Consider the following 121,896-nt stretch of genomic DNA (forward strand, 5'->3'; position numbering starts at 1 on the left):
TAAGATCAATTGTGCATGTCTAAAGTATTTAGCTGTGAAATTTAAGGGCGATCAATGGTGAGAATTTTCCTGTTGAACTTATTCCTTGTTCAATGTGCTATTTTTATGGAGGGTGAGTCTTTTATGAAGTTATCTCTAACTCTTTGCAAGTCAAAATGCCAGAATTTTCTGCTTTAGATCATTTAGCATCAAATTTTGCTGTTGCATTTCTATTTTATTTTTTTTTAAGGATGTTGACCGAATTTAGAATCGTGGAATGCATGAGCTACAGTTCTTCTGTGTGTTGAGGATTTTATCTGTGACTAAAAATTTGTTGGGAAGCTACAAGAAATGGACGTTTGGTTGTCCACAGAATTTATTCCAATTGACTCAAGAAGCAAAAATTTTCTGACAGAAGTTCTTTACTAGTATCATGCTGACACTTGGAAGTATTTTTCCAGTTGTTTGTCACTGCCAATTGTGCTGTATGATATGTTGGTTTTGATTGCTTTGACTTATCAAACTTGATTGCAAGGATATATTCATTGCAACCTGATACACACACAACTGTCAGCCTGTAATAGTTATGCTATGTATGTCTTCGTATGGATCACCACTAGAATTGTTAGATGCAAGTGTTTTATTAGTTCTTCAGTAGCATTTGTTCTTTTGCCAAGTTAATGCATTAACTAATTCAGTCAATCATCCCTGTAATCTGGTCTGGGTCTTCCAAGCCAAATGCAGAAATTGTGTGTTTGCGAAGGTCCATTCCTTCACAACTTCTTAACATTTCTCTCTTAGTATGATAAAGTACTTATTATTTTTTTTGTTTGATTATTTTTTGCATTAGATGCTATGCTCGTTTGCATCCTCGTGCTGTTAACTGCCGGAAGAAGAAATGCGGGCACAGCAATCAGGTATATTACCATGATTTTTCTTCTCTATGATAAAGAATCTGTAATCTGGTTTGTGCTTTTCTGTAACTAATTATATTTATTCATTATGCAGTTGAGACCAAAGAAGAAGATCAAGTAGACATGCTGCAGAGTTCTGAGCCAACGAGTTATATTTGTCTGGTGTTACATCTTTTAGTGCTTGTTTGGATTTACAAAAAATTTTGCGGACAGAGCCAGATATGGACCATTTTGTTTGCTTAACCGTAATCTTGAGGATTTGAATATTCAAGATATCTCTCCGTCACTCCAACACCACCACCCCTCCCCCCCCCCTCTCCCCCTCTTTCCTTCTCTCTTTCGTGTGCTTGTTCTGTGATTCTGCTTGCTGCATGTCAATAATGTGACCCGCTGTGAGATTTCTGCTGCGTTAGAAGGATATCTGGGATAAAAAGCCATCCTTTTTCGCTCTCTGATGTGTGCTTGTTCTATGATAATTGCATCACAATATATTGTTCTAGCCAAGCTGTGCGGAAAGGAATGGTTATGCTGCCTGAGGAACCAGCTATTTGCCCCAACTGGTTAATCACTTTCAAGTTTACTGCTACACGCGAACAAGGTTTGTCACTTGTCAGTCACCAACTCTGAAGCTTTTGAGAGTTGATAATACTTTGACACCGAATGCTGCTGTTTGATTGCTTGTGCTCCTTAGAATCAAGCTGCTTATCACCTTGCTTTATTTTGTCGGAGAAAAGGATGATTTCATGTCTAATTAAATAAATGACTGATGAGATCATGAGAGAGAGGAAACGTCTAGCTTTCTATACAAGGTCCCTTGGTTTGGTTGGTGGAAAAATTATACAGATTTGAAATATAAGATTCAAATTGCACCATGTCTAATTAATACAAAACTATAGGCTCACGCAAACCGTTATTAAATATCAGTGGTGATAAATATGGACCTGTTTAAAAAGTTAAACACTGTTCCGGTGCACTATCAACTCCTCCTGCCCCTCTCCTGATTCCTGCTGTACCAAACATATAAAGGTCAGATGTCAAATCCAGCCTCCCAGGCCGCTGAAAAATGAAAAACCAGAGATTAAAGAGAGAAAAAAGAGTGTAGAAACACTGCGTCAGAATGCAATCCGCTGCTCTTTAATCCTAATCAGAAGGTTGCGACGCATTTCAGTGAGAAGCTGGATCTGCCATATTGGGTGGCCCGAATATCAGTCCATCAACATCCACAGGGAGCAACAACTTCCGCCACAGACATCCTGTAGAAAGAGTCTCCTGCGGTTGGACAATCATCATAGTATCATTCTGTCTTTGACACATTCCTATCACACTCACAGAGCTGCCTTCTTTTATGTATCTGCCATAATTAGGTACATGGCACTTGAAAAATATGTCTAAGTACCAGAATATCAACAGTGGTAAAACAACATGTCGCGTGAGGAGTGTGTTACCCTTCTTCCAAACGTAACAGACGAGCTTCAGCAGAAAGGTTTCTTTCTATAAGCCATTTCCCCAAGGTAGAAGACAGAACCTTGCATTTCCTGGTTGTTTTTACTAGTCTACTCTCGATGATCAAGGGAATGACTTTACAGCCAGTACCAGCCTTCACCAGAGCTCTGATGCCAGACCTTCTGTCGGTTATGTAGAAGTCAGTTGAATATCTCTGCCAAAAGAAATCCTGAACATATCACTTCACACTTATTCGCTTTAGATAAGTTTATGTATCTGTACGAGCAAGGAGAACAGTAAAGGACAAAGAGGAGTACTGGAAGCTGCTTGTGGCGACAGCAGCTAGAGAAAAAGCAATACTTGCATATACCCAGTTGCTCACTCTGGGTATATCATTGGCAGCAAAAGCCAAATGGAAAGGCAAATTTAATGGATATAACGCAAACTTTCTGATCTGAGATTTAACATTGTTAGACTGAGCCAAAAGTCCACTCTGGACGCCCACATAAATAATTGACTTGAAATTACACCTACTAGCCAAAGATGGGCTGCAGTTTGTTGAAATTCGGGTTTACCCAGTAGGCTGTAAAATATTTCTATCCTCTTAGTCAACTAATTCGTGGAAGAAAGTAGGGATGAAGACTAACGAAACTCATCCCAATTAAGCAAACAAAAAGTACAGTGGAAACTAAAATACAAATTACTGATAGGCTGCTATACAGGCTTACTTTTTGGTGATGCAGCGGAGAATGCATACTGAAAGATGAAGAACAAGAAATTGTAGCTAGACGGTGTGGAAATGCCTGGGGAGCAGTGTCTTGCACAATGTGATTTTTTCTTAGCCAGACGAATTTTGAGACATAACTTCAGACCAAAAGGTTAAAACACAGAAATTTGTCTGATTTTGTAAGTTCGAAACAGCTTTCTTTCTGAGAATGCTGCCTTTTTCTTTTAAATTACGAATAGGGGCATGCTTGTGGTTATGCAATAATTAAACTAACACTCACCTCATGGTGTAAGCTGGAATACTAAGCTCACGTTTGAAGTCATTTGAAGTTACTAGAATCTATGTGGCACTTACGAGAGATCCTACAGAACAATAATAGCTTTTGCAGAATTGGGGCTAATAAAGTTGGAACTAAGCCGATGGTAGGGATAAGATGCCAGCATAATCTTCTCAAGCAAGCCAGTTATATAGTAACCAACCAGGAGAGACCAAGAAGTTTCATTGACCAACATCTATGTAATCTTCAGCCTACTGCTACATACATACTGTAGCAGATAGTGTACACGTGTTATAGAATTCAAATTTCACAATTTGGTTCGTTGCTGCAGGAACTTAGTTTAATTCAAATTTCACAATTTGGTTCGTTGCTGCAGGAACTTAGTTTAAAGACCAAACAAAATAAATGAAGTGAAACTAATCTATAGGTTCTCAACTCCAAGAATAGATCAACATGATCTATGGTCTCAATTTCAAGGTCAGAGGTCTGAGCAAAATTGCAAATATACGAAATAGCACAGTCAACAGGTAGAGAGAATCAGCCATACCTCAGAATATGCCAGTCTCCACTGGAAGCATGATTTCATATCATCAATGGGTTTCAAACCTGGTTCTTCAAACTCATACAACAAAGTGGATGTGTAGATACATCGATTGACTTTCTCGTATGAAGACTCCAAAGAAACACTTCCGCAGGAGGAAACCTATAATTGTTGAACGAAAAAGTTTGGGACTGGTCAGATAATGCAGCAAAAGGCTGCAATGATGTAGAATGAATTGCTAAGGAGATCAGGCTATGAGTTTAAGTTGATTTGATGCAGCAAGACAAGTTGCCTATGTTAACATGGTATGGACTGTGTAGATGCCAGTAATGCAATTTTGTGAATAGAGCGTTGATGACTCAATGTGCTTAACTTGTGTTCCTCTCGTCGCCATTTAAGCAATTTAAGCAAACAAATGCACTAGACGTCAGAGGAAACTGCATATACCAAAAAGTCATGATCATCAAAAATATGTCTCTTTCTTTGTGCCATGTCTCTGGACAGTTGAGAAATGGAAACCAAAACGGTTCATTTATCTTAAAAAGACATAAATACATAGACGCATAACTTTGAACCAATATAGGCTGGCCTACAACAGAGTTGGACCGAGAATATCCATTTATTAGTTTGGTATAACTAGAACAGGAAGCCTTTGAACGAAGAACCACTCAACCACACATTTATGATTGAGGCACAAAGTATAGGTACGACTTCTGAATGTACTTCGTTAGTGTGTCAAGGAATGTTCTTAGAGCAACTACAAGCGCCATCATCTGTTAGCAAGTTAAAGTTAAGCAAGTAATCTATCTATATGCACCTCGCCAGCCAAATTGAACACAAAATTTCGGGTAATAAGAATAACTTGAACAGCGACACGAAAAACCACCTTTACTACAAACAGGAGAAGACCGAACGAACATATGCTAGAAGTAAGTAATGGTTTCCATCTTTACCTAGTGAAATTTGACAAAATGAGGTGGGATTTAGCAAATTTGAAGGGGTAGGTGTGGAAGCGAAGAAAAAAGAACATCTTTTATGCTCTCGTATGTATCCTTGGTCATTTTTCTGTCTATCTTTTGCTTATCGCGAAAATTATGTGAAGGGAAACGAAAACAGAACGCTTGATAATCGGGGTAATGGAGGTTGTCCCGTTTGTGAAGTGAATCAATGCCATGGATGATGCACCCACCTTTTACAATAGTTACTGAAAGATGAAAACTTTTGCGAGGCTGGATCGAAATAAGCTTTTTTTTTTTTTTTTTAAAAAAAAAAAGGTCGGGAAATAATTGTGGGATACTAAAAGATCAACTTAGTAGTAAGGTAGAAGTAGGAAATAGAATAGCAAGAATTACGCCAGTGAGTTTGACGAGCTGGCCTGGTGCTGCGAGACTGAGGTCAGAATCGGGGAAGAAATGGAGGTAAGAGAGAAGGGCCCCATTTCTCCTGCTGCTGCAGCTGCCGCCGGAATTATTGAGAGAGTTCCAAAGGAGAAATGCAGCGAGTAGAGCGGAGAAGCAGAGGAGCACAAGGAAGAAGAGGGCGTTGTGGACCACAACCAGGATGAAAATTGAGAACCCCAGTCCCAGTGTGAACAGTAAGAGCAGCAGGTAGATTGCTGGTGTTGGGATGATGGGATTGCAGCTACCAAAGCAGCCTTGCTCTTCTCCTTCTCCTTGTTGTTCTTCTTCTACAACCCTCGACCCGGCGTTTTTGAAGGGCAAGTCGTTCATTTTTTCATCGGAGATGACAAAATTGGGAGGATTCGGGCCGCGACCACCGCCCCCAATTGCTGGGAAAAAGGTTGGAAGGCAAGATAGACGTTTTTACCAATGGTTGTACTACTACTGGTAGTGGTAACTGTGGTTTTCTTGGAAGCAGAGAAAGTAGAGTAGTATTACTAGTGCTGGTGGTGGTAGTAAAAATCTAGTTGGAGGCATGGAGGACTAAACGGACGTTACCAATAATGCGTTTTGAACTAATAAAAAAGGGTTTTTATATTTTTTACAAATATATTTTTCAATCTTCCTCTTATTTCATATTACTATTAAATCGCTATAATATATTTTTTTATAAAAATTTTAAAAAATAATAATCCAAATGGATTATTAAGGTAAATGGCATACTGTCTCTGCTAAATTTGGTTCAACCATACGCTACTAAAAAGTCCATTAAACCTTCAAAGTCTCTTGGAGAGGCATCCATATACAAGCTATTCTTTTGTGTTTGAGGTTTTTCAAGTCCTTCCATGTTACTACTACGCATTTCGGATTAAAGCCAAAGTATAGAATAGTGCTTAAAAACCAGACCAGATGCATGCAATCCATTGTCCTTGTTGACTACCCAGTATTTAGAGACTTTTTTTTTTTTTTTGGTGTTGGTTTTGGAAGATTGACTGAGGAGGTCTTACAAGAAAGAGGATTGTTGCGAAGAATGCAGATGGCTATACATCATGATCAGATGATCTTTCAGCTCCCTAAGAGGCTGGCTGCCCTCTTCTTCTTCTTCTTGTTCTTCTTCTCGTCCTCCAATTTTTATAGTAAAATTTTCATTTTCAATACCAGAAATCCCACCATCTGTAGCTGCTGCTTGGCTGGTTATCCAATAGACCATTAGATTCCAAGCTGTCCCATTCTTGAGGGGATGTCAAAGAACTGTCTGCCGGCTCCACAACATTCAAAAACTCAAGTGCTCGTCTCCAATTCAAGGTAATCCGGACTAGTTCTGCTGCTTTTATAGCCGTCATCATCTGAATGCACTTGATCACCAGCAGCTCCATATTTTAATGCATCCAGACACATGCTTGGCTGAGTATCGAATAACCGCTAAAGGTTTAATTTCCACATCTGGTTGTTACAACGAAGAAATTAATTTCCACAATGGGAAGTGAAGAGAGTGATGGTGGTTGCTTTTGTTTTCAGTTTTACACTTTTTATTACCAACTTTTGAATGAAATTATATGTTTTGTAGAGATTATAATGGTCATTCCATATATATCACCCCCAAAGGATGTATCTGTACTTTTGCAAACCCGAAGGAAAGTGACTATAATTGTCATGAACCTAAAGGGAGATATGTGCAATTACCCATCTCAATATCTAACAAATTATGACAATAATAGTATGGGATAATTTCATGAATCTCTCTTAAGGTTCCTAACAGTTTCAATTAGTACCCATTAACTTCAAAAATTATCTCTTGCTTTTCCTAATGTTAACTTTATGTAATATTGCCAATATATTTCAAAATATAATGTTAAAAACTTATTTTTGGATTTTTTTTTTAGTGTTTTAGGGAGGGTTACTATATATACATACATACATACATACATTTGCAATTGAATAACCATCATACTAAATGAAACCTTGAAACCTTCATCTGCACAAAATGCAAATTATTATAATAGAACTAGGCAGTATAATTATACAAAATTAGTCACTAATTGTTGCAATTGAATTAATTTTATTTTTTTAATATTCTAAACTTTATGTTTTGGGTTTGACTAAAATATCTTTTACCAATTATTAATATATAGGTCTAGGATCGCTTTTGTATATATTTTTTATGGATTGAATTATTTTATACATAATATTAATAGGTATTGACATATACCAGATAAATAAAATTTGACTTGAAATTACCCATTTAAGTAAACCTACAAAAAATTTTCTTATGATCCCATGCTACCCTTTTTATTTTGTGGGATCGGAACATGCAACCTATAGTTAAAATGAATCCGATGTTAGAAAATAATTAACACATTCCACTAAACCATTTTTTATACCTTTTTTTGGAATATAATTCATTTTCATAAATTTGGACATAAAGAATGCTTCTTAAAAGCTTTTTAGATTTTAATTTCATCTAATAAAAATAATTTATTACTATTATTATACTTTAAAATGTAAATCCGCATATAGCACGGATCACAATACTAGTTATATACCATGGCAGCATCATACTTTGTAGAAGATTATAGCCGTGGAATTATATGCAATCTAGCAGTAGTAATAGGGGTGGAGGGTTTGGCGCGGCACAGCCTTTGAGTCTTTGACTCCTTGAAGATACATGGACATGTGGAAGTTATGTGGGATGGATGGATCCCACAAATTGGTCGGTCTTTTTGGTCTCGAAGTTCTCGCAATGTAAGGGATCACCTAAATAGTTAAGGAAATGGGGACGCGGCAGACCGGGGGTCCACTTCTCTTTAATGAGAAAACTATTTGAAAAATGGGTTCGGGTAGGAGATTATTTAGAATTTTTAAAAAATATTATTACTATAGCATTCTTTTTGGTGTGATGCGTATGAGATACAAAAATAATTAAAAGGATAAAAAAAAAGCTGTTTAAAAATGCGTTTGTAATGTAATCAAAAAAATTTTAACAAATAAACCACTATCCAAACACACTTATGTTAACATTTTCTTTTATTTATTTTTCTACAATTAATATTTGGATTGATCTTGAGTCTTGTGTATGTTGAAATTGTATCCACTAGCAACTATAGATGCATGATATATGTCACTTAGTTTGAATTTGAATTTAAATTTAAAATTTTACAGAAAAGGGCGTGCACATATATATAACATGAATCAATGTTCTATATTATACATCATGTCAATATATATATATATAATTTTTAATATTTATTATTACTTAATAGTAATGCATTGTTTAAAATTTCAAAAAAGAAGAAGGTAGAACTAGCATATTATATGGGGATAATTTCAGAAACCTCTCCAGAGGTTCCTAACTATTTCACTGATTTCTTTTGAAGTTTACATAATTACATTAACTTTCCCTGACAAAAATCTAGGCCCAGTTACTTATATCACATAGTGTGAAATTACTATTATACCTAAAGACATTATGCATTAAAACATCTTACAAAGGAGTAATTAAGGCTCAAGTTAATTGATTCCAATTGATTACTGAACATAATTACGGTGAAGTCCTTAATAAGAAACTGTAACTGCAATTACAAATATGGCGCCAATTGATACATTAATATGACGCCAGTTTTTGGCTGACATCAATGACAAGGACAACAAATCGGTTTTGTATGATATGAGAAAAAGGCATCTCATAGAAGAAAGAAAACTAAGAAGAAAGATGGAGAAAATGAAGTCTGAACGTAAGAAAAATTCTATTAAAACTCGTGAGATTGTAATAGTAGCAAAGTGATTTCATAGTTTTAAAGGAGAAAAGAGAGAATATAGAGGCAAATTTTGAGATTTTTCGACTATAAATTGCAAATATCACAATAATATATATAGGTAATCAATCTCTTGTTATTTTAGTCTAATATCATAAAGATGACATGTTTGTTGGCTGATAAATTGCAAAGTATGACAAAAGTTATCGTTTGTTGTATATTGATAATAATGGTTTCTAACTTTTATTAGTTTCTATTATTTTCCTAATACAACATGTACAATTACAGAAGGGATATTTATGGGAACAATTTTTCATCTCCCCCCTCAAAATACATTTTTAAGTGTACTTTTTTTGACTTAGACTAATTTTGTTACCAAAACATATAATCTCAAGGGAGGTTTGCGTAGTTTTGTAAACTTCAAAGGATGACAGTTAAATAGTCAAAAATATCAGGGACGGTTTATGAAATTATCCCTTTAATACATATATATGGGATAATTTTAGAAACCTCCCTGAGGTTTCTGACAATTTCATTAACCTTTTCAAAGATTTGAAAAATTACACATACCTCCCTTGTCATTTAAAATGACAATACTACCCTTAAATTTTTTAATGAAATCCCCTTGTTTGGTATGCTTATATTTAGAATGACTTTAAAATTATTTTTTCATTCTTTTTCCTTCTTTCTTCTTATTCATTTTTGTTTTAATTTTTTGCCAATAAAATTTTAAAATTACCACTATTATCTCTAGTTTCTATTATAACCAAATTTGAACTAATGATTTTTTTGATGAGTTAATTTTATATGTAATCCGATGTTTTTTGCTAATCTCTGTTTTCTATTTTTTGGCATTAAAATTAACAATAAACCAAAAAGAAATTGTCCAAAATCACTACTAAATTACGATAATTCCACTACTCAAAAAAATTCATAAACTCTGAATCAATTATTTCAACATTTTATTTTCTATCTTCTAAATCTAAATCCATAATAAAATACCATCAAAAGTATCCGATCATAGTGATAAAATTATTATTATACTCCATCCGTCCCACTTTGATATTCCTGTTTTCCTATTTCGTCTTTCCCAAATTGTAGTCCACTTTCCAATTGAAGAGTTTTGTTGTCTTTTAATTTCTCTAAAATACCCTTATTCAATGTAAATTGTTATTACTATAAACTGCCTTATTTAATATAGATTGTTAGTATTGAATATAATCTACCCCATTTAATGCATTTAGATTTTTCAAAATATATTGATATATAAAAAGCCAACTTCATTTAATGAAGGGTATTTTAGGAAAATAGCAATCTAAATTTGTTTTTCCAACAAAGTTAATTACTTTTTCTTAAACTGTATGAAAAAAAAACTAAAACTATCAAAATGGGACAGAGGGAGTAGTTGTTTATCAAATTGTAAGTATGAATATGAAAAATTTGGCGCCTTTTTCCTTATAATTACATTAAATAATCTTATAATTTTATAGGAAAGTAAATTAATACTCATTACACAAGGGCATTTTTGGGTATTTATTTAAAATTTTGATCAAGTCAGTTGTCACTAAAACTATCAAATTAAGGGAGGTATGTGTAATTTTTTAAATTTTATGAGAGCTCAGTGAAATTGTTAGAAACCTCAAGGGAGGTTACTGAAATTATCCCCTTATTTATTAAAGGGAAAATTGCAGAAACCTCCCCTGAGATTTCTTACACTTGGACTGACCTCCCCTATCAATTTTGAAATAGCATTAACCTCCCCTAGAAAAAGTTGGAGCCAATTTAAAAAGTAAAAGTGTGTGAATTTACTAGAGTACCCCCAATTGTATTTGACTTTACCAGATGAAAGGTTTAACTACTTTCATCAAAACCAACGTTTAATTTGTTAAACAAATTAAACTAATCAAACTATTTCTGCATAGTTAAATTAATTAACTAATTAACTAATTAACTAATTTCTATTTATCTAATTAACTAATTAACTAATTAACTAATCAAACTATTTCTGCATAGTTAAACTAATTAACTAATTAACTATTAACTAATTATCTAATTAACTATTAGCTAATTAACTAATTAACTAATTATCTAATTAATTAATTAACTAATTAACTAATTTATGTTTATCTAATTAACTAATTAACTAATTATCTAATTAACTAAATCTGTTGTCTGTCCGAAACTAACAAACTATTTGAATGTTAAACTAATAAACTAATTAACTGCTTAACTAATTAACTAGCTAATTATCTAATTAACTAATTAACTAATTTCTATTTATGTAATTATCTAATTAACTAATTAACTAATCAAACTATTTCTGCATAGTTAAACTAATTAACTATTAACTAATTATTTAATTAACTATTAACTAATTATCAAATTAATTAATTAATTAACTAATTAACTAATTTCTGTTTATCTAATTAACTAATTAACTAAAACTGTTGTCTGTCCGAAACTAACAAACTATTTGCATGTTAAACTAATTAACTAATTAACTGCTTAACTAATTAACTAACTAATTATCTAATTAATTTAACTAATTAACTAATTAACTAATTAACTAATTTCTGTTTATCTAATTAACTAATTAACTAATTAGTTAATGCCCTAATTGGTTAATTAGCTCCACAGGCCAACGAAATTGGTTAAATAGCGCATTAAATAGAAAACCTGCCAGTTTCCCATAAAGAGCTGGTATGTTATGGGCAATTTTTTTTTTTAAACTTTCACATATTTAATTTATGTTAAATACAAAACATACTAGTTTTTCTTTGGGCACTATTTAACCAATTTTTCCCATAAAGAGCTAGTATGTTTTCCATAAAGAGCTGGTATAAAACATACTACAAAACCTGCTAGTTTCCCATAAAGAGCTGGTATGTTATGCGTTATTTAACTAGTTTTTCATATTTAAACAAATTTATGAAAATTAAAATAACGTATTTGAAAGTTGCATTTTTATTTGAAAGAACGCATTCCTTCGATGCGTTTTTCACCCTTTGGGAAGAGACTCAAAAATCGCTACCCTTTAAAAAGTTAGTTTAAAAACTCTCTCTTTTTGGGAATTTACTCCTTATTAATACAGCCACTATATTTATTTTCTAGTATTAATTTTTGTTATAGTTTATGATTTTCTTATATTTTATCAAAAAAGTTAATAACTATTGTAGTTACAATTATGGAGATGTTAATTTGTCGTATGTGTAATTCTTTTGTTTTATAAGAATTGTTATATCAGGGGTAATTTTGAAATTTAATTGCATTTAATTCCGAAACACTCATCAAACCAAGCTAGATATTGGAATGAAAAATATATTGCATTTATACCCCCTAAACTTGCTTGATCCTTAATGCCTATGCTCCTCCCTTGTTAATACTAATTGTCAAGCAAGATCAGGGCAAAATTGGAAGAAATTTCTTATCTCACTTTTACAAATAATTTTTTAATGGGACATCAAGCCTCAGGGGAGGTTTCTGCAACGAATTGTTCCTGTTCAGGGGTGCTGAATGCCATTTCTAAACCTAGAGGGGAGGTCAGTGCAAGTGTCAGAAACCTCAGGGGAGGTTTCTGCAATTATCCCTTTATTAAATGGAGGGTGCCTAATATCATATCAGGTAGCTCGAAAACTCAACCACTCCTCTGACTCACTTTGTCTGGCCTCATTCAATACAAGTTGTATTATGGGAGTGGGACCCCCTTTCTCATGCGTAGGTAATTAGACACTTATCATTACTCACTCATCCTCTATTGCTTACGTACCGGGTACGGGGTTATCGTCCATCTAACGTAGCGCTCCTTTCCGTCCTGCCAAATTGCTATTTTTCACTGACCCCTACCCCACCCCACCCCACCCGGCCCCACTGCCCCTGTTCTCTCTCTCTGGTTTTTGGTTTTGCTGCTACTAATAGTGTGGAATAGCTGCAGCTGCTTATCATGACACAATCATTTCATACAGTAATATTTTCTCTCTATAGCGAAGACCAAAAGAGTGTGGTTAATGGTATTGGCGGCTTCTAATTGAGTAGTCGTTAACAAGAGTAGTGCGGGTTAATATGGTTGCTCTAGATGTGGTTTGAGCGAAGAATTAGTGGTTCTTGAGGTACGAGGTAGTTAGGGGAAAACGTAAGAGAACAATTAATATGCGGTGCTTTTAGGTTTTCCTAACTTGTTAGAAGTGTTGTTGAATTATGCGATGAAATGGTTGATAAATGTGTTTGTTAAGGCAAGTGGTATGTGTACGGAATAAAGTTGCAAACGAATCAAGTCGCTCGCAAGTCGGTTCAATCAAAACTCGATTCGAATTCAATCAAATATCAAATTCGAATTGATTTCGAGTTGATCAAGTCAAGTTATCAGATTCGAAGCGGGTATAGAGAAATTCAACAACTTCAGCTCGTAAAATTTTTTCTACATTGACAGTGTATATACTATCAGTTTTGAATGAATGACAACTATATAAAACTTGAATTTGAACTTTTGCACATGTATTATGGATTCAATGTGATAATATATATACTGTTAGTGAATATGAGTTTTATTTATTTTAATAGTAAAATTACATATACATTCCTAATATTTTTATTACTTATAAAGAAAAATGACTATTTTATTCAAATTTTAAAAATAAGGTAATTATTTTTTATTTTTTAAAGCTCAAACAACTTCGAATTCGATCATGACTAGACTCAAATTTGAAGTCATGTTCAAATTCGAGTTTTATATTAAAAGTTCATTGAACTCGATTTTGAATTCAAACTTAATAAAATTAAATCAAAATTCAACTCAATTGAATCAAAATTTGAATTGCCCCGACTCATTTACAACCCGAGAAAAAGATGTGTGTATTGTCATAGGAAGTACGTACTGCTAAAATCATGTACTGTGGTACTATGTATCATACTTCCCATCATGAATTCATCATTCACACTTGTGATACTATTGGGGAGAGAGAGAATGCGTGGGTATGCGCGCGCGCGACGATGAAAAAACAAGACCCAGAAAAAAGAGAGAAACAAAAATGGAGGAAGGTGGGGGCAGGGGAATACCACCGTAGCCGAGGTGGTCGTGGTCATTTCCCAGGAAGTCCAGCAGCAGGGTGGTAGGGTCAGAGTCTGCCCATAACTTTCTTGTCGTGTTATTTTATCATATGTTTAGAGGGAGGGTTTCCTTTCCAAAACCTTGAACGCTTCTTTAATTTCGTTCTTTCTTTCCTCTCGTAAGTCGTAAGTGGAGCAGTAATAAGGGGCCTTGATTGTTTATTAATAACCTCCCCACGGACCACAAAGGCCGCAACCCCTCCTCAAAACCCAAACATACAAACAAACAAATCATCATTCATTCATTCATTCCGTTCATTCATGCACCATCAGTCTCTCTCTCTCTCTCCCTCCCTCCCTCCCTCCCTCCCTCCCTCTGTTCCCCCCCCCCCCCCCCATCTCTGCTGGTTTCTATCCCCCTTGAACATAGGCGAGAGTTTTGGGGGATGCAAACAAATCATCTGGCCACGCCAGGCCACCACCAACACAACCTACCTGGATTCATATGATCATTAGTGCAGCAATAATAAATAGATAGAAAAACGCTCTTTCTATTGGGCGCACAATATAAGTAACTGAATTTATCCAAGCAAGAAAGAAACATATTGGGAGATTTGCGTTTTGAGGGGAATGTTGTCTGGCTCGAGGACTCTTTTTGCTTTGATCAAACAAATTTTTGGTTCAGATCTGTTATGCCAATACCAGATCTCTGATCTACTCATCATTTTCTTGTTGATTTGCTAGAGTCGTCGGACCAGGCTTCATTCCCCCCAAAAGTTTTGGTTCTTCCCAATATTCCTTGCATAAAGATGATCACTTTTCCCTTGTGGATCCAGAGGTAAAAGGCCTTTTTCTCCTTCCTTGGCATACTTTTGAGTTTTCCTGTCTGCAGTTTTAGCTTATGAGTAACTACTAATTAGCTGCGCTTTGGAGTTGCTTCTTTCTTTCTCATGTATGTATGTATGTCCTGTTGGAAGTCATGCTAACTTTCCTTTCCCCCCTTTTTATTGCTACTATAGTTAGTTAGTTAAGGGCGCGCAGATTGGTGTAATGATAAGGATCTTTGACTCCGGGGAGTACGTATGTATCTATCTGTATGTGAGAGTAGTCGCAAGTGTCCGTCTCTCAAAAAGTTCCTTTCCTCATAATTACCATCTTTTTTCCTTCTCTGTTTTCTACCAGGTTATGATGGTGTTTTTTCATTTGTGTCAGAGATGTATGTAACGGAAGAAGGAACTACAAGTGCCTTTTTCCAGTGGATTTTATGATCCGGATGCTTTTCCCCATTAGATCATCCAGATCCGGCTTCCAAATTTTTAGATACTCTGATTAAAACCCTTCTCTTTGCTCCTCCAACATGCTAGCCTTCTCCGTCTTACTAGGGTTTCTTGGAACTTTTATATTAACCAAAAACACAAAAAGACAAAAAAAAAAAAAAAAAAAAAGGTTTCTTGGAACATTTTGGAGCAATATCTCCTCTCGAGTGTCCTTTGTGCACTCACTGCCTGTAGATAATCTCTTGCTGCTGCATCAACTTGGTAGATTTAAACCGTGGGCTGGATTTCTTCTACTAGCGTTTCATAATTCATACAAATGATTAACGATGATGTTTCAATGTGACATGACGTGTCTAAGTAATTTATCAAGTAGGAGTAGGATGCTGTTAATATAAATAGATATAGCACCACTGGTTAGATCTTGTCTGAGGATTCAATGCCACGATCTGTTTGTGTCTGGTTTAACCATTATTTCATTCAAAAGTCTGACAATTTGATCATCTATACTGACTGTAGTTCTCATCCAAGACACCCTCCGTAACATTTCACACCCTCTCTTCTGCATTTTTTTTTGTCCTTTACTTATTAAACATGGCTATAGAATCAATAGTCAATACCAATCTATCGTCTCTTGTATTTCAGGTTGGTGTCAAACATATTTACTACTACCGTTTTTCCATAGTATGTGAACTCTTGTCCAGTGTTCGAAGACCACTGGTTGCTTATTAGCCATTTATGTAGCTTGGTTTTTTGGGAATTCTGAATAAGGTACACTACATTGCGCACAGAAACATGCAATAAGCAGTAGCTACAGAAATTCTCGACTTTCAAGTTTCAAATTTTGACTGCTTAATATACTACTATGTGTATATAATACGTATGTATGTTCCCCCTCCTGTTCCTACATGATAGGAGTAATATAATAATTACGATAAGATGGCTCGTCCTTGGCCAGTTAATCATGCATTGCACCAACAGTTTATAAGCTGTTTAGTTTAGACTTTAGAGGAGGAGTGGGTGCAATTGGGCTACTCATTTATTTAATACTACTAGAGTTGGGATGAAGGAAATGACAAAAGCTATACTGCTGCTAGTCTGCTATGGTTACAGCTAGTACTACTTTACGACCCCCTGGATCTTAGGTCTAAACATCACGTCTTAATTCACCTTTCTGAATGTCCCTCTTTCTTGTGAGTTCTGAAACTTTTCCGCCTTCACCGCCCCCACCCACCCCCAAGGGGGGGGGGCTGTGTTGCGGGGTCAAAACATTTTTCTACTACTACGTCCTTCTTGTGCTGCTGTGCAAGTCTGCATCAATATGTCAATCTTCTTTAATCGAGGTACCGCCCTTTATCACCTATTTCCTCTCTTTCTTTCTCTCACACAAATATAGACAGGTCTATTTCTGCAGAGTTGACAAATATCTCCAAAAACGAAAAAACAAAAAAATTGGCAATCCAAATTGCTGTTAAATGAACAAGTCTGAGCTGCTGAACTGAAAAGCTGAGACTTTTGAAAGAAGAGGTCCTGTATGGTATGGTATGGTATGGTATAGAGACTCTACAGACTCAATAATCAATATGATGGTTTGATTTATACATACATAGAGACGTTATATGTACGAGTATTGCGGTCACAAACTATGGTTTTTTTTAGGTATAACTCACAGGTGTTCGAATCCGTTTTACAGTCCGCAACTAATCCTATTCGAGCCGGGTCTGGCTCCTTGCAGCGGGAAACTCTTCCAATGTTGTTTTTTCTATTCCCATGGATTCCAAACTTGAAATCTCATCGTTAAGGGATGCAAACCCCTTCCACTTGCACCAACATCCCTTAGTTGTCACAAACTATGGTTGATAAACCATCCGAGGCATCAACCAAGGTTGGATCGTGTACCTCCACAGATTGCTAGCCATAGGCAGTGGAGTATATTTTTACCAACAAATTTTACCAGCTTTGCCTATAGGAAGGATTGTGATGATCTCTTGTTAATTCACTACTACTTCCGTTTTAGTCGGGATGCCTCTCATGCTAACTAATTATACTTTTGTTTCATTACGAATACTCACAATACCGTTTTAATGGCACTTCCTCCTCCTCTTTTTTTTTAAATTACACTCCCCTTAGATTTATTATTATTATTATTATTATTTGTTGGTGTGAAAAGATAAAACTGCCCTACTTTAACTTGGATTTACAATTTCGTAAAAAAGAGGTAGTTGTATATTGAAATAAAAATTGAGGTATTCTTGTCCAATTCACCTGATCAACAAGTCAAAGGTAATTTTTGACACAAAAAAAAAAAGGAAGAAGTCAAAGGTAATGCCTCTTTTTGGAAATCCATTTAACATTTCCCGGTTCCCTGTACAAATACGATCAGTGAACACTGAACAGAAGATGCTTGACTAATAGTAACGTTCTTGGAGTCAACTTGCCACTGCAGCGATTAAGTCATTATTATTAACGTCATAAAGCGGAAAGCTGATACGACAACCAAAAAGGTAACGTCAGTAGTGTAATGGGAGAAGAAGAGAAGAGAAGAGAAAAAAAACAAGGAGAGATGCGACAATGAAAAGGATTGTGGCTTGAGATTCGTGAGTGTGAGACTTCATCTAATCAACTATTTCTTCGAGAAGACAAATCTAGGTAAGGAAAAACATGATTAGGTTTCAACTTCTGTGTGATTGGATAGAATAATATGTTATTTTGAAATAGTTATCGTAATTTTTTTTTATATAATGTATGTGAGATAAAAAAAATATAAAAAAAGTGAATTGAAAAATATGTTTATGAAACAAACGAAATATTATTTAAAATAATTTAGCAATCCAAACACACTCATGCATTTTCTTCTATTCTTTTTCCTGGCCAAAAAAAAAATTTTAAGAATAAATTGGTTGGAACAGTCTTTTTCTTTTCTTGCTTGAAAAAGGGCAAAAAAAACCCATAGAGTTGGCACGAGGTGGAAAGCCATGACTCAGTAGTACTATTCGACTTGAGAGAAAATTCCTGTGACGCGAACTGTTCAGTTTTTGAAACTCGTTATTTTTCCAATATTTATGAGTTACTCCCTCCATCCCAAATTATTTGTACTTCTTTTTGGGACATTTCAAAATTGAAAGCATGACCCTTTCATTGACATGGAGGAGGGAGTATGATGGAAGAAGAGGTGGATGGGATGGTTCACAAAATAGAAATCAGGCATAACAAAGAAATGGAAAAACAGTCAACTTCGTCCATAAACTTTTTTTGTGTCTAACTTTTATTCTTGTTCAATTTGATACGTGAACTTACTTTGCTGTTCCAATTAAGAACCTCCATTGCTGTTACCACCTAGAATCAATCTAACTCCTAATTAACAAATTAAAAAAAGATATTTTAAAAATGTCATTCAAAGGGTTATCATAAATCGTATAAAAGATCACCAGATAAATCTTTTAAATTGTATAAAAACTCACTAGATAAAACTTTAAAGTTTAATATTGTGATTGTGATTTTTTTACATAATTTATTTGATTTATTATAATCACGTAAGTGACGTTTCCAAAATACCCACGCTTAATTAATCAATTAGAAGTCATATCACTTTTAAGTGATGCCACCACCACAAAAGTACTTAATTGAAACTGCAAAATAAAAGTGATTAGAAATAAAAGTTAGAAACTCAATTCACACTAGTTAAAAAAAAAAATTTAGGAAGGAAATTGGTGTGCTCGTCCAATGAAATACTAGTAAAGCATAAGAACGTGTATATAAGTAACATGATTGAGCTGAAGAGCAATAATTGGATTCCGCTGTTCAATAAGGTTAGCTGACGTGTTATGTGGAGCTAAGGTCAAAGGCTTGTCTCAATCTTATCTGACTTTATGATCCGACAAAAATTGATAAGCAGAAAGGCAAAGTGCCAACATCAACAACATGGATTCCTGTCCTTGTGTGTCTGTGGTGGCTGCTTCCATAGCTCAATTAAGGAATAATTTCAGAAACCTCCCCTGAGGTTTTTAACGGTTTCACTCAATGCCTCTAAAGTTTCAATACTTACATAGACCTCTCTTGGTCCAACCGAATGATTAAAATATCTTTCACTTAATAGTTAATTCATAAAGGGACATTCAAAGTCAAAAAAGAAAAGAAAAAACCTTACTTTTTATTATTCTACATGGCATTTCTTAATCTCATAGAACAATTCCCATTCATTTTCTAATATTCATTTCTTTTTTTCTCCCTCCCTCCTCCTTTCACACTCTTTGCTCTTTCCTTCGATAACCACTCCTCCCTCTTATCAAATATCGCGCTCCTTTATTGCCAACCACACCACTATCAATTTTTTACTATTTTCAAAATTTATCTATATTTTTTGTCTTCTTGTCTCTTCTTGCCGTGAATTTGCAGCGTTGGATAATGTACACCATTTCTAATCTGAATCATTGGATGGGCAAATTAAAAGGGGAAAAACTGAGAAAATTTTCCAAGTGTATTGCCTCGATCTGATATTAACTTGACCTAATGATTAGTCAGTCATTGGCGACTTACAACAACCAAAATGGTGCCCTTATTTAAAAGCTTTTAGGAAGAGTGGATTTGGTAATTGGCCTCATAGTAATTCATTAGCACGTACGGATTTACCACATCTCTGCCTCAAAGGTTGTGGTTGGAATGTTTTATGGTATGGGGTGGTCCAGTTAGATGTTGTGTTGCTTGGGGTGATAATAAACTGATAATTGAGCGAGACAACTACTGTGGTCTTTAAAAAAATAAATTCAAATACAATGAATTTTTGAAATTTTTTTGGTTTTGAAATTCATCTAGGCCTTTTGGCTGTTTTGGGGGGGGGGGGGGGGGGTTTGTTTGTTAGCAAAGCATATCTACTACATTCTATACGTACAATACAGAAAGCGTTTTTGTTTTTGGTGTAAGAATTTTCCTCTATCAATTCTTGTAATCCTCCTCGTAGCTAATTTTACCACTCTCACCCGACACCTGCATTGATGAACTCAATTTTACCACTGTCGATACAATCCCCATAAAGACATTATTACTACTTCATTGCTGCCTTTGATAAATGTCCTCCTTTGACTACAAACAAAACATATACACACACACACATATATATATATATATATAGGCAACCTATATACTTGTACTAATATATATATATATACATATATTTGGTGATTCAATTCAGCTGGTAGGTTTTGATGTGCATCCGAAAGGGCACGTCCAATTCAAGGCATGAATGATTGGAAAGGAACAACAACATACACCGCCATCACAATCATGTTGGATGCTTCAGGATTCAAAGCCATCATTTCATGCCCTCTCTCACACAAAAAGTCTTAAAAAAGTGCTCCCTCTACCTCTTAATCTATGGCTGTAAATTTTTTCTTCTCTCTCTCTCTCTATCTTTCTTTCTTCCTTTTTTTTTTTTTTTTAAAGAAAAAAGTCTTTCCCTTAGTCAAACGGTGGTGAGTGTTTGAAATAAATAAGAGGTACATGGCTTTTCTTTTTTTCCTGGTCTTCTTCCCAATTGTATTATTGACGAGAAATCGTTTTGTTATAGTGGTAGTAAAATAGACGGTCATAGTACGACTGACTGTACAAGGATGGATATCACACTGCGCAACGGCATGAGCCAGGAGTTATGGGATGAAATTTTCAATTAATAATAATAATAATAAAACAATTAATACTGCTATAGGGATTTTGTGGTGCGGGAGGAATGGCGTATGAGCAGGATGGATGATGCTTTGAGGAATCCCAAGGCAGGGAAGGAAAACTCAAAAACACACGCAGCAGCCCGACTACACAACATCTACCAATTCCTCTTCGACAATACTAGTAGTAGTGTCGTTCATCGACTCTGCAAGAAACTAATTACATAGTAGCTCAAAACAGTACTCATTCCTTTCGGACCTGCACACAAAGCAGGTATTGGATATCAATAGCAAGAAAATTTTAACTGGGAATTGCCTTCACAAAGCTTCCCAATTGACAGATCCATCTACTACTGTCTATATTCATTTGTACAGCAATTTGTTCCCCTCCACCTCAAGGAGAGAGAATATCCTTTAGAATACTAACAACTCCACCAAATCTTGACTCCTATGATTTCTCAAACACTAATGAAGGTCAAGGGGGAAAAAAAAATCTACAAAAAGAATGCGCTAATGATGTCTCGTATTTGAACTACGGAGCGTCACCCCATGCAAAAATTTGGTATATCCAAGCAAACTGAGTTTTCCATCATTTCTTATCCAGTCTTTGAGAATTGAATAAGCTGTAGGGCCAAGATTCAACTCCTGCATCAGAGTGCCACAGGTTGAGAATTTTTTAACTACTCCCAAGCAGAAATACACACAACAAACAGAGAGATTCTGAGGCGCCAAGAAATAAGGAAAAACAGATAATACCCGAGCCAGCTCTTCCACTGATATTACTCGGTTGCCCTCTTGTTCGAAATGCTCAAATGCAGTTGAAGCAATTTGCTCCCAGCCGTCGAGAGCCTCCAGTTGGTATGTGCTGATTGCAGCTGCACAAAACTCCTCGAACTCCATCTTTCGATAAGAGAGCGGGGCCATCTGAAAGGCATGAGAGCAAACCCTTTTGAGGAAACTATAAAATGAAACTAAAGGGAAAACAAGAGCTCAAACAGCCAGTATGCAGTTAAAACATGTCAAACCCGCCCCCACCATGGGAGGCACACCACATAAATAATGGGCTACAGAAAAAGATATCGACACTCACTGCATTTAAAATATCAGGAACCCTCGACTCCTTCAGGGCATCGGTTGCATTCCGAAGAAGAGCCTGCAGTTTTACACATTCTCTTTTAGTTATTTGATTAATCTAGACCAAATAAGATGGGGACGAACAAAAAAAAAATTTTTTTTTTGTGGGCTGTGGCACAAACTAACAACTGGAAAGCATGCCTCCCAATTAAATTTACCATTTTAAAGTTTTCGAGAGAAACACGTCCATCCTTATTTGGTTCCAAAAGCATAAACTGAGCTCTAAGATAAACCAATTCATCCTCAGTTAAAGCTTTTGATAGAGCCTGAAATTAAACAGAATAGAACGAAAATTGCTAAGAATCATAGGGCCTGAAATTACACAAAATAGAACGAAAATTGCTAAGAATCAAATTTCGACCCAAAATCAATACAGTTTAAAACATCATAGAAGAAGGCTTTTTTTTTTGGGTCACAATTCTGTAGGCAAAATAAATATACAAGCATCAGGCTCGATGCGATCATGTTGAACCCACAAAGACCAGTCAACAGACTGAAAGCAAGCAAAAAGTCAACCATTGGGAACACCCATTATTCTGACAAGGAAATCCAGAATTTAATAGCTGCAAGTAGTTTTGATAATTTCCTGTATTGTCCGCATTTAATGTCAGCACTACAAGTTAGTTAAAATAAAGAAGGAGTTTTCATCCAGAAAACTCGTGACATTCAGCCAATGAAACAATATAATTTTAATTTCTGTCACAGTAAAAACCACGGCTCATAGTGATATAATCAACAAAGATAATGGGCAGAGTGATTTCTAACCTCCAAACTCCCTCCTGTGCCTGCTCCCCAACCCAACAAGAAAAGGGGATTAAAAAAAAGCCACAAGAAGAAAAAATATGAAAAGGAAAAGAAAAACCTATCTGCCTTTTTGCACAAGCTGAACCAATTCAAATATAGGAATGCCAACAGGGCAGGGTGGGGCGAAGGAACCTTCCCCCACCCTTGCCCCGCCCTGCTTCTCCTACGGGTGCCCATTGGGGAAAAAAGTTCATAATTAATAAAAAATACATCATTAGTAAAAAGTGTAATTAGTAATTTAGGATAAATGTATTAGTATAACTAATCAATAATTTGTATTAGTATAAAAATATAATTATTAGTATAACTAAAAATATTAAATATGTTATATATATATATACATATATATATATATTTTTTTTTTTTGGGGCGGGTGACAGTGCGGGGGTATATTCCCTCATCCTCTGCCCCACTTCTTAACGGAGGGGAGAAAATTAACCCCCCCCTCCCCAAATGGGCACTGGCCCCAATTGCCATCTCTATTCAAACATGATACACTATATAACAATTGAATGGAGAAACAACATATTGCGTTATTGAATATAGGTGTCACTCTATATACTTTGGTGGATCAAGGCATTGGCCAAAAAGATGAAAAACCATTATTTAATGGAAAAAAGTTAGCAAGAACCCTAAGTATGATAATAGCCATGTGGAATGAAGAGAGTACCATCTCTAAGAAGCATGAAATAACAGGTGATATCGGGCAGCATTTCTCGAGATATAGGATCAGATAGGGTGCTGCCACTTCATTTAAACATGATCAAATGTATGGACAAGGTAATTAAACCAGAAGCACAGCAGGAGAATTTGTTAATTCCTCAGCAATGTTAATAAACAGTTAACAATGATCACGAAGGACATAAAGTATATGATGATTGCAAAATACAAATATCTCTTAAGCTTTGATGGACAACCTGAGAAATTTTAAGTAGCTGCCACTACAGAAACACAATCATCCAGAGAGATAACATGGAGAGTTTCGAAAAAGAGAACCTATATAGAAGGATTGCATCCAACACAGCAAGCATCTCAACAGAAATTAGTCAAGTAGCAATTTGGGTACCAAAATTTTTCCCTAAAGAGCCAACTCACCAAAATGAAAAACAAGTTCAAATTAACAAGGGGACAAAGAGTATACCCTCAGTGCTGCATGTTTGAAAGGAGTTGCATGTAAATATGACTTGACCAACTTGTAAATCAAGATATCAAGAGGAATAGGATGGTTTTCACTCCGCAGCCATGGGTGCGCTGTTACCAAACAGTGTAAGTTTGTGCATATTACATAAAGAACAGATTAAGTCAGCATAGAAAGCAATGTCTTAACCAAATTGTTAACATATATTTGTAATAAGACGAACAAGTAGATAACCATATTAAAACATATTACTGGGTACTTGGAAAATTAAAGCTCTAGCATAACTCTTGTGGAAAGTAAAACTTACTCAAAGCTTGTGCAGCAGTCATTCTCTTCCTGTAGTCCTTGTTTAGAAGCCTTTTGACAAAGTCCTTGGCTTCTTTTGAGACAGAAGGCCAAGGTATATCTTCAAAGTTGGGATCAGCTCTGAGAACTGCCCGGAAGATTCCAGATTCTGTCCTTGCCCAAAATGGTCTACTCCCACATAACAAAATATAGGTTATAACACCAATACTCCAAATGTCTGCCTCCAAGCTATAAGATCTATGGAGAACTTCAGGTGCCACATAGTATGCACTCCCAACAATATCATTAAGTCTTTCATCTGCACAAATCCAGGTTGAAGCACAAAAAAGTAAATAAATAAATAAAAGAAAACATATATAAAAATAAAATCAATTTATCATAACTTACAGAATTTTGGTGTAAAACCTATAACTAGTCCCAAAACATAACTAATGACACGTAAACAGAAACAGAACTAAGCTTCATCCACTCGATAATATTAGCAAAGCCCTAACAGAAAATTTGCTGCTCATTCTAACAATGGTAAATATCAACAACTATTGTCATTCTAAAACATTGACGTCATGTGAAGCACAACTAATACGCAACGCTTTTGAATCCCATTGTAACAAACTGATGTCATATGAAGCCCAACCAATGACTCGCTCCTTTTTAACGAGTCAAACATTAAACTTTTCCTCGTACCACAGAAGATGTAATGAACTAGCTAAGAACTTTCGATTGGATCAGGTTTGAATTTCATTATCCATATTGAGTTTGCTACAATGAGCAAAGAAACTAGCAGTTGAACAGAAAGTTCTAGCAAACCACTTAAGCATTTATGACCTAGCTAAAAACCTATGGGCTTATCAACAGGAAAATATACTAGCACATGTATCGGACATTACATTGAAAACTTTTCTGAAGCAACAAATCATATGTTACTTTAATCAATTGTCCACTTGTTCAAGCATGCACACAAGCTCAAGCAAAAACCTTAATGGGCCTTTAAGAAATATACAAGCTACAGAAGCATGAGGATCATACAATGGACGAACCAGCATTAATCTCAACATAAAAGATACAGTAGGCGTTCCTTCAGTGTATCACCAGGATATTAAACCAACAATGTAAAAGAAAAATCAAGGTAATGAGGTCATATGAAGAGGTTTTAAGGGTGATACCTGGTCTAATGAAGTCAGAAAGACCAAAATCAATAAGTTTCATATCAGCTTCTTCACTTCTAGAGGTAAAGAGGAAATTCTACACCACAAAGAGCAAATAGAAACAGCATAAATAGTAGAAAGAGACAAGTACATAGATCAACAACAAAGCATTTGACTTATGTCAGAACAAAATTATACTGAACACAAAAAAATAGTAAAAAAAGTTGCACAACCTCAGGCTTCAAGTCCCGGTGGACAACACCTTGGAGATGACAAAATGCAACAACACTCAATATTTGAGCAACAATGATCTTAGCATCCTCTTCTGTGTATCTACCACCTCTACATTGAAGCAGCAGCAGCATATATACATAATCTCACAGCTTAACGGGCAAAAGAATTTTCAAAATCAAAGATTTCCTTTACCTAGATAATATTCTGTCAAGTAGTTCTCCACCTTCACACAACCTGTACAAGAAAATATAACAGCTCATGTCACATCCAAGAGAAAATGAAGATTCAGTGAAGTAAAGGTCATCTAATATTGAAGTAGAAATATCCATCATGCTTATGAAAAGTGGCTGAACAGTAATTAAGTCCAATAGAAACCGAGGAAGAACGGAGTAGCACATAAATTATTAGCAAGTCCCCAAATAAGCAAAATACTTGTATGCATATATGTTAATATATGAATTTTTTAGCAAAGACCTTTATGGTAAGGAAAAGATGGGATTAATTATAATAAACGCGTCGATTTATTAACTAGTACACAGGACATTTCCTTCTATGAAAAGAATTTTTCTTGTCAATTGATTCTATCCATCCTCCCAAGATAGAAAATAGTGTCAGACCATAAGCCTTTCATAAGCAATCCCTCAATTCAATTTAGATGCAAGCAGAAGTTACTTATCAGAAGATTTTTCTGATAAAAGAATTTCAATGTAAGAGAACTTTTTCCTTAAGGTAAGGCTGTCCATAACCAGAGGAGAAATAAAATCTCATAATTACAGGAGAAAAGAACATACTCCATTACTATGTACACATTATTGGCATCTTCACAGGCATCATAAAATTTCACCAGATGTCTATGGCCAGATAGCGCTTTCAAAATTTTCACTTCTCTCCGGACATCTTCAATAGATATTGCTGTCGTCATCTGAAAATGAAGCTTGTTAAGTTAAATATCTATTTTGCTTGCAGAGATTATGGTGAATCAAGACTGTGCATGAGAATGTAACAAATAAAGTAGAAAAAATGACACTAAAATCAGATCTCTGTTGATTGGACTATATCTGAGCCAAGGAAGTTAAAAACATAGGACAGGTGAAGAGTAAAATATACAATGAATCATCAATAGTACAACAAAGAGTTAATTTCATTTAGGGGGCAAAATCTAAAACAGAATGGGCCGAATAAAAGGGGGGAAGGTGAAGTAAATATCTATCTTCCAGAATTTTGTCCCCACAGATGTGAGTGAATGAGTAAACTTAATATTCCAATTTAAGGTTTCTTTCCCAGGGCCAAATTGTTGAGCAATGCAACGTATATCTCCCCATACAAGTGACTACTTGTCTGTCTGATTGCGTGAGTTGCACAGTTACATATACATCATGCATCTTAAGATCAAACCTATCATATAGCACAAATGACAGTTAACATGCTTTGTTCCCTCACCACCTTTTAACATCCCCACTCCCCTCTTTACCAAAAAAAAAAAAAAAGATAAAAAAAAAAGAAAACAAAAAACATCATTTAACAAAAGCAACTTACTAAACCTTTCTAATACGTGCAAATGGACTGTTGCAGCTAGGAACGGTAGTTTCATGCATAGTATTGGTAAATGCAGTAAATCCTGGTAAGGAAACACACATTTTCAACTTACAATATTAAGTAAATTGTGATGATACTAGTCAAAAGAATTTGATCCTGGCTACAAATTTAATCACATGCTTAAAACATGCAAGTCTTACCCCTACAGAAAAGATGCTGCCTGTGCATTTTAAGATGAAATTTGCTTATAGGTGTTCTCAATTGCTTTTGAATTCTAATTTATTGGTCTAAGAAGTAGCCCTTAAGGTGCTATTGAGGACAACTTTTGTCTTTTGAAGGCTTTTAAAACAAAAATATGCTTCTAAATTGAAGTACTCCTTATAGGAATTTTTCCACAGTAGCTTTAAAAAGCTAAAGCATAACGAGATTCAATGCCTAAAGGATTTAATTATGTTTGATTTTCTTTTTCCTCATTAGATATGCAGTCGCTTTAAACAAACCAGCCTATTATAATATTTTAGAATTAGAAATAGAACACTTACTATTGCGAAATGGAAGGGGCTTGTCTTCCACGAAGGACGACAGTCTTGAGTTTATATCAAATGAAAATTCAAGTTGTGACTTGCTTTCTACTTACATAGATCGTAGATGAAGTCATTGGTTTAGTAGCTTTACTAAGAAACTTTGATACAAGGATAATCACAACATTTTTGAAATAATAATTCCAACGCATCCTCAGATTTTCGTACTTGTCGCAAATGTCCTAGCTAACCCATTTACTATAAGGAAAGAAAACACAAATGAGCAACTAAAGGCCACCTCATTTTTTTAAATCATAATGATGGACATCTTATTCCCCAACCCCCTTTCGCCAAATAATAATAATATGGAAACTTTCAAGAATCCTGGAAAGCGAGTACTTTCCAGAAATTGTTACAAATTCTGACCCTCTATATTAAGATCACTAACTTGATATAACAATGGAAGAAAATCCGGTAGATGCTTTGCAACCACATGCTAGAAGAGATTCACTAAAATATGGCAATGAACTACTTAGGGTGCAAAAGCTGTAAGTTTTCACTTTCAAGATGAAAACTAAAAACCTAAATCCTCTTGGCTTCCTGCACCTCACAAGTCCGAGGAAGAAGAGCAACTTTAGTTGATGCCTCAAGCAGAAAGAAACAGGAGCTGCTAAATTTTTATACCAGCAAAAAAAAAAAAAAGAAAGTCTCTGATGATTATTCAAGATATTTAAAGATTCTCGTAGAGCGTAACACCTTTAAGATACAGTTAGAAGATCTTAAAATAGCAGCTAGAAATTTCAACTTTAAAGCTAGATAAGGCACCTGGCTGGATATAGTTTGTATTTGTCAGCTAACATCCACAATATTTTCCTAATTAGCAACGAATGAATGTATGGATAAGATTTAGCACTATCTTCTCATTTCCTAATCTCGCTTCCAATGGGCATAATATATCTTCTCATTTTCTATTCTCACTTCCAATGGGCTTAATATATCTTCCAAAAAGTCCTACAAATTTTTTTTTCTCACATTAAAGAGCATCTTCAGTATTATTATAAGAAGTCTTTTTGGTACGCTAGAGGAGGAGCTTTAGTGGGTATCCAAACATTGGACTGGCGAGACTTTCGTGCAGCAGTTCAAAAAGCTTGTTTTTTCTGTGGTGATTTATCATATTTGGAGGGCACGTAATGCTGCTATATTCAGGTCTGCTTCAGTTTTGGCAGATAGCATCATGGAAGCTATAGTACAGGAGATTAGGCATGTGGCTCTTGCATGGGGAAAGATCCCAAAGTCTCGTGAAAGCTGGAAATTGGATTTGGAATGGAATATCCCATTAACAGTGTTTAGTTAGTGTAATGGTCCGATATAGATTCTTGTGGTAGTTAGTTTAACGTGTAAAATGAGATATTCTATCTTGTGTACAAATTTACCTGTCCCATATCAATAAAAGCTACAATTTTGCCTAAAAAATTATAAGAGGTCTCTTATTCAGGGCCAGATGGTATGTTAAAACATTTACATAAGGTGAAAGAAAACAAGAAGTCTGATACCACTCGATGTGAAAGCACTGAATACTTGCTAGTATACACTTGCATGAGAACTTGTGAGACAAAGATCAAAGTCACACATGAAGATTTTATTGGATATTGAAAAGCAACAGTCGAAGTGTATCAAATAAATATTCACACTCATTAAGTATGGACCCTATAGGCTTTGTCAAAGAGAAGTAGAATGAAAAAGGAATAAACAAACAGTGTCATACTAAGTACCAACAGCTTGATGGGCTATTCCACTATTTTGATACCTTCCACAAAAATCCTGCATTGTATTCCACATCCAATCTTGTTTCAGGCTAGAATAACAAGTGCTCAAATCTTTGAGATTTCACATAATATTTTAATCCTTAGACAGTGCGGTGAACATTGTGGATGTTTTCAACTAATCATTACTAAAGTATATCATACCTCAATAAAACTCCAGCAACTAAAAGAGCAACTCAAAACTCTTAGATTCTAGGTATCTAGCATTGACTTCCCAACAAACCAAACAAAACAGAAGCTTGCCAGCATGTGGATGTTATAAATTTCAGATTCCAAAAAGGTTTGAGAATTACTTTTTTACATTACAAAGGTCTTCAAAATTCTTTCACCCTAATGTTGGTTACACATATATAGAATAGGGCAGCAAACGAGCCAAGTCGAGTCGAGGTTTGGCCTAATTGAGCTGAACCTCGACTTAATTTTACCAAACTTGAAGTCGAGCTCGAGCTCAATGAGCTCTCAATGCCAAGTTCGAGCACAAGCACTATCTCAAATATGAGCCGAGTCGAGCTTGAGCTCGAGCTTAAAAAAATAAAAATAATTATTTTATTTTTAAAAAAATGAATAAAATAGTAATTTTTCTTAACAAATAATAAAATATTAGGAATATGCATGTGATTTCACTATTCAAATAAAAAATAATATATATATATATATAAAAAATCGAGCTGGCTTGCGAGCTAACAAGCTGAGTTATCTTTGAGCTCGAGCTCCACTTGGTCAGCTCAAGTTCAACTCAAGCTCAATGTTGACTGAGCACGAGTCAAGCTTTGATCTGAACTGCTCGCGATCAGATCAATTCGTATGCAATCCTAATACAGAAGTCTGCCTTGGATCAAGTTAAAACCGCAACACATTCAACTCATGGCCTCGAGGACATAATTCATTCCAAAGAAGTGTTTTGAGAATCCTTAGGAGATCCAAAGCATTGTTGTTAGGAAAAGCCCTCAAATTTATCTATAAACCATTTGACCCTACCAAGAAAATCAAGACAAGGCATGATAACAAAAGTCCGGAGTTAAGAATGCAACGAAATCAAAAGCTAATATGTATTGTTAACATGTTGGCTAATTAAAACAAACAGAACGAGCATGTACGACTTTCAACTGTGTCAAAGTCTGGAAAACTATGTGTTAGATTTTCAATAAAGATACAGCATAAGAATCTAAGCAGGCTTTGCATTAGGATTTGAAAAAGTTTTACATGCTGTCCTACCAGACAAAGCCTGAATAATTACGTAGAACCATTTAATCATTTCTACCAGGTTAAGGCAAGTTCAACAAATACAGAAGATCATTTAACTCTCAACCTTAACTCAGTTACACCTACAAGAACAAGCTGAAAACATAACAATAACTGTCTTGCAATCATTCATGTATTCCCCAACAACTCAGAAGCTTATACACTGCTGCCGAATATATGTTAGCATTTAATCACCGGATTTGCTGCTGAGACGTATGCTAAGTTATTGAGCTTTCATGTCTCCGCTTTTGTAGCCCTGAGCCTTCTATAAGTTTCCGTTTGGATCAAAAGGGTCGGATGCTTATGAAAAAAAAAAACTTTCTATAACAAAAACCAGGCAAGGCAATTTAAAGACTGGCAATTGAAAGAAAAGAAAATTAAAGTTGATGACTAATCATTAAGACCTTCTGAAATTGAAATGTTAACCAAGCCCATCAGCCGAATCCTCCAACAAGGAATTTAATTCAATTATCTAACTAGAACATTGCAACTACAACTACAAAATCCACAACCAGTAGGGCAGAATATTGATTGAATTCTGTTGCCAAAAAAATGCAACTACAATGAAGAAAAATGGAATCTTTATCCAATGCCACTTCAGCTGTAAATGGCGATGTTGTGATACAAGCAAAGCTCGACTTAACTCAAAAGTTCAAACCTTTGAGGAATCAATCAATCAATCAATCAATCCGCGGAAAAAGGAAAATGAACTTAGTTTACATATCAAAGCAACTAAAACTGAAAAAACATGCAATCTGTTGAGATTTGGAAAGAAGAGATGGAGAGAAATTAGGCATTTAAAAAAAAAAAAAAAAGGAACCTTTGCTTTAGAGATGATTTTAACAGCAACAGGAACGTCTTTGAGCTCGCTCTTCTTGCCCTTAGCAAAGCACGTATGACCAAAATGGCCCCTGCCCACCTCTTTCCCCAACTCATACTTGGCTCCGAAGTTCTTATTATAACCAAAGTTCTTATCCAGGGAGTGCTGATGATGATCACTTTCGGTGGCGACGGCGGTAGTGGTAGAGTCCTCGGGGATCGGGCCCTCACGCGGGGTCTTGGGATATCCGAAGCGCCTGGCGAGGGAGGCCTTGATGTGCTTGGCCGGAGAGGGGGGCGGGAAGGGGCGCTTAAAGAATCTCCGGCCAGGAGTGGACCTGGCCGGAGAGGGGGAGACGCCAGCTGGAAGAGGACTGGTCCCACCTGGTCCTCCTCCGTGAGGATAAGGACTGGGCCAGGGGTTGGGACTGGGTAGGGCGGAGGATCGGCCGGGAGTATTTTTCACAGAGGGGATGTTAACCCCGCCGTTATTGGTGGGGGAGGAAGAGGGGCGATCATCGGGGAGGGAGGTGGTGGGCCTACCGCTGTCCCCAGTGGGGATCGTCTTGCCATAACACTGCCCCATCGAAGAAAGCAGTAGTAACAGGAGGAGCTCAAATGTGCAAATGCTGATAAATTTTTCTCTGTTTTTTTTTTTTGGGTTGGTTTGTGGTGGGGGTGGGAGGACGGGGAGGAGAAGTGGGGTTTGGGGGTAATAGTAGCAATAAACCTCCCTCCGTCGGTCCGGTGGATCGGAGGTGGGGAATCAAGTCAAAGTGTAAAAGGGTCTAAGCAGTAAGGAAAATGGATCGGGATAAGCAGCAGCATCTTCCCGACCGGGATCTGAATAGCCGGTGAAGATGAAAATCAGGAAATGGGGGTGGTGGGGGTATGAGAAAGCCCCCGCAACAGAAGAAGAGAGGACAAAGTTGGTGGCAGGAGTAGGAGAAGTAGGATGGGATTTTGGGAGTTATGGAAAAAGACAAAGTTAGTCGGGTAAAGAGAGAGCAGAAGAGAAGCAGAAGCAGAAGCAGTGCTGTTGCAGAGAGAGAGAGAGAGAGAGAGAGAGAGAGAGATCTACCAGTACAACAAACGGCGGCGAGAAAACGTTAAAATTACCGGATGAAGGAAAAGGCGGATCCGCCCCTCCCTCCCCAAATCCACTCCTCTCTCTCTCGCCCACCTTCCCGGTCAAGAGTCAGAGACTCGTACTCAGATTTTACTACACAAATTCACTCAACCCCCACCAAAAACCCAACAAAAACCCCCGTTCAGTGCAAGCAGCGAAAATCATTAATTTATTCACAAATAAAGGAGGACCAAAAACAAAATCATAATAATAATAAGTTTATAGCAACCCACCCCTACCTGCATGGAGGTGAGGCGTCGCTAAAATGTCTTTTATTTATTACACCCAAAAAAAAAAAAAAAAGAGTAAAATGTTGCCAAGAATCTTTTGTGTTTTTGTCAATTTTTTTCCCTCCCTTTTCTTGCTTGAAGGGTAGTAAAGGGAAAAATGGCTGTCGTTTACTTGTTAGTTATTAGTTGTAGACAAGAGGGGACCGGCCCCCAAATTGGATAATAGAACAATAGTAGAGACTATTTCATTTCCGAAAGGCCGCATGGCTGGTTCGGAACTCACCACCGTTTCTCATACACATCATCATGCCCTTATTAGAGAGTCACTCTGAGCTTTAATTTTGACAATAATAATATTCTTTGAAAAAACATACTCCGTACATAGCTGGTACGCACCGTACAACAATCACCACAACAGCATAAGACCGAGTAGGCAACAGCCGGATCTAGTTTGCGACGAAATCCACTTAGGGGTAATGGCGGCGCCGGAGGCGGAATTTAGACCCTGCATCCATCCGCTTCCGTTTTTGACACAGCATTTTGTATTAGGACTGGGGCGATCACGCGGTGGATGTTGCTATGGGTCACCGAGTATTGATGAATAGAAAGATTTTAATCAATTCGTGATATTTCTTGTCAAAAGAAAAATTAGATAATCAATTCGTGCCATTTTAAATACTTCAATTGTAAATATTATGACCATTTATTCTTTACTTTATAAATAGTTTTTTTTTAAAAAAAAAAAAAAAGAGAGAGAGAGAGATGGAGAGAAAGTCAGAGATATCATTATGCTGTTTTCGGGGACGGGGTGGCCAACCATTGTGGGGGTTGTCGAAGGAAGCACCGGAAAATAGAGGTTTAGAAATGTGTCAATAGAGGCGTGCCATTCATTAGGACGTGAATAACTACCACTATAACTTCCATGCCATACTAGTACTAACTATCAAGCGGAATATAGTACCAGTGCCATATTTTGGATTGGACACTGGAGATGCCACATGTAGCCGTGACCGGTGGTGGATGCATAGGACATCAACATGAATATATACATGTGAGTCGGGTGTACAGCATTATTATTAGGGAAATTTTCAAAAACCTCCCTTGAGGAGAAGGAGGTTTTTTACAATTTCATTTAGCTTCCTCACGATTTTAAAAATTACACATACCTCCTTTGTTATTTAAAATGTCAATACTACTCTTAAATATTTTAATGAAATTTCCTTATTTAGTATGCTTATATACTTAGAATGACTTTTAAAATTATTTTTCATTATTTTTCCTTCTTTTTCCTTTTTTTTTTCAATTTTTTACCAATAAAACTATAGAATTAGTACTATTAGTTTCTATTGTAATCAAATGCCGAATTAGTGATTTTTTTATGAGCTAACTTATATGTAATCCAATATTTTTACTGATCTTTGTTTCTATTTTTTGGTATTAAAATTAAAAATTAAAAAAGACCCAAATTCACTACTAAATTATGATAATCCCACTACTCGAAAATTTCATAAATTTTAAATGAAATATTTCAACATTTTCTTTTCTATCTTATAAATCTAAATCCATAGTAAAATACCAGCAAAATTATCCAATCATAGTGATAAAATTATTATTATAGTTGTTTATCAAATAGTAGGTATGGACGAGAGTATTTTTGGATATTCATTTAAAAATTTGATCAAATCAATATTATTTTTAAAGTTTTGTTATTAAAACTATCAAATCAATGGCGGCAGATACAATTTTCCAAACTAGAAGAGAGCTTGGTGAAATTGTAAGAAACCTCAAGGGAGGTTTCTGAAATTATCCCTTATTATTATGGTTACTGAGATTAAGACTCGCATCCATGTGGGGCATGGGTAAAGAGTAGACGTGACAATTCACGTTAGCTATCAGGCTTGATGGGCAGTTGTCCTTTGGAGCATTTAAAGCTTTTTAGTGAATGACTTTTTTCTACTTAATCATTAATGAAATTAAAATATGAGTTTTACCAATTAGTACTTCAGAACAAGAGGATTACCTATGATTAATTCTTGCCAAAAAAGATTCAATTGTAATGCCTCCCTCCCATACATTTTCAAGCAAGGGTCTAGACAGCATATATATATATATATATATATACACATACATACATATTGAGCTTGTTAAAGCCTCTATAGGGAATTACAACCATTTTACTACATGTTAGATTAATTGTCTGAGATGCAGTTTCTATTTGTTTTGTAAAGAATGATTAAGTCAGTCGTTTAAATTGTTTTGAATCTTTAAAATACCACTTTCATTGATATTAAGGGACTAATTCCTAATTGTTTGCATCATTCAAGTGTGCATACATATCACAACCTACTGCAATGAACTTGTTTTTGGTGTGAAAAAAATTGAAATGAGGGCCGCTATAATGTACTACCTGATAATTATCGGAATTCTTTCATAACGATTTATTATAAGTGAATGGAGAAACCTCCCCCATTATTCCAAAATTATAAACTTCTAAGATATTATAAACTTTTTTATTAGAATTCTCGCATGTGATTTCAAAACTATCGTCAAAGTAACAACCCTTTCCAATGCCGAATGGATAAGGAATGGTTACATCACCACATTTTGGGTCGCAACCTTTTTCTACAATGGATTCTAATTTTGATCATTGTGCTTGCGAAGCCAACAAGATTACTGCCAAAAAGAGAACTGTCATTATTCATACTCTTTAACAAGTTTTTGATGGTTTGCGTATGTTGTTTCTTAAGCACATGTATATAACCGGATTGAATGCTTTGTACAGAGATCTGTATTGGGATAATATAGAATTAACCCAACTGGCTTAAAGTTTCTTTACTTTTTTGTAAGCACTAATTACTATAATATATAGGTGTGTAGTGCTATACTTATTACTTCCCATCTAGAAATAATAAATTTGGATAAAATGTTTCTTTATATTAGTAGGGGTCAAGGGGTAAAAATTTGATCTTTGGCAAAGTATATTACTAGCAATTTATGAAGGTTTGTTCTTCATTGCTATCACCAAATGAGTTCTTGAAGAAATAGCAGCAACCACCTCTTTGACTGCACAAACATCAAGTTCAGCAAGTACTGTGAAAAGAAACTTGCCCTTCAATGATCAAATCACAGAAAAGGATTTCGATGGAACCCAGATTACTTCTGCAGCAGAGGTGCAAGACTCCATTGAAAAAACATCTGAGGCTAAAACTCCAGCAAAAGAAAAATTAAATGCCAGCCCTGCAAAGAAATGCAAGACTGCCTTGCATGCACATTAGCTAGCATTGCTAAATTGTCAACCTTTTTTGTTCCAGACTTTTCTTTTGTTATCAATCACTTCAAATTTTCTTTTGGCATAATACTATGATTTATTACCTTATCACTTTAATTGACTAAGGTTTTGTTAACTGTGTCTGGATATATATGGATTGATTTGAGTTTGCTTTTCTAAATATATGCTCCACTAAAAGTTTAGCTACAAATGCATCATCGTTCAGTGACTACGCACAGCCAGTCCATGCTAGCACTAGTACTAAACTTGCCCTATGTTTAAAATAATTTATATCCTCAACAAGCGTATTTAGGTCTTGTTGAAATGCACATAACGGTTCACGAAGTGTAATTGCAAGCTCCAGGTGAAAAGACGGAGATCGTTGCGGGCGGTGGATATCATGTCGGGGCTTGTGTTCAACTTTTCATTCTCCATCAGTGCATGGTCCAGGAGCCTTAGATGCCGATGGGTTCCCGCGCTAAATAAACAGTGGTAATGGATGAATGAACGAGTGAATGCTTCTTCACCTTGTAATCCTCACCGGAAACTGGGTTGGGCTCGTGGATTTCTAATGACTTCTACAGCGGACCCCCTTTTCTTATTTAAACTGCTTTTTCATTTGGGCCAGTTTAGGACAGGTCCAATGCCCAGAAAGCCCAAGTTCGATCAGTTCAATTTTGTTTTGCAAGTACAGTAGTATCTCTCCATAGATGAGATGAGGCGAACGATGGGCGCAGGCCGTAGTTTGGGCAGCATGCCGCCATTGATGCACACACAAATTACACGGGACAACATATTGTGGTAAATTAAATACACTACTGTTAGTACTAAATTAAATGAATTAAGGCCTTGTTTGGATTGCCGGTTTCCGTCGAAAAATTACGTTGTTTTCCGTGATCACATTTCCCTATTACCTTTTTTCCTCACATACATCAAATCACTACAGTAATTTTTCCATGAAAAATCACGGAAAATGCAATCCAAACACAACCGGCAATGACAGCGAGACAAGCAAAGGTGCGGCCTATGGACATAAAGTTCATAGAGGTTTAAGTAACTGTTGTGACTGACTGCAGACCCATTGACAAAAGCGGCCAACAACCAACCGGCGCAGATATGTTTGCTTCTGGTTCTTTTTGGATGTCAGTTAGCTTAGGTTTTTTGTTTGTGAACAATCATCGGCTCCATTTGTCGTCATGATTGTGTTACCATCCTTTATCTTGCCTGCTTTTTTTTTTTTCAGCAACGGTATAACCTACTCTATCCTAATCTCTGTGGGGAGGGGAAGACTAAGGAGGTTGTGGTAAGGGACTAGTGGGTATACAGATTCAACTAGACAAAAAGAATGTTATGACACAATCCTTAGATTTTTTTCGTTGCATGTGAGGGTTGAACTCTCACTGAGCCGCCATTGGCCCAGTGGTTCTTGCCTGCCTATTAAACCCAATTCCCAAGTTCCCTTACAACAACACGCTAGACTGCCACTTTTTTTTTGAATTGGCTGCCCCAGAACAACGTGTAGCTTAATTAATTACCCCCTATTACAACAGAATCCTAGCTAGTGCATGAATTTGGTGATTTAGTTGAGACGTGACATCCCCTGGTTTTACCTAATTTCCTTCCCCCCGCGATTAACCAACGAACTTACGTCTCCTTTTTTATTATAGCAGTACTCTTCTTACCAGTTTCCTTTGTGTGGCTTCCAGGTTACTCGTCACGCGGACCTGTTTGACATGTGTAGTGTTTGTTTTGACCTCATCAATTGCGTGATTATTAAGAATCCACTTTCTTTACTTTTACGTTTTCCTTTTCATTTTTCATTGCGCATTTTGTTGTTTTCTTTTTCTAGACAACCATATCAGAAATTAATAATTGTTCTTTTTCTTTCTTCCTTGTTCTTATATACATGTATATATATATATATATATATATATATATATATATATATATATATATATATATATATATTTTGTAGTTGACAACATACAAGAAAATTGTTGAATGAGAGCGGAGAATTGGCAAGCAGGATGTTGAAATTTGCAATCGATAAAATAATAGCTGTGAGATACCTTAAGGATTAATCTTTTCTACACTGACAATATATATACTATCAGCGTCGAATGAATAACAATTATGTAAATTTTGAATTTGTAATTCAACTTTTGCACACATGTCATTAATTTAATGATGATAGTGTATACACTGTCAGTGTACATAAAATTTACTCATATCTTAATTGCATCGTAGGAGGACATTGATTTTAATTAATAATACGACTACTAGTAATTTCTTTTTATTTTTATTTTTTTTGTAAGTGCGAGGTTTTCAATTTAGAATCTTTTACTTACAATTTCTTCCATATTATCATTCAACCCAATCCCTACCCAATTAATACAACTACTAGAAACGACACCACGCTCGAGTTTTAAGACATAATTTAGGGTTTGTATAAATTAGATATTTTTTGAAGTATTTTTAAAAAATTATACTATGACATATTGTGTTTCAAAGACTTTCACTGTAGATGGTTTGTATGAATTAAGTGTTTTTTGAAATGTATTTTGAGATATTTAGGGGAGTAGGTGGGGAAGCATCAACTAGCACGTACGTACAAGGACATGTAGAAAAAATAAGGCCTTGCTTGGATTGCTGTTTTCCGTAGAAAAATTTCGTCATTTTCCGTGAACACATTTCCCTATTACCTTTTTTCCTCACATACATCAAATCGCTACAGTAATTTTTTTATGAAAAATGATGGAAAATGCAATCCAAACAGGACCTAATTTTTCTGGTTATGGTTCCTTAGCACGTAGTCAGCATATCATAGTTAAGGGGTTCGCTTAAGGATGCACGTCCCATCACATGCTGTAAACTCTCTCCATTCCATAAAATAGGTTCACTTTCACTTTCACAAAAATAAAGACGGATAATACTTTCATTATATGCCTTTCCATTCATATTTGTATCAGTGTTGTATCTATTACTTCTAATAGAATGGTTGACTGATAGAATAGCATATTTATTAATTAAGATGCATATTAATTAACTACGGGTATAATAATAAATTTATACACAAACTATCCTTCTAAAATGGAAATAGGTTAGGGTTATCAATAGGATTGTGCTGGCCCAAACTCGGCCTGAAAGAAATGTAATTCTAGGCCGGCAAAGTTTAGGCCTACATTTGAGGTCTAATTAAAATGTGAGTCGACCGAGTTTAAGCCTCTATAGGCTCAACTTGATTAAAACTCGACCAGTTATATATATATACACATATACACACCCTGACGCATATAACTATAAATGTATTATTTTTAAATATGTAATGTATAGTTAGATTATTAGTAATTAGTATTGGTTTTGAAGAGACTTAGATTCATTAAATAAATATATATAAACAGAAAATCCTAATTAGGAGTCTATTTACTAATGACTGTTACTGTTAGTCCATTACATGATTTGAAACTAGAAGCCCTAATCCCTATTCTATCATCAGAAAACTTTTGGTTTATGTACTTTTAAAAGAATTAGACACAATTGTTGTCTGAGAACTTTTGGCTTATGTAGTTTTAATGAACATTTCAGTGATTTATGTGTAGTTTTAATATTGTAGAGTGCAAAATAACTTTACTATTTAATGGTTATAATGCACCATTTGGTACCGCTCACCCACCTATGATTTGATTTACTACTGGCATGGTAATAGACAGAGTTGGGGGCAGCAGGAGGAGGGAGATGGCGGTACCAGTCAACCTCAACACACCCTCCCTCGGACTTTGCGTGGTTGCGAAGTGGAGGCAGAGCACACATGCACTAACGCCTTAATTATGTATGCCAAAAGCATAGCCAAGCCTACCAGCACATTTGATAACATTCAATAATATTAACCCGGAAAGGGGCGTTGAATTAAGTACGATGAATCATGTCCGTGCACAACTACAGTTTGAAGCTACCGATTCGAGTAAATTTAAGCGTAAACACGATCAATCGCCAGTCAAATGCTGAAATATGCATATGCATGAATGAATGTATGGGTTTCTTTACTTAGTACTCAGACACCCCAAAGGGCAACAATAAGGGAAGGAAGGACAGTTCTCATTTTTAGCACGGGCAAGGAGATGAAGAAAAGTGTATGTAGCTTGAGACAGAACAATGGCATGTGACCGCTCCTGAGACCACATAACGTGGGGTGGGGATGGGACGGCCAAGATTGAAGATGCCTGTCAGTCTCTCTGTGTTATGAATCCCGTTAACCAATTCAAGATAAGCCAGAAGTTCTTTTCATCCCCAAACCCTGTCCCATCTGTGTAAATCCAACATCATTTTACGACCTGCAACTCAGGTTAAGCATGTTCTATTGAGATTCACACACCACCCTTCAAAAGATATACTGTGAAACCAGCAGCTTAATATCATTGTATAAAAAAAAAAAAAAGAAAGAAAGGAAAAAGGAGCGAAATATTACTAGTAATTAGCAACACATAACACGCCGCAGTTGGCTTTATTTATTTGTTTTTGTAAATTCCCTTGTACGTTACTGGTAAAATGCAAATCCATATATAGATTCATATAGATTTATGAAAAAACTAGGCTAAACCCTAAACCCTAAAATTAAGAAATCTTGTGAAGTTGAGATCGAGGGGGCAATTTTGAGAAATCTTGTAAAGTTGTTGGGGGGAGGGGGGGGCAATTAGTTGCTCATCCTCTAGACAATAACAATTAATGTTAGTGGGGCGTTATGCATATTTGTAACGTAACTCAAACTTCTTTGGTTATTAAAAGTTTGCTTCCGATTTCCTCAACCAAAAGAAAAAAGAAAGTTTGCTTCCGATCGAGCCAACAAAGAGATGATGACGGAGTTAATCCGGGTTGCAGTCGTCTACCACTAATACAGCAGAATTTTCCATTTAATCTGCTCTGTTTCAGTATCAAGTAGAGGACTGTAGGAGTAGCACGTACGTAGTTGAACAAGAAGATTGAGTAGCATTCATGCAGGGAAAAAAGCAAAAAGTCGATTGTGGCTCAGATTACGTGTGGAGTGGAGCCAGGTTCCAGCTTGGTTTGGGATAAAGGTACGTAGCAGCAGTACCATTATTGCTAATTTGAGTAATTGACAATTCCCAGATCCCATATTCAGTCACTTTGGGGGGGTTTCATTCTGCACTCCTATATCATCCCCTTTCTGTCATCTTTTAAATTCCAGTCCCCACCGACCGACCTGCTGCTCTCGCCTTCTACGACACCTCCTCCCCCTTCCCCCACCCAAAAAAAAGAAAAGGAAAAAGAAAAAAAAAAGAGAGTTGTGAATACTAGTAATTAATTTCAGTCCCTCCTTACCAGTTACCACCGGCCAAATTAAAGAGAAGAGCAATTGTTTACTAGCTGTACTCTACAATGACTTGCAATCTCCATATCCATCTTCAATTTAAGGTTGTCCACCGCTGAAGTATTATAGTAATAAATTTCTGAGAGTTTTGTAAGGATACTGGCATTGCAAAAGCGTCGGAGGTCCAGGACAGCGAGCATAATAATAATGTACGATGTAGGGGGCCTCCAGTCTCCAGGGAAAATATTGCTAGTAGTAGCTTATGGGTTCTGTTTTGCGTAAATTAGATCAAGACTTCCTCCAGTCCAGGTACATCTGAATCCTGAATGTGAGAAGTTGTAGAGCAGAAGGAGTTACTGTGGGGATTAGGTTTATTTACGTAAGTTCTTACTTCAGTAAGAAAATGTCAGAAAAAAGGAATCATCAGTCGTCAAAAAACTGGTAGGGCGGAATATTCAATTGATCGCCTCATTGGTTACCTTTGATTGAGAGAAAGGATGCAGGCATGCGACTAAGTATTTGTGAGTTGTGTGGGGTTGAGGGGGGGGCTGTGTCTGTCTGTCTCGGCCATATTCCATATTTCCGTTCTCTTCATCTCACAAAAAATCACAGCTCGCAATGCAAAATGCAGCAGCAGCAGTAGTACGTAGAGTCTGAGAGCCAGTCCACCCACTCCCTCTCTGTGTTGGGTTGCCATCTAATCCGTTTGTCTGTCTGTCCATTTGTGTGTCGATACAGTAAAAGACAACCAACCTTATGTTATGAACTTATGATATGCCAAAACGAAAACAAATTGAATACCAAAATCAGAACCCCAACTCTTCTTTTTAATCTTTTCGTCTTCTAATGAAAAAGGAAAAAAGTTATTTGATCCGACTGACTAGGTGGTTCCATCCATCCCTCTCGAAAAAACATCCCCCAAATTACTTTTGTGTAAATGTGCTCTTCTTCTTCTTCTTCTTCTTGTAAACTGGAGTGGTAGTAACAACATTGAAATTCTACTAGCAGTATATACTCAATTAGATAGATGCTAGCATATACTAACTCCGCACCATCCACCCAAATTGCTTACTAATCGATCACATTTCCAGTTCCTCCCCCCCAAAAAAAAAACGCCCCTAGGGAGTAATTAATTTAGCAGCAAAAAAAAAAAAAAAAAAAAGAGTAGTGAGGGGACTGCTATGGTAGCAGCATCGATAGCACCGCACATGAGAATGAGTGGGCTTTTCCGATCCAAGTCTTGCACCCTCCCTCCCTTCATCCCCACCCCCACCGCTCCTCCTCCTTCCCATGATGACTCTTTAGGCATCCTCAGACCAACATCCCCTCCTACCCGTTCTCGCTACCCCCACCACCACGAGGACGAAGACGACGAAAAAGAAGAAGAAGAAGACGACGACGACTACTACCAAGACAGGGTGGAAGAGGAGGATGGATATTTCCTGGTCAAAAAGAATCACAGCCCTGCTACGACGCCATTTATTGGGTTGGAAGAGCGCAGGAGCAGCAGGAGACACAAGAGCTGCAGTAGCACCAGTCGTCATCATCACCGTGGTGATCCTGATGATGGTCAGTTTCCTCCCGGGGGATTACTGGCCATTGTGGTCGCGGCTCTGAGGAAGTCTCTGCTGGTCACGTGTAGCGGTCTTGACCTTGACACCGATGCTGCTGATGACGTCTCCTCCTCCAACCACCTCGACATTGGCTGGCCCACCGACGTCCGCCACGTGTCCCACGTCACCTTCGATCCCTTCCATGGCTTTCTCGGCTTGCCCCACGACCTCCAGTATCATCTTCCCCGCGGCAACATCGTCCCCAGCGCCAGGTCCCCTCTTTGTTTCAACCTAATCATCCAAAAAAGAAAAAAAAATCCTTTTTTTTAATACAATGTATTTACTTATTGCTGTAGCATTAGATTCTTGCTCGCTTCACTTTCTTCTTCATTTAATTCCCAAGAGATCATTGTACAAATAACACATCTGACGGGTGAGCCTGATTTCTGCTGTGGATCTGAGATCATATCTGCTTTCCAAAGTATTTTTTTCACTACTACTACTAGTATCCTATCTTCTTTGCTTGCCGTGTTTCACTGCCTTGCGCATGTATGGTTTTGTGGTCAGATGATTTTACTGTTAGTCACCTGTCATGTTTCTACTAAATATACTAGTGCACTTAATGACTCCCACAAATGCTATTTCAATGCTCAGGGATCTTATCCAATAGTACTAGTTGATAAGCAATTGGATGACAAATTTTTTTTTTTTTGGCTGGATTTATTTGGGTTGTTTTACTACTGCTATTGCCAGTCAATCTAGATGTATAGGCGATACTGGGATAGTTTCTTCACTAATTGTGATGTTCATATTATCAAAGGGTGCTCTGGTAGATGCTTCCATAATGTCATCCAGAAATTCATATTCCACGCTATCTTTCACTACCGTCACTGTTTGTTGCAATGTAAATTTGGGAATGGCCATTCTTTTCCCTGTTCTCTTCGATATTGGAGGTAAATTTGTTTCTAAATCTTACCGGACTTCATAAAACGCCATGTTGCAACTATCGTTTTGCACTGATAACTCTTGTTGGAAGGACTGGAAAGTAGAGGGTGGTGGGGTTAGGAAGGTTTCTCTAACCTTCTTGTTTGTGTCTCACTCAGAAATTCCATTCAGAATTTTTAAATTCAGTAAATTTCATGGTTATTTGGGTGCCCTATCAGCCTAGGGATAAGCCAAAGAGGCATGGTTTTTCACTGATATTAATGAGTGGTTCCAATCTGCACTTGTGATGTTAGAGCACAGTAGCAGTTTTACCATATTCCTGCTTTACTCGCGTAGATAGCTTGGTCTGGCACTTCATCTATGATTTTCTTTTCCCTTCTTACCCTGTTGCCCCATTTGCAGTGCAAGTGTATTTGGAGTCTCAGCCCAGTCAATGCAGTGTTCTTATGATCACAGAGGAAACAGTGTCCCGACAATTCTTCTGATGATGCAAAATCGTTTGTACTCAGAAGGCGGCCTAAGAGTATTGTTTTTATTATCTTACACTTTTGATGATTGCTGTAAAAATTTGAAAATAGTTGACGTAATTTTTCCTGCTTTGCTTGAAGGCTGAAGGAATATTCCGAATAAATGCAGAGAACAGTCAAGCAGAAAATGTTCGAAACCTGTTGAATAAAGGTGTTGTCCCATGTGGCATCGATGTCCATTGTTTGGCAGGCTTAATAAAGGTGTTGTCAAGTTAATATCTCACATTCCTCTGCCTTTACAAGAAAACTAATCCTTTCCAGAAAAGTGGCTTTCATTATGTGATATCAAAGCACACACACACACACACACATATATATATATATATATATATATATATATATATATTGTCAAATGGCATTGTATTATATCATTAAAACTTGATAGTTACCAAAAGGGACAACTGCCCTATGATGTCAAAGCATTTATAAGAATACTGAAACTGTGAAATGCTATCAGACTGTTAGAAGTGTTTAAGTGAATCTTGTGAACCAGAAGGAGGTACATCTAAGGTTGAACGTGCCATTACAGCCACCAAACTTTAATTGACAGTCAATGATCTGAATGCCTAATATTTCGCATTTTCTCAAAATCAATGAATTATTCTCTGTTAAATTTCCTATCTAATGTTTTGCAGACAAAACGTGAATTTTTTGGATGCATGGCTTGCTTATCAAATAATATTGATGCATAAAATTTTAAATGAAATTAAAAATATCTTGGATGAAAAGAGAAAAGAGGTAGTTACCAAATGAATGTATTGGGTAGCCTAGTTGTTGAACTTTCTTGGTTGGATCTGACGTAACCTAAGGCACCATTCTGTCCTCTTCTAATTTTGGCAGCAGCAATTGTTTTCATGTTAGTTTTTTATCAGATGAAATGCGATTTTTGATCCCATCCCCAAAATTTTCTGGTCTGAATTTAATCCATTGTGAATATAACTATGGCATATCTTACTCTCTTAGTAATCTGATGTAACTTTTATTTGCCTTTGTGAGATTTATTGGGCATTCCTTGGGTTTTACCTGATAATGATTTTTGAAACCCGGTGAATTTTCAGGCTTGGTTTAGAGAACTCCCCACTGGGGTTCTTGATTCTCTGACTGCGGAACAAGTGATGCATTGCAACACGGAAGAAGAGTGCACACAACTTGTGAAATTACTTCCTCAGACCGAAGCTGCATTGCTTGATTGGGCAATCAATTTGATGGCAGATATTGTGGATTTTGAACATTATAACAAAATGAATGCACGGAACATTGCTATGGTGTTTGCTCCAAATATGACTCAGGTGCTCTGGTGGTTCTACACTATAAATATTTGAGATTTCGCTTGTTTAATGTATTTCCCTTCTTTTGTGGTTAAATTTTCATCCCAGCTTCACAAATTGTGTTTGGTTCCTGTTTTTAAGCATTCTAGACGATAGAATATCAGAGGCTTCTTTAGCTTTGGAGTGAGGTCTGTTAACGATTTTGCGAATAATTTACTCGAGGAAATAAGTTAGGAATACAGTTTTTTTAGTTGTTTATCATCACTGATTGACTTCTAGGCAAGCTAAACACTTGCTTAAACTTAGGCCGACCTATAGTCCTGGATTGGGGCTTGAGATGGGTTTGATTGTGTTGCTGTGTTGGCATCATTGCCATGTCTGTCTGTCCTTAAGACTATCCACGAGAGAATTGTATGCTTTTCTGTTAGTTTGTTGAAGTTTAGCTGTGTGAGTTGTTTAATTAAGATGCTATTGAAATTTATGCAGATGGCCGACCCATTAACTGCATTAATTCATGCAGTCCAAGTTATGAACTTCCTGAAGGCACTGATAATCAAAACTCAGAGAGAGAGAGAAGAATCTGCTTCCAGGATTACTTTACTATCATCGGCTACTCATTCGCCGACCCACAAGGACATATATTCCTCAGACTCAGGTGTATTGATACAATGCCACCAGGGCCTTTATGGCCATTGCAGCGAGGGATCTGGCACTAGTGAACTTTTCAGAAGCGGGACTTCTGACCACATAGAATCTGCCAGAGCAGATCAGCGGAACTTCAAAAGTAAGAGTGATGCCAAGCAGGAAAATGAAGCCGTTCCAAGTAGGATATCAACAATTATGCGCAAAAGCGATGATCTGGAAAGTGGTTTGCGAGATGATGGTTTGGAAAACATGGAAGTTGAGGAGGGGTTATTTGATAAGCTGAGTTTGAGGAAAGGGGTGCGAAAGCTCTGCAGATATCCAGTGTTGCACCTAAGTAAACCACTTAAGAAAAGTGCGAGTGTTGGAATTGTAAATACCAGAAGAGGGGGAGAAGCCTGGGCATGAAGAAATCGCTACACTCACCGAGATCTATGATTTTATTTTCATTGTCGAGATTCTTGATAAACGTTTGAAACATTGAAGCATTGTTTGATATCAATAATAATGTAGGCGTAGAAAGAGTTGGGAGCTTGTAGATTTTAGACTCCGTCTGATGCCAACTGAAGAATGTAGGTGTACGTACGTCTTGAGACTTCATAGTGCCGCTGTCAGTCTATGTATAATGTTCAAGGCATTCTCTTAAGACTTTTGTAGCGTAATCAGCTTGGTCACCACAGTCAAGGAGAAAGATTCCCGCAGATCAGCAGGCAGATGTCTACGATATCATCCAGTTTTTGGTTCGTATGTTTATATATAGTATCAGCTGGTAGATTACGCCAGTGTTTCGTTTAAAAAAAATTAATTTTTTTATTAGTAGCGGATTAAAATAATCTTTAAGCATTATGAATCAAAACTTTCTTATCGCATTATCTTTGTATTAGATTTATTGGATTACATTCTATTTAATCATTATAATCAATTTTGATGAATTCCTAATTTAATTAATAAGAATAGGATAAGGCAGTAAAGAGGGAATGAACTTTAAATTGTGAAACATCATCCAGGAACCGAAAAAACTTGCAACAACAACAAAATATGGACAACGAGAATCCGTATGCGCACCATATTAAAATAAAAAAATTAAAAAAAAAACTACTCTACTAAATGGTTTTGTTAGACCTTATCCATTTTACTAAATGGTTGTAATTGGATTGGATTAATTTGTCCATTAAAGAAAAATCATTTACCAACCATTCGGCCACTTGTAGCCGGATCGATGAATTATTATTGTCTTCTTCGCATTGGACCATGGAACTAGAATTGGGTTTAGATGTTAAAAAATAGGAGGTTAATGCTGTAAATTAGTTATATACACTAACAATCGAGACATTAACGTTCCTTAAATGTATATGTATACAGCTACTGGCCATTTGGTCCAGTGGTCATCACCTCTTTGGTGATGCTGGAGGTCAGGGTTCAACTCCTGCCTCCCACAAACTTGCCACTTTACGTGGCTGGTTTTCTACCCCCATGGGATAGCTCGAGCGGTCCGCTCCCCCTCCTTAGGGTATGGTGACCTTCCTAGTTTGTCCAGAGTTTGAATCCCTCAGGCCCCGCCTGTGTTGACAAAAAAAAAAAAAAAAAAGTATATGTATACACTGGTGTTATCGTCGGTGCTTACGAAATTAACTTATAGTAAACAAAAGGCTCAAAGCATACTACTGATTTAAACTTTTGGGCATGAGTTAAGAGTGTCGGATTTGGGATCTTATTGGCGAGTTGTCACGAATTTCCTCCCTGATACAAAGACAAGCATTAATCTCACCTTGCACGCAAACTCTCCAACACAGAAGAAAAGAGGGGAAAAAAAAAAAACCAAAAGTGGAAAGTAAGGGTCAATTGGCTTGCAAGGTAAAAAGGGTACGGGTTCATTCCCCTTGCATTTTTGGTTTGTATGTACTGCTGTGTTTGTTGTTTAGGGTGCCGAAAAGAAGGGGAATGAATGAACACCAGATTTCTACTAATTCAATCACTACTTCAACCTGTTACCTATTGAACCTGGAAAACGGACAAAATATATATATATATATCCAAGAAGTCCAAGTTGTACATTTGCCCGCGACGCGACTTCTTCAACGTAAACGACCACGTGAGCCGTGTAAATCCAATATTCTGTCCAAAAGTAAAACTCCTCCGTCTTGTTTCCCACTCTTCACAGTTCACACCCTTCCTGGGTTTGTGTTCTCATCTGCCAACACGTGCGATTATTGATACACTACTACCAGATTCACCTAGCGGGATGGAATGAGAGATGAGCTGGATAGTTTAAAAAAAAAAAAAGAAAATAACGTAAATGAGAGGTTCGAGTACGAAATTTTTTACTTATAATAAAAAAAACAAAATATACACTCGTGACTCCTCCTACAGTCCTTTCAATACAATTTATTACTACTATTATTATGTAAACCAAATATAATCTGCCAACACTTTGTCCCTTTCCCAACCCTATCCCAGGATGTAGGACCTCTTTCAATTGTGGCCTTTAAAACCCCCGTCACGAAGTCGACAAATATTTAACAAATATAAGGACAACAAATCGAATGAAACCAAAAAATAAATAAATAAATAAATTGGTATAAGTGGAAAATAATCAAATGATATGAAAAGAGAGTACAGGCATTCTTGCATTGAGTAGCTGTTGAAGGAAAAGAGAGGAAATTCACATATACTACTGTTTCGTTTCCGAAGAAGACTAAAAAAACCTCCCTGAGATTTATGACACTAATACCCACCTCTTCTGCGATTTAAGAAATAGCATTGCCCTCCCTTGAACTTACTGATTCTGTTGCATATTCAGTCCAGGTTAGAAAAAAGTGCCATTAAAATATTATTTTAAGAAGTGAGATGAGAAATTTGTGTCAGATTTGTCCTTTGTGCTGCATGTCAAGTAGCATTAGCAAATGAACGACAAAGTGCCATAAAGCAATTAACAAGTAATAAACTTCAGAGGGTGTCGTTTTATGGGCAAACGGGTATTACCTATTCAAAATACCAGTTCTTTATGGGTATTTTACTCTCAAACATTTAATTTATGGTAAATACATAAATGTTTGGAAGTAAAATTCAAAAAGTGTTATAGTAATATTCTTATCAAAAGCAAACTGGTAGGTTATCCATTTAACATAAATTAAATATTTAAAAAAAAAAAATTGCCCATAAAGTATCAACTCTTTATGGTTTTCCTCCATTACATGAACAAACTGACGCCTCTTTATGAGCATTTTATTCTGAATCATGTAATTTATGTTAAATACATAAATGTTTGTAAGTAAAATTCAAAAAGTGTTACACTAATATTTTTATGGAAGGAAAACTGGTACGTTTTGTATTTAATATAAATTAAATATGTGAAAGTAACACTTACAAGTAGTTTAATTAGTTATTTAATTTGTTGACAAGAAGCAAGGTTTTTTTTTGCAAAATTCGTTCATTGGGTTTATCCAAATAATTAGGATATAAAGGTAAATTCCCACAATCTTTTGTCAGCAATAGGCCCTAATTTCCTCCTAGGAGAGGTCAGTACTATTTCTTAAATCATACGAGAGGTGAGTGCTACTGTCAGAAACCTCAGGGAGGTTTCTGCAATTATCTCCTAAAAAAATAACATAAAAATTCTAAAATGCTCATATAATTAAGGTATTTTTTAATAATTTGGAATAATTCAAATTCCGACACCACTAACTCCGGGGCTGCTGGGTTCAGACTTCAGACACGAGGCCAAATCTGAAATCCCTCGCCGAAACTTGACAAAATTGAGTCCATCTAAGGAACAAGGCAATGATAGCCCCGGATCAAAGGCCCCACTGTTATTTAGCCACCAATTGCTACGTCACTCCAGGCCCCGATCGCTTTCGCTTCACGTGCTCTTTCCGGTCTAACCAATAACAAAATAACCAAATGGGTCCCCCTCCACGTATGGTTCGTACACTTCGTGATTCAGCCTTTGCACTAGAGCCCTTTTTTAATACAAAAAAAAAGCCTTTAACACTAGTTCTTGTTTTTCTTTTTTAGCCTTTGCACTAGTTACTACATCGTGGCGTAAATTCCTTTCTTTTCTTTTTTTTAAGGGATAATTTCAAAAACCTCCCCTGAGGTTTCTGACATTTACATTCACCTCCCCTGTGGTTTGAACAATTACACTAACCTCCCCTGAGGTTACTAATCCTTTACAAATTCAGTCCAAATGATTAAAATATTGTTTTAGAGAGTGAAATTAGAATTTTGTACCTGATTTGCCCTTTGTGCTACATGTCCAATGAATGACAAAGTATTACAAATTAATTAATAATTAATAATTTTTAAGGAGCGTAGTTTATAGGCAAATACGTATTACTTATTTAAAGTACCAGTTCTTTACGGGTAGTTTACTTTCAAACATTTACTTTATTACAAATATTCATTCTCAAATACAGATTAGTATTTACTCTCAAATATTTAATTTTTGTTAAATAAAAACCTACCAGTTTTTCTTTCGTAGAAATATTAATATAACACTTTTTCAATTTTAGTTATAAATATTTATGTATTTAGCATAAATTAAATGATTCAGGATAAAATACTCATAAAGAGCTAATACTTTACTCATGTAATGGATGAAAACCATAAAAAATTAATACTTTATGGGCCATTTCTTTTTTTAAAAAATATTTAATTTATATTAAATAGATAACCTACTGATTTTCTTTTTGCGAGAATATTACTGTAACACTTTTTAATTTTTAATCACAAACGTTAATATATTTATCATAAATTAAATATTTGAAAATAAAATATCTGTAAAGGGCGGGTACTTTAAATAGGTTATGTGTATTTGCCTATAAACTACACTCCTTACTTAAATCAATAAACTACACTCCTTAACTTAAATCAATAAACTATACTTTACTCATTTATGAGTATTTTATCCTGAATCATTTAATTAATGCTAAATACATAAATATTTATAACTAAAATTGAAAAAGTGTTATATTAATATTTCTACGGAAGAAAAACTAGTAGGTTTTTTATTTAACAAAAATTAAATATTTGAGAGTAAATACGAATCTGTATTTGAGAATAAATATTTGTAATAAAGTAAATGTTTGAAAGTAAAATACCCGTAAAGAGTTGGTACTTTAAATAAGTAATACGTATTTGCCTATAAACTACGCTCCTTAAAGTTTATTAATTATTAATTAATTTGTAATACTTTGTCATTCATTGGACATGTAGCACAAAGGGCAAATCAGGTACAAAATTCTAATTTCACTCTCTAAAACAATATTTTAATAATTTGGACTGAATTTGTAAAGGATTAGTAACCTCAGGGGAGGTTAGTGTAATTGTTCAAACCACAGGGGAGGTGAGTGTAAATGTCAGAAACCTCAGGGGAGGTTTCTGAAATTATCCCTTTTTTTAACCATCAATTCCTACATACACCTTCTCTACCCCGAACTACTAGGGTACGTGATTCGAATCATGAACCATGGTGTGATTAGAATATGGGATAATTTTTAGGAAAACCTCCCTTAAAATTTCTAACAATATCACTTGATACTTTTGAATTTTAAAGAAATCTGACTTGTTTTTTTTTACTTTAAGTTTTTGGTAATATTTGAGACCCATTTGAAAATATAATATTTAAAATTTCATTTTAAGAGAGAATATAATCTGGTTTGAAATTCTTTCTTTTTCTTATGTTTTCTTAATTATCATAACATATTAATTCTATCTCTTAATCTGGTTTAAATTTTTTTTTAATAATTTCATTTTGACCCCATATTATTTTAAATTTATACTAAGAAGTAAGACTACAAAATGGAAAATTTGGAATGAAATTATAATCTCTCTTCTAGAATGAGTTTTTTAATATTTTATTTTGAAATGTGTGGTAAATGTTATGAAAGCTTAAAGTAGGGGAGGCAAGTAAGATTTTTAAAAACTAGAAAGTGGCAAATGATAATATCATAAACCTCAATGGAGGTTTTTATAATAGAGCACTCACATGGGGACTACAATTAAAATAAATACAAATCCTATTTCATGCCACCCAAATCATGATAAAATATTATGAAAAATTACACTTTCCGTGATTATCAGAACTCTTTTTAAGTTTAAAAAAAAAAAAAAAAAAGCATTTGAACCAAATGACAAATAGTAGCATTTACAGAAAAATTGCGCGCTATAATGTAAGATGTCTATTGCCTCTTGTCCCTCTATTACTCCATTCTGCTTGATTCAAACGTCGACCGATTATTTTCAACCCTCAATTGTCGTTCTTGAAGAATTGATTTCACTCTGTTGCTAGGTTTCATTTGGGATTTGAGGAAAAAATATTTTTAAGTGTTTTGGCCCTATTAGGGGAAGACGGAGGAAATAGGTCCTTTACATTTGGATCAATGTAATAATTGCCCTTTAAATTTAGAACATGTAGTGGGTCTTGAACACATTCCAATTAAAATTGCCTAGAAAAAGGTATTGGAGAATAAAAAATGATCACCTTTTATATGTAAGAGACTAAAATTGCTTATTTTCATTTTGAGTGATTAAATTTAAACCTATGCAATAAGTAAAGGATGGTTTATGCAATTTTTCAAAACTTATATTTGGAAAACTCCAAATGCATATTGCAATCATCTCTTAAATCTCATATTTACATTTTTCTAAATAAGTATTGCAATAAAATGTTTTTTGATAAAACCCTATTCCTCAAAAAAAGAAAAAATTGCTGAATTGGTTCCTCACATTTTCAAGAAAAAACATTTTTGGTACCTCACATTTAAAGTCAGCTAAAATAGTCCCTCAAATATAAAAATTTTGTGTGTTTGGTCATAACGCTTATTTTTGCTCAGTTTTCCACCCAAAAGTACTTGCCTATCTCGCGTACCTATAATTTCAAGGTCAAAATGGAAATATAATTTGTTTCCTTTCACAAAAAGAAAAAAAAACACATGACTTCTCATTTCCTTCAATTTTTATCCATCAAATTCTTTACAGATACAACTTATTGCTCATGCAATTTAGGATCCTCATTTTGATCAACCAATTGCGAAAGCTTTCATTTGAGAGGTTACTCTTGGCCTAATTAATATTGTTTATTCTGGTGTTTATTAGTAGTGGTACACAATCAGTTTATGCACCAATGAAGACCTTAATACTCGAACTATTTTTTTCTTTTACTATTTCTTTATGCCATATTCTTAATAAAAGGTTGGTTACACCTACAATTAAAATGAAAATTGAGCATGCCAATTTGTCTTGGAAATTATAGGCACATAAAGTAGGCATGCATTTTTTTTTTTGATTGGAAAATTAAGCAAAAATTAGTTTTGGGACCAAATGGGCAAAATTTTTATATGTAAGAGACTATTTTAACTAATTTTAAATGTAAGGGACTGAAATAGTTTTCTCATAAAATTTGAGGACTAAATTGGAAATTTTATTTAAAAAAAAAAAAGGAAAGAACAAACATGCAACCGGAGTCTAAGCCTTGTTTGGATTGTAGTCCTCTAACAAAAAATATTTAGGTTTTTTGTGAACACATTTTTCAATCACTTTTTTTCCTCACATATATCAAATTGTTACAATATATTTTTCTACAAAACCTTTAAAAAATAGCAATTCAAACAAGATTTATCAACTCATCTATGAGTAAAAGTGACTCAGGATCAAGGTCTTGATCTACTAAGAACGTATTATTTTTCATGCCACTCTTATAAAATCGAGAGATAGATGGAAATACAATTGGTTTGGTATATAGTGAATTTGGAAAGAAACACCGTCCAATCTAGGTTCTGTTTTATTGCAAGTTTTTTTAGAAAAAATTCATAAAATATTTTATAAAATAGTTTTTAATAAAAACTCCCAAAATCTCCAATGTAAAATGGGTCATTTTTATCTTCCATAATCTCAGCTTCCTCAATTGACTTCTCTGCCTTTCCCCCAGCCTTAGTGACAGGCTTTTTCACCCTAAGTGATCATTGTGCCTTGTTTCCATAAAAAAAGAGTTATGGTGAAGGGGAGGAAGATGAATAAATCAGGACAAAGTGAAAAGAAAAGGAACAAGGGCATCAGGCTAATGTTGCAATAGGTTCGGTAGTTCCAAATTTTTTTTAATAATTTCATTTTGACCCCATATTATTTTAATAAGTATAAAATTAACCCATCATGTTTTTAAAATACAATTTTACCTATAATTTTTAAATTTTTTAAATGCAATCCTTTTGGACTAAATCTAAACTCATCAAATTAGAGGGCATATTGCGAGAAAGATGGTTAATAATTATTATTTGGTGTTTTGTAGTATAAGAATTGAAGTATGACAATTTTATTATATGTTTATTAAACAAAAAAATCATAAGTTACATACGCAGTCAAAAAATATAATGTGCAATGAAATATAATTATAAGATACGATCAACCACTTTGCATCTAACTTAGCAAATTAAAAGACCTACTTATAATTGTTCATACATTTTAGAGATAATAAAATCTACTGTTTAGTTTGAATTTGACCTTGACATGAGACCAATCCATCACATTATCTTGTCAAATAAGTGAAATTTGAACAATTAGCATACTTGAAGAAATCATTACTAGTGAAATTTCGATTCTTGCACGCCAAGTTCTTGAATTTATATTAATTCCATGTACATATCATCACGAGACCTCCACATTGACCAATCAATCGATTATGATTTATTGTATGATGTAGGAGATATAGCAAAGCATCTTCTTCTCGATAGGGGATTACAATTACGAAACATCAATTTTTTGAGTTAGTTGCAAAGATATACAACAACTAACCCGCTAATTTAAAGGAATAATTACCTCAAAAAAGGTATTAAGGCATTTTAATCCACTCAATTCAAGGAAACAGTTAAAAGTAATTAAGTACATACTTTAGATTTGCAGTCAAATATTTTTAAGTAGATAGTTAAACCTATTGGCAAACCAAATGATGTGAAAAAATTGTCCAAATGCAACTGCCAATAAAGTGGCAAACAATTTCAAAACTACCATAACTAATAGTTAAAACAACGAAAGAAGTAGATCAAATATGTAAATGGAAAAATTTGTGCTAATAGACTTACCTTAAGCCACAAATACCAATTCCCTATCAAGCCTGTTTAATATGGACAATTGAATTAAAATACTAAAAAATTATCGCACATATAACTTGCAAAATTACAAATTTCTTATAAGCAAATAATAAATTGGCTAAAGAAAACATACCTATTGAGAAAGTTGCTACAAAATGAGAAAGAGAAGTAGCTAACTAGTAAGATCTAAATTTAATAGGTTGCATGATTGTGGTCGAACAAAATTGTAAGTAAATGAAATGAATTTGAATAAATGGGGGTTACTACGTTAACAGTTAATAAACCAAATTTCTCCACTAATTAGCATTAATTGTGTCTTAACATCTATATATCATAAGTTTGCAAATAACTGATGAGAAAAGTTTCAAGAAATTATGAGATTTAGATGTTAATAAAATTAAATGATTAGAAGGGCTTTTATAAATTTTTTTTAAAACACAAGCTAAATTCAATTATGCCTAATGTTTAACTGGACATCAAATATTGTCACGTATCAAACTTGCTATTAGTTTTAAATATTTGAAAGGACATCCAAGTAATTATAGCAAAATCAAATTAGTTATAATGACTTATACTTAATATTCTAATTATAATTTAAATATTATCATATTTCCAAAATAACCCCACCGTTGTAGTTGAAATCCAAAGACCATTTTCGCTCTAAACCCCTCCTTGTATAGTATAGTGATAAGAACATGTGTATAAAATTCTAAACCATCAATTTAAAGGAAATTTTTATATATTACTTTAATTATATATCATTAATATATATTTATGATATATTTATGAATTCATTCTATTTGACCTTCAATTGAGTCGGATTCATTGGCCTCTAACCTTGAATTCGACCAATGTCCGGTTCAAGTCTAATAACACGGGTTCAGTGAATTGGGTTGCTGGCAGCCTCGCACTAACAGCAATAATGGGAGAAATGTACGTACATACATAGTAGCTATTTATATATAGAGAGAGAGAGAGAGAAAGACAGAGAGAGTTACTAGTTCAGTACATGAGTGAAGGGGAGAAATTAAGGATGGATGAATAAGTTGATGACGCATTCACCATCTTTCATTCATAGTAGTACAACTACAGCAACAGCGAACGTAAAGCAAAATCAGTAGTATCTAGAGACGAGTAGAGACTAGAGTGCAGAGACCGAGAGAGAGCATCTTAAGCAATGGATGAGCTGATTGTTTCATCCCCATCTTCATCTTCCATGGTATCTTCCTTGCCTCAAGAAAGCCGGCCAATTATTACTACTACTGCCAGTTCTAGCCTTCAACTCAATCTTCAATACATCCTTCAGACCCAGTCAGATTGCTGGGCTTATGCCATTTTCTGGCAGAGTTCAAATGACCAGAGTGGACGGGTGGTGTTAGCTTGGGGAGATGGCTACTTCCAAGGGACCAAAGTCGTCGATGATGCCCCCCAAAACAACAACGGCAACGACCCCAACAAATACAACACCACCGCCACTACGGGCTGCGGATCTGGCTCTCAATCCGAGAGGAAAAAAGTGATGAAAGGAATTCAAGCTTTGCTCGGTGAGACCCCAGCTGATGGCCAAAATGATGATGGCTCTGTGGACTGCGACGTCACCGACGCGGAATGGTTCTACGTCATGTCCTTGGCTCAATCTTTCTTCGCGGACGACGGAGCCCCTGGCAAGGCCTTCAGCTCAGGGAACTTGGTCTGGTTAACTGGCGGTCAGCAACTCCAGTTTTACAACTGCCAGAGAGCTAGAGAAGCTCAAATCCACGGCATCGAGACACTGGTTTGCATCCCGACGGCTGGAGGGGTACTGGAGCTGGGCTCCAACGCTTTGATCCAAGACATAAACTGGGGCTTGGTGCAGCAAGCCAACTCTCTGTTTGGCCCAGCGGCAGACGTAGGCGTAGGTGTTGCTGATGCTGCTGCCGCTGCTACTACTCGTCTACTGCTCACAACAAAACAACAAGAAGAAGCGCCTGAATCCGTGGACGACGAGATGCTGGAAGGCGCCATATCTTTCGCTGATTTCGGCTTGGTTATGGGGGGCATCCCCTTGCATAATAGTAGTAATCAAGAAGAAGAAGAGGAGGACGCAGCCACTGCGGGGGCGGAGAGCAAAAAAGATCATCATCGCTATCATCATCATCACTATCAAGAAGCAAAAAAGGCAAAAAAGAAAGGTGAACATGATGATAATCATGGCATTGGGCGACGTGGGACGTCGCAGGTTTCTTCCTTTCTAGAATCCTCCGACTCGGACTGTGTGGTGGTGGTCGAGACAACAACGAGGAGTCATCAGGTGGAGAGAAAAGGAGGAGTAGGAGGGAAGAAGAGAGGACGAAAGGCAGGGACGGGGAGGGAGACACCGTTAAACCATGTGGAAGCGGAGAGGCAGCGGAGGGAGAAGCTCAACCACCGGTTCTACGCGCTGCGCTCTGTGGTGCCGAACGTGTCCAGGATGGACAAAGCGTCGCTGCTTTCGGATGCGGTGGCTTACATCAAGGAGCTGAAGGGGAAGGTGGATGAGTTGGAATCACAGCGGAAACGGATCGAGGGCAACAAGAAATCAGTGAAGATAGAAGTGGCGGATAGCAATGGTAATACCACGGATAACCATAGCACCACGACTGCATCATCGTCGGTGCCAGTGGATCAAAGAATAACGATACCCAAGTCCAAAAAGTCGTGCTCAGGGGGCGGGGGAATGAGGAGCAATGTACAAGTTGAAGTGAAGATGGTCGGGACAGATGCCATGGTGAGGGTTCAATCCGACAGCAGCGGTTACCCGACAGCCAGGTTAATGGATGCAATTCGAGATCTGGAACTACGAGTCCATCACGCCAGCATGTCCCACGTCAACGACCTCATGCTCCAAGATGTGGTCATCAGGGTTCCTCCTAATGGAGCCTGGGCGAGTGAGGAGGGACTCAAGGCCGCTCTGCTGGGGAGATTCTTGGGTACTGACGATCACTAGAATCAATTTTACTCGCTACTCTGCCTACCTACCGAAGCTGCTTAATTTAGCCGGCTCCGCCGCAGTTTATTATCTTTTGCCGTTAATTAATCCACTGATGTAATGTATATATGTATATGTATATGTATGTATACGTCGGCGGTTGGATCGCGGATCAGGGACGGGCGTTCATGTTAATTTGTTCTTCTTCCTTTTTGGTTTGATGATTATGTAAATCGTCTTTGGTGTTGAAGCAGCTTTGCAGGAAGGGAGCTGTCGGTCTGTGCATTTAACCGAGTGTTCGTAATTTCCATTTACTTTTATGGTAACATTATTATTTTGCTTCTTTGGAATGATGATGTTGTTCCCTCCTCTCAAAAACGCCAAACATGCTTCGACTCAATCGACCAAACAAATCCATACCTGCCCCCTTCCTTCTCCCCTGGGAAACAACCAACATGTTTAGGGTTTGGCTGCACTTCAATGAATTCTCTTCCCATTTTTTACGATACACATACACATGTATTATTAAAAAAAAGAAGAAGAAGAAGAAGAAGAAGATGGGAACCAAAAAGAATAAAGAAAACTTTTATGATCAAATGTAAACCAACCGAAGAAAGCAGTACTAGTACTGTCTACTATGTACGTACTCTTCCTATGCTCCTATGCTATGCTGTAGACAGAAGTGAACCCTTGAGAGGGAACGGAACAAACTAGTGACTTCACCACACTAGTTTTGAGGCCAGCATGGCTTTTTTGTTAAGGTCAGAATCCTTCCTCGACCAGGCTTTATCCAAGTCCCAACAACACATGCTGAAACAAAAATACTACTGTACTATGTTAAAAAGAAAAGAAAATAGGGCCACAAGCATCCCTAGCTGCGTTAAAAATCTGACCTTTAGGCTTCGTTTGGAAGTTGAGGACGTAGACCCAAAAAAAAAAAAGAAAGGGAAAGAAGAGAAAGTTTATTAGTTATCCTTTGTTTGTTATATTTTAGTAAGAACGAAAAAAAAAAAAAGAGAAAGAAATGGGACGATTCAGGAGGAGTATGAACAGTAACCAAAACTTTCCTTCCCAAATTGGACGGCGGAAATAAATGGATGGAAATGGAAAGAAACTTTGAGGAAACTTGTCCTTGAAAATGCCTATTTTATTCTTAAAAAGTTCTTAAACAAATATTTAATAATTTTTATATTTAAAATCGTTCCACTAATTTTCAAACAACGTAACGTTACTTTCTCTTTTGTCCTCCCCTCTTCTCTCATAACTTGAAAAGTTTTTCCTTTCTTTTCTTTTCTATCCTGAACTCCCAAACTAAGCCTTAGCGTTATCCTATCTGTCACGTCTTTGATTCCGTTGGTTGGTCATTATATTATATTGCTAGGAAATTTTGTGACAGAGGCAAGGTTTTCAAAATCGGAATCCTACCTGGATCGTTTTTTGGTTTGCAAGATCGGATCGTAGAATCGGTAGATCCTACAAAAAATGTAATAAATTATCATATTAATAATTTTTAAGTTTGCAATTCATAAATATAGTAACAAATAATGTAATTCATGTGCAATCAATATAATTATATTGTTAATTAAGGTTAATTCATTTCTAAAGGCTCTAAACCATATTAATTTATTATAATAAAGATACAAAACACTAGTTCCATGTGATAACTTATAACAAAGATCATTTATTCACTTTAGTGAATTATATGAGTCAAATTTAAAGATTCATCAAATTTTCTAGGTTTGGAATTAGACTTAATTATTTACATGGATTTAAAGCACTATGAATATAGTTTACAACGCAACAAACGACACTCAATTTTGAGTTTTCTACACAAAAATATAGTCAAAATATTAAAATTATTATTTAATTTATTAAAAATAAAAAGATCGTATTAGGATCGTAAATCGGATCGTTACGGATCGGGATCCTAGCAACATAGGACAGAGCCAGCACTAGCACTAATTCAACACGTGCTAAATTGTACTACGACTAGATATCACTGTGGATACAGAGGATAAGGAGGAGCAGCAGCTGCTGCCAAGTCGTACGAGAATTGAGAGGTGGGCCGCAACGAATAATAGGCCAACAACAACAGGGGCCCAATCGTATTTAGAGGAGGGGGACCAGAGGGCTATTCCGGTTAAAGTTTACCAGCCAAAATGATGGTGGGGTCAATGGTGTGTCGTTTTCTAGTTTTTTTTGTTTTTGTTTTTTTGTTTTTTGAATGTTGTGTTCGGCATTCCCATCTACTCTTGGGTTGGTGGCCACCACCAAACCCTCAAGGCTTTGGTGATTCTTGTGGCTCTTATTCAAATTCAGATGGGTGCGTAGTGTCCATCTGGTTCTTTTCCTAATTATCCGTCTGATTCGGTGGTGGTTCTGTCTCCATCGATCATCCATAGGTTCAGTTGAGCCTTTCCCTAGTTATCTGTCTGATTCGGTGGTGGTTCTGTCTCCATCAGTCCTTCATAGGTTCAGTTGAGTATTTTCCTAATTAGAGTAGAGTAGAAGTAGAGATGATAATTATTAAAAAAAAAAAAAAGGACTAGTGGTAGTAATTTACTAGTCTATTTATTAATTAATAGTCCGGGACCGTCACGACTTCCATGCGATTCGCCTTTTCTGTGACTGACGTTTGACGCAAGCGGGCATCGTGTTGCTCGTGTGGAGGAAGCGCCTCCGTTCATCTGTCTCATCTCCTTTTGTTTGATTTCCGGACCGGATATCATCGCTATTATATAATGATGCGCTTTTCTCAGTAGCTAGAAATAGGAGCCAGGAGGAGAGTAGTGCATTTTTCGCTTGGCCGTGTATTGCTGCCATCCATACAACCGCTCCCCCGGTCACACCTACGCCTGCTATCCACCCACTCCTTTTCCATCTACAACTCAGCAGCAACAAGGTGCTTTTCATTTCATAATGACGATGATGGGGATCTTTTTTCTTAATTGGATTATGGAGATTAGATGTGATGGCACCAATTTTAACATTAACTGGTCGAACAATTTTGCTGTGCAGAGAAAAATAAATAATAAATACTCCCCCCATCGCCATCGCCATCGCCATCCCCACCCCCCTAAATGACGTTTACTTCAATCCATCCTCCCTCTAGAGTCCAATCCGCGTTTTAATTAATCCGATCTCACTTCCACTTCTCTCTCTCTCCATGCAAAATCCCTCCTATTATTTGACAAAAAAAAAAAAAAAAACAGAGCACCTATTATTTGCAAGCAACTCTTCCTCCCATAATTACTTTCTGTAAGTATCTCGGGTGCGTCTTGCCATATACACTTTTGCTACTGAAGTGACTCCGCCTCATTATCATATTCTGTACATAAAATTAAGCTCTTGCAAGTTTATTCCTCCCTATCTTTTTTCCCTTGGGAAAACTGCAGCAAACTTCTCTCCGATTTCTTATTTTTTACATTTTTTTATCCTCACTTTTAAATAACGCATTTTACATCTCTCACAAATTATATATATATATATATAAAATAAAAGGGGTTAATCTAGGGTCAAGCTCCAAATCCAGCCACATACTTTTCTTGAAACCATCACGTGACAATATGACTTCAATAATTTTTATAACAATAAAAATGTCGAATCAAACCAACCACGCTCCAATAAGGTGGGACACATCGTCACATCATCCCACCATACACTCTGTCCTCCGTCCCTGGGTCTGCCATCTCCACTGACCATTTTCAAGTCATCTCCCTTTTTTCAACTCCTCCAAGCCTCCATCTCCTAAGTCCTACCACTTCTCCCTCTCTTATTCTCACCCTCCTCTATCCGAATGCCTTTCAGCTTGATGTTTACCCTCTCTTGCAAATTCTCGCTTTCCTTCTTGCGGGGAAAATAAAATTTGCGGACTTGTTCTCTTCTTTTGATTAATTTGTGGACATTCATCCGTAAGTTAAGTTTTTTATCAGGTATTTGATGGTATCCTCTACTTAAACTTCTGTCGTTTGTTATTTTTCACTTTTTGAAGTACCGTTAAGATTGTCGGAATTTGGATAGAGTGGAAGGACATTTGAGTTCAAGGAGGAGAAAACAATATGATATACTATTCATATCAAAGAAAAACGATCTATTTCAAGGAATGTTCTGACGGTAAAAATTGACGTTCATGAAAAAACAAAATATTGAGGAGAGAGAGCAGTGCGCGCGTGCGCATGGATATGAGAGTGAGAAAGTGTATTTATGTATGTGGGCAATGGAGAGGACCCGTAATCAGAATGACCACCTCTGAAAGGTTCTTGGTCATGGTTGATCAAAAATAAAATGTAAAATTTCACTTCATTGAATATAGGGATAATTTCAGAAACCTCCCTTGAGGTTTGTCATAATATCACTCAATTCTCTTCAAGTTTTTAAAATCTCACTTACCTCCCTTGCCAACTTGACAAGACTAAATATTCCTATCAAAGGTCACAAATTGACAACATTACCTTTACTCTCAATAACTATTTAACCAAAAAGCCAAAACAAAATAAATTTTAAAAGCAAAAAATGCAAATTAAAAAAATAAATTGCCAACTAATAATGGTCCATATTTCTTTACATTAGAGTCATGGTGGAATAGCAAAGGATATGAATAATTAAATTTAATCAATATCAACCACTTAGGAAGATTTTAGAGAGTAATTAATACTTTAAAAAATTTCATGCATAGTTATAATTAAGGAAGTCAAGATATTTTTTGGAGAAATATATTTTAATTCATCGTGTAGTTTAAATTTTATTGCAAACTAAAATAATCTCTTCATACGCGTGAATTTTTCAATGCGTAAATTTTGCTTTTGTTCCAATACAACTAAAATAAATAGTTTACGTCGAGAAATTTACACCTTTTAAAAATTTAACCTTATTTTATTTTTTATTGTTGTTATAAATTTCATAAATAGGATAGTATAAGGGTAGCATTGGAACAAAAAAATTTATCTTTCTTGTAGTTCCTCCAAAGGGGTTAAAATATTACAAGAAATGTCAATTCAATAAAGATAAGTGAGATTTTAAAAATCTCAAGAGAATTGAGTGATATTATAAGAAACCTCGGGGGAGGTTTATGAAATTATCCCTTGAATATATATCATTTTTGGGTTGTTCACCACCACAAAAAATTTAAGTCTTGATGAGGTAGAAGGTCAACGGTTTAAACCTTACCTCCCATTAATGTGCCACCATATGTGGTTTCTTCTAAATTCATACGAGTGCGTAGTGCACCCATCAGTTTCTCTAGACTCCGTTGGGTATCTCCCTCCGATGTAGGTTAGAGTAGAAGTAGAAATATATTAGATTAGATGTTGCCGTCTAATAAAAAAATTAAAGAATATATATCATTTTGTGCAATTAGACAAAATCGACAAAAATGATTGACTTGACAAACATTTGTGCTCCAAGTCTATGTATGTGTGTCCGTGAGTGAGAGAGAATAAGTGCATTTATAAAAGTGTGTGGGTATGTGAAATAATAATTTTGATCGAAGCATTATTATACTAGTTTAACGGTTCAACGAAATACGTTGTAAAACTTTTATTTTAAATTTTACATACAAATTAAGTGGTCCTTAATATATTCAGAGGTAAGAAATTGAAGTTAACGAGCAAGTTTAACAGAAATAAAAAAACTTAATTCGTTAATTTTAAATACTCAGTAGGGGTATCAAACAACTATTTGGGCTGATATTAAGTTTAAAAGGACTTTTTTTTTTTTTTTTTTGGGGTTTTACGTGACTATAGACTTGTATAGTTAAATGGAATGCACTAATGCGAGAAATGACTTGTTCGTGTTCCCGTGTCAAAGTTTGCATGAGAATAGTTGAAAATTAAACCCAAATCCAACAATCCTGCCCACCCACTCACTTATTTGAAACGTTGGGTTGGGTTACCCAGATCATCAAGCATGGATTGAGTTTGGGTTGAATGAAAACGGTCCAAATGTTTTTTAGACAGGTCGAGTCTTTAATTGGCTACCCGTGCAATCTAAATATGAGAAAGGAAAATTTGTCATAAAGGAAAGGGTAGGGAGGTTTAATTTTAATATACTCCCACTTCAACCAACAACAAGGGAGACCGAGTGCTCATGTGGCGTCTGCCACGTCATCGAGATTCACCTAATAAGTCAACCCATCAGCATTCAGGCAAGCGGGGTCACCGGTGGTGGCATCTAGAGTCAACCAGCATTTTCACAATGCAACAAATGTACTTTAAAATTTTTTTCTCCCTTTCTTTTGTCAATCATCAATTTCTATATTATTTCTACTCCTATTTTTATTTCTATTCTAATCTATCTAAGGGAGTATCGAACTAAGGGTCTGTTTGATAACATAAAAAAGTGCTGAATCTGAATTTTTTCAGACATTCAGATGTTTTGAGTGTTTGATAAATGAAAATCTATTTGCTGAACTTGTTAAGCAGTGCTGAACCTGTGTGTATTTTTTTCAGCACAAGAATCCTAACTGAATGCTTAATTCTGATAAGAATCAATAGAATTACTTCAACTACCTTATCTTACCTACCAAATCTACCCTTGTTTGTTAATTATGTTCAAAATTCTTATCTAATTAAACAACATAATATTCTCTATCTAACGATTTTTAATTTCTCTTTTTTTCATTTTTAATGACTTTCACATCTTCTCCATACTCCTAATATAATATATTTCATCTTTTATATTAATTTGATTTAAAAATAAATATTGTCATTTTCATACCTAACAATTTTAAACTAATTAAATCATAGATTCTATTTCTTTTTTGAATGAAAGGATATAAGGGCAAAATTGTCAAATTAAACTTATTAAGCATTTAGCTATAAATATTTATCAAACAGCATAAATAGGTTTAGCATTAAAATTCAGACATTCATATATTTTTTTCAGTGCTTAAAATTCAGCAAATTAATTGTTTCAGTATTCAGATTTCAGAATTCAGAATTCAGAATTCAGATTCAGTTTTATCAAACGGAACCTAAGTGAAGAGAGATTAGAGAGAGCCATTCCCACCTTTAAATCAGAATAGTAATTTTAGTATAAGTGCAGAGAAGACTTTTAATCAGACTTGTAGCTTATGCTTAGAGGTGTCAAAATGGGCGGGATTTGCTTGGGTTTAAAATGGAACCGAGTCATATGAGTTTGGATCCAACCTTACCCATATGTGTTTTGGGACTAATTTGGGCGGGATCACTTTGGGATGGGTTTAGATTGATTCCGTCCAATACCCAAATCTATTTTCTATATATATTTTTTCCTTTAATTCATTTTTTTTATATAACTTTAATATTTTTGATTTATTAAATTTCTTTTAGTTTTATTAAATAAACATGCAAGTGTTTTATACTCAGGATTCTCACAAAAAATTGGATTAACAAATAAAGGAAAAGATAGAAATAATACAGTCATATTCCAACATATATCAAGATGGCCAAGGCACTTAAGGTGTTGAATATTTATCCTCATCATTGTCTAAGAATGACAGGTCTAAACTGACTGAAATGTTGGAAATTCTTGTGGATAATGACTAGGAAGACTGCTAGATTATATTCGCTGATATGACTATAAAAATTGTTAAAGATAATTTTTAAATTTAAGACTCCGTTTGGATTGTCTATATTTTCAAAAAATAAAATTTTCAAATACAATGTTACAATAATATATAATAACTCAAAAAATATCTCATTCATATTAGTATATCAAATATTTCAAAAAAAATTTATAGTAAAAATTTTTCATATACACTGCAACAATAAAATATTTCAAAAACACCCCAAAAATCAACTAATTAAAACAGAGCCCTTGCTATTTGAGCCCAATGGGTACCCAAGTATTTCCCAAAATTTTCCATCAATTAATGGATATAATTGGGATTTGTCCCATTTTAAACCCAATATCAAATTCCAATATCCATCCCGCCCAAAGTCCCTATGGGCATAGGTAACCCATTGGGACTTGGGACAAATTGCCACCTCTACTTATGCTTAAGAAAGTGACTAAAACCGTTAAAAAAAAAAGCCAAACACAATCTCAACTAAGCATTACCACATGTGTGCTATAGTTGTGCCTGTTTGGAACCTGAGTTTTTTGGGAGTTTGTCTGAAACTTTACTGTAGTGCACTATAGAAGTTTTTGAAAAAATTTTGTAAAAGTTTTGTAAGGTGAAAAACTTTTTTTTCCTTTTCTTTTTTGTCTTTGTCTTTGTCTTTCTTTTTCTTTCTTTCCGTTTTCTTTTCTTTTCTCTCTTCTTTTTCTTCTTTTTCTTCTTCCTTCTCCCTCCCCCGTTACCTCTGCCTTCCCAATTCTCAGCAGCCATGGCTCTACAATTTTTTTTTCTTTTCTTTCTTTTTCTTTTTCTTTTTCTTTTTCTTTCTTTCTTTTCTTTTTCTTTTCTTTCCTCTTTTTTTCTTCTTCTTCTTCTTCCTTCCTTCCCCCTCTCTCTTCCCTCGCAGTACCAGACGAACCAGCAGCCCCTCTCCCCAAATTTTTTTTCTTTTTCTCTTCCCCTCTTCTCCCTCTCTGCTCCTCTCTCCCTCTCTACTCCCCTTCACCATCCCCCTCTCCCTCCCAAAACAGAGAACCAGCAGCCATGACACCTACAATTTTTTTCTTTTGCTTTTTCTCTCCCCCTCTTCTCCATCTCCCTCTCCCATTCTCCTTCCCTTTCCTACTCCCCTCCCCTTTTGTCCAATCCGGTCGTTCGACCAGATCGCATCTGGTACCGTGTGACCAGATCGCAGCTAAGGAAGTGAAAGGGTGGCCAAGGAGGAGAGGGAAGGAGAGGGGGAGTGGGAGATGGGGAGAGGGAGAAGGGAAAAAAAAAAGGGTAGGCCAGCGCCGGAATAGGTGGCTGGCGCCGGAACAGCGGCGGAGGTGGTGGTGGCCGGCGGTGGAGGGGTGGCCGGCGATGGAGGGGTGGTGGATAGGGGTGGGGGAGAAAGAAAAAGAAAAGAGGAAGTTTTTTGTGTATTAGATATTTTGAAGTGTGTAGGTTAAAAAATTTGATAAGTTTTTTTGGGTTCTTGTAGCTAAAGTTGTTAAAAAACTAGTAGCTAAAAAACTTGGCCAAAAAACTCGGTTCCAAACAAGCCCATAAATTGGTGCAGAAGCTTTGTAGTGTTTTAGAACTAGTCTTTATATTTTCTAGTTTTTTTTTGGTCCTATTAATCTAAGTCAAACTTATGCCTAACAGAAGTACAGAACTTGTTTAGTTGACCAGCTTGGAACAGTTTTTTTGTCTTGTTGCGCCTGTGAGGATTGATCTCATATATAGGAACACTTACACTCAAATTTTAAGGGCCGAATTGAAACGTTTTCAATTTGAGAACACTTTAAGCAACTTTGGAGGACCATCCTGACATTAAAAACCTCATTTGACATTTTGCCAAGTAGATTTAGACCGTCGCAGTAAAGACTGTGAGAGCAAATAATACTAGAGGAAGATAAATTCAAGGGATGGAAACGTGTTGAATTCCGCATTGATTCAAAACTTGTTGCAGATATTTTCAAGTGATTGTCCTTGGAGGGCTCTAGTTGCATATTCTGATGTAAAGGATTTAATCTCATGTCTCAAAGAGTTGACTATATATTTTGTATATCACCAATATAATCAAGTTGCTGACTTTATAGCTAGTTATCTCAATAGAGTGGATAAAATTATTTTAAAGTCAAAATTTTTCCCTGATCTTCTTAGAATTGTAGAGGAAAATAAGAGAAAAAAATTGACGATTAGAGTGTAAATTTTTATTTTTGTTATATAAAGCTTGCCAATTCTTCAAAAAAAAAAAAAAAAATACTACAAGGTGCGTGCGTTAAAATACAGAATGGGCACAAGAAGGAAGGAAATAAAGGATCAGGAAAAGATTCCAGCAGGGAAAAGAAAATAGAAAAAAAAAAAAAAAACAAAGCAGCAAAGGTTAGTAGTATAAGGGTTGGTTAATGCCTTGTTAACGTGGTTGTTGTTGTTTGCTGGCGTGGAGGAGGACCCAGTGTTGGCCATGGACTTGGACCCGGAGATTGTGAAGCCGGGCGAACAAATTCACGGCTCTTCGCACACCCCTATTGTCGGCGGCGGTCATGTAGTCATGTCCAAAGAGGACCCCACCACCGCCAGGGCTTAAAATCTTGTAGGCCCGATTTATATCGGACCACGCCGAGTGAAAATCGTGACCGGCATCCACTTCAATCAAGTCCCCGAATATCCCCCACTCACACAGCTTCTCCAGCGCGGAGCCGGTGGAGAAGGGCAGGAAGCTCACCAAATGGGTGGCGTTGGCGCGGACAACGTTCTGCATGAACTGATACAGAAGCGTCACGTCCCCGTTGAGCATCTTGAAGTCCTTGAACCATCGGCGGTGGCGGTCCTCCTGCTGAAACCCGGGCCAACCCCGGAAGTCGTCGACGCAGATGATCTGAGTACCCTCATGAAGGCCGGCTAGTCGAGTCAAGCGGGCCATGTGAAGCGCTGACGCCCCGAGAAACGTGCCCACCTCGATGATGGTCTTGGGTTGGACTTTCCGGATGAGGTGGTCGAAGACGGGAGCGGTGGAGCCCCAGCCTCTGAGTTTGGTGGGGTGCAGGAGGTGGGAGATATGCGGGGGAGGGAAGTTGTCCCAGGGGGAGGTGCCGTTGAAAACTCGGTCTATGATGGTTTGGCGGACGAGTTGCGGAGGAACTGGCTCGGCGGCACAAACGGAGCCGAAGAAGTTGTGGTGGTCTTCTGGAGCTAGTGGAGGAGGGGGCCGGATGATGGAAGTGGGGGTGGAGATGAGGAGGTTTGTGGGACTCTCAAGAGTAGTAGGACTAGTACTGTTTCTTGAGGAGGCCGGCACTGCAGACAGATAGCCTAAGGTGTAACATAAGAGGAGAAGAATAAGATAGGCCGTGGGTTTAGCAATAGAAGCGGCGGTAGCGAACCTCGTACGAAAGCGGCGGGGGTGGTGGCGGTGCAGCGTCTGTGCTTCTTGTTTCATCATGGTATCGGAAGTCGTGTTATGCATGCTGGTTATAATTATGCATACCAGTATATGTATATGTTAGGAGAAGAAGGGAAAAGAAACAAGAAAAAAAAAAAGAAAGGGGGCAACGGCACAGTGCTTTCCTTCCTTCCTTCCTTTTAATGAAGCTTCAGTTGTTAAAATTTAAAGGATGGGGAGGGGAAAAAATGAAAAACAAAAAGGAAGAAGTAACTGAGAAAGTGAGGAAGACAAAAGCTAAAGGATAAGGGTCGATCAATGAAGTTTTTGTTTTCAACTTAATTTTGGCAGGGAGCTAGGAAGAATATATGAGAAATAGAGAAAAAAAGAAGAAAAAAAAAATCCAAAGATGAGACTTGACACTTGAGAGAGAGCTGAGTGGTCTTTGTTATTTCGAGTTCGAGAGAGAAGCTGAGATGAGGGTTTGAGTTGAGAGTTGAGAGTTGAGAGAGCGAGTATTACTGCTGCATGATATCGACCGGCCACCAATACGAATATACAAACAACAAAACGGAAGACTTTGGATTTAATTAATTCTTTGATCAGTAAGTTACTACATGCGGAGTGGAGTACTGTTCTTTTTTTTTTTTTATTTTTATTTTTAGAGGGCTCTCCATGGCCATGGGCAGAAAAATCAAAACGACTTCTAAGGCTTACTTTTATATAAGCCATAGGGATGAACCCTTCGTTCATTACTCACCAGTCACCACTAATAAAATGTTCGTTTTTTCTTTGTAATTTCCTATTGAGTGATCACGACGGAATATTCCAGCTGTTATGTGTCGTATATAGCGGAGTATTTCACCACCAACCATATATATGTGTGTGTGTCATGGCAGAATATTTCATCACCAACCATATATATATATATATATATATATATTGGAATACTTAAAAGTAATATATATATATAAGCACACACGCAAAATATATAGATAGTTCTACGTTTAGGTCTCTGTTCCGTGCTCATATATGGCTAAAGAAACGGTGGGATGCGCAAAATTTCAGGCAGGGTTTTCTGGTGTCCTCTATCATTCATACTTCTTGAGTTCTTTCAACCATGTCACCACCCCTAATATTTACTTTACAAAAAAAAAAAAAAAAAACTTGAAACACTTTTAAATCACCTTTCATTTTTTTCAACATTCTTTCAATACGCAATCAAAAGATACTGCTGAGGATATGGATATGATTAATTACACGTAAGTCGGTTGAGAAAGAGAACGAAGGAATTCTTTCTTTATTCTCTCCCCCGCCCTTTTTAAGTTTAACAGTAGCACTACTTCCTTTTCGGTCCCTCCCTTTCGCTTGTCAATTCTCTCTTTCCCGACTTTGTTGGCTATCTACCAAGTTGTTGTTTTTTTTTTTTTTTAATTTGGCTTTTAATCCCCCCCCCCCCCCACCCAAATACCGTTTCCTAATTTGCATAATAATCTCGCAAATGTGTTGGTACATAATATCAGCACCAGGCCACGTAGTCAAAAGAACGAGATAATTTCAGAAACCTCCCTTAAGATTTATAGTAATTTCAGACAGCTCTCCTCACGATTTGAAAATTATACATACCTCCCTTAAAACATAGGTTTGGGGTGTCACTTTGATGATGTAAGACCAAAAAAAGTATATGAATGTCCACAATTGCCCTCATCTAAATTTTCTTAATATGAATAATCATTTAAATTTTTTAAAAGTCAAGAATGCACTTATATAATACCAAAATTATGAGTTTTATTGCTCAGCTAATGTCTTGATATTTTCCATCCCCATGATTTTCTATATCCGCCCAAACTTTCAAATTCGTATCACTTCTTTTTCCGAACAAACTCTCTGTCTTAGATGCCAAAATCCACCGTCGTAATTCATAATTTACAATCTTTATCTCTCTATAGGTTTCTTCCATACATTGCTTACCAAACGGTTGGTTATACAACTCACAATCCTTACATTTTTCTCACTCAAATGGCCAAGTCCTCAGTTACCAATTTTTTTTTTTTTTTTTTTTTTTTTATCAATGGCTTATCTTTTGAAAAATTATGAAGGTTATTATAGTCATTGTCTATCATCAAGGGAGGTAAGTGCCATATTGAAAATCTCAAGAGAGCTCAGTGAAATTTTCAGAAACCTCCTTGTCCCCAAAAGAGCTCAAAAAGCCAAGTGCTGTCGGACAATATATGGAGTCAAGGAGGATGTACGTACGTAAATGAACTCGCTCTCACCGCAGCTCAATGCGTTGTTGACGAGCAAAGGCGGAGCTCATGAGATATTAGATATACAGGCAGCGGACAAAACAAATTACAACTACAAAGCAAAGCAAATGGTAAAGAAGACTGATTTATGGCAAATGGCAAATTGTTCTACTAATAATAACTTTCACTGCTATGTCTGCTCCTATACTGATGAAAGCCTTTATCACAGATTAACCGAACAGAAAAAAATAATCATAATACTATAAAGAAATTTTATGTTCCTGGAAAATCTAATATAAACCGACTTACTTAAGACATGTGAATTCTTTACCATTCCTCCTCTGTTCCAACACTATAGCAGCCATTAGACCGATCAAAGAAACCAAAAAAGGTTACTAAATGTTAAATTCTCTCAATGCACCAACATGGTTCATTTTGTCACTACTCAAAGCAATTCTTTCTACCAGATGAAAACTAGGGGATGCTTTTGGCCATCTCATACGGAAGGCAATAGAGAATGGTATAGAAATATGTAAGAGCAATATACAAAGCGAAAAAAAAAATTTTTAAAAATCGAATATCAATTGATCAGCCTTTTCGCATGAAAAAAAAAGACACAAATATGCAAAAAAAAAAAGAAAAAAGAAGTTTATTCAACATGCACAACACACAGAAGCCCTCGAACAACGTAAACATGTAGTCGAATACTATGCATTCCAAATTACCGTCTTCAGAAATGTTGCATTAATTTTGAGTTGATTCACATGGACAACAGGATCTCTACATCAAAACAACTTACAATGGATGCATAAAGCAAAATGAAAAAGAACAAAAAATGCAGACAAGAAGTTCACTCATATCCATTGTCCATTTTAACTAATCCAAATCCGTCCAAGTCACCCATTTTTGACACGTGTATTTAGAAGTCATCAAACAAGGATAAAATTCACTCATGTAATCTAGGGACCAAATCCGGACTCGAGCAATCTCATGCAGCATATAATAAAGTTAGGGACCAAAAACTCTACACATGGCCACAGTTATGTCAAATTTGGGTTAGATTTTTTTGTTTTTTGGGGGGTTAGATTGAATGGCCGCTACGCTGTGGCAAAATATTTAGGTTAAACTTAGATTTTATAAACTAAACCAACGTGCTTTAAACGCTTTATTTTTAGATCGTATTCTTCCTAATTTCCTAAGTACTAAAAGCTAAGGAAATGCAAGTTCACTTCTTATTTCATCAACTCAGTTCCATGCTCAAAATACCTTTATTCAAGAGAATCCTCCAGCTGATTACTGATCAAGAGCTCCACCAAAATTAGGAAAAGCTTATGCATTCTTTCACAACAACAACACTAAAATTAGTTGGACTGACCGACATCCCCTAAACACAAGCCTATTACAGAGACTAGAAGCCGAAGCTCAGACCACAAGCTTTCTCCCTATAATTACAACACAAAGTCGACTATAACAAACACCAACCAAACCTATCCTTCCCTATAAAAGCAACTCTGTTTTCTGTTAATTATCACAAAAACCATGAGCCACAACCAGTCCTATTACGACAGAAACCTCCTCCTATCAACAAACACAAACAGCCAAAGTGCAGCCTAAACATTTTTTTTAAGGCCCCATTACTTGGCTTCCTCTGAACCTTCTCCACTGCCACGTCCAGTGGCTGAGTTCCCCTGGCCATCAGCTCCTGAGGGCCCTGCCTCGGATGCATCCTGTTTATTTCTATCACTTGGGCCAGAAGGTACAGGAGGTCCACCCCCTCCTAGGGCTGTCTCGCTGTGCATCGGATGCATGCCATTATTGGGCCCTCCAGGTCGAACGCTGACTTGCCCTTGTATACCCTGCTGATGCTGTTGGTGTAGTTGCTGCTGGTGGAGGTCCTGCAGTTGATGTGGATTATTGTACTGCAAAGGCATCTTTGCAGGAAATACACCCGGTTGCTGAGCCATGGCACCAGCTTGAGGGTGCTGCATGTAGAATCCTCCTTGTTGCATGGCAGGATGGGCAGCCATCTGCAAGTATACAAATTAAGCATAAATTCTGCAACAAATACAACATTACCCAACTGAATCAGCTGAACTCTCTAATAGACCTGTGGAGGCATTGTTGGCGTCTGTGGTTGAGCATCTGCTATTGCAGCCAAATACATCAAATTCTTTTGCAGTTGAGCCTGGTACCTAGATTGATCAGAGTCCCACGTTTATTATCAGGAAAATGTAAAAGAAATTACAGCATGGAATAATGTGCCAAAAAAATCAGAAAGAATGAAGACTTAGGCTATATTATGTAAAACAGACGTGCTGACAAACAAAGACTCAAGTTCTTCCATTATCTCCAAAGTTGCTCACTCTCAGACAGTCTCTCACTTCTATCCCTTACTTTCTTCAGATCACAGAGAAAAGAGATGAGTATCCTTACACATGCTGGTGGACAAATATCCCACATCTGGATGCTTCGTTGAAAAGTGGAACTGACCGACCAATGGCCGATAAAAGAGCAAACTGAAATCTCAACTCTTATTGCTAAAACCTAACCGAAGATCCATGAACACCAGTAGACTGGTTCCTTTGGGCAAGCCAAAGTTGGGCATCACCTTTGTACCATTTAAAACATTTATATTGAACCTCCAAAGAATTCCAGGTAAAAAGACACACAAGAACTGTTACACTAGAGCACCAATTTTAAATAAGTACATTGACCAACTGCAAGCCATTCCCAAGTAAAGCAGATGCTTGAGTAGAAAAGTTTTATTTCAGCTTTTACTTTACATTCAAATGCAAACTGCCGTCTACAAATTCTGATGTTAGCCAATATTAATTCTATATCCCTCTTCATCTTTTTGACACAAGCATCAACCAAGACCTGGAGTTTGAATTGAAGAAGAAGACTGATTACAAAAAAAATGCATATTTCATATTTATGTGTATGACCATATAAAGCTCGAAAATGAGAAAAGTGCAGATAGCTTACTAGATATCACATAATTAGACAGTCAAAAAGAAGAAATAATGAAGCACGTGCATGGATGGGAAGGCAGCAGCGACCATTAAAAAAAATTAACCACATGGCTGTATCAATGTGCACGCATGAATACAGACACACATAGAGAGAGAGAGAGGTAGTTCACCACATTGATACATGGCTGTATCGATGTGCGCACATGCACACAGACACACACATAGAGAGAGAGAGAGAGGTAGTTCACCACTTACTGGGCACATTCAGCAAGTTTTCCAAGATTTTGATTGTCCAAAATTGCCAAAATCAGTTTCTTATTCTCGTCAAGGTACTGCATAAAACATTTAGAACCAAACCAGGTGCGTGAGAAAATCTACTTTCCACAAACTTTGACAAAATAAACTTCAAAGGAGGTGCCGATGTAACCACCAATATGATTCATTTGTTTTAAGGTAATACTGAAATCAAGTAAACAATATACACCTGACAGCAAGAGAACAGACAACTTCACATGATCACGGCTAGTATAGACAACAATAACACTAAGAATCATATGCCTTGGGAGGATGATGCATCATTAGTGAATATCATACAGGTAAGGGCAGGCCCTTAAAAAGTAGTAAGACACAGAGCATTCCATGTGTATGTGATACTTGTAAGCATCTATTACTACGACGTTGTTTTTTTCTTTATTTTTTTTCTCAAACAACAAGTTCTCACCCAAAAAAAAAAAAATCAATCATTGTATTACAACTGTGCCAGCATATATAAAAAGCTTGCTCTGCATGGAAGAATTGAGTTTTACAAGAAAACAATTTGGGGGAACAACAAATTGGAGCCTACAACCAATGATGCTAGTAGTTTGAAGATAGAAAATGCCAAAAGGTAACAAATAATGGTTGAACATAACTAGATGAAAACTTCCAAAAAGATGTAATGCTCAAAGCTTTTACAGGTGCAAAGCAGGAATAAATGCAGTCATGCTAATGATGAGATCCTACGTGACTCAAACTAGGAAAATGCAAGGAACACGACAAGGAAGTCATAACCGTCAATGGTATCTATTAGCCCAAGAGTTGGGCACAACCTCAACTATTACCAGGTTGTAGTTAAGCATAAGCGTAAATAGATAAATCTTTTTCATACGCAGTGCAGTGTTTAGGCTTGTAATGTGGCAGATACAGGTTGGTTTCCAATTAGGAGGTAACGTGGCAAACGCAAGTTCGTTGAATCTTAGCCTACGATTTCCACGAATTCGATATCACAAATGAGGTAAAGTATACACCAAACATTCTCTTATCCTAAAAAGAATTTGCCAAAAGGACTAATTTCAATTATCCATGAGCATGAAGATAATATTCACTGTGTAGCATAACAAAAACAAGAAAAATAGCAAACAATCTTCAAAACTAGCAAACAATCTTCATAGATTTCATTTTCCAAGTAGTGCATAAAGATTATTACTTAACAAAGAAGAGCTTCATCAACAGCTCAAAAATCCACCAAAATCGTTAACAAGCCAGTTTATGTGCAAAATATGAGATTTTTCACCACATATTGCGTGCCCTCCCGCTCCTGCTGCTTCAAGAAACAGCTCATGTGGGAGGGGCGAACTGACAAGCGGGTACAAGAGGTTTAACAAAACATCCCAAAAAAAGTTATGAAAAATAGCAGGGGAGCTAGTGAAAATAGAATCTTTGTCCTACCAAAACCAAAATTTGGAAGGGAAAAAAATGAAAGAAAGAAAGAAGAAGAAAAATATAGAATCTTTTACGAGCTTCTACATGAATTTTAGGCAACGAGCACCAGAGTATAATACATTTTATTATTATGCATGAATTGTGTACGGGGAAGGGCATAAAAAATAAAGCGGGTGCAGAAAAGAAGATAACAATACCTTTTGAATCTGTTCAGTGGTGATATTGGTAGGGGGAAATGAAGGCATGACCGGAATCATGGGCGGGGCTTGCTGCATCCCTGCTCACTGCTTAAAAAAAAAAAAAAACCCCTAAATCTAATTTCCTTTTAATCCCCAAAAGAAGGGTAGGGGAACAAAGAAAAAAATTCCCCAAGTCTTAGAACAGTAAGATATCAAAACCCTAATTGAATTTCTATGGACCGGCAACAAAAGTGAAAAAGAAAAAGAAAAAGAAAATACTAATGAGTTAGCACAGGGTTTTATACAATAGAAATGCTCTTATGACCATAAGATTATATCTCTATATGTATACATATGGTAACTTGACCAGGGAGAAGGGGACAGAAGGAGGAAGGAGGAGGAGAGGTATGAGGAAGCAGAAGAAAGGCACAAAGTGAAAGGTGTTGTTTACCTGATGTATTTGAGAGAAAAAGAAAGGCACAAAGTGAAGTTTTTAGTGGGAAGGAACGGGAACCGTGAGACGGCGAGAGAACTAACAAAAGCCTACTTTGGCTACTTACTAAAATAACTTTTGTCGGTCTTTTTCTATTATTAGCAAAACTCCTCCAAAAAAGTGCACGTACTACCAGTCCACAATATTAGCCAATTCTGGAGTACATGTTTTTGTTGGCCCCAAAACCAAACACCGATCCCATCGGAACAACCGGAAAAAGCAGTAGTAGAGTGATTGTTGATCGGCAGAGGAATGGATGTTGTAATAAACCCCTTTAGGCTATGCTCAGGGCTCAAAGTGCTGGGCTATTTCATGATATTCTTGGTGCTTTCCATCATTGCCCTCTCCTACTACGCCGTCGTTATCCTCATCTGGGCTCCCCATCTTCTCCGTGGTGGCTTCAACTCTTTCTTTTCCTTCTTTATCGTCATCCTCTTCCATTATCTGGTAACCTCTTCTCCCACAATATTAATTTTATCTCCCTCTTCCTTTTATTTGCTTTTGTTTCAAAAATCATCACTAGTCTACTATTATTTTACACTTTTTTTTTTGGGGGTGCTCTGCTTTAGCTCTAGGTGTGACTTGTGAGACTATTTGTATGTATGCCTATTCAATCCTGGAAAATTCTTAGCTCCAAATACTTGATTTTTGATGGCGCCCTTTAGTCTTTTAGTTATAAAGATCCTTTTTTCCCTTTTTTTGGTGGGGGGGGGGGTGGTCAGTCACTGTGAGCTGGGATTTATTTCTTTGTTTTTTCCTCTAATTTTTCTACTTATACTAGTATTTGCTTCGAGTGAGGACATGTTATTTTAATTACTTCAGTGTCTAGCTCCAAGCGATTTGCCTTACTTCTCTGTTCAACAAAAGTTCATTGATAAAGATGGCTCAATCTGTTGGGAGAAAAAGACGGTGTACTTGACTGCTGACCCGGCTGCCCTATCGTTCAAACTAATTTAACCTAAGAATGAAGAAAGATAATTTCTTACTTCTGTCTTACCATTTTATTTCTAGAATAAAGAACGTACACTTACGAGAATTAGGCTTTTTCGAAATCTGCGAGGGACTAGTACTTTGATGTAGGCAGTATTAACGAGTATTTTTGGCTTTTTTTTATGTTGCTTTTTAGCCTGAATGTTCTGATAGGTGGCAAAAGTTGGATAAGGATGTTTAGGTTACTTTTAGATGCGAATTTTACTTGCAAAACTCTGATCTAAAAGAAATCCTGGCAAGAGGTAAATTCATAAGGTTTGAAGGGATTTGCTGTTTGAAAACTTTGCCAGTGGCCATGCGTTGTTTCGAATTTGGTTGAATAGCACTCCTTGTGGCCGCTAGGTCATTTAAATTTGCCTTCCATTTTGCAGCTTATTTTGTTAACGTGGAGCTATATGATGGTAGTCTTTCGGGACCCTGGTTCTGTACCTGATAACTGGCAATTAGTATCAGAAGAGGATTTAGAAGAGGGTAACCCCACCTCAATTTCTCACAATTTAGGACCTCAAACTTCAGCCTCTGCATTGTCAGACGGGACAGAGATTAGACCAGCCATACGCTACTGCAGTCAATGCCAAAATGGCAAGCCACCTCGATGTCATCATTGCTCCATTTGTAAGCTTAAGCTTCTCTTCATTTTCTTCTTTATCTTAGCAATGGGAGTAGGTAAATAACTGTTAATGGAGCTTCAGTTCCCTTACTGTTTTTCCCTGCCAAAATTTCTCTTAGCCGTGGAATAGTTTATATCTCATTTTTAGTCCTTTTTTCAACACCGTAAAGAATAAACATCTAATTATCTTTGAGAGGAATGGTTTATATCTCCACTGGTCTTGGTATCTCTGTGGATTATTCGGCATGGTTATGTCTTTTCCCGCTGTTAGTGTTACTACTCATTTGAATAATGTTTGTTAGCAGCTATCCACTTTTCTCCTTTCATTCTGGAGCTCTGTTTTCTCCCTTCTTTTCATTTCTCCTCAAGGGTTAGGGTATTTATGATGTTGATTTTTCTGCCAACCTTGCTGATGCTGCTACTTGTGTCAAAAGCAGCACCCAATTGTCTGAGGGTAACCCATTTATAAAATGCTAGGATTTTTTGACATTTCTGTTTCTCATACTTTGCTGATCCTCCAAATTTTGGTTGATCTTGATATGTGTCCGTTGTATTATTTTCTCCATTTATGGGAAAAAAGGGGTTTTTGGGGGGGGGGGGGGGGGGGAGAACAAAGTAACATGAACATAGCTGTCAGCTTTGCATAACTGCATTATCCTGGTTCATATATCATTTGAGTTATATACTTTTTTGTGGCTTGGATATTTCTTCAGGGCACATGCCTTTAAATGTTGGCTCTCTTGTGTTTAGGTTAAAACTACTAATTGCATTTGCAGGCCAAAGATGCGTCCTTAAGATGGATCACCACTGCATATGGGTTGTCAATTGTGTTGGGGCAAGGAACCACAAGTTCTTCCTCCTCTTTGTGGTGATTTTGATATTCTTTCCCTTGTATCAAAATATCACAATAGTTATGCATTCTCTTTGCATGAGTTTTTACTGCTTTTTATTGATCCTATATGTCTCTTGGACGAGGTTATTAAAACTTTAGAAATAGACAAAGGACCTTTGGCTGGGGTGGATGGGCACGATAAAGTACTGATATTGGCCTATATCACGGAAGATCTATAACAGATGTTGGTTAGACTTCATGTTAGTGCTTTACTTTATTCTGTCCCTGGAGGTGCATATTCTGTTTGTTTTCTAGTCATTTTTCCAATAATAAAAAGATTATTTGAATGTAATCTTTTGCGTTCCTTGTACAGACAATACTGGCACCTTAGTTAAGTGGATCTTTTTAAGAAACCAATAATCTGATCTCATGAAAAGTTAAAAGCTATTTCATTGTACTCGTCCAGTTAGATTGTTTCCTTTGCTTTGAGAGTTGACCCTCTGAAACACTGGTAGTAATTCTCCGAACAGTCAATTTGCTAGGAAGTAGAACTGCACATGGTTAAAAGATTTCAAACTAGTAGGAACAATATTTTCCTGCACCAATATTGAGTCCTACAAATGACACAGTATAAAACCTTTAGTCTCCAGAAAAGCTTTTTGTCTGTTTCCTATTTAGATAACCACTTTTTGGCCTCAGAAAGCCAGTGCTTCTTCTTCCTCTTCTTTTCTTTTTGGTCAAGATATGTCCAAGGGCATCTGGAGGACGTTGGATTATGGTCAGCCAGGTCAAACTATTAAGCTCATTTTCGCTAGATGATCCACAAAACTGAGCTTCCAAGATCACACGAGTCCATATCAAGTAGGTTTTTTTGACATGATAGCACCTTGTGGTTCGCAGATGTCACAATGATGGTAGGTTTATATATGCGTGCACACACACGCATACATACATACAAGCACACACATATGTATGTATGTATATTTATATATTTTGGTGGTCCCCCTCTTCTTGTAAATCTTCTTGACCAAGCTGCACATATTTCTTGAATTGCTTTGTGTTTCTTTGCTCAATTCTGGACTAATATGCAGGGCATTTTTTTTTTTCAGTTCTATGCTTTTCTAGAAACAACGTTGAATACTGTTGTGCTGCTGCCAAGTTTCGTGAATTTTTTTGAACAAACGAAGAAGCATTCTCTATCACCTGGCAATCTTGCTGTCACCTTTTTGGCCTTTGGTATGTTTTTTCTCCCACAGGTCATCAGCATTTCCATCAAGCATTTAATTCATTCTCATGGATTCCTCTTTCTTACAGATTTTGTGCCTTGATGCAGTTTTGAACTTAGCTTTTGCACTGAGTCTTCTTTGTTTCGTTATTATGCACACATCCCTTCTCTTGAGCAACACCACTTCAGTGGAGGTAATAAATCATATAAATCTTCAATTCTTCTTGGCTTCACATCGTTGTTCCAATTGTCTTAGAAGTGGTAAACTACTGGACATGATGAGAGAGAAAGCATGTTTGGAGGTACCCGTAGTTTTGAAAAGATATGTTTTAGCTGGAAGCATGTTTTGATTCTGGATTTGAGCTCTCCTAATGTAAATCGAAGATAAAAGTTACTTTAGTTGATATCGTATGCAATCCCCACTTGCAGAGTCATACAGTGATGTCGTGTCCCCTGAATCAGTTTTAAGTCCTTTCTTTTTGTGTATATCATGGATACATTGACCAAACATATACTGGATGAGGTACCATTGGTTTCTTCACATGCTGATAGTATACTTTTGGGAGAAGATCAGTAGGATAATTAATGAAGTTCGTGATCAATCGAGCCAATAAATTCCAATATGGATCAAAGGATATCGGTTAAGTTAACTTGGGGTGCTGCAAACCAAAGATTTCAATCAATGAGCATGAAAATCCAAGACTTTGCAACCACTAATTAAAGCTTTGCAAGTTGTCTTTCACACTGGATTTTCTTGATAATCTTACTCTGCCCTCTGCTTCAGGTTTATGAGAAGAAAAAAGCTGTACACTGGAAGTATGATCTAGGCCGCAAAAGGAACTTTGAACAGGTAAAACTTTATGTTTTTACTGTTTTATTTTACTTAAAGTAAAGCGATTGTGTAGGATTATGTATCAGAACTACTGTTGCAAATCATGGTAAGAGTGGTTCTTTTGAGAATACTCTTGGGGTTTTATTGGGTACTTGGCCTCAATGAGAACAATATTTTCAGCTATTATCAGTAGGGAATATTCCTAGTACTTTTTCAATTCTGACTACATGATTTTTCAAATACAATGTGCTATGTAGTCTTTTTAGTTTAGATTGGGGAAGACGTGCATGCATTTCTGACATTATTTTTCTTTTGCCCCCGCCCCAAATTGTTCTGAAGGTTTTTGGTACTAAAAAGATGTTCTGGTTCTTCCCATTATTTTCCGAAGAGGACTTGAAGAATATTCCTGCACTTCATGGTCTAGACTTCCCAATTCATTCAGATACGGTAGAATGAGCTCTTTCTCTGTTCCACAATGTATGATTTTTTTTTTTGTTTTTGTTTTTGGGGAGAAGGGGGGGGGGGGGGCTGTAATATCTGGTCATAGCATTTGTTCCGTACATTACAAATCATTTAGAATATGTATGTTCTTTTTAAACCATATTTGGGCAGCTGAAATATACCTGTTACTTTAGAATAGCTTGCATTTGGAGAATTGTGATAGTGGGTTTTATTTGGATATTTGCTTTAAGATAAGACGTAGAGTGCAATGAATAGCCACTTTGAGGAACACCATTATGAAATAGGAGCAACTAGCAAGGGGATTGCTACTCATCCTCAACGCTGGGGGACTAGGCAGAATTAAATTTGCTGGTGAATATTGTGTCTTGCATTGAGCTTTATTGCGGATGTTTGCGTAGAACACATTTTTTTTTTTTAAAAAAGGCGGGCATGGTGGCGTTCTTTGCTGTATTTCTTGCGTTGATGAAGGATGAAGGAAAAGTGCAACCACTCTTACCTATTCAATCACTAGAATACAGGATGTATTTTTACTTGCGGGTATCATTCTCTCCCCCATTTATGGAGTTTTTGGGTGTATGGTTGACCCACTGCTAACAGTGTAGTCTTCTTCATGGCGCTAAGGTTGTTATCCTATTAAATCGGTCTGTCTGTCTGTCTTATACAAGCCACTACGAGTACGAGGTTGAGCTTATATTCTTCCTATCTCTCTTTTTTCTTTTTTCTTTTTTTTTCCTGGTGTTGGGGGGGGGGGGGGGTTGGGTGTAGTGAGTGTTGGTGGGTTCGCTATGTGGTGTTAACGTCTGGGGTGTTGTTTTCTTGAAGGCTGTATGATTATGAAACAGGAGCAGAGGAATGGAATATTTTAATTGCATCCGGCCTCTACAATATCTTTCCTTTTTGGTTCTTACTCTCCTAGTAGATCTTTCTGTCGACTGACTAAGAAGGAAGCTTGGTTTTAGAGAAGGAAGTTTGAGTTGACATATTGAAACTTGGGTGGTACTACTGTCTCCCTGGTGAAGGCCACGTCCATTCCAGGCTTCTACTACTTAATATACTCCTCCTACTCTGTAAACCTACGCCCCCAGTTGGTAAATAATTGTAATAGTACTATGCCAAAATGATGCTACCAGTCAGTACTTATAAACAAACAGTACCAACTGAATATTCGACCGCACTGCACAGGAAGATGCCTGCCTTCCGACCCGCGTTAATCACTACTCAGGAGTTGCTTATTTTATTGGATTGCAAGTGCAGGAGGAGGAGAGCGGGCTGCCCACCTTCGGGTGGTGGAGAAAGGCAAATCGTTGTAAAAATGCTCAACAGTCTGCGTCCGGGACAGAAACAGAAGCAGTTGAACTTGAACAAGCTACAACTTCTTATTGAATATTCGAATATTCAACTCAGTTACTTCTCGTCAATAAAAATGCCGCTGCTCCCTGAGTAATCTTGATTTGTTAGAACGATAGATGCTAGTAGCAATTTTCATGGAGCATGTTGGAGTTTATCTGTATCTAAGAGGATTCTTTTCCTGTTGGCTGCTGTTTTGTTTGTAGTACGTATTACTTATCATTCCAGCAATCAGCCATAATCCGCATCGCATGACAACCAACGAACTTCAGGTATTATCCCCCCCTTTTTTTTCTTGGGTAGCAGCAACTAGCAACAAACTCATTAAACAATTCCACAGAACAAGACCAACCCATCCTCTGATGATATGCACTCTCTCTCTCTCTCTCTCTCTCTTGCTGGGGGACAGAGGGTGTGGGGAAGATGGATGGATGGTGATGGGGGGAAGAGAAGGTGGGACTCACCGCCGAAATCAAAATCCGATTGATGAATTTTATGCATCATCTGTCGGGATCATCAGAGGATATAACGACCGTGGTGTCAACTGCTGGGTGCAGGTCGCCACCATCTTTATGATCTTCTTCACCTTCATTGGAGCTGAATATATGTGAGATGAAAATTGACAACCAAACAATTGCGGGAGTGACCAACAAAATGAGGCCGAAGGGCACCATCCATAGTTGACTGTTGGTGCGATGATGCCTGAGCTCCCAATGGGTCAACATTAGCCCGCCTACCATGCTTACTGAAAATGAAGCCAGGCAAGATATCCACGTCCCCAGTACTCTCCTCGGGAATCTTCTCTTATACTCTGCTGCATCTCTGCCTTCCTTGTATGATGATGATTCCATCCTGAGGAAAAAGATGGTAGCTAGCGCTCAATAACAAAATTTGGATAAAAACCACCCCAAAAGCCAAAAAAAAAAAAAAAAAAAACCTACGTATCTGTCTATATTATGCGGATGTGGCTTCGGAAACCCCGCCTTAAAACTCTGAGACGCTCTATTATTTGACTACATCCCAAATTTCTATTCTATAACAAGTTAACAACAACAGGTAAGACTGGTACTACGAAAACAAGAAAAAGAGAGAGAGAGAGAGAGAGATAATACAAGGTTTGGTGAGACTGAACTCTGGATAACACCGCTCCGGTGACGATGAATCGATGATTGACGGAGTAATATTAAGCAGTAGAAAAGAAGGCATGATATGGTAGTGCAAGGCGTTGAATATATAAGAGAGGGAGAGAAGATGGATGATATTCCGTGTATCTGGAAGTGATTGAATTGGCTGGCTGGCAATCTAGTAAACTAAAAACTACTATTACAACTTTTTAACTAGACTTCTTTGAGCAACTTGACTTTTTAAGCGTAGGCTAAAAGGGAGGACTTGGGTGAGCAAAGAGTGGAAGCAGCTGGGCTGGGGTTAGAAGGCTCAAGAATCCATCCAATTACTTTGGGACACGCACTACATCCAGCTGAAACAGCCGGGGAAGGTTTCTTGCTGCTTCGCCCAGTTACAGCCTAGTAGACTATATGCATAATATTGATGATGGACTGCAGGACGCACCCGCAGCCAATTTAAGGAATTCCACGAGAACTCCTTGATGGATCATCTTCTTTATGTACATGCATCATCAATTCGTAGCCACATCCTAAGTACTCGTAGTAAATAGTAGATTAGCACCAAACCATACTCCTCGATCACCCTGCTCGACTGGGCTCAAACGTGCCTTTTTGTCGAAGTTGTTGTTAAGTACTGACACTTGATGTGCGTATATCCATACATACATATATGTATGTGTGTGTGTGTATATATATATATAAAGAGAAAAAAATTAGTCTCATCATGATGATCACTTCCTCCGTTACGTCTCAGCTTTTTGGGAACTACTACCACCACTAGTAAGTAAATACTAATAAGCTACGTAGACAGTTGTTATTTTGAGTGTGATGGAGATATCTGGGGAAGAATTCATCATTTGTTTATCTGGAGGAGGGAGGGAGGGATGGATGGATGGGTGGTCTAGTCTCTACCCAGTAATATTTCCTTTCCTTAAGTTAACTATTTGAGTTGTATTTGTCTCGTTACGTTAGATTGTATCCAAATAATATTTATTTGTTTGTTTTTATGTTATAAGTATTGTGAAAAAATTACAGTGAATTATATATTTACAATGATTTGATGATTTGTTGATATTTAAGATACTTAATTGTTGGCTGGAATTTGACTGAAATTTGTTACAAGGCAAATTTCTATTAACAGATGGGGAGAACCGGGCAGGTGCGGGGTCAGGGGAATGTTTGGGCAACGGGGTGGGAGGTGCCCGTAGCCATTCCTTTTTTTTTTTTTATCGATACGATAGAATTCCTATAATCTAAACTAGCCTATTCTAGAAGGGAAGGGGGAGGGGACTCGATGTGAGTTGAAACTCCATCGAAACTGGTCAATGAAGACCATCGTAGCCATTCCTAGACTTGCCCAAGTTTGTCCATTTTAAGCTTGGGCCTAGATTTTAGGCGGATACCCAGCGTGGCCTATTTGTAAAAATATGTAGTCCGTTAATTCTTGTATCAAATGGGGCAAGTTTGAGCTAACCAAATTACCGGACCAATTGACATTCCTATAAATAAGGCCCCGTTTGGTAAGTGGATTTTTTAGCTATTTATTTAAAACTTTACTGTAACATATTGTAGAAGTTGTAGAAAAAAATTTTGAAGAGTGTAAATTTTTAAATATTTTGAAGTGTATAATTTAAAAATTTTGAGAAATTTTTTGAGATTACTATAGTTACAATTGTTAAAAAACTTGTAGTAGACAAACTTCGCCAAAAACTTGCTTGTCAAATAAGGCCAAGATTCTTCTATTCGATGTCACAAGGTAACAGGTGGAGCTAGTAATATTCTATTTGCAAAAGATAAAAATTTTCCATGCAGAAATGTAGGCAAAATATTGATTAGAGATACATACTGTATACATATATACACACATCATTAAACAAAATGGCTGCAGAATATATCACATGATTTACAAGCGGTCCTACCCTAAATAATTTTCGTACACAATTTTTTTCTGAGGCAAAACTGTAACTTTTATTGATAAGGGACAGGTATATTTATATACGAGATAGAATATCTCATTTTACATGTTAAACCAACTACCACAGGAGCCTATATCGGACCATTACACTGACTAAACACTGTGAACGGGAATACTCCATTCCAAAGCCAATTTCCAGCTTTCATGAGACTTTGGGATCTGTCCCCATGCAAGAGCCACATGCCTAATCTCTTCTACCATAGCTTCCATGGAGAAATTTCTAAAATTATGATGAATTTTTAAAAAATTCTACAAAGGGGACATTTTGAGTATGAGATTCCGTTTAAGGGGTCTTCGCATTCAGCAAATGCAAAGTCTCCTTGAATTTTCAACCAACAAAATCCAAAAAAAAAAAAAAAAAACCATTCGCATTTATGCGAGGTCAGTTACCTCGCATCTCTTAAATGTGAGATCACTGAGATGCGAGGTTAGTGAAAAGACACAGAGCATAGCCATATCTTTTATGCTGTTTCTGAGCAATAGAGCATAGCCACGAATTTGAAAGCCATTGCCAAGTGAAAAGAAAATGTGCAGCGCAAATGGGACACAAAATTGGTTGGGAAGTCCTGTTGAGGTAGTAAAAGTGGCAAATTGGGAAGGGGGGAGAGAGGCGCAGCTGGCTAGCTTGGCAGAAACGGGTTCCAAACAGGGGTTGAAGCTCTACAATGGTGGGGAACTTCCGACGAGAAAGATGTGAGGGATTCCGTCTGCCGATCCTGGAAGCTGCAACTCTGTTGTCTAGCTCAGCAAAAGAGAAGAGAGAGTGAGCTCCAATTTCTGCCGATTAGGAGACAGATTTGAATGCCTACTGTTTAGGTCTCTCTACATTGATTGGTGTTTGTATAGCGTTTGAAGTGAATTCTTGGGTCATTTTTTGTAGAAAGGCCAAAGAAGAAAAGTTGAGAAGAGAAGGATTCATCAGCGGATGTTCTGACAAAGCAAGTGGTTCAAGCAGAGGTTAAATTGAATCACTGCTTTTGGGGACATTTCAGATTCAGTACCTCGCATTCGAGAAATGCGAGATACCTGAGCTCGCATCTGGCGAATGCGAGCTTGGTAAGTTCGCATTTGCCAAATGTGAGCTTTGTTGCTGTTTTTTTTACTTTTTCCCAAAAGCTTTCTCTTTTTTGGTGAAACACTGACCTCGCATTTGTGAAATGCGAAGTCTTTGAACTCGCATTTCACAAATGCGAAGATCATACTCCTAGAACTAGTTTCAAAAATTACTCCCCTGAATATAGCAGCATTACGTGCCCTTCAAATATCATAAATCACCATAGAAAAAACAAGCTTTTTGAACTGCTGCACAAAAGTCTCACCAGTCCAATGTTTAGATACCCACGGAAGCTCCTCCTCCAGTGCACCAATCCCTCTAAATGTCAAACACATTCTCTGAGCTTTTCCCCAAATCATGGATGAAGTTTTGCACATAAAAAACAGGTGATCAATGCTTTCTTCAGCTGCAAAAAAAAGCTCTTGGCCCTTGCTCCCTCAATTTCTCCATTGCTGTTTTCACCAAAAAAAGCTCCTGAGGCACTATAGCTGTCCACCGAACATGATCCGACTGTCGAGATAGAGGAACAAATTCTTAAGGAGTTGCATCCAAAAGTTGTTTTACCTCTTTAGTGAATTTCCTTCCCAAGGGCCACTTCTATTGATTATTTGAAATACATTTAGCTACTGAATCCTGCATATTGCAACCGAAGCAGTATAGTAGATTTCTCGAAAACTTCTTGAATAAAGGGCCAATTGGATGCCATGACTCAAACCAGAAATTTGTCGCTCGTCCATCTCCTATGACTGTTTGGATATAAGGCTGAGCAGAAGATCTTAGGGCCAGAACTTTTCTCCAGACCCAAGAGGCATCAGAAGGAACTTTTGACCTCAAAATGAAGAATTTCTTAATAACACCTCATGCACCCATAAGCTATCTTTTTTGCAACAAATATTCCATGTCAACTTTATTATAAGACATTTACTCTAGATATGCAAATCATATAATCCCAGACTTCCTTCAGATTTTGGAGCACATACCTCATTCCAGCTGACCTTAGCATTGTATCGACTTCTAATGTCTCTTGCCCATAGAAAAGAGACCAAGATGCTTTTAATTGTTGTAACAATAGACTTGGGGAGTGTGAAGGCACTCAACCAGAAGAAGGCATGGATTCCATCAAGAATCGTTTTTATGAGTTTTATTCGACCTCCATAGCTTACTTTTTTGCTGCCCAATTTCGCACCTTCTTCTGGATTTTGTCAAAAATAGTTTTGATAATCCTTGTGAGTAAGCCTAGTTGTTATCGTAGGCAATCCCAAATATTCTTTTACGGGGAGTTCTCCTCATGACATTGGTACTAGACTACATAACTGTTCAGCCAAATGATCATTGACATCTGCTACAAATACTGAGAATTTTTTTTGAAAATTTGGCTCAAATCCCGACATGTTACTAAAATTCTTGTAGAGCTTTGCTAATCGCTCTAAAGGATTTTTCAGATGCCCCGGCAACAAGAACAAGTCATCAGCAAACCCACTCTTTTGCTTTGTTAAGTAGTAAGTATATGAATTTCTCTCTCAAAAATAAATTATACTATTATGTATTTTTTGAAAATAAACAATATCAAAGTGTCATGTGTTGTCAATTATCTATAGAATATATTAAAGCATGAAATTAATGTGTGGTGTTAACACAAGTGATCGCTTTATATATTTCCTTTTATACCCTTACTGAATGTGGTAAAATAGTCCAAATACTTTCAAATTAAAAAAAAAAATATGGTTGTTATATGCAAAGCTGTAAATTAATCAAAAATCTACACCATTTAAACTTCTCTAACTAACATATTATACGCAACTCTATAATATTCAAAAATTTCCAATTCTCTTTGCCCTTTAAAGTTCTTACTACACTTGCAATTTCTTAGTTTTTTTTTCGATTAGTGTAAGTAGGAGATCTCGAATCCTGAACCTCTCATTTACACTTTCTCCCTCTATATCATCCAATCTATCTCCCTCCTTAAATGTTCTTCAATATTCTCTAAATTGAGAAAAAAATTAAATTTTACAAATACTATTTTATTAGTTACACAGATATTGAGTGTGCACTAGTGATTATAAAGGTTCATTTACCTTATTAGATGATTACGATGAAAATCTAGAGAAAATCTATTGGTAATAGGTTGGTCATCAATCAATATCACCACCTATTTGATTCATGGATATATTTTAAATATCTCAAGGAGTCAGCTAATTTGGGATTGCAATAAGTGTATTTTGCAAATGTTGAATGTGGTGCCCAAAATTTTTTTTTTTTCCTTATTTTATATCTATTCTATTTCTTCTCATGCATTTTCTTTATATTACTTTATTACCTTAATTTTCTAGATATTTTTATAAGCTAGTCAAGCTTTTAAATCATTTTCTTGGTATAAATTAGTACATGTTAAGTTTGAAGTGTATTATGGACGTAGGACCGCTAGTGCGGTAAGTGCGTTAAAATTTTGACGACTAATTGGAGTTTTGCATAAAGGGATATTATTTTACAAGGTACTAAGAGATAATTAGAGGTTAACTAGATAGATTAGTTTTGGAAGACAAAGAGATGAGTATAAACCCTAAGGTGCCATTTGTTGCGAAATCGTTGGAAGTTGGACCTTTGACCAAGACCATGATTTCTTCTTCTTATCTTGACCAAAGCTTTTGTTTTCATCATTTCTTCTTCTTGTAAGCATCATGGACGACATTTTGAGAGAGAAGAGGGAGGAAAAGCTTCATTTTTCAGCCATAATTTTTTGCTCAAATAAGAGAGGAAACATGTTTGCTCCATAAATGCTTGAATCAAGCTTGGAGAGCAGTCTTGGAGGAAGAACTTTCTTGAGCTTCTTGGTGGCTTTCCTCTTAGGTTTTGATGGAAAAATGAGATAAAAGTACTAGTAACCCACTAATCTTTGAAGATACTTGAGTTTATATGATTGTATGTTGGATTTGAGCCATGGAAGTTAAGTTTTGTTGAAGACATCTCTTGTTTTCCAATTATTTCTTTGCTGCCAGCTTTATTCCAGATTTACACTCACCACTTAAACTGCATATTCATCCATGATAAAGGTCAAATCAGTTCTTGCTCAAAACATGAAAGTTGTAGGGATTTGAGTTAGATTTCTATCTAGAAAATTTCAATTCAATCAGAGCACTGTAACTTGTGAAATGACTAAAATACCCCTAACTGCCCAAATGCCCTGTTTAACCGACAGCTTTCTGTTTTCTCTGAGATTTTAATTTTTGACCATGAAAATGCATGATTTGGCTTTCGAGGTCTTCATAATAAATATAGGCCTATGTCTTAGATTCGAAACGCCTTAAGATTCATCTCAATCCGATAAGTGTAGCTTCAGTTGTGATTAAAATACCACAAGGTGAGAGTAACTTGATGATTTTAGAATTTCCTTTGCTTGATATGACATTTGTGATCTAGGGCTTGGATTTGAGCAAGGAAACTATCTATGATGGACGAGAATCATGAGCTGTAATTGGTGAGTGATTCCAAAAATGTTTCCAAAGTTACTTTTCGAACTATTTCTTGCACTGTTTACTCGACTGCATATCATGTGTGCTTGCGTGTGTGTCATGCAATGATTTGGCTCAAATGAGTGCTTGGAAAGCACACCAACGTCTCCACCTTAATGACACTTGACTTGCCTTGAATGTTGGAGCACCGATGGCTCCATTGTATTACTTGACTATTACTTGATTTATTTGAGTGTTGGATATTTAAGTACAATGATTTCACTAGCTCACAAGAGCAATAAACTTACATTTGATCACTGATTCATGACATCATCTAAATGCACTATTGCGAAACTTATTTGATTATTGATTTTTACTGGACACTCGCTGAGTTTCTAGCTCACCCCAAAATATTTATTTCCTCTCTACAGAGTTCGAGGCAAAGGAAGCACTTGTATTAACTTATTAGTGTGACCGGATGGAATATCTCATGTATATTTTGAATTTCGATTCACTTGTGATCCACTATAGTGAGTCCTGGCGAGAGTTGGGCAGGCGGTCCGATGAGCCCTTTGATTTGCCTTAGGGGGAGGTGGGATCGTCACATTGAACCCATCCCTCTCCTCAACCAAAAAAAAAAAAGCAAAGTATAAATTTAAACGGACAAGAGATAGTGGAGCAATTCAACCTTTTGGTTGATTGAGAAACTCGAAAAAGAAATTTTCATAAAGAATTAAGGAAAGATTCGAAAGGCAATATGATGAATTTGCGAGTCCAATTGTCGCATAAAACAAGTATCAAGTATATAAAATTATGTTTTTTTTCATGTTACAGTACATTGAAAAGAAAAGAGGATTGTAATATACACGGAATCGAGACAAGTATGATTGAAATAGATACGATTAAATATAGTTATTGTTCTTCATCCATAAAGTAATGTAAATTAACATACACGATTGTATGTATTGAGTAGGTATATATAATAAATTTTGTATTGAATTTGTATGCACAATAAATTCTGTGACTACAAAAAGCACACCATATTATGTATAAAGTATAATAACCGGGTAATAACTGTACCTAAATTCCAACTGTACTTGCCTTGAGTCCTACATACACCATACCTCCATGTGGCGTGGTAATTAAACAAATTCAAACCTACAAATACTTGTGGGTAAAAGTTGAGAGTGGAAGAAAAAGGTTAATATAGATTTGAAAAGTATAATGGAATTACGTACCTAATTCTAATCAAAAGAGGAGTAGGGTGCATTTTTCCTAACACAAGAAAAGGGTTAAATGCAGTTTGCATCTCTCAAATATTCCCGAATTCGACCATACACCATAAACTTTTAATTTTCACAATTAACATGTTCAACTTTGAATTTTTTACACCATTTTGAATCAAGCTCAAAACATGGAGAGCCATGTGACCAGTATACCCCTTAATTTTCAGTGAACTTCTAGATGCACCTACAAAGACCACTAGAGGTGAATTCCATGAAATCCTTCTTCTATTTTCTTCTTCTCTTGCGATTCATCATCATATTTTCATCAATGTTAGAATCATAACCTGTAACATTAATGGCTGAAAAAAAATCAATAAATTCGTTTTTATCATGTAAGACCCACTAATTTTTTTTATAATAAAAAGGCTTTCAAAACATAAATCATTACCTAAAATCATCAGAAAAAGATGATTAAAAAAATCCCAAAGCAAAACTTACCACCAACCGCCATATCACCACCATCGCCACCACTTCTGTCACTATCACCACAAATTAAAAAATGCGTCTTCCTTAAAATAAAAATTTTTCAAATACAAATTTATACCTAAAAGATTATCATAAAAAATGTTAGATTGAGAAGTACCTGATAGTCATATCTCATACCTTCGATAGCTACCCTAACACTACCACCGCAAAAACACCACCCTTTGCACCTTTTTATTTTTACTTTTTTTTTTTTGTTTCATCCCTCAAACAAATAGATAACAAAAAAAAAAAAAAACAACAACAAATCTCCAACTCCATGATCTCCCCCTTCCCCTCGTCCTTCTCCTTTGTTCTCCAAGATTGCAATCCTTTGCCTTCTAAACAACCTTTGCCCCTAAAAACCTTCTTTTTCTCTTCCACCTCTTGCCACCCTTATGAAGCCCATCTCCTCTGTCACCTAAAAAAAAGTATTACAATACCTTGCTTGACCTTCCTTGCTCAATTGCTAGTTGTCACTCTTAATAATAATCTCTGCCTGGTAAAGTAGTGTTGATGTTGCTGCTATCTTCTTTAGGCCCTAGGGGTAGTTGCAATTTTTGGTTTACGAAGATAGGAGAGACCGTCCAACTTTCTTTATTGGCTTGATTATCATTTTGTTATTGGGTTTATTACATCATATATGAATCAATGAGGTTGAATAAGTCATTTGTCAATGCTAGAGGGATACATGCAATATGATTCAGTTTGTCGGAATATATCTTAAAATTTGAAGGTATTAATTATAGAAATTAAAAGCTTAGGGTATAAAGTCTAATTTAGAGATAGTAGAGGGGCGCAGAGCGCAATTAATCCTGAAAAAAGGGGTAACAATGAAAAAGAGTAAGAAGATGATAATAATATAACATAGAAACAAACTCATCTGGCCATATCCCGTCTGCATCATCTGGCCATATCCCGTAACAATCCAATACTCCCGCCCAGCCCCGCGTCTATTCCGCGGCTTGCAATGAATGGATAGAGAGGATTAGACCTCGCATTCCCGACGGATTCATCAATCATCAATCATCAATAATCAATCAAATCCATTCCCCTATCTTCTTCTTCTTCTTCTTCATCACCAATCAAATCCATTCCCCTGTCATCAAATAAAGGATCTCACCCTACTCGGATTGGTTGGGGGACGGACGTACCAGTATATATTCCCCAGGCAGCAATGGAGTATCACCAATTTTTGAATTGATGGAGAAATCCTTTGTTTTTAGTTTGTCTGTCTGTTTCCTGAGTATCTTCCTGCCATAGTTCCATGGATTAACTTAACCATTGAATCCTTTGCTCACTACCTCTATACATCTATCATCTCCCCCCCTTTACCCTGATTACCATATATCAACCATTTCTTATCCGTCTTTAACTCTTTTTTTTTTTTTCAAAATAAAAAAGTCAGAAGGTACAATAATATTAGAAGCAACGAAACGATGATATCATTTTGAAACTTGACACCGACGACGTTGAATTTTGTACCGCGCTGCCGCTGCGCTAAGACGTTGCGGATGGTGGGTGTGGGGTGCATGCTCAATCTATCATTGGTCCGTCGTCCGGACTAGTTAGTACTACCCGTATCTTATACCCGTCGGTCGGAGGTAGGATTTTAGACAGAAGATGAATCATTCGTCGTCGTCCTCCTCAGCGGCCATGCAACAGCAGCCGGGATTAGGATTAGCAGCGATACGGACGCGGGTAGGCAAGTACGAGCTCGGGAAGACGCTCGGGGAAGGCAGCTTCGCCAAGGTCAAGTGCGCTAAGAACCTTCAGACCGGTGACACCGTTGCCATCAAAATCATCGACCGCGAACGCGTCCTCCGCCACAAGATGGTCGAACAGGTACCTCCTCATTCGTCAACTCCCCCCCTCCCCTCCCGGGGCCCCACTTTACCCCCATTCTATTTAAATCCAATCCCTTCCCATCCTATCCTAGCCCACCTATTCATTCTTTTACATGCATTATCCTCTTTATGTTTCTGCTGCACCTGCACCACCCACGGCACATCCCCCCAACCACCCACGCAACCCCACACACACTCAAAAACCAACATTCTTTTGTTTTATTATTATTATTGTTTATTTTCCTCTGTTAATTACTGGTATTGGTTTTCCCTATATTTGTTTTGTATGCAAACAGCCCATATGCGCTTCTTCCACCTTATTCATCACCCTTACTACTTCCTTTTATCATTCCTCATCTGGTTTTTCTTCTTAATTTCTTGCCAATCTGTTTACACGACATCACACCGTATGTTAAGGTGCCCTCCTTAGTATAATAGTAGTATTACCGAGAGAGGCACTGGAGACAGACTGCTCTGCACTTCTCTTTGCTTTACTCCCCGACAATTTTACTCAATGTCTTTGTGTCTTACATGCATAATATGATATATTTATATCAAATTACAAGTCCTTATGTTTCCTGACCTCGCTAATCGTGGTGTTTAAGACAATTATAATAATAATATCCAAAAAGAAAAACGCTTATGTATCTCTTTATTATTCATAAAAGGTGCTTTTGTATTGCCCGTCTTTGTAGATCAAAAGAGAAATATCCACCATGAAGTTGATCAAACATCCAAATGTTGTCAGTCTCATTGAGGTAACTGCTCTTGATGCCACCTACTCCTCAACCAATGCAAATCCCCATTGCGCTTTCATTATATACTACTCTGTACTCTCTTCTCATTTCCTCAACTTCTGTTGTTTTGTGTATTAGACCATTGTGAGAGTACGTATGTGGACACCAAAGCACTTTGTTCACTTCATTAACAGCTTAATCTCTTTTTTCATGATGCAAAAATGTATCAATTCCATTTCATTGAAAACATACTCAGGAGACATGCGCACCTGACAAAACCTACGCATATGCCATCCAGAAGAATTTCATACCTCATGGACTTTGTCTAGTACAGATTAGTTTATAATATCCTTCTTTATAAATAGCACAAGGTTAGTAATTCAATTTATTTCTTTTTGTATTTTTGTTTTTCCACTTAGGTTATGGCAAGCAAAACGAAGATCTATATCGTTCTTGAGTATGTTGATGGAGGCGAGCTTTTTGATAAAATAGTAAACATCTGTTCTTTAACCTTGCTTTAGCAGCTCAATCTCTCTTTCAAGACAAATAAATGTACTTTGATCCATATCAGCCCGAGACAGCTTCGTGGTGCAATAGCTGAGATCAGTTTAGTAATTTGCATTGACTTTTCTTTCCAGGCAAAATACGGGAGACTTAAAGAAGATGAAGCCAGACGGTATTTTCAGCAGCTTATAAATGCTGTGGATTACTGCCACAGTAGAGGGGTGTACCATCGAGACTTGAAGGTTTAGTGAAAATTTATATGCTTTATGCATTGGATGGATTTATCTTCAAGAATTACAATCTTGGTGCGTTAGGCTTTATGTCCACTAATATTCTCTTCTGCCTTAATCTACTGCAGCCTGAAAATCTACTACTAGATTCATGTGGTTCACTTAAAGTTTCCGACTTCGGATTAAGTGCATTTTCCAAGCAAGTCCGGGTAAGTTTATTGGATCTTGGGAGGAATGAACTAGAGAGACATTGTCATTATGCGTTGGTGGTTTACTAGTTGATCTTTTGTCTGTTTCTAGCCGATCTTTTGAAACAGCATTGCACTTTAACCTAAGATAATAAAGAACATTACGAACAAAAACTCCTTCTATATGGTCGGAGGGGCTTTTCTTTGTTGAGTACTACTAGAATGTTAAGGCATCCGGTTGCTAACAAAATTTATTTATCAATTTCAGGATATGTAATTTTCCCTTTTTGATTGGTGAATTTATTCCTATGGCAACTACTATTTTCATGAAAAGTTAATATTGCAATGCATTCATGATTCGGTTTTCTGGGAAAAACAACATTTCCGAGCTTCACTGGCATCCATTGATGGATTCAAGACTTCCATATTGGGGGCTCAACCCATAGGTTGAGCATATAAAATATGTTTATGGAGGACTGTTGTAACCTTTATTTTAAAAAAAAAAAATCTATTTGTGTATATTTATGCTCGTAATTTTATTTTTTTTGGTTAAAGGGGAAGTTTTGAACCTAGGATCTCCTACTTATAATCCCTTCCACCTTACCACCTAGTGCAACCCTTCCCCCCATGCTCATAATTATCTTGTATGTAAATAATATTCTACATTCTATTAAGTAACACATGAGAATTGACTATTAATTATGCTAGAATTCACTGCAAATAACACTTTAGCACCTTCAGCTTTTCACAATTTATTTAATCGACATTGAATACGATAAAGGTAAGATTAACATGCCAAAAAGAAAGAAAAAGAAACAGTCCGGAGAATTAGAGCGAAGAAATGATTGATGAATTTTACTTTCAGGTGCTGAAACGCCTTTTAGTAAATAATTGACCATAACTGGAAACTGATAAGACACATACGTAGCAAAAGCATATGCTTATTTTAAAGGTATTTTTGTTATATGATACTATTATTTCTTTTGATGGAGCGGAGGGTGTGTTTCACACTTTTGGCAGGTATATCCATAAGCAGATCTAGAAAGGATTTTACTTTGAAGAGTAGTGTAAGATCTTTAGAGATTTGAGTGGTGGGCGTTCGGGCATTAGCCTAACCTTAAGGATCCATAATGGTTTAAAAAATTAGATAACAACTTCATCCTTGCTTAAATCCTACATAGTCAAGCTCAAAAGTTCTAATTTCCCATATTGTCATTTCCTGCCCCTTTCCCCTGTAATTGTCTTATGAGTAATGACCCGGTTAAAGCTAACTAAAAACGAATACTTAGTCTGAAAAGTTTATAAATTCTGATTGTCCAGACAACCTGGACTAGTTGTATGTATCAATATAAGAAAACCAAGACAACAAAGCAGAATGTGGTGAAGTTGATTGCTTCAAGCTTTTGAGGAACGACCAGATACATACATTTCCTGGGATACTCTAAGACTTTAAATCTGGTGTATTTGATTTGTCAGCTCCTACATATTTGGTTTTTGGACCATCAATTGTTTGGTGAGCGTGACAATAAATGTTAATAAAGGCCAAGAAGCTCATACTTCTTGGACTCTGTATGCATTTAGATTTTCCAAGCATTGGAGCAGATATGGATGCAGTTGCATTATTTAAGCAAAAGTAAGTTTGAGTTTGCTACTCTACCTTGGGTGTATTACATGTAGATTTGATGTTTCAAGTTCTAAAATTGGACACAAATAAGTTGCATCATGACTAAATAAGGAGGTAACATACTGCACATTCTGTGCTGAAGAGAGGTACGTGAATATATTGTTTATTTTATTTTTTATTTTCTATTTTTGTAGGCGGATGGGTTGCTTCACACTGCTTGTGGCACACCGAATTATGTTGCTCCTGAGGTATAAGCCACAGCTTTTAAAATTCAAAACTTGTGAAACAAAAATCTTGAGTTTGAGATGGAGCTTCGTCTCAGGTTCTTACTGACAAAGGCTATGATGGTACATCTTCCGATGTGTGGTCCTGTGGGGTCATTTTATTTGTCCTAATGGCTGGATACTTGCCTTTTGATGAGCAAAACCTTGTGGCTTTGTACAGGAGGGTAAGCTTTAACAATTTGATTCCCATTTTGGAGTCCTCCACAGTGATATGAATGTTTTCTGTTGACAAATTAATTTTCCAGATTCAAAAGGCTGATTTCTGCTTTCCGACGTGGTTTTCGTCCAGTTCAAAGAAGCTGATAAAACGCATTCTTGATCCCAATCCACTCACTGTGAGTTCATATCTTCAGTAATATTTTCTTCTTCTATTTTTTTCGGAGAGGTGGGACTGGAGAATATTGCTGTCCACAAGGTTTTTCTTTTGCTCCTAAATATACAATACTAATATTAGAAATTGAAAATTTGAAAATACGCGAAGTAAGAGAACCAAGGGAGAAAGGACTTATTCTCAACAGGCCTGGTCGTTGTACATATGACATTGCTTTTCCTTGGCAGAGAATCACAATTCCAGAAATCTTGGAAAACGATTGGTTCAAGAAAGGTTACAAGCCACCGCAATTCGAGCAGGAAGAGGATGTAAGCCTTGATGACATAGATGCAGTTTTTAATGACTCCGAGGTAACTCATTTAATCTTTTATGCACCTTAGAAAGCATTTCAAATGGCCAAGGTGATGTTTGTCTCTATTTGTAAAAAGGCTTGACCTGGTTCTGAGGGATATTCTACTGCTGATAATGCTAGCTGATCTGTTCTTTTGTTGGGCTACCAAGTTCTAAAGGAAGAAAATCCTTTTAAAATGATTTTGAAATCAAATTGTACTTGCATTTTTTGTGGCAGGAACATCTTGTTACAGAGAGGAAAGAGAAACCTGTATCCATGAATGCCTTTGAGCTTATTTCAAGGTCACAAGGTTTCAGTCTGGACAATTTATTCGAAAAGCAGATGGTATGTTGTCACAAATTATTCTCTCTGTGTCTTCCATGCCCATCATCCTTGGTTTGATTGGAAATGTTTATATTATTCGTGCTAAGAAAGCAGCTAAACTCTAGAGGAATAGAATTTTGTTCCATTGCCAGAAAACTTGTGAATAATGGAAATTTAAATCGGTTTCATAAGCATTTTCTTACTTAACTAAGTTCTTAAGTTTATATAGTTCCAATGTGTCTTAAAAGCTGTATATTATTTGTTAGCTATTATTTTAAGCCAGCCAAATGCCAATCGTAGCACATATCGAATTCTAGTTTGTTTATCCTGTCAATCAACGTGTGCTTTCAGTTTCTCCATAGAGCAAATGCAATTAATTTGTGCTTACAACTTTCGCTTTCTTTGGATATTTCACTGTACAGGGTCTTGTGAAAAGGGAAACACGATTCACTTCCAAGTCTCCTGCAAATGAGATTATATCTAGAATTGAGCAAACTGCAAAACCACTTGGTTTCAATGTTCACAAGAAAAACTATAAGGTATAGTTGTCATTTCTTATCCACTTAATGTTCAAATGTTTATTGTTTGTTTGATGCTGGCTTTGACTTCTTTTTAACATCCTTCAAAAATTAATGGGGATTAATTTGTCATTTATGCTCAAGGAATCACCTGTTGTCATGTCTTCTGATATTTTCATTTTGCTATATTTCAGATGAAGTTACAAGGTGACAAGACAGGTAGGAAGGGCCATCTTGCAGTAGCAACAGAGGTAATGACCTTAGTTCTTTTCTTACTGGAAAACTTGCAATTTTTCATTTATTGCTCCTGCTAGCAACCCAGGAATTAGCCCTTTTCTTTTTTCCTTGTCCCTCTTCTTCCCTTGTTATTTCTTATGCATGACAAAGTTGTCCAAAATTATTATTCTGTTATTCTACTACCTTCCTCGAGCCCATAACTTACCTCAGGAAGCCATTGACCCACTTTGAATAGTTTGACCCATGAACTCTTAGCTTGCAAGATTGGTTTGGAAAATTCCAATTCCGTGAATTTGGTTACTACCTAGCAAACACAGTCTATGCAGGTACTCATATGTCCCAAAGAGGCATTTCGTTCAGCTGGTACATAAAAGCTTGCCCAATGCAGGATTTTTCTTTAGATTGGTTCACAAATAAGAATTTCTCTCTGACGCAACTTGTTTGTACTGAGGGTTTTCCTTTTGATGACTAACAAATAATTCATTGCTTTTTGCTCTCTGACATGCATTACAGTTGCATTATGGCGTATGTAATATTTGTGTAGCTTAATTCATGTTCTTGTTATTTCTTGTTAGTGTTTAGCGGTTAGATGGACTCGGTTTTTGCTTGTACAAAGAGACACACTTGTTACTTTGGTGCAAGATAAGATTTGATGATCTGATCTTTAATATACTCAGTTTGTATTTTGCTTGATATATTTCCAGATAGTTTGTCCCTTAGTTCTCCTTTTGTTTTCACCCTTTGTTGCTTTTCTTTAGTTATCCATTGCAGGATATAAAGCATGAATTTTCTTTTATATGGTTTTGTTACTGCATCTCTCTCGGGCCATTAGTCAATTATAGTGGAATTTTTTTCTTCACCATCTTGAGCCTTTTCTTTTGTTTGATATGGACTTCTCTATGGGATCTTTGGTGCGCATGGATTAAGTGCTTTGCCTTTGAGGTGCCCTTCATCTTTTAGAGAGTCAGTTTGACTTCTATGCTTCAATTTTGTTTTTCTTCTTTCTTTTTCTTTATTAATTTTGTTGGGAAAAACTTAGGGAAGTAGACTTCTGGATCTCCACCATCAATAAAATCAAGCATTCTTTATTGTCAATCTGGAACGGGATGTCAGATTTGACATGTTTCTTCACTTGCATTTTCTGAGGAGGCCACTTGTGGAAAAAGGATAAATGTGTTTTTGTCCGCAGGGAGGATTTGGTGTTGGTACAGGCAGAAAATTTGGAAGTCTTGGGGCCATTATGATGCTGATTAAAATGTTATTTCTCGTCAAACATCCTAAGCTGCTACTAGCTACGTCCTAGTTTAATGGGAAAAGTGTATTCTTGGACATTCTTATACAGCTTGAGGGCTGATGTAGCTGTTCTATAGTGGGAAAAGTGTATTCTTGGACATTCTTATACAGCTTGAGGGCTGATGTAGCTGTTCTATAGTCGCATCTCATGATACGTAAAGGTTAACCCCTCCATACAAGGTCCAGAAATTCCATAACAAGCACCCCTCCTTAGAGGCCGACGTCCCCGTTGGCCTGGTAATTCAGGGCTCCCCCTCCTAGTCAGAGTCCTGCGAGACTCGAACCTGGGACGTTGGGGTTATTTGTCTGGCTCTGATACCATTGATACGTAAAGGTTAACCCCTCCGTACAAAGGCCCAGAAATTCCATAACATCTCACCTGATAATCCATACCTTGCATATGAGTTACAAAGCATCTTACTCTTGGTCTTTGAGAAGGTCCTTTGGTAGTCAGATTAATAATGAAGAAAGTTTCCAAGGTTATATTCAGGCATGCAATGAGAAATTTGATTTAATTTGGCTATTGTGTGGACTATTTGTATATTGCTTAGTCCATATCGTTTCTGTTTTGTCCTTGGGACATATTTTTCTTTCTCCTGCTTTCAGTACGATATTGTACCTAGAGCTAACTCTGCTGCTTTCAACTGAAGGTTTTTGAGGTTGCTCCCTCCTTGCATATGGTGGAGCTCCGCAAAACAGGCGGTGACACTCTAGAGTTTCACAAGGCACGTCAAAGCTTTAGTTTGTTGAAATGTGTGTGTATTTTATGAGTCGATTTGGCAGAACGAACTCATTTGACACTTTAGCAATTGGCATTTAAATGGCAGTTCTACAAAACCTTCTCTTCGGGATTGAAGGATATTGTTTGGACGAGTGAGCAACAATCCGACGAGACAAGGTGATTCCTCTGCAAAGCAGCACACCTGACACCGCTGGGAGTAACAACAATATGTTCGGTGGTCATTTTTTTCTTTTATCTTTCTGGTCTCTTATTGAAAAGCTCGCGTTGCCAATTCGGTTAATTGATTCTCAGGAATTGACTTCTCAAATTATGCATAGTAAGCAGTAGAAACTCTAGGATGGTCAAGTCAGGTTGTGATTATGACATGAGATAGTACTAGTATTAGTTTTTTTTTTTTTTCTTCTTCTTCTGAATTTCCAGTCCTTTCACTGTATTGGCTACGGATTAATTTGCCTATAAAGAAAGTGGAAGGAAGGAAGGAAAATTGTGGGTCTTCGGATGCATACATCTCCAAATGGTGAATCAATAGAAGAAGATCCTAGAGGCCAAAGGCACACCACCATTGCCAGTAAGGCACCATTTGGAGATGTATTTTTAGTAGTAGTTAGAAGTTGTGAATAATTTTTTGAAGGAAAAAAAAAAAAAAAAAGTCCGATAAATTTGAATCTAAGAAGTTCCAACTTGATGATAGTGGCATTATTGGGTGGATGTCAATAATTATTGGTTTGTGTTAAATTTTTTATAACAATCATCAGCATATCATATGCTCGTGTTGTTGTTATGGACGAAAGATACAGCACAGGTGTCCGTCCAGACGAGACGAGAGACGCAATGACAACTGACAAGACAAGACCCTCTCTCCAATCCTCCTCGTACATTAATTAATAATTAACAAATCAATAGTCTTGAAACTGCCCCAACTCCGAACCACCCACCAATGTTATCAGTATCAGAGTATTTATTAACTTTTGTGCCTTTCATTTCAGGTGTCCCCTCCCCTCCCCTCCGTTAATGTTGTTGGCCGGTGTCCCAAACAGTAAAACTCGAACCAACTTTGGCTGATTTTGAGTTTTGATGAGTTGCTTAAAAGTAAGCAAGCACTAAGCAGTAGTAGTAGTCACCTACTAGTATAGTGTATTAGTTAAGAAAGAATAGGATGCCCACGCACTCTTCCCTCGTTTTTTTTAATACTGTATATAATTTGGTTCAACGAATCCACAATTTCTCCTTGCTCCACGTCTCTCTCTGATATTCTCCAAGCAGCATGCCATATTGCCATCCAGCCACCCATTTTAGATTATCGGCGACAAGTTATCCCCCGCCGCCTACAACAACACTCCCTGCTGTAGTTGTAGCCGGTGACCTGCACTCAAACAAAGACTCCCCATTTCCCATTAATAAGATTTCTTTTTCATGTTTGCTTTCTCGCCACTTTTTTACAGTCTAACACGACTGTACTACTTTTTGAAAACCAAATCCAACCTTCCACATCACTCATCCTCTTTCACAAAATTTTTTTATTTTAATGTAACGACATTTCTAATCTAACTCTAAGAGGTGATCCAACTTACACACTCCTTTTCTTCTTCTTCTTCTTCTTCTTCTTTTTTTTTTTTTTTTTTTGTAAATAACCTCGTTCTTTTGATTGGAGCCTCGATCATAAAGATGATAGTTAACCAATTATTGCTCCACTACCCAAACAAATAAACTACTAATAGACAGTGGTAGATGCGCAAATATGCATATGCTTCCACGCATGATTGTCAGAGCAGTGTCCTGCTTTGACTGTTTGACACACTACATCCACATCCTTGGACCTTGGAAGCAAATCATACTGCCCGGCCCTGCAAAGTCAAAAGCCCGCGTTCTTGTCGACCACGCCCTTTTTCCTTCCATTTATTTTCTCTTTTCCTCCAAGCTAATCTAAGATACAGTAAAATATTACTAGAAAATTGTTGCTTGACTCGTCTCCCTTGCAATTTGCGACGAGGAGGGTTTTCTATGGTCTTCTTAATTGATTTTCTGGTAGCATTTTCTTAACTACTCTTCTGAGAAAGTAAAAAGATACAATGCGGGTGAAAAGGAACGTGCAACTAACGGTTGAGTACACACAAACGCGCACTACCAGGCAGAGCCACGCACAGTACTAGTAGTATTTTGAGAGAGCTGCAGTTTTAGTTCCCAATGTTTGACATTTGTATAATTTTTGTCCCTAAAGTTCTGAAAAAAAAATCCCCAGTATTTCACACCTTGTTGGATTTTAGTTCCTAAAGTTTCGACAAAAAACAAATTTGGTCCGCGATACTTCCAATTTGAAGCAGACTTGGAATAATTGACGGATTCTCCCAAATACTTATGGAATCTAATTTTTTAAAACAAAAGCAAAAAAGTGACAATTTTTTAACAATAAAAATAATTCATGTGATGACTCATGGGTAACTAATTAACCAAGAAACAGAAAATAAGAAAATTTGTTAAACTCTACACGAAAATTTGATGACTCATTCCGATTGGTTTCAATTCTGAAGTTTAACAGTTTTTTTTATTCTTAATTAGTTACCACATGAATTAGCAATCCTTGATCGTGTTTTAAATTTAGCTGCTATTTTACTTTTTTTACTTTTGTATTTAATTTAACGGCACATAGTTGCACGTGACTAAATTGTGTCAGTAATTCTTCATATGTCTTAAATCTGCTTTAAATTGGATATATTGGGAATCAAATTTGCTCTTGCCAAAACCTTATAGCCTAAAACTGTACAAATGCTAAACACTATGGACTAAAACTGCATTTCTCCCTATTTTTTTTTAATAGCCTCCACCGTGTTTTCTTTTTTGACGAACCACAGCCTCCACCATTTTTTTTTCTTTCTTGATATTTACAATGACTTAAGAATGAGATCAATTTATGGCTCCTACGAACTAGTATTGGATGTAAGACTTGCCTCTTTTAGAGGCAATTGCGACCCATATGATTTGATTCTAAAGTGATTAATATTCTGATTAATTGATTGATATTTTGTCAATAATTTATTAGTATTTTCTATTTGTTAATGATTGATTGGTATCTTCTGCTAATTGATATCTTATTCAATCAGTTAATCAATCAAATCAATCAATTAGTCAGAAAAGGTTATGAATTATGGCAAGATTTCCTTAATGAAAGGGAACCCCATGGATTTGGTAATTGCCAGTAAGGGTCCCTAACCTAACCTATAAATAACCTGTGGTTGTTCATCAACACTACACTTTTTGGTCAGACATAGGTTAGAAACTCCTTACTTTAACTTCTTCTTCTATATATTTTTATTTTTATTTATTTAAAATAGACAAGAAGGAGTCAAAAAAACAAGAACAGACTAACTTGTGCTTAACAACAATAGTTAGAAATAAGTCTATTTAGATTTTCGCTGCGCAATACATTAATATGTACATAGTTAGTTTAACACGTGGTATTAGAGCCAACCTTTAGCCATGTTGTTCAGCCTATAATTTCATGGCTTATTGGCTATCTGAGAAAAGTTTCAGCGATTCGTATCAAATTTAAACTAATCGAATTTAATTTTCCATGGGATTTATGGTCTTATTTTCTCAATAGTTGAGATTTATTGACTCATTCCATGCATATATATTATTCATATGATATTTTATTTGGCTATGCAGTTCGTTCAAATTTTCTCCAATAATCTGGTACGATTACAAGCAATTTGAATATTTTTTGGACTTACATATTTGTGATTGCAAGTGTTATATGTATTGTTTGTTGTTATCAATATAATATAACAATTCAAGAATCATATAAAGAGTTGTTATATTCTACAACCCAAAGATTAATAATATATTAATCTATGCAAGATGATTGGCTGGTTTTATATGAATGGATCTACATGTTTATTGAATATCTAATGTCTTATTATGAGATAAATATCTAAAGGCATAATTTCAATATCAGTTTTGCCTCTATGTTTTTGTTATTATTTGAAATTACGTAGTATTTCTGTACACTACACTTATGTTCATTTATTTCATATTATGATGTCAATATTAGTATGGTTGATTACATTTGAATTTCATAGAATTTTCTTTATAAAGTTTTTCTTGCATCTCAATTATTTGATGCAGAAAGTATTTTAATCACATAAAGATTGGTGATTAAAGGTGTATAAAAAAGGAAAATTAAAATTTTTTTTGTCAAAATATGAATTATTTGACTATTTTGATATCCTTATAAAATCTAGCACACTGTATGTTTAAGAGTAGCCATAACATTTCAAACATTGGTGTATTATAATTTTGATCACATATAGTTCAGTGATTAGAATCAAGAATTGCTAATCAATAAGTTGACTACTTATGTTCTATGAATTTTCACAGGAAGTTTTCGTGTATCGTATATTTAGGAATAGTCATAGCATTTCAAATATATGGTGTAAAGAGTTTTAATCACATAAGATTAAGTGATTATAAAAGAAAACAAAATTAATGAAATTCAGTCAACATAAAGTTTTTTTACTATTAACAAATAACAAGATGTCATGCTAAGAATTTCACTTTTACATTATATATTTAGAAGTAATCACAGCATCCCAAATATTTGATGTGAAAAAATTATCATCACATACAGTTTGATTATTGAAATTGTGAATTTTTAGTCAACATATTAACTAGTTGACAATTTTTCTTATAACGCTGTATACTTAGAAATAGTCATAGCATCTTAAGTATATTGGTGTTTAGAGAAATTTTATATATTTTTTCACGTATTGTTGAGTGATTAAAGAAATTAAAAAAAAGAATCTATATCAAGTTGAAATTAATTCACTAAGATAGCTATCTGACCCCATAGGGACGTAATTATTTTGGTGAGATTAATTGACATAATATGGTAAATTATACAGCAAATTAAGAGATTTTTTTATGCCTACAGGTATGAATTATTTTTTCAATTTATTGTTTTAGATTACTAGTCTTATGATTAAGGAAAGTAAATTCTATGCATTTTGCAACCTTTGCCCACAGGAGAGTTTGAATTTACTATTTGAATTGACATAAAATTGATTCAAAATCAAGTCATAACATTTTTATGATATAGTTCTTGATTGTTAATTTAGTGTTTCATTTCAATGATTTTATGGTTCTTATTAGCTTGACTTTTAAATTCATTCTGCTTTGTTTTGGGTGCAAGTTTTAAATTAGTACTTTGATGAGAATAAACAAATCATTCTCATAATATGGATATATTTGATAATATAGAGGTTGAGTGTGAGAATTAGGAGCAATTAAATAGTTTGGTCATTCTGTCTCATATTCACATAAAATAGGGTCCAAACCCTAATTATCTATAGTTAAATCTTGGATGAAAGTCATAAAGAAATCGTTGCAAGTTTTAACTAGCATCATTTGAAAACTTTCTTTTGTGATACTTAAATATTGAAGTGTATTTTTAAAAGATGAGAATTTCGCTAGATCATGAATTAAAGTCTTATTAAATTGAGATTGAGTTATTTCTGTAGCATTTCATTACTGATTATTTCATAAAGAATTTTTTAGCCATTTAAATCTTTATAATACACATAAAGATATATGGTTACTTACTTGTTTTAACCATGTGTATTAAAAAAGAATAAATAGGTTAAGAAATAAGAGAAAGTTAACTTTCATGAAAAAAGAAATGCAAATAAAGGTAATTTTATTCTCATTAAATCAAACAACAACAAATACTAATATTTTTTCTAAAAAAATGATATTTGATACTTTACCTTGAGAAAAAGTCACTCAAAAGTCAATTGATGAGTGTTATAAATTCTGATATATTTGATGAATTGACTAAAGTCTGTCAATTTACGTTGCCAGTATAATAAGTTTTTGATTATATGAAAAGTGAACAAAAGTTTCTTTATAAAAACTAAAAATATTCACATAAAGATAAGTGATGTATTATTGCTCATTTTAACAAAATGTATTTTTTTTAAATACTATTTTCTTATTACTTTAGAATTTTCATTTTCAAATTAATTACTATTGGATATGATTATGAACCTCATTATCTAGTAGTAGATTTTGAAAATAGTAAAGTTATTAATTCTAAAGTTTTCAGTACCATCATTTGAATTTAAGCAATATACTATACTTGACCTCAATAATTATATTGGCAGCAAATATGTTTATTACTTGGGGAAACTTCTTAAATTTTGAGACAGGAGATTGAGATATATCTCTATAAGAAAAAATAAGAGTTGATAAATCATAAATCTTTAAAGATTATAGATTTATTAGCTATAATATTTTAACTAGACTGTATAAGTAAAGCAGACTATTCAGCCATTATGGATGCCATAGTTTCATTATAGCACTAAAATTTTGTGAAATAATTTTTTATCCTTTTTTATTGGTGAGAGATATTTATTTCATTATTAGGTAACTATTCATCAAATATAAAGTTTCTTTCTTATTTGATAAAGGATCAATATTTGATATCTTTGCAAGTATTCAAACGAGAAAGAAATTTTGAAATTTAAAGGATATAAAATAAAATAAAGGCACACAAAAAAATGGGCTATCCTATTTGTGCTCATTAATTAGGAAACAATACTAATGAGTAAAAGCAATGTTTGATTGGTTACATCCAAATGGTGTACTTTAAAAAAATAATGAGATACTTGTGGATATAGCTTATTGGCAATCTTTATACCTTGTAAGTAAAGCCTTGAAACTAAAGTATATACTTAAACAATTTCTTTCAATGTTGTTTAAATACCACTTTGATTAGGGTATGGATGGAAATCAAATTTAAGATATTATGTTCAATTTTATCAACCTACACATAAAGAAGCTGTATAAAGGAAACAAAACTATCTTACTCCAAGAAATTTATATTCTTTTACATTTTAAGAATTATTAGAACTAGAGATTTAAATTTCTTAATAATATGAAGTAATTGAGAGTTTTTTGACTCTAGAATGGAGTTTTGAAAAAGTAAGGATTCATATTTGACTCCTTTGCATATGAAAAATTCATAGCTTTTTTCAAAATCATTATTTAATTATTTTAGATAAGCAATCAATTGAAAAACTTCTCGTCAAATAAACATATGAAAATAAATCCACATTGAACCCATTAGTTGAGTTATTTTTGAGACATTGGGAGGCAAAATGTTCTCTATAGAAAATTGAAACTCTCTGGTTACTATGTTGTATACCTACAAGTGTTTAAGGATGAATTATGTAATATTTTCATAAGGTGCAAATGGAGAAATCTCCATATTCAAGAATAATGTCACAAATTATTGCAAAATCATTACCAAATTTTGAGGAATTTTATTTGGGAAAATTATGGCACTAATAACTGACTATTAGAGTTACATTAGATAAATATGAAAGTAAATGTCCTTAACGTGACTCTTGATAATTAGGTATACACATGTGTCACCATAATACATTTGTAGAAAATGTAAATTAAATCAAATTATTGCTACTCAATAGTATATTAATTTATTCTTAATTTGATCTTAGAAGAATTTTTCTAATAAATTAATATACATTAATGTTAGTAGGAGTAATACTATGAGAGTTTTTCTTAATCATGATATTTGTTAAACACTTCTGTCATTGGTACTCACAAAAAAGAATGTAAAAGATAGTTAATCTATCTTAAGACCTTTATGCAAGAGTTCATTGATAATAAAAAACAAGTATTACTTTTAAATAATAATAATGAACATAATGTTCACATCATGCATTGGAATGAATATAAATTCATCAAGAATGCTATGAAATTATACTACAGGCATCTGTTGTTTGGCCTACAGTTTGTCGACATTGTATTTTGACAAATATAGATATTCGATTTGATTATACCCTTTCATTATGTATACATGCAAGAGTGGGAGTCAAGACAGACAAATCGACATAAAGTATTTAATAGTTATTTAGAAAACAAAAAGTAGCTATTGAGTGTATAGTAAGGAGTCATTATTGTTGATCAAACAACTAAAGATTGCGAACTAAATTGATAATGATCAAATAACTCATATGGAACTCACTAGTTCTTTTAGTATTTTGCTATTATTCTTAAGCTATTATTATTGTATAGACACTTGAGATACTTATGTTTACATGATTTTATGCATATTATTATTCATGTATAAAATGAGGATCATGTAATCTATAAGTTAGACCCTGAATAACTTATATGAAATTATTCATAAAGCTCTTTTAAAGCACTTGATTAGAAAGTACAATACATTGTAATACATCGAATGAAGTGTTTGTCGATGAGAACATAATCGCCATGATTCGTATATTATTATTTTTTAATTAAACAACTATTACATAATTGTTAAATTTGGTGAGTGACAAACAAGATTTATGACCATTTTTAAGTAGCTAGTCACTCACAAGTTATCTGACTATTCCATGTGCATCAAGTGTGAGAATGTAAGACTTGTCTCTTTTAAAGGCAATTGTGACCCATATATGATTTGATTTTAAAGTGATTGATATTTTGATTAATTAATTGATATTTTGTTAATAATTAATTAGTATTTCTCATTTGTTAATGCTTGATCGGTATTTTTTGCTAATTGATATCTTATTCAATTAATTAATCAATCAAATCAATCAACTAGTCAGAAAAGGTTATGGATTATGGTAAGGTTTCCTTGATTGAAGGAAATCTTAGGGATTTGGTAATTGCCAGTAAAGGTCCCACCAACATAACCTATAAATAGCGTATTCCATCAACAATACACTTTTTGATTAGGCATAAATTAGAAACTCCTTACTCTAAATTCTTCTTTTACATATTTTTTTTAATAATAGACAAGAAGGAGTCAAAGAGACAATGAGAGACCAACTTGTCTTGACAACAATGATTAGAGGTAAGTTTATTTAAATTTTCATTGTATAGTAAATTCATATATACATAGTTAGTTTAACATTAGATTGGCCTCTTATCCCATATACAAGCTATAGATGATCGCCCACTAAAATCCCACTAAAATGAATCCAAAATTGATCCTTCACCAATCGCCGTTGAATCCATGTATTCTACAAAGAGTAGAATCCTGGTTCCGGCGGGTCCCTTGGGTATGAAGATGAGCTTCTTGCGGGCAGACGGTTGTGCATACAGTAATAATAGTTGTAGTATGATCAATTTGCAGTTTAACGGTAAGAAGAATAGCTAGTTTTTCACTTATAAATCTTTACGTGAAAGTTTTACCTGAACACATTTTTAATCTTTTTTAAACTTTATTTATATTAAATCATTACAGTACATATTTTTATAAAAAGAAAATAAAAAAAACAATCCAAACTGCATAAGCAAGGGGAAGGTGGAAACAGAACAGCGGGTGTAGGTTCGTGCATGGTTGCCCAAGAATGAAAGGAACCCTTGACCTCCTCTATTAAGGGTCCATTTAGGGTCGTGATAATTTATTGAAAAGTACTTTGTTAATACAGGTTTTAATAAAAGTACTTATTAACTATTTAAGTGTTTCTAAATATATTGTTTGTAGACATATGTCAATAAGTATTTATTGTATTGGATAATGCGTAATTTAAAAATTTTTAAAAGTGTTTATCTCTTTATTTGATTAATAATATAGGATAAAATGATTAAATTTGATGTTTTATTTTTTAAATCATAAAAGTTACTCTAAAAGCTTCAAATTTGAATTTTTGCTATAAGTTCTTTTAACATCAAAAACTTTATTCCTAATTTTATGAGATGATTTTCACGAAACACTTTAAAAATATTTTTAACACTTAAAAGTATTTTTTATCGAAAGCAACCCGACCCCAAATGAGGTCTAAATCATAAACAGTACCATTGCTAGAGGAAATCTCCAATCCTCGATCACATGGCAACTTGCTCACTGTTAATGACGCAAAACCCCACCAGGCTTCTCACTCTTCCTGCAGCCGCAGGCGCGCTGCCGCCGCCGCCACCACCACCACCACCACCAGCATCTTACTGCTTTTCCTTTCTATCATCTTAGCACACTCCAATTGAACCTATTTACCAGCCACCAAACCTTTGTTAGTTGAGTTATAATAATCATTTTTAATTTATAAGATGTAAATTTAATGCTCTAAAAGTCCGTGTACAAAAACTAAAACGTAGAATAGGACACCTATTTTACATTTTTGTGACTCTTTGCAATTTTCTACCTTTTTGTATATCTTTCATGATTTTTTTTAATGAATTTTTGTATTTTTGTATTTTTTTTTTTGTCGACACAGGGGTGTCCGGATCAATCTTTACGGGGTCCGACTAATCCCTTGCGGCCCGGGGCCCGGCGCCCCAACCCGGCCCGAACGCGTTAAGTGCGCGGAGGAATCCAGCGGGGCGGAGGAATTTTTGTATATACTTTCTAATGAAATTTATTAAATTGGCATTCAACATTGGGACCACTTTGATCAAAATTGAACACTTTAGTGGTTACACTTATTATGGCCGAAACGTTAAGGACCTATTTGGTTGAAATCGATTGCTTTAGAAAGCATATTTGTTTTGGCCAAAACGTTGCAGACAACTATATTGATTTTATAATTTTTTTGTGAAAACTTTTCCAATATTCATTTTTGTGGCACCGTTTAAGGTTTTTTTTTTTTGGGGGGGAGGGGGGGGGGTGCTCAGGATGGGATGATGCTGGAGAAGTGCTTAGGGCATTTCTGTCGGCCTTCAAAATGGGTTGATGCCCAAAATGTTCTTTACTCAAATACTATATTATTAGTTGGTCATGTCCAAATTAATGGCAGGAAAGCAGTAAAATGGTCCTTCAACTTAGGCCTCCTCTCCCGGCCGCAGGGGACTAGTCGGACCGTTTAAGGATTGACCCGGACACCCCTGTGTCGACAAAAAAAAAAAAAAAAAAACTTAGGCCTTTTCAGAAGTCTAAGAGCCTATTTAGGTTGGAGTTTTTATGAAAAAATACGCTCTAAATAATGTGATGTTTGAGAGATAAAAAAAAAGTAATTTAAAAATACGTCAAGGATATATTTTAAAAACTTTTATTTGACTCTGGATATCCTTTTGCAGTGCTCAGGCGAGTTCCTCACTTGAGAACGCTCTTGGCTACATGGACAAAGGGTAGAGCTTACGAAAATGAAAAGGCAAAAGAAAAAATAAACCATAATTCAAGACTTCAAAGCAAACGAAAATTTCAAAGTCATAATAGAAATTTGATAGAAAATTTCAATTTACACTTTATTGTCGGTGTTGTTGGGTTAACAGTCCACCAGAAGGCGTACCACATGCAAGTGCATAGTCTGCCGGTCCCGGGCGCATTTGGATTTTTTTTTTTAGATTTTTTTTTTGTATTGTAAAATTTGATGTATATAAAATAAAATAATAATTAAAAAATATAAAAAAAATTTTACGAAAAATCACAATTCAAACAAGGTATTCAATTTTGTTGCCTCACGTATGATCGTAACGAAGAGTTATTGTTCACCCTTACGCTCTAGTGGAAAAACAAAAGGAAAAAAGAAAAACTACATGGCAGGATAACGTTGTTGTTGTAGGTTATTTGGTAGTTGAGCTGTCTGTGGCTGTGGCACTCCCGGTGAAACTTGCATGCTACCATTAAATTGGTGATCCATTTGTCCGCCCTTTCTCAACTTTGTTCAACTAGACGACTCGACTCTCCCCTGCCCAATTCAGTCTCCCACTCCTCCTATCCGTCCCTGGCGTCTCTTTTTCTTCTTTCGCGCTGGTTAATTCTTGTGCAGTTCCGCATCTTCATTCTTCTATACTCTTCTTTTTCTTTCTTTCTTTCTTTCTAGCCCTTTCCCTTTCAGTGTCACCATACCATACCCCTTTGTTTTGTGATGGTAGTCTCAAGTCTGCATCACTTTCTGTATACGATACTACTTGTATGCATTCAGCTGGGTCGTCAGTAATTATCTTTATATCACCCAACTAACACCTAAAAGCGGCTGCTGCTGCTGCTGCTGCTCTTCTAACATCTTTCTCTTCCTCCACAATTTCAAGTACTACGTGATAATCAGTGCTGATACTCTCTTTCTCTTTCTTTTTCCCTTTTCCTACTAATTAGAACCATACAAATTTTATCTTGCCCGGCTTCCCCATCCTTGTTAGTTTTTACTCTTTTGACGAAGAAAGAATCCACGGAGAGAGATAGAGACATTATGGCTACGAACAGCAGCAGCGATAGCATGAATAGCAGCATAGAAATGGACAAGGAGAGATTGACGGCGGAGGTGGCGTTCAAGGACTCGTCTTCCGTGGTTATCAAAATCCGGCGCAAGTTACCCGACTTCTTGACTTCCGTGAAGCTCAAATACGTGAAATTGGGATTAGGATATGTATATTCATGTAACCCCCCGGCCAATGTTCTCATGTTCCTCCTCATTTTGCCCCTCTTTCTTGCCACTCTCATCCAAACAGCCGATTTGATCAGGTTCGACCGCCTGTCGTCTCATCTTCTGCGAGTAGTCTTATTGCGGACCACCACCAGCATTTCTGATCTTCATCAGGTGGTGGTAGCGGAGGCGGTCGACGTGAATGACAGCAGGGTCGCCGGTCTGACTTGCTCGGTGGTGCTGATGTTGTTGTTAGGCTTATACTTGGCCACCCGCCCTCGCCCCATTTATTTGGTCGACTTCGCTTGCTACAAGCCCGAAGACCAACGCAAGATGTCGGTGGATTCATTCTTGAAGATGACCGAGGATAACGGAGCCTTCGGCGACGACAGCCTTCAGTTCCAGAGGAGAGTATCAGTCCGTTCGGGCCTGGGCGACGATACCTATCTCCCCAGGGGCATCACCTCCAGTCCCCCCAACCTGTGCATGGAAGAAGCCCGGGCAGAGGCGGAGGCGGTCATGTTCGGGGCCCTGGATTCCCTCTTCGCCAAAACAGGAGTCAGACCTCAGGACATCGGCGTCCTCATCGTCAACTGCAGCTTGTTCAACCCCACTCCCTCTCTCTCCTCCATGATCGTCAACCACTACAGGCTGAGAGCGAACATCAAGAGCTACAACCTAGGGGGAATGGGGTGCAGCGCAGGCCTCATCTCCATCGACCTGGCCAAGCACCTCCTCCTCAAAGGCAACCCAAACACCTACGCCCTGGTAGTCAGCACCGAGAACATCACCCTCAACTGGTACTTCGGCAACGACCGCTCCATGCTTCTGTGCAACTGCATCTTCCGCATGGGGGGCGCTGCCGTGCTCCTCTCCAACAGGTCCATGGACAGGTCCCGCTCCAAGTACCAGCTTGTGCACACGGTTCGGACCCACAAGGGGGCGGACGACAACAGCTACAACTGCGTCTACCAGAGAGAAGACGAGAAAGGGACGGTGGGGGTGTCCCTAGCTCGGGAGCTCATGGTCGTGGCTGGGGACGCTCTGAAGACCAACATAACCACACTGGGGCCTCTGGTGTTGCCCCTGTCGGAGCAGTTGATGTTCTTCCTTACCCTGGTAAAGAGGACGGTGTTGAGGGCCAGGAGAGTGAAGCCATACATCCCAGACTTCAAGCTGGCCTTCGAGCATTTCTGCATCCACGCGGGGGGGAGAGCAGTGCTGGATGAGCTGCAGAAGAACTTGAACCTCTCCGACTGGCACATGGAGCCCTCCAGGATGACCCTCCACCGCTTCGGCAACACCTCCAGCAGCTCCCTGTGGTACGAGCTGGCCTACACCGAAGCCAAAGGCCGGGTGTCCAAGGGCCATAGGGTGTGGCAAATTGCTTTTGGATCGGGCTTTAAGTGTAACAGCGCCGTCTGGAGAGCCCTCAGGCCAATTTCCTCTGTTGCTGCTGCTGGGGATGATGATGACTGCAAGGCTAACCCCTGGGCCGACTGCATCCATCGATACCCGGTGAAGGTTGCCGCCGCACTTGCATAGACCACCGGGCCTCTTTTTTTTCCTTGTTACTGCAATTAAATTTGAAGTTAAGAACAGACAAAAATATGCAGAAACTAAATGAACCTCACTAGGCCGGCGGCCGGCCATGTTGTTCATTCGTTCCCATGTATTCTGTGCCTCCTATATAATAAGCCTAGTAGATTAATAGTAAAATGCGTTTAATTCCAATATCTGCCACTTGAGGTCAGCAGTTGCCTAGCTATGCAATTACTAGTACTAGCAGATGATCATTAGTATCGGTAGAGATTCTCATTTAGTTCCAGTCAATTCTTTCTCATCAGTTTCCAGCAGATTATGTTCATGCCTGGGACCGTAAACCATTGGTGTTACCTAGTACGTATTATTGGTTTGAATTTGAAATTAATTCGAAGTATTACTCCAACTCCCAAGTAGTGGGAGAATCTTCTGTTACACGTACTTTTTCTTTTTCTTTCTTTTTTGACACTCGATATTTATCTATCATACTCTTACTCTATCTTATTCTAGGGGATCCAACTGAGCCTATTGAAAGGAATGACGGGAACTGAACTACTATCGGATCAGACGGGTGCACTACACATCCATCTGAATTTAAAGAGTCACACCCGTGACAATTAGTGAGAGGTAATTAAGGATCCACCAAGCCTTAAAGGCTAAATGATAGGGAACTCCTCTATTGGGAGTTGGTTGAGTCACCTGTTATACGTACGATACCACCTAAAGTGTAACTAACGCCTTGTTAGTCGTTACACATTCTAGCAAGCATCGTTGACACACAGTGTCCTTCCTTTTACGAATTACTAGTATGAGAATAGGATGGGACTCAAATATAAAGTTTTAACACCAAATGGTCAACCACAAAACAACTGCGGTTCCAAAAAAAGGACATCTTCTCCCCCCAAGTCTAACCTCATAGCAATATAGCATAGCATTTCACGTACGAATAATCCGAACAAAGGAAAAAAAAGACAGACACATGTCAATTGTACTTGGAATGTGTGCGGTGTAGATGAGGAAAGAAAGATGCAGCACACGATTGAATTGATCATTTTGCTCAAAGAAAACTATTGTGCGTGTCTTGTCTTTTTTTGTTTTTTTGACAGAAAAAGAACGAACAGGTCCAGAAAAAGAAAACGTGGGAAATTTCTGACTCGCTTTAAGAGTCTATTCATTAGTAACTCCCGTCCACATACATCACAATCACAATAGTTTATACACGCACAAAAACAACCTCGCGATCAACATTGCTTTCGAACCAACTACTCTCACAGTAGATGGAGAAGTTCCCGAGAGAGAAATAAAGCCATAGCAAAGAATTTCATCAACAGATCCAGAGAGCGCAGCAGTGCTTCCTTGTTTAGAAAACCTCATCTAATACATACATTATAAGGAAGGAAGCGTAGTACATCTTATTTTTAAAAAAATTCAAAGAATGCATTAATGCATTTGTTTGATCTAATGATTCATCCCTCAACCTCCATATAAGCCGTTTTAGCTTTCTCCTCTCTTATAGTATAATTTGCTCAGTATTAGATACCCAATCTCTGTATCAACCACGATGCTGCTCCATGATCACAAGACCATGAGAAGGTCTATGTATGTTAAAAGCTAAGTCGAGTACTATTGGAGGAGCCAATTGAAATCAAGCAAATTTTCGTTGATTATAGTCCTGGTTGCGGTGTAGACTCCATCTTTTCTCTCAGATCTCAATGTTGAATTTCAACTTTCAAGCATTCACCAGGCGCTAGCAATTGCCACTTTCCATTAAAATTGAAGAATTAAAATCACTATTGCTGTGACCAACAGAGGAATCCTCAAAAGAGAGGAAAGAATTGAGAGACGCTTAGAGTTATTGACAGTTAGCGTTGAATATTTTAATTAATGTTGGTGATGTGGCATGCAGTATACCATTCGGGTCTACGCAAGTTTCTGCCCATTACGAAACGTATTTCTGGCGGGGTCGGGGGAGGGGCGGATACGTTATGCGGGTGCTCCGGTAGCTAGCAGCGTCCGTCCGGCTGTGTGGTTATGGTCATGTCTTGTAGCTGCGAGCGCAAATGATGGAGAAGGCACTCGAAGGTTGTAAACTTTTATTTTTAGTCAATTCCAGTCTTTCTTACCTCAAAAACAAAACAAAAAAAATTTTTTTTTTTTTTTTTGAAGAAGGCCGGTTCTGGTTGGGTAGGCCAACTGTGTGTGTGACGACTGAGACAGACATGAAATATGAAAGCAGGAAGCTGGTTGTATATTTGTTTGGTCCTCCTCCACTCAATTCATTATTGAGCTGCGGTAGAGCAGAGGGCAAAACAGGACAAAGGCTACAGTAGCTAATTCTTGTGACTAAAATCCAACTTCCTACGTTAGACTGTCTTAATACTAGTATTAGTTAGGGATAATTTTAGAAATCTCCCCTTAGGTTTCTAAATATTTCACTGGTCTCCCTTCAAGTTTCAAAATTTACACTTATCTCTCTTAAAGTTAATTATCTTACTTATAACATTTAGACTCGATCAGTAATTAAAAAGTCATATTAAGAGAAGGAAGATAACATGATTTCACCGTTGCTCCTCATCTACTACATTATTTAGTTAATTTAATACCAATCTACACATTAAAGAAAAATATTAAAATTTATTGCCTATCACCAAGGGTTAAATCACATACAATATCAAAAAATAGTACATCATCCTACATTTTTCACTTATTACAAGATCCAGATTACTTTTTTCAATTACAAATTCATCGTCAAACGTGATCAACAATAAATAATAAAAAAAATATGCAACCTAAACATTACAGAGAGTGAATTTTAACATCATAAATATATTTGTCAACATATTAAAGTTAGTTGTTGACAAATATATTTATGATGTTAATATTCACTCTCTGTAATGTTTTGGTTGCAGATTTTTTGAACTATTTATTATTGATCGTGTTTGACAATGTGTCAGTAACTAAAAAGAGTAACTTGAATATTTCATTAAGTGAAATATAGGATGATATACCATTTTTTATGCTATATGTAATTTGATCCCTGATGATAAATAGCAAATTTGAGTAATTTTTTTTAATGTGTGGATTAGTATTAGATTAATTAAATAATGTGGTAGATGAGAGACAACGGTGAAATCATGCTATCTTCTCTTTCTAAATATCACTTTTTAATTGTTAGTTGGACCTAAATACTATAAGATAATAGATGTTAAGGAAGGTTAATGTAATTTTTAAAATCTAAAAGGAGGCCTATAAAATAGAGAAGGTTTCTGAAATTATCCCTATTGGTTAGTCTAAAAATAGTGAGACGTGTGTTGTGTATGTATATGTGTGTGTGTGTAGCGCGTCCATGGTCAACCCCCATTTCCGTCATCTTAGATTTGTACCGCTGCCACTGCTACTACTTGAGTGTCAGCAAGGACTAATAATGCTAGCCTCAGAGAGATTTCTTTGCTTCAAATCCGTCCATCCGAACCAAACCTAAATGCCTATCACAGGTAGCAGGTATTGACCATTGCTACCTAAGCGATCATCTAACCATGAGGATGAGAGGACCATAATATCTTACGGGCGCTGGATATTGACCATTGCTTCCTAAGCGTTAAAAAAAAAAAAAAAAAAAAAAAAAACGTGATAGTAGTATTGTTTATGTAGCAGCGGTCCGTGGTTTCAGTGGGTGACTAGCAATCCAAAATCTACCAGCCTGCATATGGTTGGTCCCCAACCCCCACCGCCGGAGTAAAATTTAAGTGAAACAGATGAGAAACTATAGGATCTCCATCAAGCTTTGACCAACTTATCTTGGCAAAGTTTTTGGGCTAAAATAACAGTTAGTATAAACATTTGGTGTCGTTCTTTCTTTTCTATATGGAGAAACATGATCTCTACTCAAACATAAAAGTTACTTTCGCTAAGAAAAATAACGTGTCACTTAAAATATATATATATATATATATATATATATATATATATATATATATATATATATATATATATATATAAATATATATATTAAAAGGAAAGAACTTAGAGGGACCGTGCATGTTTCCAGAGTTTAAATTGGTACCATAGAATGGTTGAATTCCTTGAAAGTTGAAACCCCACTTGCATGAAAAATTGTAGTGCGTCCTTTTCATTCACGAGATTTTTTCCTTTTCTTCTTCTTCTTTTTTTTTTTTTTTTTTTTTGTTTTTGTTTTTTGTGTTTTAGGACCAAGCCAAGGCATTCAACACCCTTTCCACATCATCTTCTCAATATAATTTACGGAATTTGAAAGTTTTGAAGACCTTTTTCCCAGTGCACTTGCTGACTTAAGTGCTTTCTGTTTGTTTGCTGGACTTATATTTGCTTTATGTTGTGAAACTAATAAAATGAGGATTAATTTTTCCTACACTGTCAGTGTTGGATGAGTGACGATTATGTAAAATTTAAATTTGAAATTCAATTTTCATACACACACATATATATATCATGGATCTAACGGTGATAGTGTATACACTGTTAGTGCACGTGAGATTTATTCATAATATAAACTATTAAAAGCAGTGAATAAAGAAAGTAGAATAGAGGCAAGGACATAGTGATAATGTTTTCAAAGGTTATAAATGAGGTTTATATTCCCTCTCTTTGTAAGCACTACAAGATTAAAGGTACATGAACTCTATTTAAGATCCATACATAAATTTAATACTTCAAACATATGAATTAAATAATTCTATAATGAACTAACGTAACTACAAAAAAAAATCTTGTAGGAAAATGAATATTCCAATGTATATATATCGAGAAGATAAATGAACATTCATACTCATCACTTCATTAATTGCATAACACTTTATGATATTTCCCCTCGGAAAAAAAGTAAGAAAGATGATAATCGAATTATATTAACTTTAGTTGGTGTGTTCATTAAAAGTATTATAGAATTGCATAACTAGAGTGTTTGAGCATATTGGTGAGAAGTGAGAGATTAAAAAGAGGTTCCCCTTCCCCTTTCAATAAAATGTCTGACAAAAACTTACGTAGCCTTAAATGCACACCCAAAATTATTTGCCGAGAAGATCAGTAGTATTGCTCCGGAGAGAAAATCATGTAGAGTTGTAATTTGCATTGCATCGTAATACTTCAGTTTTCAAGAAAACAACTTTACATGTGTTTTCATTTGTATTAATTGTATGTGAAGAAGCACGGAACTTCCCCGGACCGAGCTGACCTGATGAGCTCGGCGTGCTGGCGAGAAGAGCGTGTCCTAAGCCTGAAAAGCGAACAAGGAGGTGATCTGACAGGGGGGCCCCGACATCGTTCCCGAGGGCACTCCGACGGTCAAGTTAGTTTTCCGGTGAGGGAGATCCACGGGAAGTAAAAACGGTCGGGAGTAATTGTCTAATAGTGAGCGTACCTTGTGCAGTTGATGTGTGTTACCATTTATACCTGCTTGGGAGTTCGACCTCCGTACGTTTCAGGACCTGTCCAAAATAGCCTCAATCCCGCACTGAGGGGGAGCAATCCCGACCTAGGCGGGATTGTTCTCTGGAGCCCTTGGACCCCTAGCGGCTGGGGGTCACGGGACGGTTCCCGTGAGCCTGAGGGTCTAAGCCCAGCTCAGGCACCCCTAGGCTGCCACGTGTGTGAGCCCAGGACGGGGCCTCTGCATAATGCAAGTCGGGTGTACCTCATTTACTAGTATCTACCTATTCTTGATCAAAGATTTCAACTAATTTTGGATGGATAATTTTTTTTTTTTTTTTCGATATGGCTGCGGTTTGCTTTTGCATTTTGATGCTGATTTTTTTGGATAGCCAACCAAAAAAGAGTTAAATTTCGAATCCATACAAGATTAGCTTTGAGCTTGACCTTTCTTATAATTGCTTACTTTTTATAGTCAAACTTTGGCAAAATTCTTATGAAGCCATAAAAGCAGGCAGACATGATGAGCAACTTTGTAAGATCTTGGGTCGAAATCGGCAAGGCCCAGGTTTAAGCCCGACGAGAGGCGAATTCCTATTTCTGGAGAAGCAAGAAATAGAAATCGTCCTGGGCCACATGTTTAAGATCATGTCGGTGCCTAA

At 36.4% G+C, this 121,896-nt stretch overlaps 10 protein-coding genes and 3 long non-coding RNA genes across 25 annotated transcripts in view; 7 read left to right on the plus strand and 6 right to left on the minus strand.

Annotated features, from left to right (window-relative positions):
- Positions 1-1,168, plus strand: part of LOC113733358 (ubiquitin-ribosomal protein eL40 fusion protein) — a 2,640-nt gene extending 1,472 nt beyond the window's left edge. Inside the window, exons 4-5 of the mRNA XM_027259721.2 lie at positions 830-896; positions 988-1,168. Of these exons, the coding sequence (XP_027115522.1) occupies positions 830-896; positions 988-1,014 (94 nt within the window). The 3' untranslated portion in view covers positions 1,015-1,168. The remainder of the gene's footprint in view (positions 1-829; positions 897-987) is intronic.
- A 505-nt stretch (positions 1,169-1,673) lies between these two features.
- On the minus strand, positions 1,674-5,756 carry LOC113733356 (uncharacterized membrane protein At1g16860-like). Of its 2 annotated transcripts, none has more exons than XM_027259720.2 (4): positions 5,234-5,756; positions 3,888-4,043; positions 2,339-2,550; positions 1,674-2,244 (listed from the first exon to the last, which is right to left on the minus strand). In XM_027259720.2, the coding sequence occupies exons 1-4, from the start codon at positions 5,609-5,611 to the stop codon at positions 2,058-2,060; spliced, it is 933 nt and encodes a 310-aa protein (XP_027115521.1). In that variant the 5' UTR covers positions 5,612-5,756; the 3' UTR covers positions 1,674-2,057. The 2 variants fall into 2 exon arrangements, with proteins under 2 accessions (XP_027115521.1, XP_027115520.1); XM_027259719.2 differs by having other exon boundaries at positions 2,339-2,565; positions 5,234-5,744.
- An 8,710-nt stretch (positions 5,757-14,466) lies between these two features.
- On the plus strand, positions 14,467-17,929 carry LOC140037138 (uncharacterized). Its single transcript, XR_011841079.1, has 2 exons — positions 14,467-14,914; positions 15,996-17,929. It is a non-coding gene; the product is annotated as an uncharacterized lncRNA (long non-coding RNA).
- Positions 17,930-21,164: 3,235 nt separating this feature from the next.
- Positions 21,165-32,975, minus strand: LOC113733359 (CDPK-related kinase 3). 2 transcript variants are annotated; one of them, XM_027259722.2, is made up of 11 exons: positions 31,711-32,975; positions 26,560-26,690; positions 25,961-26,002; positions 25,768-25,876; positions 25,553-25,631; positions 24,391-24,687; positions 24,087-24,196; positions 22,300-22,407; positions 22,098-22,160; positions 21,764-21,931; positions 21,165-21,652 (listed from the first exon to the last, which is right to left on the minus strand). In XM_027259722.2, the coding sequence occupies exons 1-11, from the start codon at positions 32,293-32,295 to the stop codon at positions 21,518-21,520; spliced, it is 1,827 nt and encodes a 608-aa protein (XP_027115523.2). In that variant the 5' UTR covers positions 32,296-32,975; the 3' UTR covers positions 21,165-21,517. The 2 variants fall into 2 exon arrangements, with proteins under 2 accessions (XP_027115523.2, XP_071937407.1); XM_072081306.1 differs by having other exon boundaries at positions 21,764-21,907; positions 31,711-32,969.
- Positions 32,976-41,299: 8,324 nt separating this feature from the next.
- LOC140037139 (uncharacterized) lies at positions 41,300-42,308 on the minus strand. Its single transcript, XR_011841080.1, has 2 exons — positions 42,142-42,308; positions 41,300-41,984 (listed from the first exon to the last, which is right to left on the minus strand). It is a non-coding gene; the product is annotated as an uncharacterized lncRNA (long non-coding RNA).
- A 195-nt stretch (positions 42,309-42,503) lies between these two features.
- Positions 42,504-47,298, plus strand: LOC113733360 (rho GTPase-activating protein 3-like). The gene is made up of 5 exons (XM_027259724.2): positions 42,504-43,487; positions 44,563-44,683; positions 44,769-44,888; positions 45,746-45,976; positions 46,442-47,298. Exons 1-5 carry the CDS (start codon positions 42,844-42,846, stop codon positions 47,003-47,005), a joined length of 1,680 nt encoding a protein of 559 aa, XP_027115525.1. The 5' UTR covers positions 42,504-42,843; the 3' UTR covers positions 47,006-47,298.
- Positions 47,299-56,657: 9,359 nt separating this feature from the next.
- Positions 56,658-58,977, plus strand: LOC113733361 (transcription factor bHLH14). Its single transcript, XM_027259725.2, has one exon. It carries the CDS (start codon positions 56,858-56,860, stop codon positions 58,643-58,645), a length of 1,788 nt encoding a protein of 595 aa, XP_027115526.1. The 5' UTR covers positions 56,658-56,857; the 3' UTR covers positions 58,646-58,977.
- A 9,425-nt stretch (positions 58,978-68,402) lies between these two features.
- LOC113733362 (uncharacterized) lies at positions 68,403-69,982 on the minus strand. Its single transcript, XM_027259726.2, has one exon. The coding sequence runs from the start codon at positions 69,616-69,618 to the stop codon at positions 68,566-68,568; it is 1,053 nt and encodes a 350-aa protein (XP_027115527.1). The 5' UTR covers positions 69,619-69,982; the 3' UTR covers positions 68,403-68,565.
- Positions 69,983-73,034: 3,052 nt separating this feature from the next.
- LOC113733366 (GRF1-interacting factor 3-like) lies at positions 73,035-77,221 on the minus strand. 2 transcript variants are annotated; one of them, XM_072081313.1, is made up of 5 exons: positions 77,084-77,221; positions 76,651-76,864; positions 75,008-75,084; positions 73,888-73,972; positions 73,035-73,807 (listed from the first exon to the last, which is right to left on the minus strand). In XM_072081313.1, the coding sequence occupies exons 2-5, from the start codon at positions 76,726-76,728 to the stop codon at positions 73,415-73,417; spliced, it is 633 nt and encodes a 210-aa protein (XP_071937414.1). In that variant the 5' UTR covers positions 76,729-76,864; positions 77,084-77,221; the 3' UTR covers positions 73,035-73,414. The 2 variants fall into 2 exon arrangements, with proteins under 2 accessions (XP_071937414.1, XP_027115535.1); XM_027259734.2 differs by having other exon boundaries at positions 76,651-76,737; positions 77,084-77,214.
- Positions 77,222-77,225: 4 nt separating this feature from the next.
- LOC113733364 (probable protein S-acyltransferase 12) lies at positions 77,226-84,034 on the plus strand. Of its 7 annotated transcripts, XM_072081308.1 has the most exons (9): positions 77,226-77,572; positions 78,487-78,730; positions 79,502-79,593; positions 80,667-80,793; positions 80,891-80,976; positions 81,567-81,632; positions 81,954-82,061; positions 83,630-83,695; positions 83,764-83,910. In XM_072081308.1, the coding sequence occupies exons 1-9, from the start codon at positions 77,378-77,380 to the stop codon at positions 83,908-83,910; spliced, it is 1,131 nt and encodes a 376-aa protein (XP_071937409.1). In that variant the 5' UTR covers positions 77,226-77,377. The 7 variants fall into 7 exon arrangements, with proteins under 7 accessions (XP_071937409.1, XP_071937408.1, XP_071937410.1 ...); XM_072081307.1 differs by having other exon boundaries at positions 83,630-84,034; XM_072081309.1 differs by lacking the exons at positions 83,630-83,695; positions 83,764-83,910 and adding an exon at positions 83,259-83,615.
- Positions 83,428-85,355, minus strand: LOC113733367 (uncharacterized). The gene is made up of 2 exons (XR_003459004.2): positions 84,365-85,355; positions 83,428-84,275 (listed from the first exon to the last, which is right to left on the minus strand). It is a non-coding gene; the product is annotated as an uncharacterized lncRNA (long non-coding RNA).
- Positions 85,356-93,654: 8,299 nt separating this feature from the next.
- Positions 93,655-102,653, plus strand: LOC113733363 (CBL-interacting serine/threonine-protein kinase 9). Of its 4 annotated transcripts, none has more exons than XM_027259727.2 (14): positions 93,655-94,618; positions 95,316-95,378; positions 95,777-95,848; positions 95,996-96,103; positions 96,220-96,300; positions 98,098-98,151; positions 98,226-98,351; positions 98,433-98,522; positions 98,746-98,868; positions 99,087-99,194; positions 99,596-99,712; positions 99,886-99,942; positions 101,872-101,946; positions 102,049-102,653. In XM_027259727.2, the coding sequence occupies exons 1-14, from the start codon at positions 94,397-94,399 to the stop codon at positions 102,121-102,123; spliced, it is 1,371 nt and encodes a 456-aa protein (XP_027115528.1). In that variant the 5' UTR covers positions 93,655-94,396; the 3' UTR covers positions 102,124-102,653. The 4 variants fall into 4 exon arrangements, with proteins under 4 accessions (XP_027115528.1, XP_027115529.1, XP_071937415.1 ...); XM_072081315.1 differs by having other exon boundaries at positions 94,481-94,618; positions 95,289-95,378; XM_027259728.2 differs by lacking the exon at positions 95,777-95,848.
- Positions 102,654-113,532: 10,879 nt separating this feature from the next.
- On the plus strand, positions 113,533-116,023 carry LOC113733368 (3-ketoacyl-CoA synthase 1-like). Its single transcript, XM_027259737.2, has one exon. It carries the CDS (start codon positions 114,116-114,118, stop codon positions 115,832-115,834), a length of 1,719 nt encoding a protein of 572 aa, XP_027115538.1. The 5' UTR covers positions 113,533-114,115; the 3' UTR covers positions 115,835-116,023.
- Positions 116,024-121,896: the final 5,873 nt, after the last annotated feature.

This window comes from Coffea arabica, chromosome 2e, assembly GCF_036785885.1.
Source record: "Coffea arabica cultivar ET-39 chromosome 2e, Coffea Arabica ET-39 HiFi, whole genome shotgun sequence".
NCBI classification, from domain to species: domain Eukaryota; kingdom Viridiplantae; phylum Streptophyta; class Magnoliopsida; order Gentianales; family Rubiaceae; genus Coffea; species Coffea arabica.

Excerpts from the sequence above, each read along its gene's own strand:
- LOC113733368 (XM_027259737.2), top strand. The coding sequence starts at position 114,116 with ATGGCTACGAACAGCAGCAGCGATAGCATGAATAGCAGCATAGAAATG.
- LOC113733361 (XM_027259725.2), top strand. The coding sequence starts at position 56,858 with ATGGATGAGCTGATTGTTTCATCCCCATCTTCATCTTCCATGGTATCT.
- LOC113733362 (XM_027259726.2), bottom strand. The coding sequence starts at position 69,618 with ATGCATAACACGACTTCCGATACCATGATGAAACAAGAAGCACAGACG.
- LOC113733363 (XM_027259727.2), top strand. The coding sequence starts at position 94,397 with ATGAATCATTCGTCGTCGTCCTCCTCAGCGGCCATGCAACAGCAGCCG. Across the intron at positions 94,619-95,315 it reads GCCACAAGATGGTCGAACAG|ATCAAAAGAGAAATATCCAC; the intron begins GTACCTCCTCAT and ends CCGTCTTTGTAG. Across the intron at positions 98,352-98,432 it reads TTGTGGCTTTGTACAGGAGG|ATTCAAAAGGCTGATTTCTG; the intron begins GTAAGCTTTAAC and ends TTAATTTTCCAG.
- LOC113733360 (XM_027259724.2), top strand. The coding sequence starts at position 42,844 with ATGGTAGCAGCATCGATAGCACCGCACATGAGAATGAGTGGGCTTTTC. Across the intron at positions 44,684-44,768 it reads ACTCAGAAGGCGGCCTAAGA|GCTGAAGGAATATTCCGAAT; the intron begins GTATTGTTTTTA and ends CTTTGCTTGAAG. Across the intron at positions 45,977-46,441 it reads TTGCTCCAAATATGACTCAG|ATGGCCGACCCATTAACTGC; the intron begins GTGCTCTGGTGG and ends AAATTTATGCAG.
- LOC113733359 (XM_027259722.2), bottom strand. The coding sequence starts at position 32,295 with ATGGGGCAGTGTTATGGCAAGACGATCCCCACTGGGGACAGCGGTAGG. Across the intron at positions 24,688-25,552 it reads TTCTGACTTCATTAGACCAG|ATGAAAGACTTAATGATATT; the intron begins GTATCACCCTTA and ends GGATTTGTGCAG. Across the intron at positions 22,408-24,086 it reads TCAAACATGCAGCACTGAGG|GCTCTATCAAAAGCTTTAAC; the intron begins GTATACTCTTTG and ends GTTTAATTTCAG.
- LOC113733366 (XM_072081313.1), bottom strand. The coding sequence starts at position 76,728 with ATGCAGCAAGCCCCGCCCATGATTCCGGTCATGCCTTCATTTCCCCCT. Across the intron at positions 73,973-75,007 it reads AAACTTGCTGAATGTGCCCA|GTACCAGGCTCAACTGCAAA; the intron begins GTAAGTGGTGAA and ends TGATCAATCTAG. Across the intron at positions 73,808-73,887 it reads CGCCAACAATGCCTCCACAG|ATGGCTGCCCATCCTGCCAT; the intron begins GTCTATTAGAGA and ends GTATACTTGCAG.
- LOC113733364 (XM_072081307.1), top strand. The coding sequence starts at position 77,378 with ATGGATGTTGTAATAAACCCCTTTAGGCTATGCTCAGGGCTCAAAGTG. Across the intron at positions 77,573-78,486 it reads TCATCCTCTTCCATTATCTG|CTTATTTTGTTAACGTGGAG; the intron begins GTAACCTCTTCT and ends TCCATTTTGCAG. Across the intron at positions 79,594-80,666 it reads AGTTCTTCCTCCTCTTTGTG|TTCTATGCTTTTCTAGAAAC; the intron begins GTGATTTTGATA and ends TTTTTTTTTCAG.
- LOC113733356 (XM_027259719.2), bottom strand. The coding sequence starts at position 5,611 with ATGAACGACTTGCCCTTCAAAAACGCCGGGTCGAGGGTTGTAGAAGAA. Across the intron at positions 4,044-5,233 it reads AGCTCGTCAAACTCACTGGC|GTTTCCTCCTGCGGAAGTGT; the intron begins GTAATTCTTGCT and ends CAACAATTATAG. Across the intron at positions 2,245-2,338 it reads CTGTTACGTTTGGAAGAAGG|ATACATAAAAGAAGGCAGCT; the intron begins GTAACACACTCC and ends TAATTATGGCAG.